The following is a 135,941-nucleotide window of genomic DNA, read 5'->3' on the forward strand; positions in this document are numbered from 1 at the left end:
TGCTACGTTAATTATCCTAACCTGCTGCGTAAGGTCTCCTAAACCTGCTACGAAAAGTCGATTTTAACAAATTAACCCTTTTAGACCAACCCTTTCTTAGTCCCATCTTCCATGGAGCTTTTGCTGTTCGCTGAATAACCAAACGCCTGACCGATGTGCCAACCCCTCTTTGCATTTACTTCAGCCATTATTCATGTTGAACATCATCACGTTTTGTCGTGACTCGTGACACGGGTATCAATAAAAGTGAAGGCCCTGGAGACCCTTACTGGGGGCCACAACCATAATTCACACACTCATACTGGTCTTAAGTGTTTTCACTCCCGGTTCCCTTGGGGCAGGGAGAACATGCAGTGATTTGTCCTGTCGCCTGCGGATACAACCTCTTAGCTCCTCCACCACATCCCTTCAGCCATAGCATGGCATGTTTATGTATCGTGCCATAATCCAGACATACTGTCTGCATACCACAGCATATGAGTAGCTGGAGGGAGGTGATTTTAACTGAATCTCTCATATTCATTTATGCCCAGTAACACTGATTCACCCAGAGTGTGTGTGTGTGTACATTAAAAGTGTGTGCGGTTGCAGTTGTGGGGTGGGTTGCCTGTGCCTGTGCCTGTGCCTGTGCTTCCCACCCTGCATTAGAAGGACTAACGATGTTGCATTATTCAGAACAGTTTGAATAATTCATAGTGAGAAGTGTACAGCCAGAGAGGATGCTGGTCGGGACTCTGGCTGGCAGTGTGAGAGTTGACCTCAGTAATGACAGAGGCCTGAAGCATAAACACACTCACACTCACACTCTCTCTCACACACACACACTCACACACACTCTTACATGTAGACATAGACACACACGTACACGCCAGTGGAGACTGGTGTGGGAGAAGCTATAGGAGGACAGGCTCATTGTAATGGCTGGAATGGAATAAATGGAACTGAGTCAAACGTGGTTTCTATATATTTGATCTGTTTGATACTATTCCATTCCAGCCATTACAATGAGCCCGTCCTCCTATAGCTCCTCCCACCAGCCTCCACTGGTACACACGCATCACACGCATACACACACCCAAGACCTTTAGGTTACATTACATTTATTCACACAGTATCACATAATTATACAATCAAGTATTTATTGAATCAAGAACACAACCTGGACTAAGAACCTTTACTTTTACAATCATCTGCCATAAAGAAGCTTTTATTTAGAAAATGTACAAAGTTATTCTATGATGGACTAGTGTTACAGTTTTATTTCACAGTCTAATTAAGTATTTACCTGCTATGGTCTGAGAAATTGCATGTTAACAATTGGTTATTATAGTGCTTCTAGTACAAAGAACTGAACACTACAGATAACTACCTGGTATCAAGTAGTAAATGCTATACATGTACTTATTTAAATAAATCCCAAAGAAACCAAGCGTTTACTATTCGATAATTCTCATGCAACTACCATATTTACCCTACAATTTCCATGAAAATACAAGATAAATACCAGACTGTTCAATAAAACATAACCCATGCAATCTCTGTTAGACTGCAGGTTAGTCACTGTCATCATTGCCATCATCGTCTCCATGATCATCGTGATGGTCACTATGGTGCCTATCCTCCCTGTCAACCCCGTCATAATCATAGTCATCCTTCACATCATCGTCATCCTCAGTGTTGACCTTCCCAGACAGCACGTCTTCTATCCAGTCCTCCAGTTCCTCAGCCGTGGGCAGGTCTTCGTCATTGGACATGTCCAGCCAGATACTGTCCGCCTGCCACAGTGGGGGTCAAAGTTCAACCACTCGCCACCTCATCCAATTAGATTTGTCTTCAGCTCAAGAGGTCATACAGATTCTATTCTAATGAGATGTCCAGAGATGTTATCTTACCATTACGTTGAATCAACAGGTGGAACACAATTTAAGTTAAAGGAGAGCTCAACTTACGTCTGTCACGTTCACAACTCCAATCTGAGGCTTAAACAGGTTCACCTTGAAGGTCTTCTCCCAGTATGTGGTCAGCTGGATCGGGGAGACAGACACAAAGCATTGGTGCAGTTTATAAAGCTGAACAATTAACTCACACCAAATGAAATATGTCTTCATATGTAATGGTGTGTGTGGGGTCAGAGGTCATACCAGTGGGAAGTCATCAGGGTCAATCCACACTATACTGAGCTCAGGGTTGTTGGTGTTGTCTCTGGCCACATCTTTCAGGATCTCTAGGAACTCATAACCATCTGGAGAAATCACAGATGGACAGCTTAGAGATATTTGTACACACCCATTTGTGTCCTTACCCATGTACTGCATTAAATATAGAATCCGCATTATGGGAAACATCGCCACTGTCCGCCCCAGCACCTTGGTTATTGTTTTTTTTGTGGACAAAATGGAGGAGAGGTGTGTCGAGAAAATTGCAGTACATATTCTGCTGTTCTATCTGTTGTTTCACCATTAAGGATTCCAGCTTTAAAAATTAGAAAATAAAGATCAACAAACCAGGGTCTTCCTCCTCAGCAAAGGCTACAATGTGGATCCCATCCAGGTCATCCTCCTGGGAAAGGGACATTGAATGAGTAAAGGGTACACATATAATACTACCAGTATAATTCCCTATTCTCAGGGAGAGGTACAGTAATACTGTAGGTAACTCACCCATGTCTCAAACATGTCCTCCGCACGCAACTTTCTCAGAGTCGCCCTGTAGAAGACAGACCACAGCCACACAACATTTCAAGAATATCCAACAGTAAACTGGGTCATCCATATGAGATCAGGAATATTAACAGTGATGATATGAAAAATGACTGGATTCTAATGATCCATCTGCACCAATGGGAGAAGTTAAAACCACAGAACTGAAGGGTCGCACACATCGCACCAAATGTGGATGTTCTGTTCGTCGACCGATCGTTCAGTGATGTCTGACTGCCGACATTTTCACGCGATTCTACATGTAAAATCGGTTTCAAGTACTCTCGGCAGGCAAATGTTATTGGTGTGTTCGAGCCCTAAAATAAAATTATACTTTTTATGGTTACCTTTTGTGTTGGTGGACAAACTCCACTATCTCCATCTCTGAGAGTTGCCTGCCAGGGAGGATGGCTGGTTCCTCCATGAAGGGCTCATAGAAATTCACCTCGTTCATCTTCAGAGAGAGGTGCTTCGCCGTCTGCATCACAACACACATACTTAGCTATCACTGATGTTGTGTAGAAACTGACCTAGATATTGCCTACACACACATGTTTGACTTGATTCAGGTTTGTGGAGTGTACTGTACTTACAGCTTTGTCGAATGTGGCGAAGAACTTGATATAGGGCTGAAACCGCTCTGAGGCCTCCTGGAATGCCTTGTAGTCTGATAGAATGGAAGAAGAAGAGGAGGGAGAGAAAGAAAGAGATTACAGTTTGGCAGGGTTGCATTCAAAACTCATCTTCCTTCAGAAAGCTATGTGATCAGGAAAACAAGGGTTGACATTCAATTTCAATTCCCCAGCGTAATCTCTCTCCCACCTCCTCAGTAACAGAACCATTTTACAACCAGCTTCTGAGGCGCCAGGCTATCCTCTCAATAAGCCCTAAGGTCACGGCCATAGGACCTACAATCTTCTCTCCGAAATAGGATTTTTCTTAATAAAAGCCGCATCATGCCTCTGTCAAATATGAGGAGATTTTTATCTTCCCTTCTCTCGCTTCTCCTTTTCTTCTTTGGAGCAGCGCTGTCTATAATTGCTCTCGACCTATTAGACAGAGAACTAGAAGCTATTAAAAGCCTCTCAGGAGGCAAGAAGGAGTGTAGATCAGCCCAGAACAAAGTGTCTTTTTAGCAGCTGGCTTAATGGCTATTTGCCTCTATTAGGTCCCATGTGGAGTAGTGAGCCTCTGGGGAGTATAGGGCAGGAACAGCAGGGAGACTTTAAGGGGGCTGAGTTTGGACAGCTGAAGTATGAAACCACACTGAGACGAGTGCACCTTAAAGCAAGGGACAATTTCTCACTCCCAACTGTTTTTCACGCACTTCACTTGTTTGACACGTGTGAACAGGCCATCCCATAACACATGCTTTGGCATACACAGACTCACATGAGTCCTCTCCCTTGAAGTAACCAATGAGGCGGATGTCTTCTTCCATCCTCTCGAAGGCCCTCAGTTCCATAGGGGTTACTGATGAGCTCCACTGGGTCCTCCAACACCTAGGGGGCAGAGCAGCACAACAGCATGGTCATTCATTAACACAGTGGGAGAGAGTGGGCTGTGATGAGTGAGTGGCCTTGAAATACAGAAAAGTTGCCACTTGTATTAGGCAAAAAGCATTGCTTGTACTGTACATGAGCAACACAAGTTTACTCCTTGCGTTTATCTTTTATTAATTCATCAGGTTTGCTCTCTACTAGCTTCAAACTTTACACCACTAGCTATATTTACTAATTACAACATCCCTTCAAACACTAACTCTGTTTATTTTCCCAGGAAAGACAAGTGGGAAGAGGACTTACAGTGTTCTCCTGCTGAGCCGTGCGTTACATTGCATCATTTACATATCATCTAATGAGGCAGAAGCTGTTCATTTATTATAACATGATGAGCTAAGAAGTCTTCTCCCCCTGTGGTTCTGTCCCTCTTACACTGGAGGAAGAGACACTTCCCTCTTCCCTCTCTCTTCTACCTCCCACCTCCCTCTTCCCTCTCTCTCCCACCTCCCTTCTTCCCTCTCTCTCCCACCTCCCTCTTCCCTCTCTCCCACCTCCCTCTCCATCTCCTCCCTCTTCCCTCTCTCTCCCACCTCCCTCTTCCCTCTCTCTCCCACCTCCCTCTTCCCTCTCTCTCCCACCTCCCTCTCTCTCTCTCCCACCTCCCTCTTCTCTTCCCTCTCTCTCCCACCTCCCTCTTCCCTCTCTCCCACCTCCATCTCTCACTCTCTCTCCCACCTCCCTCTCCCTCTCTCTCCCACCTCCCTCTTCCCTCTCTCTCCCACCTCCAGCTCTCCCTCTCTCTCCCACCTCCCTCTTCCCTCTCTCTCCCACCTCCCTCTTCCCTCTCTCCCATCACCTTCTCTCGCTCTCTCTCCCACCTCCCTCTTCCCTCTCTCTCCCACCTCCCTCTTCCCTCTCTCTCCCACCTCCCTCTTCCCTCTCTCTCCCACCTCCCGCTCTCCCTCTCTCTCCCACCTCCCTCTCTCCCAACTCCCACCTCCCTCTTCCCTCTCTCTCCCACCTCCCACCCCTTTGTTTCCTACTCACATCCAGCAGGAATTCCACAAGGGTGTCTGCCGAGAATTCCCCGTCAAACTCGATCACACGGTCGTCCTTGAAGATGTACAGACTGCCCTCCTCCTCCAAACCTGAGGGCCCAGATGAAAGGGGGTGTCACGCCCTGGCTCTGGGGACTCTTAGAAGTTGAGCCAGGGTGTGTAGTGTCTATGTTGTATGTTCTATGTTCATGTTCTAGTTCATGTGTTTCTATGTTGGCCGGGGTGGTTCCCAATCAGAGGCAGCTGTTGCTTGTTGTCTCTGATTGCGAACCATACTTAGGCAGCCTGTTTTGCACTTGTCATTTGTGGGATCTTGTTCCGTAAGGTTTGTTTTGGTGTTTAACCTAGGACTTCACGTATCGTTTTGTTATTTGTGTATAGTACTCATTAAAAGATGTACGCATATCACGCTGCGCCTTGGTCCGTTACTTACGACGATCGTGACAGAAGATCCCACCAATACAGGACCAAGCAGCGTGTTCAGGAGCAAACACCGGGAAAAGAACTGGAGAAGTTGGCGATGTCCCAGGTGGGCGAATGGTGGTCTTGGGAGGACATGTTTGCGGGAAAAGGGCCATGGGCAAAAGTTAAAGCCCTGGCGAGAGAGGAGGTACGGCGCCAACCGTGCCGTCGTCAAACAGGCGAGAGGCAACCCCAATACATTTTTTTGGGGGGGGCACACGGCATGGACGACGGGGATGCTGGAGGCAGCTACAGGACGTATCGGTGAAATAGGAGAGGAGGCCACCAGGTTACGGGGGCTATTGGTCATGAGGGAGGAGCTACTGGAGGCGATAAGGGAGAAGGAGAGAGTAGAGGCACGGCGAGAGGAACTGGTTAGGCAGCAGAGGGAGCGGGGGTTTATGAGGAAACCCAGTCCCGCTCCTCGCACCAAGCAAGTGGTGTGTGTCACCAGTCCGGTCCGGCCCGTTCCTGCTCCCCGCACTAAGTTAGTGGTGCGTGTTCCCAGTCCGGCCCGGCCCGTTCCTGCTCCTCGCACTAAGCCAGTGGTGCATGTTCCCAGTCCGGCCCGGCCCGTTCCTGCTCCCCGCACTAAGTTAGTGGTGCGTGTACCCAGTACGGCCCAACCCGTTCCTGCTCCCCGCACTAAGCCAGTGGTGCGTGTTCCCAGTCCGGCCCGACCCGTTCCTGCTCCCCGCACTAAGTTAGTGGTGCGTGTTCCCAGTACGGCCCAGCCCGTTCCTGCTCCCCGCACTAAGTTAGTGGTGCGTGTTCCCAGTACGGCCCAACCCGTTCCTGCTCCCCGCACTAAGCTAGTGGTGCGTGTTCCCAGTCTGGCCCGACCCGTTCCTGCTCCCCGCACTAAGTTAGTGGTGCGTGTTCCCAGTACGGCCCAACCCGTTCCTGCTCCCCGCACTAAGTTAGTGGTGCGTGTTCCCAGTACGGCCCAACCCATTCCTGCTCCCCGCACTAAGTTAGTGGTGCGTGTTCCCAGTACGGCCCGACCCATTCCTGCTCCCCGCACCAAGCCAATGGTGCGCGTCGCCAGCCCGGTCCGGCCTGTGCCTGCTCCCCGCACCAAGCCAATGGTGCGCGTCGCCAGCCCCGTCCGGCCCGTTCCTGCTCCCCGCACCAAGCCAGTGGTGCGCGTCGCCAGCCCGGTCCGGCCCGTTCCTGCTCCCCGCACCAAGCCAGTGGTGCGCGTCGTCAGCCCGGTCCGGCCCGTTCCTGCTCCCCGCACCAAGCCAGTGGTGCGCGTCGCCAGCCCGGTCCGGCCCGTTCCTGCTCCCCGCACCAAGCCAGTGGTGCGCGTCACCAGCCCGGTCCGGCCCGTTCCTGCTCCCCGCACCAAGCCAGTGGTGCAGCGTCGTCAGCCCGGTCCGGCCTGTTCCTGCACCAAGCCAGTGGTGCGCGTCGCCAGCCCGGTCCGGCCTGTTCCTGCTCCCCGCACCAAGCCAGTGGTGCGCGTCGTTAGTCCGGCACGGTCCGTGCCTGTTCCACCGGTGCCTGGTCCGGCACCGGTCAGCTGCTCCACACCGGAGCCAAAGCAATCCGCTCCACCGATGTCCAGTCCAGCTCCAGCCAGCGGGGCCAGACCACACCAGGGGCGCTACGGGGGGGTAGCGAGAGAGTGGTGGTCACGCCCGGAGATGGATCCGCCTCCGAGGCGGAATGCCCACCCGGCCCCTCCCCTGTTGTGTTTGGTTGGCGCGGTCGCAGTCCGCGCCTTTGGGGGGGGGGGGGGTACTGTCACGCCCTGGCTCTGGGGACTCTTAGAAGTTGAGCCAGGGTGTGTAGTGTCTATGTTGTATGTTCTATGTTCATGTTCTAGTTCATGTGTTTCTATGTTGGCCGGGGTGGTTCCCAATCAGAGGCAGCTGTTGCTTTTTGTCTCTGATTGGGGACCATACTTAGGCAGCCTGTTTTGCACTTGTCATTTGTGGGATCTTGTTCCGTAAGGTTTGTTTTGGTGTTTAACCTAGGACTTCACGTATCGTTTTGTTGTTTTGTTATTTGTGTATAGTACTCATTAAAAGATGTACGCATATCACGCTGCGCCTTGGTCTGCTTCTTATGACGATCGTGACAGGGGGATTCAGGAAGCATTGGTGACTGGGCGCCAACTGGAAAACAAGCCTAGACAAATACCTATTTTGTAGAGGTTATGGCATTTTGATATTTTTGATGTGACCAGGGGTTTGCCTGACCATGTGACCTGACCAGGAAACACTCTGGGACCTATATATGACAAATGAGGACGTACCCAGTTTCTTGGCCACTTTAGCATCCTTCTGGGAGTCGACCATCCCAAAGCCAATGTCCTTGTCCTCCAGGACCTGTGCAGTCAGCTGAGGATTTAACAAGACACAACATTTATTATCAGCCAACTTGGTATTTCAACAATGTGTTGTTTGGGGTGTTGTGGGCTCTTATTTCTTTATGATCCACCTCAATCATTAGAACAATTCTGCATTGCAGTAGTCCACTGTGGGAAATATAAATATATAACCTGCTTTCAAACTCAACTTCCTCTCTCTCTGATGCTTGGTATTTGGGCTGGCAACCGCAGCCAGTGCTGTCTTTGTCAATATGGCTTTGATCACCAAGGTTCTAGAGGAGAGCACCCTGTGGACTGACTGTGGGAGAAACTCCTTTGTAAGTGTCAGCACTGTTTACTGCTCAGAAAACACTTCCTCAGAGAGGAACAAAGGCCTCTAAACTACTACTGCACTGCAGAGGGGTAAAGGGGAGTTCGACTCAGGTCATTTTGTTGTGACTGGGGTGGGTACTTCTAACTTATCGAAAAACTGATATTTGCGAATAGTTAAGCTACTGTTTACTATGCATTTATACTGTCACAAGAAGCAATGGAGCCTCTTTGATTAGCTAGTTCATGTATTCTGAGCCAATTAAGTAGTTATAAGCTATAATTATAGGCTGACCTAGAATCCTGGGACATTGGGGTAATCAACATGGGAATATACATAATCATCACATCCTGAATGTATGATACTGCTCTGTTCTACAAGAGAAACCAGGTAATGCTCTCTCTAAAACTACCCATCAACCTTTGACAAATGACAGCAATATAACCTATAGAGTTCACTCTTTAGGTCAGGGGTGTCAAACTCATTCCACGGAGGGCCGAGTGTCTGCAGGTTTTTGGTTTTCCTTTCAATTAAGACCTAGACAACCAGGTGAGGGGAGTTCCTTACTAATTAGTGACCTTAACTCATCAATCAAGTACAAGGGTGGAGCGAAAACCCGCAGACACTCGGCCCTCTGTGGAATGAGTTTGACACGTGCATCAAGTATGGAAAACGGAAATAAGATATTATTCTAGTTTTAGTCTGTTCTTTCTCATGACATGTTGTGACAGATAAGCTTCAGTGTAAGTGACAGAAAGTTATGTGTGATTGAGGTGCTTTGACTAATCTCTGACATCAAATCTTTGTTTTACAAAGGCTTCTGATTGGTCATATAGCAGCTGTCCAGGCACATAACTTATTTCTGCTGTAACTCTTGTCCACACAGTGTCCAGCAATCCTCATTTCAAATGTCCTGGTAGCGCATAAAGATGTCAACACTATTTATGATGTCACCGGAGTTGAAGTGACAGACAGTTAACTTCAGTGAGTGAAGCCATGTAAATCAACCAGCTTAAATGTGATGGAAAGACGATGCTGACCTTGGGAACAAACAGGTGCTTTTACAAAGACGTATCTAAGGAACTAGGATGTGTAGTATATCTGCCATGTCAATTATCAAATTAAATGTTTAAGTTCACTGTGATTACCATTAAGCCTTAAAGCTCTACATGTCCATATGTCCCCATCTTCATCTGTTAAAATGACCTTTTGTCTGTGCTCTACACATTTTGTCTTGGGGTCGAATAATAATCCCATAATCCTATTCACAACCTTGTTGACCTTGCTTACCAAGAAACATCTACTATCCGGGATCCTTGGGACGTCCCTACCCAAAACTCTAACCCTAACCTTAACCCCTACCCTAACCCTAACCCTTACCTAACCCTAACCCTAATCTTAATCCTTACCTTAACCATTTTCAATTTCAACAACAATGGGGAATGGACGTCCCAAGGATCCCAGATAGCACTGACCCTCAGACAAGGAACGTTGGCCCCTGTTGGCTGCCCAATAGCATCTGCACATCCCTGCACTACTTTTCCCCCCTCTCTCTCCTCCACTCTCACCTCGTCTCCTCTTCCCCCTCTTACCTCCAGCACAAGCTCAGTCATCTGAAGCTGCTTCTGCCTGCCTTTGTGAGCTGGCTGCGGTTCATGGTAGAGTAGGCACAGCATGTCAAACCTCTTCAGAGCCTTCTTGTAGTTGCGTTCATTGATGTGCAGAACGCGGTCCTTCCCGTCAAAGCTGGGGAACTCCAGTCCTTGCTCTGCAGAGCACAGGGAGGCCAAGTACAGACAGGGCAACAGGGACAGCCAGAGGAGCTGCATGCTTCTTAGAGGGAAATGCCTACTAATGGACAATGAGTAGGAACTGGAAGAAGCAGAGGAAACTATACAGAACTATAACCCTTGAGACTTCAATGGATAGTAGCCAGTACTAGCCACCAATTGGCACCAGTAAAAGAAGCAGAAAAATAAGGTTTGAAAATATCAAGCAAGCATAGAATTGTTGTTCACCCCTAAAGTCTCCAGCTCTGGTTGTATTCTTCCTCTCTCTCTTCCTCACTCTCTCTAGTTCTCTTTCTGCCTCTCTCTCTCTTTCCCTTCCTCGTTCTCTCTCTTTCCTTCTCTCTCTCTTTCTTGCCTGCCTCTCACTCTGTGGTTGAAAAATAAGCCCCCAAAAGTGAATCCAGGGAGCTTTGGCAGAGTGGAACGTGGCCCCCTCTCTATCACACTTCCAGGGCCCTTTTTATGAGGCCAGTTGTTTCTGGGCTTAAAATAACTGGTGGGCTACAGAAAAGAGGACAGCTAGATAGATAGGAGAACCCCAGGGGGGTTTGACTGTCTCTCTATCAGTGCCTGACATGATGAAACATCTCTCTAGCTGTCAGGGGAATAGCCAAGGAGTTGGGATGTGGGGTGGAGGAGAGAAGTGGATCTAGAGTGAGAGGGTTCGCCATTATGTTTGGAATGTGTGTTTTCAGTCATGTGAAGTGATGTTCCAGCATGCATGTTATCCTAATACAGTAGAGTGTTTAAAGAATAACAGGTAAAGCCTGTCATCTACAATGTGAAGGAAATGTAATCATTGCCCTCACACAAGCCACTGTTTGTCCTTAGGAAGCCACAGTGTGTTTAGATAACATTCCAGTCCTTGTACTCCAGTGTCATATACCAAATGGCAAGGAGTGGAATGATATCTTAACAGACTGGTACCCAGACTAACAGTGTGTTACCATGGTGCAGATGAGCATACTGAATACTGATTTGTTCATTGTGTAATGTAGCTCCAAGGCTAGGTAGAGAGGGCCAAAATAACACTTACAATGCCATTGAAGTTTACATATGTCATATGTCTGTGTCCTTTATTTTTCAAGGGGACCAACAGCATTGAACGAGGCTGTGTACATAACTGTGATTGAATGTGTTTGTGTGATCAAATTCAAATCTAATGAGCAGCAGATTGGGGCCTCTTTACATTGAAACAAAAATAAGCAATTTACAGAACCAACCTTGACTCAGGTCTAGATGTAACATAGTAAAAGGAAATCTGTCTACCGCCATTTAGTATGATGTGTTACGTTTCTCAAGGGTGCTGCTCATTTCCCTCCTGTACTCCCTGTTAACCCATGACTGCATGGCCAAGCACGACTCCAACACCATCATTAAGTTTGCCGACGACACAACAGTGTAACAGGGAGTTACAAGTAGTTGCAAAGTAGCTAAAAAGTAGTAAGTATTTGCAAAATTGCTAATTAGCTAAAATGCTAATGTTATCCGTGATGAGATTAGGGGAAATATTTGAATTTGAGCAACCAGGAAAAAGAGGAGCGATTTCTGCATAGTGCAACTTTAAAGCCATTTCCTGGTTGTTAAAATTATAATTGTTCGTCTAATTTCAGTTTATGTAACAAAACAAGCAGTAATTGTGTAGAGAATCATTGTACTATCTAAATCGTTAAGTTGTACAAAACCGAAAGTAAAAGATGAGAATGAGAAGCCTAGAAATAACTCACAGAACAGATCTACCGCTTACTATACTTGCATTCAAGATTTATAACTCACGTTTCTAGGTAAATTTGGTCAGGTCGCCCAAAAAGTTACATATTGTAGCTTTAAGTAAACTGTTTTATGTAACTATACCAAACGTAACGTATCATACTAATTTGGGTTACGTTTACTAATGCTAAAGTTAGCTAGGTGGCTAACATTAGCTAGTCCTCTGTAGATCAATTGGTAGAGCATGGTGCTTGTAACGCCAGGGTAGTGGGTTCGATCCCCGGGACCACCCATACGTAAAAATGTATGCACACATGACTGTAAGTTGCTTTGGATAAAAGCGTCTGCTAAATGGCATATTATTACTATGTTACATCTAGTCTATGAGAACAGGCTGACAGAACACACAAGTGCGCAAACGGTCCCAATATTACCGTATAGAGACGTCCATACCTGTAATTACGGTAAGTGTTTTCAGACCAAACTAGAGGCTGACCGAGCATCAGTCATAGCTAACTGTGTGAGCGAAGAAAATGAAGCTGCCTTGGCTCGTGATGCCTCTTCTAACTTTACAGTTTTGTGGAGTTGATTTCAGCGTGGCCGGATCAGGTAACAATAAAGATATGGAATATGTAAATTTGTGTTGTGCTGGACTGAAATTGCATGACCGAATGAATCTCAGGAGTTCCCATTCATCCTAACTAGCTAGACCAGTTAACGTTCGCTAACAAACTAGCTAGCAAGTAGAACCAACTCATTCCATGCAAAATAATTTTTTTGGGCAGAAATCTTAGCACAATATTGGATACAGATTTTTCCAAATGCACTCCATTCAAGAAGAAGCAATTTGACTGTGTGGCTCACATTGTAACTTTAGCTAAGGTTAGTTAATGCAATGCAACAGGTCTGTTAGTTGTAGTAACGTTAGTTCGGATCACCCTAACCTTTCCCAGCCTGGTCTCATAGACTATACGTAACATACTAAATATAAATCCGGCGTACCAAATTAGTAAATTACAGTATGTTACGTTTGGTATGGTTACATAAGACAGAAAGTTACTTAAGGCAAAAACGAAAGGAGTGTTGGCGTATAACGCAAACGTCGAGCAACCCAAAGGTTGTGTGTTAGAATCTCATCATGGACAATTTTAGCTAATTAGCAACTTTGCAACTACTTACTACTTTTTAGCTACTTTAACCCTAATCCCTAACCGCTAGCTAAAGTTAACCACCTAGCTAAAGTTAGCCACCTAGCTAACGTTAGCCACAACAAATTGGAATACGTAACATTTCATATGACTTGCAATTCGTAACATATCATATGAATTGTAATTCGTAACATATCATACGAAATTAAGCATCTCAGATTGATGTACAGAATAATACGAAATGCTCTGAGACCAGGTTGCCTTGTCTCTTTTAAATACTAGTGTGCAGCTTATCCTGTATTTACAACCCAAGGCAGTGTGTAAGTAGCCTTTGCCACAGGCTTTCAGTGTGTAAGCAATCTTGCACATTGATCTGTATTTCAGTAGTCCAGGAAGAGCATGCTCTTTGCCTAACAAGCTCTGTTTTATTAGGTAATGGTGACAGGTGGCAGATATACCTTGAAAAGATCACCAAAGCCACACAACAATACAAGCCTTGCAGCCCAAACAACTGCAGTTGCCATCTCAGGTAATGCTTGCAGGAGAACCGATGTTGCTCCCTATGAAAACAGTATTGCTATACAAAAGGCTTTCAGCTTTTTAACAAAAAGCCATTGGTTGCCTTGTTAGAGCAGATCTTTAATTCTCTCTCCATTGTCCTCAATCCATCCAGTGTCTTGAATGATGACTTACGACCTTTCAGAGGGGGAGTGTCTGAGGAGCTCATGGCGGATACGCTTCGTCGTGGCGTGGGCACCCATTACCAAATTATTAATGGTAAACTGTATCGGGAACAGAACTGTATGTTCCCAGCCAGGTGAGGAAACAAAACAATCTGTGTACACCAGTGGAGGCTGGTGGGAGGAGCTATAGGAGGACGGGCTCATTGTAATGGCTGGAATGGAATAAATGGAACGGTATCAAACACATCACACATATGGAAACCACATTAATTCCATTCCAGCCATTACAATGAGTCTCTGTACACTCTGAGTTTGTGTGTGCAAGTGTTTCTTATCAAGCTTAGAAATCGGACCCTGGTTTTGTATGATAAATGTGGTCCATTAATTAGTGGTCGATCATTTAGTAACATTTATTATCTTTAGGCCTATATCAGTAGCGAGCTAGTTAATATGCTACAGTCATCCTGTCTCATCTGTCTGTCTCTCTGGTTGGTTTAGGTGTAGTGGGGTGGAGCACTTCATCCTGCAGGTGATTGACAAGTTGCCAGACGTGGAGATGGTGGTGAACGTGCGGGACTACCCTCAGGTGCCAGGCTGGGTGCAGCCTATCCTGCCTGTCCTGTCTTTCAGTAAGGTCAGCTCTGCGACCATGCATGTCCTCATCACACACACAACAGTGTTGCTTGTTTCTGTTATTTAGAAAAATGTTTTTACTTTTGTAAATTAGAGATATTTGTTGGATGTAGTAAAAGAGACTTGTCCAATGTGATGGCATTTGTTAGTGTAAAATGAAAGTGTGTTTGTGTTGTGTGCATTTAGACTGCTAACTACCAGGACATAATGTATCCTGCCTGGACGTTTTGGGAGGGGGGCCCGGCGGTATGGCCCATATATCCCACTGGACTAGGACGATGGGACCTCATGAGGGACGACCTTAAAAAGTAGGTTTGACCTCCTTGTGGTGCAAGGAAACTTTAGTATTTTATTTATGCTACCAGATAATTTTCTCTGTTATTCACGAACACTCTGTTTGTGTTAGATCGGCAGCACAGTGGCCCTGGAATAGGAAAGAGTCCAGAGGATTCTTCAGAGGCTCCAGGACTAGTCCTGAGCGGGACCCCCTGGTCCTTCTGTCCAGAGAGGCTCCAGACCTGGTGGATGCTGAGTACACCAAGAACCAGGCCTGGAAGTCTGAGAAGGTCCGTCTGGAACTACCAATGCAAATGTCTGTGTGACAGTGGCTTGAAGGCACTGAGAGCAGCGGCTATATTTGTCAACAGCAATATCAACAACAACAACTGTTCAATATCCTCTTATTTTTTCTTAGGACACGCTAGGTAGACCACCAGCTAAGGAGATTCCCCTGGTGGAGCACTGCCAATACAAGTAAGAACAAGATGTTATGGTGGAATTGCATTGAGCTTGGTTTTGTTTTACATCAAGTACATAGATGTGACTTCACTCTCTGAGGCTCACTGCCATTTTCCAGGTTAGCCTGGATAAAATTAGGCTAAAGTTTTTAGCTTCAGATATTTTTAGATTGACTGAGAAAACATGGCCCTGGTTTTCATGAGTTGAGAGGGAAACTTCCGTTACCTGTTTCAAAGATGAGTTAATTAAGCCCTGGTTATTTATCTTAAACCTTCAGCTATGGTATAAAACACTACAGGTGTGCATTGTCAGCTTCAGATACATTTGCACGTGAGGCCAGGGCTCCAAATCATTAACTCACCATTGTGGCCCCACCAGTTGCAGACTACAAATTACCAAGGACAGGGTTAACTTTTTCCTTACCCTGTACACACTGTGATTTCCACCACAATGACTACCTCATCATCTGACCTCTAACCCCTCAGGTACCTGTTCAACTTCCGGGGCGTGGCGGCCAGCTTCCGCCTCAAGCACCTGTTCCTGTGTGGCTCTCTGGTCTTCCATGTTGGGGAGGAGTGGCTGGAATTCTTCTATCCCCAGCTGCTGCCCTGGGTACACTACATTCCTGTCAAACAGGACCTCTCTGACCTCAGGTGACCTCTCTGGCTTGGCTGTGTATCATAACTGTTCACCTGTTCAACTGTCGACTTGCTCCATGGGTAGTGTAGTGGAATATGTGGGTTTTCTATTATCTGAATGTGCTCTATTATATCTATAGTGATGTCCTCCTTTTCTGTCTTTCCAGGGAACTGCTACAGTTTGTGAAAGAAAACGATGACGTCGCTCAAGAGACTGCCGTTAGGTAACAAGCTGGGATATGAACTAGAAAAAATGGCTATAGTTAATGTAACCAGTCTGTCTTCTTTCTCACAGCTTGTACAGCAGCATGCTAAATAATCAGACTATTGATATTGTTGATTTTTGTTAGTTGACTAATCTCTGCCTCCAGGGGTCAGCGGTTCATCCTGGACCACCTGAGGATGGAGGACGTGTCGTGTTACTGGGAGAGACTCCTCACTGAGTTTGGTGGGCTGCTCAAGTACAAACTCCAGAGGAAGACTAACTACAATCAGGTCATCCACAAGCATGGGAGGACAGAACTGTGACAGAGTCAGGGGGTCACTCTGTATGGAATATATGGAGGCAGCTCCAGTCCATAGATAGCTGCAGATTGATATTTGTTCACACTGCTTATTAATGTCCCTATTGCTGGTCTTAGAATGAGGAATTACTGGTCTTCACATTTAGGCTGTGGTCTCCCCATAGATTCTCCATAGGGTTAGATGTAATGGAGTACCTTTTAATGTATTGTGTTATAGAAGATTTAGGAGCTGAAAAACGCTAGGAGAAGAAAGTGGCTATTTGGGATTGAAATTGCCATTGGGATTAGCACACAGAAAGAGTAGCATACTTTATATGTTGCTTCTATTGCACAGTTTACAGTTTGTATTTAGCAGACCTGGGTTCAAATAATGTTTAGGGTATTAGAATTACTTTCAAATATATTTGGAAGTAATTATTTCAATATTTTTTTATTTGAAAAGACAAGTAGTTGAATATTGGTAAGTAAAAATACCAAAATACACTGACTCAAATACACTCCCATGCATTATATATATTTTTTTGAAATAAGTATTTGAAAAATACAGTACTTTCAAATAGTAGGCTATTTATAGGAAATTATTTGAAAATACTTTTCAAATAATTCCAATAGAAGTAGTTTCGGGCCACATTATTTGAAAATGTTCTCTGTATTTAAATACACATTATGTATTTGAACCCAGGCCTGGTATTTAGTCTTTCCATGCTCAAAATATCTGCGACTTTATGCCTTGAAAGGAACTTAGGGTAGAGGATTTAGGAAGAGCTTGATAGCGTTTGCCATCAACTGATTTCCGCTATCTCACCCCACACTGAAATTGTGTGGAAAATCAATGAAATTGGTTGATTCTGGGAAATTATACCTAAAAGGCCATTTTCCATCTGCTTTCCCTTACTGCCCTCTAGTGTGTGACAGAAGACCTGTATGCTGCTCAGGAGTTGATAGATCTATTCCATTTTATTGCCAGTGGTCCATTCAACTATAAACACAACCAAAACACTCATCTCACCTCAGTGTTGCCTCTGTTTAAGAAGAACAATACACTACCATTGCTATATACTGTAGAGATACAATGAAGCTTGAAACAATAGATATTAACCAATAGATAACTACACTCAAACCAAGTGCCAACAGAACGTTTTTCATTCATGTAGAATGACATGTTGTCAAACCCACTGTCATTACACTACTTTAATTGGACCTGCCTTGGAAAAGGAGTATAAGCCACAATGGTACTGAAATGTTGAATATGTTCTAGTATTCCTATTGTAGAATGTATGTGTTAGTTCTCTGACTCTACAGCTGTGGCATCCACGTACAGTGAGGCAAAAATGTATTTGATCCCCTGCTGATTTTGTACGTTTGCCCACTGACAAAGACATGATCAGTCTATAATTTCAATGGTAGGTTTATTTGAACAGTGAGAGACAGAATAACAACAAAAATCCAGAAAAACGCATGTCAAAAATGTTATAAATGGATTAGCATTTTAATTAAGGAAATAAGTATTTGACCCCTCTGCAAAACATGACTTAGTACTTGGTGGCAAAACCCTTCTTGGCAATCAGAGGTCAGATGTTTCTTGTAGTTGGCCACCAGGTGTGCACACATCTCAGGAGGGATTTTGTCCCACTCCTCTTTGCAGATCTTCTCCAAGTCATTAATATTTTGAGGCTGACGTTTGGCAACTCGAACCTTCAGCTCCCTCCACAGATTTTCTATGGGCTTAAGGTCTGGAGACTGGCTAGGCCACTCCAGGACCTTAATGTGCTTCTTCTTGAGCCACTCCTTTGTTGCCTTGGCCGTGTGTTTTGGGTCATTGTCATGCTGGAATACCCATCCACGACCCATTTTCAATGCCCTGGCTGAGGGAAGGAGGTTCTTACCCAAGATTTGATGGTACATGGCCCCGTCCATTGTCCCTTTGATGCGGTGAAGTTGTCCTGTCCCCTTAGTAGAAAAACATCCCCAAAGCATAAGGTTTCCACCTCCATGTTTGACGGTGGGGATGGTGTTCTTGGGAGTCATAGGCAGCATTCCTCCTCCTCCAAACACGGCTTGTTGAGTTGATGCCAAAGAGCTCGATTTTGATCTCATCTGACCACAAGACTTCCACCCAGTCCTCCTCTGAATCATTCAGATGTTCATTGGCAAACTTCAAACGGCCCTGTATATGTGCTTTCTTGAGCAAGGGGACCTTGCTGGCGCTGCAGGATTTCAGTCCTTCGCGGCGTAGTGTGTTACCAATTGTTTTCGTGGTGACTATGGTCCCAGCTGCCTTGAGATCATTGACAAGATCCTCCCGTGTAGATCTGGGCTGATTCCTCACCGTTCTCATGATCATTGCAACTCCACGAGGTGAGATCTTGCATGGAGCCCCAGGCCGAAGGAGATTGACAGTTATTTTGTGTTTCTTCCATTTGCGAATAATCGCACCAACTGTTGTCACCTTCTCACCAAGCAGCTTGCCGATGGTCATTCCAGCCTTGTGTAGGTCTACAATCTTGTCCCTGACATCCTTGGAGAGCTCTTTGGTCTTGGCCATGGTGGAGAGTTTGGAATCTGATTGATTGATTGATTGCTTCTGTGGACAGGTGTCTTTTATACAGGTAACAAACTGAGATTAGGAGCACTCCCTTTAAGAGTGTGCTCCTAATCTCAGCTCGTTACCTGTATAAAAGACACCTGGGAGCCAGAAATCTTTCTGATTGAGAGGGGGTCAAATACTTATTTCCCCTCATTAAAATGCAAATCAATTTATAACATTTTTGACATGCGTTTTTCTGGATTTTTTGTTGTTGTTATTCTGTCTCTCACTGTTCAAATAAACCTACCATTAAAATTATAAACTGATCATTTCTTTGTCAGTGGGCAAACTTACAAAATCAGCAGGGGATCAAATACTTTTTTCCCTCACTGTATGTAAGGTACTGTGTGCTGTGTATTGTCTTGACCAACAAAGTAAGAGGTACAATGCCAAAAAACTATGTTCAGCTTGTGGTCAAAACATATGACATGATCTTCATGGTTAGTCAGAGTATTTTATGCACAGAGATTGTACTATCATGGGCAGGTTGATTCACCTGCACAATCGGTGGAATAGTTTTGATTTATCTGTTGGGCTTTAATTCTTTGAGTAATTGATGCTCTTTTTGGCTTGAAACAATGATAGAGTTGTGATATGATGCAATAACAGCTTTTTGTCAAAATGTTTTGTTTCCTTACATTTTGCATTTTTATATCTAATGTATAATTTTTTACCTCGAATAAACCATTCAAATCTCAAGTAAATTCAGAATGGTCTCCCATCAATGTGTATGTTTGGTCCTCCACCTGAAGGGGGTGCTCTCCAACTAGAAAGCTTCAATTTACTAGCTAGCAGTTCAGCGGTGTGCGGGTGGAAGTCAGAAGCAGGTAGGAAAGACGAACTACAAGGACATTTCAGATTAAATAGCTAAATACTCAGTAAACAATTTAACGGTTCAAACGCAGTCTGCGATATAACTATGCTTAGTTACGTTAGACAAATAATAGACTGCTGAACAAGTTAGCTAACACAGCTAGCTAGCATGATGAAGCTCTCTTTGCTTCTTCGCATGGACGGAACAAGATGCGTTGAGAACGTGAAGTTATGATAAAGACATGTACCGTCTTTGGTAACCGTGTCACCTCACGTGCTCCATTTGAATGCAAACGTAACATTGTATCGATTGTCGTTCAGTCTGCTTCATATGATAGCTATATATGTGGTCATCTTTATCTTGGGTGGTGTTGACCCAAATGTCATAACAGCTGATTGAAGCTAGGCTGATCATTTCCAGCCAGTGTAGACAGTATTTATCAATGTTCCAGCAAGTGTTAAAGTTCCATAACAATAAATACCAACCCTCGAAATGTATAGTAATGTACAGTAGGTATTCTATTTTAGAATATTGCACACACTACTTCATACAGTACATAATATGCATATATCAACAATGTCTATGCCATGTCAGATGGGGTATTAAAACAGCTGTTGCACTGTGTATGTATTTTGACCATTTGCTCTCTATTCCTCTGCCCAACGGGCATTTATTTAGGAGAAGGATTAGCTGTAACATAAGTGTAACATCCTAGCTCCTGGCCATGTGTTCTCAGATCCAGCATCCAGCTCCCATTGCTGGTGAAGCGTTCATGATGCATCCTCCTGAACGGCCTGGGGCGTCCCCAGCCCCGTGTCAGCAGGCAGCCTCGGCCCCCCAGGGCACCCTCTGCACCGGACCACTGCGGGGTCTCCTCCAGCTAGCCATGCCCTCCCTGGGCCTCCTCCTCCCCAGGGTCCATGCAGCTGTCAGTGTGGCGCCTGCCCCGGTACAGATCCCCTCCCCCCTACCCAGCCTCGTGGGCAAGCCAGAGTTCCCAGACACTGGATGGGACCGCATTAAGGATCTCTTCGACAGGGAGTAAGTTATGACCGTGATGCCTCTCTCCTATTGTCTGTGGCTTAGCCGAGTAAACCCATCACCACCGGGGAGCGCTCCCCATTGCTTACCTGTTCACCGGATGAGTTTTCTAGCCTGCACTTAGTTTAGAAGGTTCCAGACTTCTAGTGTCGCATAACCATCCTTGCCTTACTGGGCTTCATACATTGGCTGTCTAAAAATGCTCTGTTTGATTTTAAAGCTTGTTTATACACCCCTTCCCTGTGCTCCCAGTGAAATGCAGAAGTATCCAGAGGAGGTCTCTAGCGTGGTGAAGAGTACCTTAGCTGCCGCCTTGGCGGGCATGATCTACGGAGGGCTGCCCGCCGCCCGGCACGCCAGGGAGAGGTTCATCAAGCTCCACCAGGCTGAGATATACCATAGCCGAGTGGAAGCGGTGGTGAGTGTCTGCGGTTGTGAATTAACAGCAGGCCACTACATACATACATGCAATATGATGTCAATGCTTTTGTAAAAGTTTTCCCAAGTGCAGCGAAAGCACATTGTGTCTGTCCGTCTAATTCGGTTTATTTATGTTTGTGTTGATGGAGGCTCTGTGTTGTTGTTGTTCTCCTCCAGCGTTCTGCCCATAACGCAGCCATCCGGGGCTTTGTGAGGTACGGCTGGAGGTGGAGCTGGAGAGTAGCAGCCTTCGTCACATTATTCAAGTAAGCAATGACTACATGACTATTCAGTATGGGACTCTTTCCTATGTGGCCACTATGTTAGTTTGTTCTCCTGTGCTGAATGACATTGGTTGATTCTCTCGCTCTCTCTGTGTGTTCTGTCAGCACTGTGAGCACAGGCCTGTCTGTGTACAGAGACAAGTATACCCACAGCCACTACGCAGCAGCAGGAGGTGAGTTACTTCAACACCCAAATGGAGAGGATGCCTCAATGTATTATACACACTCACACTTATTCAACTACTTTATTGGAATAATTCATTGTGATTTAGGAAAATGTCATTATGATAATGTTTTAGTATAAATGGGTCCTAGTGAAATAATTTTTGATATGAACTGTTAATTATGATATCATTTATTTGATAAGAAAACGCTGATTATGATTATACTTTTCCTACAGTGCCTTCAGAAAGTATTACATTTTACACACAATACCCCATAATGAATAATTTTTTTTAGAAATTTTAGCAAAGTTGTTGAAAATGAAAAACAGATATCTCATTTACATAAGTATTCACACCCCTTTGCTATGACACTCCAAATTGAGCTCAGGTGCATCCAATTTCCTTTGATCGTCCTTGAGATGTCGCTACATCTTGATTGGAGTCCACCTGTGGCCAATTCAATTGTTTGGACATGATTTAGAAAGAAACACACCTGTCTATATAAAGTCCTACAGTTGACAGTGCATGTCAGAGCAGAAACTATACCATGAAGTCCAAAGAACTGGCCGTAGATCTCCAAGATAGAATTGTGATGAGGCATATATCTGGGGAAGAGGCATATATCTGGGGAAGGGTATAAAACTATTTCTAGAGTGTTGAACGTTTCCAAGAGCACTGTGATCTCCATCATTGGGAAATTGAAAAACTATGGAACTACCGTCCGACCAAACTGAGCAACCGGACAAGAAGAACCTTGGTCAGGGAGGTGACCAAAAACCCAATGACAGAACTACAGAGTTCCTTGGCTGAGATGGGTGAACCTGCCAGAAGGACAACAGTCTTTACAGCACTTCACCCATCTGGGCTTTGTGGGACAGTGGCCAGACAGAAGCCACTCCTGAGAAAAAGCACGACAGCACTCCTGGAGTTTGCAAAAAGGCGCGTGAACGACTCTGAGCATAAAGCAAAAGATTATGTGGTCTGAACTCTTTGGCCTGAATGCAAAACGCTATGTCTGGAGAAAACCAGGCACAGCTCATCACCCATCTAACACCATCCCTACCGTGAAGCGTGGTGGCAGCATCATGCTATGGGGATGCTTTTCAGCGGCAGGGACTGGTAAGGATAGAGGGAACAATGAATGGAGACAAATACAGGCAAATTCTTAATGACAACCTTCTTCAGTGCAAATGAACTTAGACTGGGGCAAAGATTTATGTTCCAACAGGACAATGACCCCAAGCATACAGCCAACGCAACCCTGGAATGGCTTCAGAACAAGACTGTAAAAGTCCTTGAGTGGCCCAGACTTGAATCCCATTGAAAATATGTGGAAATACACTGCCGCTCCCCATCTAACTTAACAGAGCTTGAGAAAATCCTCAAATCCAGATGTGCAAAGCTGATACAGACATAGCCAAGATGACTCTAAGCTGTAATCGCCACCAAAGGTGCTTCTACAAAGGATTGACTCAGGGGTGTGAATACTTATGTAAATGAGACATTTCTGTATTTCATTTTCAATAAATTTGCTAATTTCTAAAAACATGTTTTCACTTTGTCATTATGGGGCATTGTGTGTAGATGGTTTAGAGTTTTTTTAAATTTTGAATTCAGGCTGTAACACAACAAAATGTGGAATAAGTCAAGGGGTATGAATACTTTCTGAAGGCACTGTAAGTGTGATATTGTAAATATGTGAGTATGACATTCCTGCCTGTGTGGGTTTGAGCAGCTGTGACAGGAGGCCTATTCAGGCTGAACCTGGGTCTCGGGGGACTGGTGGCAGGCACGGCCATAGGAGCAACCATGGGGTGAGATATGAGGGTTTTCAGTGGAAAAATAACGGGCTGGTTTTGAACAAATTGGCTACCTGGACTAATAGTGTTAACTGTGGAGAAACGGTTTGGGGGAGCCAGATAGTCCGGGCTTGCCCTGCAGTTTGGTAAAATATGAACTATGAAGCCTGAAGGATGTGAGAAGCAAGTCTCTGGCTGCCAGCTGCACACCCTCCCTGTAACCCCTCTGCTTCCCAGCTGCACCCTTGCCTCCTCTCCCCCTCCCCAACCCTCCAGCCCCCCTCCCTCCCCCTAGCCATGCGCTGGGTGCCAGAGGGACTCATGTGCGCTGCAGAGGGCTGTGTTCTGGGCGGTAGAGCAGGGAGGGAGGCCAAGGCAGCAGCTGCCCCTCTATTTTTACCACCCCATTGTTACGCCAGCGTTTCATCTCCATCCATCTCCCTCTTCCTCTGCTGCACTAGTCTCTTCACTCCTCTCCTCTTGTCTCCTCCCTCCTTTTCCTCTCCTGCCTCTCTTCCACCCTTCCATGTCTGTCACATTCTTTGATTTGTATGTATATCTAATGTGTCAGTGAAGGTTTTAGTGTAGTAATGGACTGGGTGTACGTGATCCAACATCCAAGCCATGTTGCTGTGTCTCCAGAGCGAAGCAGAGCTCTGTCCATGTCTGCCTCAGTGCCCAGCCACCTGGACCGTGTGTTTGATGTGTGCAAACAGCCCCAGGAGCACCCACAGTCTCAGCCAGGTGCGGGGGGGGTGAAAGCAGGCAGCTAATCAGATAACACATCATGCTCCAAATGTCTGCCCTCTACCTCCTTCATAGTTCTCTCCTGACACATGGATGAGGTGATGGGGGCGGGGCGGGTTACTAAGTGAGTGACAGCCACCACAGCTCTTCATGCTAAACTGAGTTTAGGGGGGTTGGAATGAGAGCTGTAGTCGATAAAGGGAACCTGGATAGATTAAACCCTGATTGATACTCATGAGTGAAACAATTAAATGCTCAGAGAGGCAGCAACATGGCGTCCAGCTCTGAAGTTGGCCAAACTCTCTGTATTGTTTAACAGTCAGAGGATTACTGAGAGTGACAGCCACAGTGACAGAATTTCATGTGACTCAGAACGTTTGAATGAAGGTGATGTCAGCTCGGCTCATGTCATCTCTTTTCAGGGTGCCGGCTGGAGCTCTGATCATCGCCATGCAGGGATTGGCGGGAGAAACGGTCCGGGAGAGGAGGAGGAGGGAGCGCAGAGAGCTGTATGAACTAAAACTGGCAGAATGGTACATTCCATGGGCATCAAAACACACACACACACACACACTTTATTACTCCCAAGTATTCACTCACTTTTTCCTACGCCTTCAAGGAGTGCCCGTTTGCAGTTGACGGATGACCTGATTGGTGATTTGAACAGCGGTGGGCGGACCCAGGATGTAGACAAGGACGTACAGAAGATCCAGGAGCTGCTCAGTTTACCACGGAACGAGGGCGTGGCCCAGGACTCTGACAGCCAATGACAGCAGCTGAAAATATTCTAACTGATACCAATCATAGCTGTCCTCACAGACGGACAATGGTGGGTGGGACTTTCCTCACCCCCGAGGACATACTGGTTTCTTTTGATGTTGACTACTCTATTCTGTTTACTTCTGTTGAATGGAAAAGAGGACCTAGTTATTCGCTCAACAAATATGTATTGATGCTGAATTATGATTTATACTGTAAATGTAATTGCTTTGTCTGGATCTTTTAAATGATTTCCAACGTATATATTTAATATAAAACGGCAATAATGACACAGTATCTTCAAGTCACTGCATTACAGTCATGACTGTGTGTGCAAAGGACATGAGGCTGAGAGCCAGTGGGACTGAAGTTGTGGTCCCATTATTCAGAAGAACTCTGAGGAAAAGCGCTACATTTTTGTCATTTAGAAGAGGCTTTTATCCAGAGCAACTTACAGGAGCAATTAGGGTTATGTCTTGCTCAAGGGCACATCGACAGATTTTTCACTTAGTCAGCTCGGGATTCAAACCAGCGACCTTTCGGTTACTGTCCCAATGCTCTTAACCACTAAGCTACCTGCTGCCCAGTGTGTAGGTTAAGACACAATCACATTACCATTATGTTCAGATAAATTATCAAGCAACTGACCGCTGGGCAATTCCACGTTAATGATACTGAGACTCAAATGTTTCACTTCAAAATGTATGCCAAACAAAAACCAATGATTGCAAAGTTAAACAAACCATCAAGGACGACTTTTAACAATTTCCATCTAACATTTTACAAAAACACATTTACTTGAACACTGCAAAGTTTGGTGACAGAAGGACAGTTTGTGCCAAACTTTGCATCTGCACTGTTCAAGTAAATGCATTTATGTTCAATTTAAAACATTTAAAAGTGAAAAATCTGAGTCTCAGCATCATTCTGTTACCATGGAATTGCCCTGCTTTATTCTTTCTTAATCACAGTGGGGCATGTGTCTAGAAACATAATACAAATTGATGTTGGCCCCTAGGCTTGTCAGCAGCAACTGGGTCAGAAATAGCCTCTGCCCCTGCAGTAAACAAGATCTGGCACAGCAACAGCTGGGGCTCGGGACATATAGCCAGGAGATTGGAGAGAGAGACAAGTCGTTACCACAGCTAACATTTTAACATTCTGATTCTACTTTAAAGGTTTGGTCAGTGAAGATCGGTTACAGCTAAGTGCTTTAGTGTGTCATTAAGTTATGATTGTGTAATTCAATTCAGCAATCATCTGAATGAATTACATTTAATGTCCTATCAGAGGGAGTCTCCTCAGATCAACAAGTGACGTAAGCATTATTATGCAAATTAAGCTACTGCCAGAGAGTTTGTTTTGTTCAAATGCAATGCAATAGTGTCTCCTTTTGTTCCAGGGAGCTATTACTAAAGAAATGCATTCCTCTTCACCTCGCATCTGGAGGCTAGCCTACAGTCCAATTGAAATAATTGGATTGGAATGGCGTTAGGAATGTATGGAATTTATTTTCAGGGCACTAGGCAGCACGATTTAGACAAAATTATGACAGGCTATTAAAACATATTTTACCAAAACATTTCATGCTGCTGTACGTTGCATAGATAGTATAACAACTCTACGCCTACAGTGTGTATGTAAAGCTGTCAAAGCTAATGGGATCTCCGTATAGGGCAGGCCCACTGCACCCGAAATAACATACTGGTAGATTAGAAAGGTAGGCATCTATAGAAAGCAACCTCAGAGGTTACGTGAGAAAATGCAAATGAAAACCGACCACTTGTGCAGTTGAAAACTTCTCACCACTGTGTCAGTTCCTTGTCTCACTGCATCAGTGTTGACATTGCCATGTGCCGCAACATAACTTTGGTTTACGGATATAACCTTGGTTCTCTGAGTAGAGTAACGTGTCGCCAAGCGACTTATGGGAACTCCTTCCCCTTCACGCGATGTGATTGATATGCTTAATATCAAAGATGTTTACATGTCATTATAAAAGGCGGTGTGGCGTGACTTACTGTTTATTACTTCACTCGAACCCCACTGAGGTGGAGGAACGACATGAAAGCTTGGCGACCCGTTACTCTACTCAGAGAAGCAAGGTTACATCCGTAACCCAACGTTCTCGTTTGTTTTCGCAACATGTCACCAAACGACCTATGGGAGAGGCTGTACCAAATGCTGTGGTAGCCATGCTGGTTAAGTGTGCCTTAAATTCTAAATAAATCACAGACAGTGTCACCAGCAAAGCACCCCCACACCATAACACCTCCTCCTCCATGCTTTACGGTGGAAACTACATTTACATTTTTAGTCATTTAGCAGACGCTCTTATCCTATATGCAGAGATCATCCGTTCACCTACTCTGCGTCTCACAAAGACACGGTGGTTGGAACCAAAAATCTCAAATTTGGACTCCAGACCAAAGGATACATTTCCACCGGTCTAATTGCTCGTGTTTCTTGGCCCAAGCAGGTCTCTTATTATTATTGTTTTTTTTGGTTACTACATGATTCCATTTGTTATTTCATAGTTTTGATGGCTTTACTATTATTCTACAATGTAAAACATTGTAAAAAATAAATTAAAACCATTGGATGAGTAGGTGTGTCCAAACCTTTGACTGGTAGTGTATATGCTTGGCATGGCTAGAGTCTTTGAACAACGTGATGGATGTCTCAGTCTATGAAGAACTGAATTTATCAAACTTGGATGAGAACGCCATGGCAGTAGGTGTATGCTCCACACTGAGGTTCCTGCTTGCCCTCTCAAAGATTTCAGACAAGGATATTTTCTGGTCGACTGACTGGTCGATGCTAGAGCTGTGGTACATAGCATCATCATTAGAGTGGACATAGTCTCTGTCATAATAGTAGGAGGCTCTTGTGGACAGTGTCACCCGATTCAACAACCACGCTCCATTCAGAAGTAGGGGTTGGATTTGGTACCGGTGGCGGAAGCCTGGCCATGATGTGCTCGAGGGCAGACTCAGTGGTTGCAATACGACTGTCCAGTGACTTAATCTCCTTGGCATCTCAGTGCGTTGAGCTGTGTGCCCAGGCGAGGATGAGCGATGGCATTTATTGGGCGGTGGATCATGAGAGGAGTGAGACCCGTCAATAGACCTGGAGCATTTGGAATGATCATTGATCTGTGTGGCAGACTCATCTGATGGGAATCCAGAGGCTCCGTATGCAAAGCGCGCAAGTCGAGATTTCAATGCTCTCGTTTTGAATTTCAGACAGTGACTGTAAACATCGTTGATATTTAGCATTTCAATCACATTGAGGAAGGAGTTCCCATAGGTTGTTTGGCGACCCATTACAAAAACGAGAAGAGAACTGCCTGTTACGGAAGTAATTCATTGTAGTCATTACGATCTGTAGAGTTGTTATTTTCTCAAGTTTTCTCGTGACATTCCTGGATTACTCATTACATGAATAAAGTCTGAATTAATCAACAAATACAATAGTCAGTTGAAAAAAGGTTAAGGGTAAAAGACTGTACATACTGTATCTGGCTGTTGGCAAAATCACTACATATCCCATCGAGCCAAGCGGGGAGAAGGTGCCCGTTGTCACAGTTCCGAGACCAGTCAAACGCCCAGCTAACCCTACGCCAATGGCGCCGGTGGATGTCAAAACTGAACTTGGATCCGCGTTAAGTAGCAATGATATCCTTCGCCACCGTCGTCTTACGACATATCTCGAACCAGTCATGACTTCAATAAAACTATACATCATTTAAGTTGCTTTCCAGCGAATTTCTTAGTTACATGTTTGTATAACTAGCAAAGGCGTTTTGAAGTTGAGGGTGCAGTATTTATGACGTTTGGCAATGAGGACGAAAACTAGCATAGTTCAGCTAGCCAGCTAGTTTAGCCCAGTAGCAGTGCGTAAGTATAATCACTGGGGAAGCCAATCCAGCGAAAAAATGCCATATTAACCTATATGTTGTGATAATTGCGTTGTTTGCTCTATAACCTGTTAGTTCATATGCCTTGCCACCGTGATATATAGGCCTAAGGCCGAGACAATAAGACACAGTGGCAGAAATCAATTCAACCACACCTTTGTTTCATCACAAAAGAGAGCAACATCTGTCCGGTGAAGTCCACAAACCATATTGCATGTAACAAACAGTTATATCAGTAGAGGATGCAGAGGGGAAGACGGCTCATAATAATGGCTGGAACAGAGACAATGGAATGGCATCAAACCATGTTTGATGTTTTTGATACCATTCCACTATTCCGCTCCAGCCATTACCACAAGCCCGTCATCCACAATTAAGGTGCCACCAACCTACTGTGAGTTACATGACCTACATTTACATTACATTTTAGTCATTTAGCAGACGCTCTTATCCAGAGCGACTTACAGGAGCAATTAGGGTTAAGTGCCTTGCTCAAGGGCACATTAACGTCATTTAGCAGACGCTCTTATCCAGAGCGACTCACAAATTGGTGCATTCACCCTATAGCCAGTGGGATAACCACTTTACAATTTTTTTTTTGGGGGGGTAGAAGGATTACTTTATCCTATCCCAGGTATTCCTTAAAGAGGTGGGGTTTCAAATGTCTCCGGAAGGTGGTGAGTGACTCCGCTGTCCTGGCGTCGTGAGGGAGCTTGTTCCACCATTGGGGTGCCAGAGCAGCGAACAGTTTTGACTGGGCTGAGCGGGAACTATGTTTCCGCAGAGGAAGGGGAGCCAGCAGGCCAGAGGTGGATGAACGCAATGCCCTCGTTTGGGTGTAGGGACTGATCAGAGCCCGAAGGTACAGAGGTGCTGTTCCCCTCACTGCTCCATAGGCAAGCACCATGGTCTTGTAACGGATGCGAGCTTCAACTGGAAGCCAGTGGAGTGTGCGGAGGAGGGGGGTGACGTGAGAGAACTTGGGAAGGTTGAACACCAGACGGGCTGCGGCATTCTGGATGAGTTGTAGGGGTTTAATGGCACAGGCAGGGAGGCCAGCCAACAGCGAGTTGCAGTAATCCAGACGGGAGATGACAAGTGCCTGGATTAGGACCTGTGCCGCTTCCTGTGTAAGGCAGGGTCGTACTCTCCGAATGTTGTAGAGCATGAACCTGCAGGAGCGGGTCACCGCCTTGATGTTAGCGGAGAACGACAGGGTGTTGTCCAGGGTCACGCCAAGGCTCTTCGCACTCTGGGAGGAGGACACAACGGAGTTGTCAACCGTGATGGCGAGATCATGGAACGGGCAGTCCTTCCCCGGGAGGAAGAGCAGCTCCGTCTTGCCAGGGTTCAGCTTGAGGTGGTGATCCGTCATCCATACTGATATGTCTGCCAGACATGCAGAGATGCGATTCGCCACCTGGTTATCAGAAGGGGGAAAGGAGAAGATTAGTTGTGTATCGTCAGCGTAGCAATGATAGGAGAGGCCATGTGAGGATATGACAGAGCCAAGTGACTTGGTGTATAGGGAGAAAAGGAGAGGGCCTAGAACTGAGCCCTGGGGGACACCAGTGGTGAGAGCATGGTAAAACCTACAACATGGTAAAGCAAGTTAATGTTTTTGACATTTTCGGACTACTAAACAACTATTGATTTAGAACACCGGAGAGTTACTGCAAGTCACAAAGAAAACAGCAGTTGCCTCCACTATTCCAGCATCATTTCAACGTCAACATTTCAGCATCATCAAATCACCTATGCTTAGTCTAATACAGTGACAACTAATACCAAAAACAATTTAGTACAATCAACGTAAGCTAAATATGATGTGGCAGTCCATAGTACTGATTACTGTGTGTGTGTGGGCGAGTTTAACTATTCTTGTGGGGACCAGAAAAATTAGACCAACTGGGGACATTTTGTTGGTCCCCACAAGGTCAAATAGTATTTCTAGGGGGTTTAGGGTTAAGGTTAGAATGAGTGTTAGGGTTAGAATTAGGTTTAGGTTTAGGTTTAGGAGCTAGGGTTGAGGTTAGGTTTTTGGGTTAAGGTTAGGGTTAGGGTAAGTGTACGGGTTAGGGAAAATATGATTTTGAATAGGACTGAATTGTGTGTCCCCACAACTTTAGCTGTACAAGACTGTGTGTCTGTGTGTGTGTGCAAGTATAAAAAACATGTTGACTCACCCTACTTGTAGAGAAATGCCAATGCCATCCTCCTCTCTTTCATGTTGCCGAAACGGTCTATGACTCTGTCATACAGTAGGCCTACACGCTTTTAGTTTTTGTTGTCCTAGGCTACCTGGCTAAAATGCTTGCTCGCTAGCCTAACTTCCTTTCAAGGGCAACGATGCGCCAGGCCAGCTAGTTAACATTAACCTACTAAATCTAGCTACATATTGAATTTCCATCCTCTCAAGCCAGGGGCACAATGTATGAATTTATGGTTGGATCAGAATCACCGTTATAATCATTGGCCAGTCCGGAGAATTAATTAAAACCAGTTCAAATCCTTATCTCCATCCATGGCTAATTTAGGAAAGGGACGATGTTAGCTAGCTAGCCACTGGAGGCCAACGACACAACAAGATGCAACAATTCAAGTTTTCTGTAAACAATGTTTTGCTTTTGATGTGATTGGTGTGAAGCCAAATCCAAACTGGCTTCCCTTGATGCTTTTTTGGTGCGCCAGGACCATTCACAGTTTTGCTCAACGCTGATTGGCTATTGTTTTATTTTGTATCAAGGGAGGCCAAATGCTTGCTGGTTTCATAATAATGGCTGGAATGGAACAAATGGAATGGCATCAAACACATGGAAACCACTGGTTTAGCCAGGGAAACCTTTCTTATTATACCTCAGTGAGAAAACCGGGGGAAACTAGCTCCAGCCTAGTGTGCATGTGCGCCATTCCACTTATTCCGCTCATCATTAACATGAGCCCATTCTCCCCAATTAAGGTGCCACCAATCCTGTGATGAATACACACCACTGGTTTAGCCAGGGAAACCCGTTCTTATTATACCTCAGTCGGAAAACCAGCTCGGGACACTAGACTTATTCAGGATACCTTTTGTATTTTTTATGGCCTGATATCAGGAGCTGGCGGCGAAAAGTTTGATTAAACAATTCAGAGACCGAAACAAATAAATCAGATTACTTATTTATATGTAAGTATAGCAAATCAATATACAATCCCGAAATCAGCTGTAACTGTTACTCGTCAAACAAAGCTTAAAACGATGTTTTAGTGAACCCTGAATACAATACCAATTTGTAAGTCGCTCTGGATAAGAGCGTCTGCTAAATGTAAATGTACAGAAAATGAATGGTGAATTCTGGACACAGTAGACTCCTCCTCCTCACAACTCTTATTATTTACACATTTTGGCGTGGTGTCATAACACAATGGAACAACTGAAGAAAGATGTTAAATTTAATCCATCAACAACAGCCAATTTATTTTCACGGGTGTTTTTCTGGTAAGTATACAACTTTGTTTACAGTTAACACTGTAGCTCGTTCTGGCAATCTACTCCGATTTCAGAGCACTCGTCTGAGTGTGCCAGAGCTCAGAATAACTGGAATTTACAAACGCTCAACACCGGTTGAGTATGGCAAGCGTCAATAAACGTAGGCAAAAAAAAGCGTAATTTAATTGTTGCCAGCATAAAACATAAAAAACAGCCTAACCAGCTCTGCTTGGTCGAGTAAAATGGTCAGACTGAGGTCTTCTCTCATTTATGTCTGGAAGTAGCTAGCAAGTTAGCCAACGTTAGCTTAGGTGCCGTTGTGAGGTCAGAACGCTCGGATCAACCCTACACCTCGGCCAGAGCGTCCAGTGTGAGCTCTGGAGAGGGAAATGCTCTGAATTTACAAAGGACAATTTGACAACGCTCTGAATTTACGAACGCCCTGTGGGCACTCTGCCACTCCAGATTGAATTTACGAACACACCCTATGTTTTCTATGGAAAATAATGTACAACGTGGAAGGTGTGTATGGAGATCAGATACCTGACAAAAGGTTGAACGTTAGGATTGTAAAAAAAATCCATATGTAAATTGTTAGGATCGTAAGAAAAGCCATGCGTGAAACATGAACGTAAACGTGAAATGTAATCTGTGAACATAAAACACCATGTTACGATTACGGACTAACATTTTAGGCTTGAACAAATCTTGTGTTGAAATTCTGACGTGCAAATTACCTTTCTGAGTTTTGGCACTGGAGTCTTTGCTACGAAACTTTTTTTAAAATATAATATTTTTATATTTATTTCATCACTCAAAATCTTGCCAAAGCATATTCTGTAGGAGGGGTTAATATGAATTTTAAATAATTTGACATGATTTATATGAATCGGGTCATGAACATATGGACTTTGAAATGAACAAGGGAGAGGTTAAACATAGGCTAAATCTGGCATAAGCTTATTCCCACATATTACAATAACTCTGTTGCAGTGGTATTAGGTAGTCTCCTTATAGGCTATTCCCTCCATCGCGACACTGCTGCCCAGTTGAAGAGCTTGTGAACTCCATGCAGCATCACAGCATCATGCGCCTTCGGGAAAAGCACCCCTCAGTCTCAGAAGATGCCCTTCTGGAGGCATGCATTCATAGAGTCATTATACCCTAATGTAGGTCTATTTGTCTACTAGCCAAATAAAGTGCAGAGCATGCATGATGCGTGCAACGCGTCATTCCAACATATTAGAACATTTAATTCATCCTTCATTCACTTCAATCAGTCAGTATGTCATCCATTCAGTAATTTGTCTGAGTTGCAATGAGAACTAAATCAAAGAGAATAGAACAGTCTTATCCATTTGTTTATTGAAATCCATGTCTATTCCAAATTATCAGAATGCTCAAGTTCTTTAGCCTTTCACTTTAATAATTCAATGTTTAATTTAGGCCTATCCAAATAAAAAATAGGCCTTCAACGTGTAGGCATTGCAATTTAGGCTATCATTTGGGTACTGGTGTCTTGTGGATTAATTTTAGAACTCTTTGTGTTTTATAACTGTTTTTATTATAGGGCTCCCTTTAAAAATAGACCCTAGCTCACAGGCCTCTAAAAATAGCCTCTAAATAATTTTTAAAACTAAATTGTTGAAGAAGCATGTGCAGTGTCTGATAGGGAAAACAGATCTGGCAATAAGAATAGGCTATAGATAGTCTTGACCATTTTGGACCCCTTGGCTATTTCGCTCAGGATAGGTTATAGCAAAGACTTAATCAATATTTAGTTTAGTCTCATTTATTGATATGGATATAGCCTCTGTGTGATGGGGTTGTGCAACACAAATTGCTATAACAAGCCTACATACAGAGTGGAATTCACTAATACAACAGTCAAAATGCCTATTATAAGGCCTACAGTCTGTGCTCTCAAATACTGGAAAAAGTGTGATTCATTAGGTAACATGATCACCACAAGGGAAAGGGGATACCTAGCCAGTTGTACAACTGAATGCATTCAACTGAAACGTGTCTTCCGCATTTAACCCAACCCCTCTGAATCAGAGAGGTGCGGGGAGCTGCCTTAAATCGACATCCACGTCATCGTCATTACTTTCTATTTTGCAGCTCATGCGGTTATTCTAGACAAGGCTCTTCTGTGTCTTTATCATTCTCACAAGTCATTTGCTGAAGGCCCAAGCCTATACTACGTCATCTACTGGTATAACGTTGTTATTGAATGCAGTTTTAAAACAAGCTCTAAACTTTGTTATTTTGGAAATGAAACCGGAAGCTGCAAAGCAACTCTAACGTCTGGGCTATAATGTAATATCTTATGTTGTTCTTGTCTATTACTGTTCTGTACTTTGTCATGTATTTTTACGTTTTATGTGGACCCCAGGAAGAGTAGCTGTGGCATGTGCAGTAGCTAATGGGGATCCTCATAAACTCAACTTCTATAACATGGCTATAATTTAACACATTTGCCGCAAGAAATGTGTTCAGTTGTAGGCTGAAATGTGTTCAACATCCACTGAAGTAGCTAGCAAGTTTACTAGATAGCTACAGTAGTTGCCTTGGTAACCAAACAAACAGACCTGCTAGTTTAGCTAACCCAAATCATCAGTCCTAACTTGCTATTATGAAAGTCAATAAAACGTCACAATAATGTGCAGAGCATTCAATTTGCCTGCTGGGGGGCAAGGAGACACCCAGCTCTGCTACGCTGGACAAAAGGAACACCTATGTGAGAATGCTGTTCATTGACTACAGCTCAGCGTTCAACACCATAGTGCCCACAAAACTCATCACTAAGCTAAGGACCCTGGGACTAAACACCTCCCTCTGCAACTGGATCCTGGACTTCCTGAGTGGCTGCCCCCAGGTGGTAAGGGTAGGCAACGACACATCTGCCACGCTGATCCTCAACACTGGGGCCCCTCAGGGGTGCGTGCTTAGTCCCCTCCTGTACTCCCTGTTCACATCACCAACAAACTATCATGGTCCAAACACTCCAAGACAATTGTGAAGAGGACACGACAACACCTTTTCTCCCTCAGGAGACTGAAAAGATTTGGCATGGGTCCCCATATCCTTAAAAAGTTCTACAGCTGCACCATCGAGAGCATCCTGACCGGTTGCATCACCGCCTGGTATGGCAACTGCTCGGCATCTGAACGTAAGGTGCTACAGGGGGTAGTGTGTACGGCCCAGTACATCACTAGAGCCAAGCTTCCTGACATCCAGGACCTACAGTGGGGAAAAAAGTATTTAGTCAGCCACCAATTGTGCAAGTTCTCCCACTTAAAAAGATGAGAGAGGCCTGTAATTTTCATCATAGGTACACGTCAACTATGACAGACAAATTGAGAGAAAAAAATCCAGAAAATCACATTGTAGGATTTCTAATGAATTTATTTGCAAATTATGGTGGAAAATAAGTATTTGGTCACCTACAAACAAGCAAGATTTCTGGCTCTCACAGACCTGTAACTTCTTCTTTAAGAGGCTCCTCTGTCCTCCACTCATTACCTGTATTAATGGCACCTGTTTGAACTTGTTATCAGTATAAAAGACACCTGTCCACAACCTCAAACAGTCACACTCCAAACTCCACTATGGCCAAGACCAAAGAGCTGTCAAAGGACACCAGAAACAAAATTGTAGACCTGCACCAGGCTGGGAAGACTGAATCTGCAATAGGTAAGCAGCTTGGTTTGAAGAAATCAACTGTGGGAGCAATTATTAGGAAATGGAAGACATACAAGACCACTGATAATCTCCCTCGATCTGGGGCTCCACGCAAAATCTCACCCCGTGGGGTCAAAATGATCACAAGAACGGTGAGCAAAAATCAAAGAACCACACAGGGGGACCTAGTGAATGACCTGAAGAGAGCTGGGACCAAAGTAACAAAGCCTACCATCAGTAACACACTACGCCGCCAGGGACTCAAATCCTGCAGTGTCAGACGTGTCCCCCTGCTTAAGCCAGTACATGTCCAGGCCCGTCTGAAGTTTGCTAGAGTGCATTTGGATGATCCAGAAGAGGATTGGGAGAATGTCATATGGTCAGATGAAACCAAAATATAACTTTTTGGTAAAAACTCAACTCGTCGTGTTTGGAGGACAAAGAATGCTGAGTTGCATCCAAAGAACACCATACCTACTGTGAAGCATGGGGGTGGAAACATCATGCTTTGGGGCTGTTTTTCTGCAAAGGGACCAGGACGACTGATCCGTGTAAAGGAAAGAATGAATGGGGCCATGTATCGTGAGATTTTGAGTGAAAACCTCCTTCCATCAGCAAGGGCATTGAAGATTAAACGTGGCTGGGTCTTTCAGCATGACAATGATCCCAAACACACCGCCCGGGCAATGAAGGAGTGGCTTCGTAAGAAGCATTTCAAGGTCCTGGAGTGGCCTAGCCAGTCTCCAGATCTCAACCCCATAGAAAATCTTTGGAGGAAGTTGAAAGTCCGTGTTGCCCAGCGACAGCCCCAAAACATCACTGCTCTAGAGGAGATCTGCATGGAGGAATGGGCCAAAATACCAGCAACAGTGTGTGAAAACCTTGTGAAGACTTACAGAAAACGTTTGACCTGTGTCATTGCCAACAAGGGGTATATAACAAAGTATTGAGAAACTTTTGTTATTGACCAAATACTTATTTTCCACCACAATTTGCAAATAAATTCATAAAAAATCCTACAATGTGATTTTCTGGATTTATTTTTCTAATTTTGTCTGTCATAGTTGACGTGTACCTATGATGAAAATTACAGGCCTCTCTCATCTTTTTAAGTGGGAGAACTTGCACAATTGGTGGCTGACTAAATACTTTTTTCCCCCACTGTATATATACCAGGCGGTGTCAGAGGAAGGCCCAAAAAATTGTCAAAGACTCCAGTCACCCAAGTCAGACTGTTCTCTCTGCTACCGCACGGCAAGCGGTACCGGAGCACCAAGTCTAGGACCAAAAGGCTCCTTAACAGCTTCTATCCCCAAGCCATTAGACTGCTGTTAACAATTAATCAAATGGCCACCCGGACTATTTACATTGACCCCACTCCTTTGTTTTTACACTGCTGCTATTCGCTGTTTATTATCTATGCATAGTCAATTTACAAATTACCTCGACTAACCTGTACCCCTGCACATTGACTCGGTACCCTTGTATATAGCCTCGTTATTGTTATGTAATTTTCTTGTTACTTTTTAAAAACACTTTAGTTTATTTAGTAAACATTTTCTTAACTATTTCTTGAACTGCATTGTTGGTTAATGGCTTGTAAGTAAGCATTTCACGGTAAGGTCTGCACCTGTCGTATTCGGCGCATGTGACAAATAACATTTGATTTGACAACACCAGTTGCTGACAGGTGTATAAAATCGAGCACACAGCCATGCAATCTCCATAGACAAACATTGGAGAGCTCAGTGACTTTCAACGTGGCACCGTCATAGGATTCCACTTTTCCAACAAGTCAGTTCGTCTAATTTCTGCCCTGCTAGAGCTGCCCCGTGCTGTCAACGGCTCAGCCGCAAAGTGGTAGGCCACACAAGCTCACAGAACGGGACCAGCAAGTGCTGAAGCGCGTAAAAATTGTCTGTCCTCGGTTGCAACACTCACTACCGAGTTCCAAACTGCCTCTGGAAGCAAGGTCAGCACAACACAAGCCTAAGATCACCATGTGCAAGGCCAAGCTTCGGCTGGAGTGGTGTAAAGCTTGCCACAATTGGACTATGGAGTTTTTAAAGTTTGGTGGAGGAGGAATAATGGGATGGGGCTGTTTTTCATGGTTCGGGCTAGGCCCCTTAATTCCAGTGAAGGGAAATGTTAACGCTACAGCATTCAATGACATTCTAGACAATTCTGTGCTTCCAACTTTATGGCAACAGTTTGGGGAAGGCCCTTTCCTGATTCAGCATGACAACACCCCTGTGCACAAAATAAGGTCCATACAGAAATGGTTTGTCGAGAACGGTGTGCAAGAACTTGACTGGCCTGCACAGAGCCCTGACCTCAACCCCATCGAACACCTTTGGGATGAATTGGAACGCTGACTGCAAGCCAGGCCTAATTGCCCAACATCAGTGCCCGACTTCACTTAATGCTCTTGTGGCTGAATGGAAGCAAGTCCATGCATCAATGTTCCAACATCTAGTGGAAAGCCTTCCAAGAGGAGTGGAGGCTGTTTTAGCAGCAAAGGGGGGACCAACTCCATATTAATGCCCATGATTTTGGAATGAGATCTTTGATGAGCAGATGTCCACATACCTTTGGTCATGTAGTGTATTATCAACCTCTTGAAGCACCCTGGTCTCAGAGCATTTCGTGTTTTGTAGATAAATCCGCACACTCCACTGGCTTCCAGTTGAAGCTCGCATCTGTTACAAGACCATGGTGCTTGCCTATGGAGCTGTGAGGGGAACGGCACCTCCGTACCTTCAGGCTCTGATCAGTCCCTACACCCAAACGAGGGCATTGCGTTCATCCACCTCTGGCCTGCTGGCTCCCCTTCCTCTGCGGAAGCATAGTTCCCGCTCAGCCCAGTCAAAACTGTTCGCTGCTCTGGCACCCCAATGGTGGAACAAGCTCCCTCACGACGCCAGGACAGCGGAGTCACTCACCACCTTCCGGAGACATTTGAAACCGCACCTCTTTAAGGAATACCTGGGATAGGATAAAGTAATCCTCCCCCCCCCCCAAAAAAATAAATAAATAAATAAAAAGAAAGTGAAGTGGTTATCCCACTGGCTATAGGGTGAATGCACCAATTTGTAAGTCGCTCTGGATAAGAGTAAATGTAAATGTAAATTCGAGACACTCCATTTAGTATGATATGTTATATTTTGTATGGATGTATTCATTTGTGGATGTCCATCATCCATTTCGGATGATATGTTACGAATTGAAGTTTATATAATATGTTACGAATTGCAATTCGTACAATATGTTACAAATTTGCAAAATGTACAACATTTTACAAATTAGAAAAATGTATGATATGCTACAAATTCCAATTTGTTGTAGCTAATTGTAGCTAGCTGGCTAAAGTTAGCTAGCTGGCTAACGTTAGCTAGGCTAGGGGTTAAGGTCAGGGGAAGGGTTAGATAAAAAGTAGTAAGTAGTTGAAAAATGGCTAATTAGCTAAAATGCTGAAGTTGTCTGTGATGAGATTCAAACAGGCAACCTTTGGGTTGCTAGATTATCCCCGACCAACCACCCTCCTTTAGATTTTGTTTTAAGTAACCTTCTGTCTTATGTAACCATACCAAACGTAACATATACTCATTTGAGTGTCCCTGATTTACATTTACTATGTTACGTCTAGCCTATGAGATCAGGCTGCTTGAAGAGCATAGTCAGAACTACACATTTCCAATTATTCCATGCAAAACAATTGTACACATTTAGCTCTATCAGAGTTATACAGCAAATAACTGCATGATTTTTATGATCAGTAAACATCAATTGATCATGTAATTACAGATACATGAGGGTAGCCTCAAGATATCTTTCAATATTGGCCACCATTAATTGGATTTTTGAACCAATTCTTGCTTAGGGCCCCCAAAAGGCTAGAGCCGGACCTGACCATGTCAAATTGGCTAGCTAGCTAATAAAAGATCATGTCAATATTGCTAGTTAACAAGCTAATGTAGTGTCGAGATAACGATGCTAATTATGCTGTGATGACAAGAAATCCGCTAACACTGTCCTCGATTATAATAGTTTAATACATCAAAGATTTCAGCGCCAATTTACAGACTTCTGCAGACATCTGGAGAACAACTGTCCCAATCTCTAATATGTTGTTACTCTCCGTCCTTTGTCCCAACCATAGTATTTATAATCTGTAACATGATATGGGTGGTGTACCCTACAGACCAATCCCAGGACGCCACATAACAGACTTCCTCTGTTTTAGGGTGCCCCTATAGAAATGCTCTCCAGATGCTTCCGCAAGCTGAGTCAACTTCCTCTAACACACCATTTGCAAACATCAGCAAAGTCATAAACTGTTTAGACACTACATATTTCCCCCCTTCGAGACTAATTTAAGTCTCGAAAACAAAAAGAATAGGATTATTACAAATAACAATTTCTCTTATTGAGTAACTTTAACAATAAACCAACATTTATGGAGAGTAAACACATTTTTCTATGGAGTGTAAATACATTTCTGTGAAATATGAACAAATCTTTATGGAGTGTAAATACATTTCTATGAAATATGAACAAATCTTTATGGAGTGTGAGAGCGAAAAACCTGTCTGGCAGCTTTCTTTCCAAATATCCATCAATCAATCAAGACAGTAAAATTCTCTCACGGCCCTTCTGCCCCAGGCAACCACTTAAGTACTCCAGATCAATTCATAAATCTTTATCAATGCATTTTAAACTATGATGCAATTGAATACACCTGAAAGCCTCAGAAAACAAAATACAATCAAAAATGTCCACATTCAGGCTAGTCGACCCATCGGACCCTCCTGTGGATTCTCTCTGTCCCTGCCTAGACCCAATATCCCTAAGCATCCACGAAATAAACAAAAACATCTGAGATCCTCACATGTACTCAACAACAGAAACCATCATTCTTCAAAAATTAATACAGAAAGAATATGACACAAATTATGTATTACACATGCAAATATGTCTATATATCATTGCAGACACTGGAATGTAGTCCACTACACTGCATCTCCTCAGCAGTTTCGACTTTCAATGCAACGTCGATGATGGAATCTGAACATTTCCACACCTTACTTGTTCCACTTCCTCCAGTCCTTTCATATTGTCCATGTTTGAGTATTTGAATCCCCTCTACACATTCCCCCATATGCTTCTGGAAGAAAAGAAAAGACCAAACAGTATCTTTTGCAAAACAACACATCAATATCAACAATAATATAAAAATGATATATAAAATGAATCACATTCCATTTCCCCCCTTTGATTCATAACAAAATACTAAATATCACAATAATATGTAAAAACATGTGAAAAATGATCGGATATTCAAAATTGATATCTATCCATCAATACTCCATCCAGTCCCACTTGTTTATCTCCATCTAGATCAGTAACAGTTAACAACTGCATCTGAGTGTTGTCTCCAGGCATCACAACTCTAACCCATCTCAATATCATAGCCTTCGCAAAAGTCAATAACAAATTACAAAAGCAAAACATCACACACAGCGCTATAAGAGCTGCTACTAAAATCTGAACTATCACTGCTCCCACTGGGCCCAACTGATCTTGCAACCAAGCCTTCGCTGACCATCCAGCTCCTTCAGATCTACCAAACGCATCCCTTATATTCTTCAATGCATCTATAACACTAGTGATATTATCGGAACTATCGGTGATCAAAGTATAACAATCATCCCCTGTCAAGTTCATAGCCAAACATAAGCCACCTTGTTTTGCTAAAATATAGTCAAGAGCCATGTCATGTTTCAACAGCGTCAGTCTGTGACTTCTTTGAGTATTTGACAGAAGGTTAAACCCTCTTATCGTTTCATTTGTAAAACCCTGCAAAGTATAGGTAATATTATCAATGTGATCTGCCAAAAATGTTACACCATACCATGGAAAAAGTCCAAGTCCCCACTTCTCTCCTAGACTTATCCTCCAATGGTAGGCTTCCAGACTATGACATTTCTTCATTTCCCTTTTCACCCTATTTCCAAACCTAGAATCAGATTTATCTGTATCCGGTGCTTCCCCTCTTTGAATGGTAAAAACCTCATATGGAAGCTTCAACGTCGACATGTAACAACATCCTGTCCATCCATAGGGTAAGAATATATATGCTTTATCACCACAAACCCCAGATGTTTCTAAAATTCCCAATAGTCACATTACCAGGCAAAAGCTGATCTTTCACCATCAAAGTCCTGCTCTTCTTACTAAATTGAACATAAAAAGTTACATTATATTTTTCATTACTAACCTTACGTTCATGCTTACCTAAAGTCATCATATAATCATCACAATCTCATATTCCCCTAAACATACCCTGTCCATCATATGTTTTATTTTAACAAAAACAGCTTTTAGCCCTCACGGGTTTCACCTCCAATGCTTCAGGAATCGCTGTTAACTGATTTTCCTTCCGATCTAACAAATTCACATAGGGTAATTCATTTAACCAAGAACACTTAAATCTAGGCCTAAACAAATGCTTCGACAACGACATTATTATATCTGTTAATGATTGTTGCTGATACAACAGTCATGATAAAGCATAAGATTGACACGTACTTGATAGACGTTGAGCCACCGTCTCTAAGATGTAACCCCATGTGCCTGGTGCTGGAATTCTCAACAGACATGGACCCTCAAGATTCCTCACTGATCTTACAGAATGAGTTAACTGCTGGAACCATAGATTCCTACCTGCCCATCCATCTTTAATTTGCAAAACAGAAGAATCAAATCCATATGCCTTCCATTTAGTTTCTCTCTTCCCTAACGAGCGGTATTGATCAGATATATCTTCTTGTCTTCCATCAAAATCAAAGAACTCATCCTGTACCTCCATGATAGTATTCTGCACTATTTCAGATGAATCTACATCATTCTCTACTACCATCTGCTGTCCTATTTCAACACTATCCTTACTACCATTCACAGCACTCTCCGTATCATAAACTTCTGAGTCACTCTTACTACATCCTTTAGTTTCAGAAAAGTTGTTGTTGGTGTCTGTGTCACCTTTCCAAAATGTATTATCGCCGTCGTAACATTAATCTCTTTCAATGTTACTGTTAAAATAGTTGCTTTAGTTGATGTATTAACACTCTTAATTATTTCCAGTTGCAAAGTGACAGATGTCCTCTGTGTATTATTTACTATTGGAGTGGCTACTGTAATATACTTCTCCTGAACTTCTTTGGTGACTGTGGAAACTTCAACAGACTTTAAATCTTCCATCATAAGCTTCACCTTACGAGTTACATAGCCTTTTAACCAATAATTCTTAACCGGAACAAATTTTAACGCTGGCTCTAAATAAGTACACATAAATTCTCCCTGATCTTCCCCTGTAACATTACGCAAAATAAGTGAGCAATCACTCATAACCCTCTTCCACTTCATATCGTTGTACAAAATATACTTCCTTTGACTAGGGGGCACAGCTTCTACTTCTGGTCCTGATAACAACACTTCTTCTCCATAATTATCTCTCCACGTGGGAGGAATGTCACCACTAGTCTCACTACATTAACTCTCACTCCCAACTCTAATCCCTCACTTTCAAACTGTGGATTATAGAAAATACATTTATAATCACCTTGATCCTCCTGCTGGGAATTGTACACATAGAGACTGCAATCACCCTCAATCTTCAGTCTTCTCTTATCATTCAGCAACGCATACTTTCTCAATGCAACTGCTCCTAACAGATCTAAACTCCTACCATATCTATCTTCCCACTGAACTCTAAATTTCCCTTCACCACTGTTCTCTCTCATGCACTTACATGGGAGCTGAGCTGACTGTCCTAGAGTTACTTCAACCCTAGTTTTCATAAAGTTTTTTAGTCTGACTTTTCCCCCAATTTTTTCAAAAACCATTTCACTGATTTATCCACAAATTCCTTTCCCACTAATTTGAGGATATTTGATCGGGAAGTCCCCACCTGCTCATGACTTCTTTACACAAAAACTTGGCAACCGATCGAGCATCTTTTAGCTTAGTTGGACATCCTATGCACCTCTTGGTGTAGGAATGTAACCAAGAATAACAGTCACAACCCTGTAAACATGATTTTTCTGACAGATTGTGCACCTGCCTATGACATAGTCAACCTATTCAAGCAAATATGGTTCCCAAAAACCATACTCCTTTGTGATCTTTCTCCTAACCTCCCCCCTTGCAACATTAGCTAACCCATGTGCTTCCTGAATCATCAGACCTAATAGGTCTAGAGGCGCTACTATCAACCCCTCATGGTTTCTCCAAAGACAACAAATATTCTAGAACTTGTTGCAACATCTCCTCTTTCATAGGGTCTTAATCCATCTTCACACTGCAAATAGATTCATGTGTCATCCGTACAGCTTATGGCTCTCCTTGTCCTTGAGCCAAAATCATTATTTTGAGAAATCGCTGATCTTCACTCCTCCAAATCCCCAAATTCTCTTTCATCAGTACGAAAAAAACTTTCTCTGCTTCTGTCATCATTTCTTCTATTTGCTTCTGCTCATAGCCTTCAGAAACCAACAAGGTCACATGTGGCACACTCTTCTCAATCTCCAATTCTTTATCCAGATAATCGTCTGTGTTTATCTTCATAGCTGCTCCTTGTGGTCCTAAAATTATGCAACATGAGCTGAGTTGAACTTTCTTTGGTTGATGACTCAACCATTCCTCTGAGTTCGATTGGGTAGCATTCTTGAAATACTTGAGCGTACAATGAAATGGATATTCCCGAAGCCTCGCATCTGGCATATTTTCCCCAATAAATTTCTCCCATATCTTAGCCTGCTTCAAAAAATCTTCACTGAGATTTCCAATCCAGAATACTGTAGAAGAATCCATCTCTGTCATCATCAACAATTGGTAAACCTTTTCCTTTGGCACTTCTACCAGACAGCCGTCTGGTGTACATTTTATTTTACAATTCAATCTACACAATGCATCTCTTCCCAACAATGCAATAGGTGTATGTTCTGATACCAGTATGGGTATTGTAATTTTCTGATTTTTATAGCAGAGCTCAATTGGTTCCATAAGAGGAATCAGCTGTTTCACTCCCTCAAATCCCTGTCCTAATTAGTTTATTGGACATAGTGAGATGTGTAACATCTTCATGCCTAACACAGGTAAAAGCAGCTCCGCTATCCGCCATCACTTCCAATGGTTGGTTGTTTATTTTCACCTCAATTGTTGGATCTTTTTCCCGGTCCTGATGCTACCAGCTGACAACCCCTTTCGGATCTTCTGGGCACCTCTAGAATCCTTGCTCCTGGCCCCTATAAGGGTTCACCTGTCCTCCAGATGATCTTGACTTGCCCTTGTAACTTCCTCTGAAATTCCCTCTGGTGTTTCCTCCTGGCCCATTACACTCACAGGCAAAGTCACCAACCTGTCCACAATTATAACACACTTCTGAAGATTGCTGGAAGTATGGCTTAAATCTTCCTCCTCTTCCTCTTTCTAAGCCTTCTCGTCCTCTTCCTCTCCAATTCTGTGTCTGTCCAGCGACTGGCTGTGGATATGAAACAACTGGTACCGCTATTGGTGGCTGATACAATTGCGGTTGGAACTGGTCCGGTTGAAGCTGTGGCAGTGATTGTTGATTTGGTGCACACTGATTCTGCATAACCAAAGCTTGTTTCTTCTCCTTCTTATTCTCCACCAGTTGTATTTCATTGAGTTTTCTGAGAGTTTCTTGGTCCTGTTCTTTCTGGTTGTGTTCCTTTTTCCTGTACAGATCCACTTGATGGGCTATATGATCTGTATAGACACCTTTTGTCGTGCTTCCAAGTCCAACCACCTCTGCCAGTTTGCTCCTTACTGGTGAGGGCAGTCCCATCTGCAGTTTAGCTCTCAAAATTGACTGCTCAATTTGACTCACATCTGGATCATTTCCGGTAATATTTCTCCACACTTGATGAACTCTTGACACATAGGCTCTCGGATTTTCTTGTTGTCCTAGTGGGTCAATCAGAATGTTGTCAGGATGCACATTTGTTGGAAACGTATCTTTCAGTGCTCTCCACAGCCGATTTCTACTTGCAGCCAACAATTCAGGGTCATTCACCGCAGTCCCCACATATCTATTAAGTCCAGCTCTCTGAAAAATGTATTCCATATCTGGAATCCCAAGGAGATTAGCCAAAAGTCTCTTAATGTCTCCTATGGCAGACTGTGTTCCCACCGTTGTCACGATCGTTCATGGATGAAGATACGGACCAAGGCGCAGCGTGATAAGCGTACATCTTTTATTTCGTACACAACATACGAACAAAACAACAAAACGAAACGATACGTGAAGTCCTGAGGTTATAACACAACAAACCTTTACTGATCAAGATCCCACACCGACTAGTGCCAAACAGGCTGCCTAAGTATGGTCCCCAATCAGAGACAACAAGATACAGCTGCCTCTGATTGGGAACCACCCTGGCCAACATAGATCTAAACGATCTAGAACATCAACATAGAAAATATAACACAGAAACTACACACCCTGGCTCAACATTTCAGAGTCCCCAGAGCCAGGGCGTGACAGTACCCCCCCTCCCCCCCAAAGGCGCGGACTGCGACCGCGCCACACAAATACAACCGGGTAGGGGCCGGGTGGGCATTCCACCTCGGAGGCGGATCCGGCTCCGGGCGTGACCACCACCCTTTCTCCACCTCCCCGTTGCGCCCCCGGTCCAGTCCGGCCCCGCTCACCGGTGGAACAGGCACGGGCCGTGCCGGACTGGACACACGCACCACTGGCTCGGTGCGGGGAGCAGGAACGGGCCGGACCGGGCTGACGACGCGCACCACTGGCTTGGTGCGGGGAGCAGGAACAGGCCGGACCGGGCTGGCGACGCGCACCACTGGCTTGGTGCGGGGAGCAGGAACAGGCCGCACCGGGCTGACGACGCGCACCACTGGCTTGGTGCGGGGAGCAGGAACGGGCCGGACCGGGCTGACGACGCGCACCACTGGCCAGGTGCGGGGAGCAGGAACACCCTGGCTCAACATTTCAGAGTCCCCAGAGCCAGGGCGTGACAACCGTAATTTCTTCCAATTTTGAAATCCAAGGATATGCTCCATCTTGAAGAGTAGGCAGCTTCTCAAATATATCTGACATATCGGTATTCTGCAAAGGCTTATACTCTAGGTTCTGTCCTCGAATTATCACTGGCATCATCTTCTTACTTGTGCTCTCTTTCCTTGGCCTCAATGTATACTTCTTCTCCAATTCTTGGGATCCTTTTCTCAGCAGTTTTTTCTTCTGTATCTTCAGCTTCTTGAGTTGTTCTTTCAGTTCTCTTACTTCTTCTAAATTATTCGCCTTATCCAGGCATGATACGCATCGGTTATATATTGATATCTCTTTCTATTTGATATCTCTTTCTATTTCTTCTGTGCTAGTCATTGTAGGATAAAATCCTCTTGAATATGAAGCACCTTTAATCTCCAAATCTTCATCGCTTTCTCCATCTTCACTTTCATCAGAGATCGAATCTCTTACTTCTTCTTCCAACTTCCATCACCCCTTCTTTCCTCTCTTGCCAACCTCCATCTGATCACAGGGTCATATCCACCCATGATCTCTTCTAAATCACTCTGATCATCATCATCATCATCTTCAAGTTCCATCCTCTTGAACCTCACTCCACCCTTAGTTTCCAGACATCTCGTTTCTTCTTACTTTTGGAGTTTGGATTCATCTTTATGGTCGTTTCTGCTTGTCCTCTCTCTATTATACAAGCACTTTCATTATGTTGATGACGTCTGGGTTAAGAGTCCCTTCCACTAGCCATGGTTCTTCAATGTCAGGCCAACGTTTATTCAATTTTCCAGATAACCTTGCAATACCATTAACTAGAGGATTACTATTTTCTACTACATCAACAGGAGTAATTACTTTCATAGTTTTGATGTCCTTTTTCCCCATTGTAACAACTCTTTTATATTCCTTTATTGTGAATGATTTTATTATTTTAGACTATGTAGCTCCCTTTTTTTTCTCCTCTTAATTAATTAACCAATTAATTAATTAATCAATTAATCACACACACAATTCAAGAGGAATGTATCCGTTCCTACGGTCCTCTAAAGCATGCTACCGTCGTTCCTTATTTTTCATTGTTCCTAAATTTATGTTACCTCGTGTTTGCAGATATCCAATGAGAGGTTACTTCGAACATATACCTCGTCAACTATAAGTCGAGAGGTAACTTGCAACCGAATGTATCTACCACAATCTCCAGTTCCCAGAACTGACCTCAAAAATCAACCTAGTGAGTTTTCAGGATTTTCGGCCCATCCTAATGATCGCCTCGATTGAGGGCTTTCATAGATCAACGACGTCCTAATTTGTATAAATGTTTCCTTAGTTCCTGGCCTTTCTCCTTCATTGTATTCTTTTTGAATTTTATTCAAGCAAAATATCCCTGTGTCCAGTATTATCAATTCCTATAGACACTCCCCCCTGTTTGCGTTGCTATCAACGCAAACAAATTTAGAAATTTAGAACGGATTCTCATCACACAGCAAATAACAGCAAAGCGCACACATAAGTCCTTTGACGGTGCAGTCTTTCAACGCACACACACACACAAGCACACGAACTGACCAGCGCCCAAAGTTTGTGAGAAAGCTCACCGTACCTGCATGCCTCTTGAGCGGGAGTCAGCTCGGCGCCCATGAATGGAACGCTGAGAAAAGACGCAACACGGCCTAAATTCCTCGTCGCCGTTAATGTAGCGTCGAGATAACGATGCTAATTATGCTGTGATGACAAGAAATCCGCTGACACTGTCCTCGATTATAATAGTTTAATACATCAAAGATTTCAGCGCCAATTTACAGACTTCTGCAGACATCTGGAGAACAACTGGCCCAATCTCTAATATGTTGTTGCTCTCCGTCCTTTGTCCCAACCATAGTATTTATAATCTGTAACATGATATGGGTGGTTTCCCCTACAGACCAATCCCAGGACGCCACATAACAGACTTCCTCTGTTTTAGGGTGCCCCTATAGAAATGCTCTCCAGATGCTTCCGCAAGCTGAGTCAACTTCCTCTAACACACCATTTGCAAACATCAGCAAAGTCATAAACTGTTTAGACACTACACTAACTTTCAGGGTCTCATCTAGATAGCTATATCCAAATATTGTTCGATTTGCTTGCCATCTATAGTGGTGATGACAGAAGTCTGACTGACAACTTTACCAGTACGAGGACTTGCCGATGTCAAGCTAATTCCAAAAGTCTAATCTCAAATGAAGCTAGCTGAAGTGCCTTCAGAAAGTATTCACAACCCTTGACTTTTTCCACATTTTGTTGTTTTTCCACGTTTTGTTGCGTTACATCATATGAAGCAAAACACAACATCATATGATGCAAAAGCATCATACTGGCTGTATTTCTGTATTTGGAAAGTTATATATCTTGAAAACTTGATTGATGACATGCAAAACATTTTGGGACTACCTATTAAGCTCACGTATCCATTAAGCCCACCATAAAAAATAAAATAACTATTTTCTGCTGTTGAATGTTTCAACCAATTTATATGGTTTTTATATCCATAACAGTTTTTATTCTAAGACAATATGGTTGTTATATCCATAACAGTTTTTATTCTAAGCCAACCAGATGTTTTATTATGAAGTTATGGACAGTTCTGTGTAAATTCCGTAGTGGCCAATTTCAAGCTGCAAAAAAGCTTGTGTTCAGGCGACCCTCAGATAAACATACTTTTTGTACCCTCTCAGATTAGTGTCATACCCTTTTTCCACATTTTGTTATGTTACAGACTTATTCTAAAATTGATTAAATTAAACAAATTCCACAACAATCTACACACAATACCCCATAATAACAAAGTGAAAACAGGTTGAGACATTTTTGCTAATTTCTTACAAATAAAAAACAGAAATAACTTATTTACATAAGTATTCAGACCCTTTGCTATGAGACTCAAAATTGAGCTCCGGTGCATCCTGCTTCCATTGATCATCCTTGATATGTTTCTACAACTTGATTGGAGTCCACCTGTGGTAACTTCAATTAATTGGACATGATTTGAAAAGGCACATACCTGTCTATATAAGGTCCCACAGTTGACAGTGCATGTCAGAGCAAAAACCAAGCCATGAGGTCAAAGGAATTGTCCATAGAGCTCTGAGACAGGATTGTGTCGAGGCACAGATTGGGGAAGGGTACCAAAAAATGTCTGCAGCATTGAAGGTCCCCAAGAACACAGTGGCCTCCATCATTCTTAAATGGAAGAAGTTTGGAACCACCAAGACTCTTCCTAGAGCTGGCCGCCCGGCCAAACTGAGCAATCAAGGGAGAAGGGCCTTGGTCAGGGAAGTGACCAAGAACCCGATGGTCACTCTGACAAAGCTCTAGAGTTCCTCTGTGGAGATGGGAGAACCTTCCAGAAGGACAACCATCTCTGCAGCACTCCACCAATCAGGCCTTTATGGTAGAGTGGCCAGACGGAAGCCACTCCTCAGTAATTTATTTTATTATTTTTATTTCACCTTTATTTAACCAGGTAAACCAGTTGAGAACAAGTTCTCATTTACAACTGCGACCTGGCCAAGATAAAGCAAAGCAGTGTGATAAAAAACAACAACAAAGTAAAAGGAACATGACAGCCCGCTTGGAGTTTTCCAAAAGCCACCTAAAGACTCTCAGACCATGAGAAACAAGATTCTCTGGTCTGATGAAACCAAGATTCAACTCAGGACCTCAGACTGGGGCGAACGTTCACCTTCCAACAGGACGACGACCCTAAGCACACAGCCAAGACAACGCAGGAGTGGCTTCGGGACAAGTCTCTGAATGTCCTTGAGTGGCCCAGACAGATCCCGGACATGAACCCTATCTACCATCTCTGGAGAGACCCGAAAATAGCTGTGCAGCAACGCTCCCCATCCGACCTGACCGAGCTTGAGAGGATCTGCAGAGATGAATGGGAGAAACTCCCCAAATACAGGTGTATTTATTATGGATCCCCATTAGCTGCTACTCTTCCTGGGGTCCAGCAAAAGTAAGGCAGTTATACATTATAAAAACATTACAATACATTCATAACAGATTTCACAACATATTAAGTGTGTGCCCTCAGGCCTCTACTCTACTACCACATATCTATAACACAAAATCCATGTGTACATGTGTGTATAGTGCGTATGTTATCGTGTGTTTGTATGCATGTGTCTATGTTTGTGTTGCTTCACAGTCCCTGCTATTCCATAAGGTGTATTTTTATCTGTTTTTTAAATCTAATTTTACTGCTGGCATGAGTTACTTGATGTGGAATAGAGTTCTATGTAGTCATGGCTCTATGTAGTACTGTGCGCCTCCCATAGTCTGTTCTTGACTTGGGGACTGTGAAGAGACCTCTGGTGGCATGTCTTGTGGGGTATGCATGGTGTCCGAGCTGTGTGCCAGTAGTTCAAACAGACATCTCTGTTCATTCAACATGTCAATACCTCTCAGTAGTGATGAAGTCAATCTCTCCTCCACTGTGAGCCAGGAGAGATTGACATGCGTATTATTAACGTTAGCTCTTTGTGTACATCCAAGGGCCAGCCGTGCTGCCCTGTTCTGAGCCAATTGCAATTTGACTAAGTCCCTCTTTGTGGCACCTGACCACACGACTGAACAGTAGTCCAGGTGCGACAAACTAGGGCCTGTAGGACCTGCTTTGTTGATAGTGCTGTTAAGAAGGCAGAGCAGCGCTTTATTATAGACAGATTTATCCCCATCCTAGCTACTGTTGTATGTTTTGACCATGACAGTTTACAATCCAGGGTTACTCCAAGCAATTTAGTCTCCTCAACTTGCTCAATTTCCACATTATTCATTACAAGATTTAGTTGAGGTTTAGGGTTTAGTAAATGATTTGTTCCAAATACAATGCTTTTAGTTTTTGGTGTGCCAAGCTTGTAGCGTCATACCCAAGAAGACTCAAGGCTGTAATTGCTGCCAATGGTGCTTCAACAAAGTACTGAGTAAAGGGTCTGAATACTTATGTACGTTTTATTTTTTATTTTTTAAACATTCCTAAACCTGTGTAATCAATTTTAGAACAAGGCTAACAAAATGTGGAAAAAGTCAAGGGGTCTGAATACTTTCTGAAGGCCTTCTTTTTTTAAAACATTTTTCTAAGTTGGGCTTAAAGGGTAGCGTAGCGCAAAAACACTCCCTCTATACAGAATGTTAATGGCTATAAATAAACATGGTTCAATATGATCAATACTAACTTTGCATAATACTGTAGTCCATTGTGTATATTTATACTCCAAATCATTGATTTGAAGCTGTTTTCAGATAGGCTTTAGAAAGACAAGTTCAACTAATTAACAAGAATAGCAATACAGCAAATGTGAATCAGCTTTCAGATCATTCATTGAAAGTTGTGTGTGTTATGGTCTTTGTGCATGGCTTTTTATCCACAGAGGGCCAGTGTGGTTGCAGGTTTTTGTTCTAACCAAACAAAAACACACCTGATTCAACTAATCATTTCTTGATTGAAGTCTTTGATTAGTTGAATCAGGTGTGTACTGGTTGGCAAGAACAAAAGCCTAAGTGTACATTGATATCTGTGGCTACAATTGGACCCCCCTGTAATGAGTGCTACTATCATGATGAATAGTAATGATCCGTTTATTTTTATAACTTTAGGGGAGATTAATATATAATCACATTTTACATAAGAAATGTCAGTTTGTACATTTGGAACATTTGGAAATTAATAATCTAAGAGGTGGGCTTATTTGGAACACACATGGCCTTTAAAAGGTACATTCGGTACCCATTAAGCCCAGTCTGGACTTTTCATATATTTAATCAAATGTTTGTATCTCTAATTAAAAAATGTTGTAAGTAAAGTCATAAAACTTGATCAGAGATTCATCTTTAATTTTATCTCCACTTTTTATTTGTTATTTTATTCGTACAAAAATTAGGGCTGTATATATTAGAAATGTCTAAACTTAGATTTTGGTGGGATTAGTAGGTACACTTACCCATATCAATAATATATTAATAAAACAAATACAAAAATATTGTTTTTTGGTGGAATTTTCCTTTAAGTGTCAGTGGTCTTTTAAAGAGACAATCTGGATATTCTTTGCTGTTACATGCTCATTTCCGGTATCAAAACCCAAAATATGGTTGTACTTGTACTACCCTTTTTATATATTTTTGTTGTATTTTGAGTTTTGTTAACGATCAACGATTCAAAATATCTCATGGACTGTCACTCCATGCATAGTGGTCTAAGGCACTGCATCTCAGTGCTTGAGGCGTCACTACAGACCCCCTGGTTCGATTCCAGGCTGTATCACAACCGGCCGTGATTGGGAGTCCCATAGGGCGGCACACAATTGGCCCAGCGTCGTCCGGGTTTGGCCGGTGTAGGCTGTCATTGTAAATACGAATTTGTTTTTAACTGACTTGCCTAGTTAAATAAAGGTAAAATAAAAAATAAATACAAAAGAGCCACATCTATGAATTTGAGAGTGGTTACATTTCTCCAGCCCTATCCACAGACCACAGACAATGCTGCCTGATTTATCCATTCAGTGTTTTCCAGGGTTAGGAAACACCACAAAATCAGTAGAGCAAAGCAAGCAAAGTGTGATCACAGATCAGTCTAAAGGTTAACCATCTATCCCATGTGTCATAAAGCTACTAGAGAGTTTAGAGAGAATGTTGCACAGTGTTTATGCACAGTATGATGAACTGGTTGTTTTGAGCAAGATGAAGATATTGTGATTTGACACATCCGGATCTGAATGTGTCATTCCACGCTTCTCATTGCTTCAGGCTAGAAAGAGGCAATTAGTTGCAATGTTCTTTCAAGCTGAAAAACAAGGTAACAATATAGCTAGGTTTCCATCCAATTAGCGACAGATTTCCCATGCAAATATTCAAAAATCTGCATAAAACTATTTGCACATTTTCTACCAGAGATGTTTCCATCAAACAGATTTTTTGCGGATAAAAGGCTGTGCGTGATGACGTAGTGTACATAAAAATAACTTTTGCCATTAAATTCCCATGTACCGAATGGAAAAATCAAAGTTAAATGGGTTTCCATCGCATTTTCAACACTACTGATTGTTTTGTTACAACAACTGTTGCATTATACAGCAAATGTGCCCACTCAGGTCTTGGCACATGCGCTTTAACCCAGGGTTTCCAAAAGTCGGTGCTGGGGCCCCCCCTGGGTGCATGTTTTGGTTTTTGCCCTACCACTACACAGCTGATTAAAATAATCAAGGCTTGATGAAGAGTGTACTGGGGGCCCAGGACCGAGTTTGGGAAAACCTGTTTTAACCAACAGCTCGCAGATACAGTGTGGGTAGGCTACCTACATTATGAGATTATGGAAAACAGCGATATTATTTGTATTTGTCAAACGGCAGCCAAGCATGTCACCAGAATAAGACCTTCGATATTTATTGGAAAGGAGCATCAAGCTCATCACCTTGCACATTCCGCGTCTTGTGAAGTTCATCATAATTGATTTAATCTGTAGTTTAATAAACTGTATGCTTTCCCAAGTCGTAGTGGGAGGACCACACAACATATCTCGTGAATCCAAATTTACTTCGATATGATGGTTATTATATCAATATTTGCACATAAAGTGTTTCCACTGCAATTTCTCGCATAATTAATTTGACCGACACAAAAAGATCCCACCATGTCGAACAAACACATTTTAAATCGACATTTATTCAATTGTACCGGTGTGGTTTGTGTGTACTGAGAAAGTGGGGAAAAGTACACCGTGTTCCTTGCATTTAGATTGAAAAACATTCTTCTTGCATGCATATTGATCATGCAACAGTTGCCACTTGTAGTAGTGCCTGAGGTCACGTAAAGTTGGCTGACACAACTAAAACAAATGAGCTATTGGTTAACACTTGAACCCTAAAGCAGTCATTCGTAAATAAGTAGCTTTATTTAATTTGTTACTCTTCAACCAAGTTGTAGTAGGGCAGTGCAAGCAAACAAGACCAGTAGAGTTCTCACAAAAACCAGGCCCTCCTGCTAAATGTATATCCTAATAGAACCCCCCCATAAAGCAGAACATTTAGTACTGTGCATTTTGACATTGGGGTTCATGGATTAAATGTTGCCCACTTCCTATTTTGTGTTTTCTCTTTCCTCAATGTGCATTGGTTAATTATTGCATTAGTTAATTGGTTATTGCATTGGTTAATTAACCTGCTCTGTCTCTCTCCCTCCTTTTTCTTCTCTATCAGTTGGGTAACCCCTTTATTCAGTATTGGAAATAAGCGGAGGCTAGAGGAAGATGACATGTACCAAGTGCTTCCTGATGATGCTTCTCAGGTCCTGGGAGAGGAACTGCAGAGGTGAGCCTAGCCCTATCCCATAGGACCTATCCCCATCCCCTGTCCCCTAGCCTATCCCCTAGCCCTATCCCCTAGGACCTAGCCATATCCCCTAGCCTAGCCCTGTCCCATAGGGCCTAGCCCTTAGCCTACCCTGTCCCCTAGCCTGTCCCTATCCCCTAGCCCTATCCCCTAGCCCTGTCCCCTAGGCTAGCCCTATCCTTTAGCCTTTCCTCTAGCCTTATCCCTTAGCCTTATCCCTAGCCTTATCCCCTAGTCTTATCCCTTGGCCTACCCTGTCCCTATCCTCTAGCCCTATCCCCTAGCCTTATCCTCTAGCCTAGCCCTATCCCCTAGCCTAGCCCTATCCCCTAGCCTTATCCACTAGCCTAGCCCTATCCCCTAGCCTTATCCCCTATCCTAGCCCTATCCCCTAGCCTTATCCCCTAGCCTAGCCCTATCCCCTAGCCTTATCCCCTAGCCTAGCCCTATCCCCTAGCCTTATCCCCTTTTCTGAGCATTGAGAGATTACTTTCCCTGGCTCCATTTGGAGTTTAATGCTAAACACTGAATTTAGCACCAATGTGTATTTAGGCTCCAAATAGCCCCATGTAGAGATTACGGCCTGTTTTCTGATCATAGTCTAACAATGTGCTAATCTTTACAGGCATTGGGATAAGGAGGTTCGAATGGCTGCCAAGGAGCTGCGGATGCCCAAACTCACCAAAGCCATCGTGAAGTGCTATGGGAAACCCTACGCAATGCTGGGGATCTTTAGTTTCTCCGTAGTATGTAGAAAGATACATTTGCCTGTTTTTTTAAAATAACATTCTATCTATGTACATACAGTACATGGTGAGTGGGTTATCTAGCCATAGAGTACCAATTAAAAGTTTGGACACACCTACTCATTCAATGCTCAAACGCATTAAGAAGGAAAGAAATTCCACAAATTAACCTTGAACCAGGCACACCTGTTAATTGAAACGCATTCCAGGTGACTACCTCATGAAGCTAGTTGAGAGAATGCCAAGAGTGTGCAAAGCTGTCATCAAGGCAAAAGGTGGTTACTTTGAAGAATCTAAAATATATTTTGATTTGTTTAACACTTTTTTGGTAACTACATGATTCCATGTGTGTTGTTTCATAGTTTGGATGTCTTCACTATTATTCTACAATGTAGAAAATAGTGAAAATAAAGAAAAAATGAGTAGGTGTGTCCAAACTTTTGATTGGTACTGTATATGTCAGCTTTTACATTGTAAATAAGTGGATTTGAGTTCAGGTTGAAATCGCTCTACCTCTCTCTTGTTCCCCCAATAGGAGGTGATTAAGGTGATCCAGCCAGTGTTCTTGGGAAAGCTGATCCAGTACTTTGAGAAGTACGATCCAAATGACATGGATGCACTGTATGAGGCCTTCGGCTACGCTGCTGGTGTCTCTCTGTCCACCGTTGCGCTGACCATCCTCCAAAGTCTCTACTTCTACCACGCCTTGAGGATCGGCATGAAGATACGAGTGGCCATGTGTCACATGATCTACAAGAAGGTCAGTATAAGCTACATACTTGCATACTGCACTTTACAAATCAAAATCTTTAAATACAATTTACTAGTAAATGTAATTCCCCCATAGGCCCTGTGTCTCAGCAGCGCAGCAATGGGAAGAGCAACCACAGGCCAAATAGTGAACCTGCTATCCAACGATGTCAACAGGTTTGATGAGGTAAAAGCAGGAAGTGCATGAAGACATGAGGTTATTTTGGATGAAGTGGTTGAGCACATCATCTGCCTCAGTTCATTCCATAGGTTTATGAAGAGTATTGCTGTAGCTTATATGTCAATTTACCCTTTGTCAAATGTACAGGAATGGAATGCACCAATATCTGCAAAGCCATTGAAACTTTGAGCCGTCTGTCATCCTGTTCTGGCAAATAAAGTACATACGTTAAATCCACACAGAGAGAACGAAGTTATGGATGAATGGAAAATGCAGATGGTTGCTTAGCAGAAATGTTTACAATAGTCCGATGCTAAACTCAAACCAGACTGAAAAAATATGAATTAATATAACATGGGGAGCCCATGCAGCTTCTTCAGTGGTATGAAGATTGTGATGAGCGTTGCCTGTTGGCCCCTGTAGTAGGTCATGAATCTGTCTCAAAGGACCATTATCATCTTTATGTTATGCTAAATGCAACTCCTTAGAAACATTAGGTAACAGCTAAATTAACCAAGGATCACTGGTCTTTGCAGGTGACCATGAATCTGCACTACCTCTGGATAGCACCTCTTCAGGCTGTGGTGGTTATCATACTCCTGTGGTATGAGATTGGCCCGTCGTGCCTGGCAGGCATGGCTGTCCTTGTGTTCCTCATGCCACTACAGACCATGTTTGGAAAGCTCTTCGGATCCCTCAGGTGGATTACATAAGTTACATGACATGACTTGAACTTACAGTCAGAGTGGGGTCTTCTTGGCAAAAGTTGTCCTTATCTATAGATGGCAACGTTTTTCAGTGTTGGCTCCTATGCTTCGGTGATTATGTCATAGAGCTACCTGTTAAATGGTAACCCATAGGTCAAACTACACTACCAGTCAAAAGTTTGGACACACCTACTCATTCAAGGGTTTTTCTTTATTTTTACTATTTTTTACATTGTAGAATAAATAGCCACCTTTACCTTGATGACAGCTTTGCACACTCTTGGCAATCTCTCAACCAGCTTCATGAGGTAGTCACCTGGAATGCATTTCAGGTGTGCCTTCTTAAAAGTTAAGCGCTATGATGAAACTGGCATGTCATGATGACCGCCAAAGGAATGGAAGACCCAGAGTTACCTCTGCTGCAGAGGATAAGTTCATTAGAGTTACCAGCCTCAGAAATTGCAGCCCAATTAAGTGCTTCACAGAGTTCAAGTAACAGACACATCTCAACATCAACTGTTCAGAGGAGACTGTGTGAATCAGGCCTTCATGGTCGAATTGCTGCAAAGAAACCACTACTAAAGGACACCAATAAGAAGAAGAGACCTGCTTGGGCCAAGAAACACGAGCAATGGACATTAGACCGGTGGAAACGTGTCCTTTGGTTTGGAGACCAAATTTGAGATTTTTGGTTCCAACCGCCGTGTCTTTGTGAAACACGGTGTGGGTGAACGGATGATCTCCGCATGTGTAGTTCCCACCGTAAAGCATGGAGGAGGAGGTGTGATGGTGTGGGGGTGCTTTGCTGGTGACACTGTCTGTGATTTATTTAGAATTCAAGGCACACTTAACCAGCATGGCTACCACAGCATTCTGCAGCGATACGCCATCCCATCTGGTTTGGGCTTAGTGGGACTATTATTTTTTTTTCAACAGGACAATGACCCAACACACCTCCAGGCTGTGTACAGGCTATTTGACCAAGAAGGAGAGTGATGGAGTGCTGCATCAGATGACCTGGCCTCCACAATCCCCCAACCTCAACCCAATTGAGATGGTTTGGGATAAGTCGGACGGCAGAGTGAAGGAAAAGCAGCCACCAAGTGCTCAGCATATGTGGGAACTCCTTCAAGACTGTCAGAAAAGCATTCCAGGTGAAGCTGGATGAGAGAATGCCAAGAGCGTGCAAAGCTGTCATCAAGGCAAAGGGTGGCTATTTGAAGAATATCAAATATAAAATATGTTTTGATTTGTTTAACACTTTTTTGGTTACTACATGATTCCATATGTGTGTTATTTCATAGTTTTGCTCTCTTCACTATTATTCTACAGTGTAGAATGAGTAGTTGTGTCCAAACTTTTGACTGGTACTGTACATGTTAATGATGTTCTTGTTTTAAACCCCTTTTCTGTTTTGACTGTAATGATTACCTCTTGGAACACTCCAAGCACATGTGAAGAAAAGTTAGCTTCACATGTTGGCTGGCATATTGACTGGTAATTGAACCGTGAATGCTTGCTTGGGCAGTTCTTCACATGATCAACGACACAAGTGCTGGAAGTAATAGTTTTGATTAGGTGTTATAAAACCCTAAAGCAATGTAGACTTCTCTGATTCTACGAAAGAGTTATCTTAATTAAATGCAATTTCAACATTGCCATCGGTTCCATAAACTCAGGAAACGTCAGAAGTTTCTGTTCACACGGAGGAGATATGTCTGAACTGACTGAGTGAACTCCTTTCCTTGCAGGAGTAAGACCGCTGTCCTGACAGACAATAGAATACGCACCATGATTGAAGTGGTGTCTGGAATCAGGATCATCAAAATGTATGCCTGGGAAAAGCCCTTCTCAGCACTCGTCAATGAAGTCCGAAGGTAAAAACTACAGTAGTAACATAAATGGTATATGTTTATTTCAATTAGCTAGATACACAAACGGTATGATAAACCAAGGGCCCCCAGCTAGATGGGATCGATCCCTTTAACATTCTCAGTCCTTGTACTGTCTCAGCCCATTTTGTCCTGATTGTGGTGCTGTAGAGCCATGGTGCTTGAACCCCGCCATGGCTGCTTGCAGCTGTATTTTGATATGTATTTCCCCTCTGGGACAATAAAGATGTATTGATTTAAATTGAAAATAACTTTTGCATGTTTGCACCTGTTGTTTTCAAAGGGGAGTATCAAAGACCAGAAAATAAATGGGTCGTTCCACCAAATGAATACCTTTTGGGTAGTGTAACTTCGTCAATCATTTTAACATTCTGCCATAAAGAGCACATGTTCAACTTAAAGGAGAAATCCACCCAAAACCATTCATTCCTTTAATTTACAGTGTTAAATAACACATATGTGAGAACAATATTTTTTTGTTAACAAATGTTTCATTTTGCCGTTATAATAAGGTTGGTAGCAACATGGAAAATCGTTGTGGAAATCTGTTCCAGCTCAAGTCGACTGCAAAATCCACAATGCAATGCTCTCTCTATGGGCTGGCTGGCTAGCTAGGTAGCAAACATAGCTGCACACATTAATACCACAGACAATATCAGCATGTAAAGTAGCTAGTTAGCTGTAAAATCGCCTAAACAAACTGCACTATCAATTTAGAAGTCTACAATATCACCATGTTCAACCTGCAGATCGATGTGCCTCACAGAGTGGTCTTAACATTCGCAATGGCAGATATACCTTTGAGGAGATGGGAAACGTTGCCCATGCTACCTCAAGGAGCTCTTATGGAGCCAGATACCTGCCAAAAGGTTGAACATACGTATCATACATAAATTGTTAGGATCGTAAGAAAAGCCATGCGTGAAACAACGTGAAATGTAATCTGTGAACATACAAACGCCATGTTACGATTACGGACTAACATTTTAGGCTTGAACACATCCTGTGTTGAAATTCTGATGTACAATAATACCTTTCAGAGTTTTGGCAGTTTAATCTCATCAACAAAATAAACGTACACCAAACGGCCTGTGAGGAGAGCTACCCGAACAAGCATAACACAGTATAAAAAAAAAAAACGGAAGTGGGGAAACCTGGGAAGAGGTATCCTGCACGTTTTCAAGTTAAAAGTCTCCATTCTCTATTACTCAGTTGAGTTTACTTCACATTTAGGTAGCTAATGTAATGGATTTGTTTGCCAGCTCAAGTCTAGACAGCACTAGCTGTATTATGTCTACAACAGTGAAGTTTCAGTCCACTAGGTGTATCTCTACAGCATGGGCATATCTCTGGGTGACATGGACATCCCCATGCAAGCACCTTATCAAAATATGACTAATTCAATATTGCACCATCCCGTTCTCTTGGCTCTGTCTGCAATCATAACCAGTAGTATATACCAAGAATAATTAAACATACAATAATAATAATAGATGTTTGGTGAATCTATGAATTATGTATGCTCACTGGAGTCTTTGCCACTCAAAATATTTTTTTTATAGAATATTTTGATATTTATTTCAGCACTCAAAATCTTGCCAAAGCATATTCTGTAGGAGGGGTTAATATGAATTTAAAATAATTTGACATTATCTATATGAATCGGGTCATGAACATATTGACTTTGAAATGAACAAGAGAGAGGTTAAACATAGGCTTAATCTGGCATAAGCTTATTCCCACATATTACAGTAACTCTGTTGCAGTGGTCTTAGGTAGTCTCCGTATAGGCTATTCCCTCCATTGCGACACTGCTGCCCAGTTGAAGAGCTTGTGATCTCCATGCAGCACCACAGCACCATGCTCTTTCGGAAAAGTACCCCTCAGCCTCAGAAGATGCCCTTCTGGAGGCATGCAGCCAGTCATTATACACTAATGTAGGCCTATTTGCCTACTAGCCAAATAAAGTGCAGAGCATGCATGATGCGTGCAACTCATCATTCCAACATATTTGAACATTTAATGTTTCCTTCATTCAGTTCAGTATGTCATCTATTCAGTCATTTGTCATCCATTCAGTCATTTGTCTGAGTTGCAATAGGAAGTAAATCAAAGAGAATAGAACAGTATTTTCCAGATGTTTATTGAAATCCATTTGTATTCAAAATAATCTAAAATGATGCTGAGGTGTAGTCACTTTTGAGGACACAAGCTCAAGTACACAATCAAATATTTTGTATGATGTATTTCCTATTCAACAAAACTGTATGAATAAGGCTTGAAATGACTTACTATAAAATGACTAACTATAAGATTTCACCTTCCTTAAAACGGTATAATACATATTTGTATGTTTAGTGTTGGAAGAAAGGTCTCTCTTGATCAAAACGTCTGCCCCCATCGCTGTGAACGTCTCATAGCTCTAGCTTAGCTTCCTGAACTCGTTAGGAACTTGCCTTTCATCTCGTATTAATCTTGTCCATCTATGATAAACAGAAAGCGTTTGTTTAAAAATATATTTGAGATTAATGGCAATAAATTGATCTCTGAATGTGCTACCATGATGAAACCACTCCCTCCTGCTGCGCTACGATGTGACGATTGTAGGCATGCGCTTTGTCCGTGGCTGTGACGTAGTGTTCATCCAGGAGCTGATGGACAGTCGGAAGAGTGAATGAAATGGTAGGAAGGACATCCCAGCTTCAATTGGTTTCAGATTTCACATCCTACGTCACACAGGCTCAGAAAATATACTACTGTGTCTGTGGGAACCAGGGCTATCCCTCAATGCAAGCCATTTCGATGTATCCACAGATTGATTTATAAGCGATAATGTAGGTTGGAACCGGTAACAGAACCACGCAGGTCCCCTAAAAAGGGGACCTTACATCTAAGAGATTTTAAGTGGGTCACGGAGGGACAAAATGCAGAATATAAAAAAATTGATACATTTGATTTCCCATGTGGTCTATACCCTCCTGGCAAAAGGTACCGGAGTATCGACTCTCGGATCAACAGACTCCGAGACAGCTTCTACACCCAAGCCATAAGAGTGCTAAATAGGAAGTTTGTTCTGAAGTGTTTGTCCTATATCTGAGAGATATAAGTAAATCAGGAACCATTTGTTATATATTTACATGTATTTAACCCCTTATTTTTGGCACTAAACAGTCTCCATATATACTTCCATTCATTTTTTCAACTGGTACCAGGGGACCTTCAGATGAGTCTTGTGAGGCCAAAACAACCAACATGTACGTGTTTCCACAGAGGGGTCATATTCATTTGTAGGCCAAACCGTTCGGACGCTACAGACGATTTTGTGAGAAGACCGATTTTCGGGATGTCTCATGGTCTGACAGACACCGCTCTATCTCTGTCACCTTTCACCGCAGATTGCGACATAGGTGGATGCGGTGGATTGAGACACATCCAATGCAGATATCTCTAGCTTAAATTTACAGATTGTTATGGGGATTTTTGTATTATGGTAATTATATTCCCGCCGGGGCACGGACATCGACCTTAGGGGTTTTAAAGGGCACTTCAATTGAGTACAGGCTTAACTGAATGACAACAGAGACAGAATATAATAAGGATTTTATTGAATTGTTTGGGGCCGGCAATTATGTTGTAACGGAAATAATCATATGGAATGTTTTTGGTTGAGATTAGACATCTGTGTGTACGTCTACCCAGCCACGCATTCGGGAAGAGAAATTCATGATTAACATGAAACGCTAACCGAGCATTGAACCCAACAGTGCATGCCGTAATGCAACTGTAAATGTATGATTGACATGAAACACTAATCGAGCGTTAGACCCTACAGTGCACACCGAAATGCAGGAAGAAATGGGCACCTGCTGGGTTCTACAGTTTGAACCTCTGCTGTCTCTGGCTCCACACCCACCCCGCCCGGCCATCTAGATGTGTGAAAGTTAGTGTATAAGCTAATGATCCATCATGTATGACATTCCTGGGAGTGTGTAAACTTACATTTTGTATTACCATATAATTTTTGTATGTTCTCTATAGTTATGTACTTGAAAATGTATCAATTGACCAATTCGGCACATTTGGGCAGACTTGATACAAAATAGTCCAGTATTGCAATGCTTCACTGGATCAATCTGAAACTTTGCGCGCACACTGCTGCCATCTAGTGGCCAAAATCTAAATTGCACCTAAAGACCAGTGGACGGGAGTGCTCACGGATAGTGGGGCACGACCATGAAAGACGTGCCGGTGTTATGGCGTTCCATACATTCTAATATAATTAATAGAGAGGAGAGAGCAATAGCGAGGGAAGAGGAAACAGCACAACATTTTAAAGGGAAAGAGTAGGCCCGTGGGCTACACACCTGAAACCATACATAATGCCGACAATGCGCTAGATCGACATGATAAAATTGCCATAGCCCTATGATGAGTGAACAAATGAAACAACCAAATTAGTGCACTAGGCCTTTATTACTCCTGTACGAGCAGAGAAAAATACTCGTCAGCAGAGCGGGGAGAAAAAACGTAATATATTTATATTAACATGGGATGACGGCTAGATGTGGCAGCATGATGGGGGAATCAAAATGCCGACAGGGACATGCGATGAGAAACAAAAGTAGGCTACAGTGATACTTCACTGACAAACGTTGGCTGGGCAAGTAGCCTGTAGCCGTGTGCTTGACTGAGCTGGGAGATGTGAGCTATCCCCGGCTAATTGAAATACAGTTGAAAATGATGATCAGTCTGAGTATCCGGGGTCCAACACTTGCATCAATTTGCACAAATAATTCCACTTGTTGAATAGCCTACAGTTACCGGCTCCGCATCCATGCATTTTAAAATATGCCATTGATAGTGAAATGAGCAAAAATTCCCACACAGAAATGCCTTCCGAGCGCAGGCTAATGCCTGAGTTAGCTTACACGATTGCCATGAAGGCAAAGCATGATGGTGTAAATTACCGAGACAAAACACCAGTCTCAACGTCAACAGTGAAGAGGCGACTCTGGGATGCTGACCTTCTAGGCAGAGTTGCAAAGAAAAAGCCATATCTCATATCTTAAATATTTTCTTTTTATTGGCCAGTCTGAGATATGGCTTTTTCTTTGCAACTCTGCCTAGAAGGTCAGCATCCCGGAGTCGCCTCTTCACTGTTGATGTTGAGACTGGTGTTTTGGGGGTACTATTTAATTAAGCTGCCAGTTGAGGACCTGTGAGGCGTCTGTTTCTCAAACTAGACACTAATATATTTGTCCTCTTGCTCAGTTGTGCACCGGGGCCTCCCACACCTCTTTCTATTCTGGTTAGAGCCAGTTTGCGCTGTTCTGCAATTTCTCGCATGGAATAGCCTTCATTTCTCAGAACAAGAATAGACTGACAAGTTTCAGAAGAAAGTTATTTGTTTCTGGCCATTTTGAGGCTGTAATCAAACCCACAATTGCTGATGCTCCAAATACTCAACTAGTCTCAAGCAGGCCAGTTTTATTGCTTCTTTAATCAGCACAACAGTTTTCAGCTGTGCTAACATCATTGCAAAAGGGTTTTCTAATGATCAATTAGCCTTTTTAAAATGATAAACTTGGATTAGCAAACACAACATGCCATTGGAACACAAGACTGATGGTTGCTCATAATGGACCTCTGTACGCCTATGTAGATATTCCATAAAAAATCAGCCGTTTCCAGCTACAATAGCCATTTACAACATTAACAATGTCTACACTGTATTTCTGATCAATTTGATGTTATTTTAATGGCCAAAAAAATTGCTTTTCTTTCGAAAACAAGGACATTTCTAAGTGACCCCAAACTTTTGAACCGTAGTATGTATGTATATATATATATATACACACACACATACCTAATGGGGTCCTAACATTCAAAATCAAATGGCTAAATGATCCATGGTATGACCATCTTAAAACAATTCCATATGTTAACTTTGTAGAACCCCCCCCAACGACTTAGACTTTTATAGGTTAAAGGAAAGATTTATAAAGACTCCATTTAATTTAACAGATGTGTAACAGAATGTTTTGTTTTATTGCGTTGTTATTGAAAGACTTCTCTTTCATTCTTCCCTCAGGAAAGAGATCTCCAAGATCATGTCTAGCTCCTACCTGCGAGGCCTCAACATAGCCTCCTTCTTTGCGGCCAGTAAGATCATCGTCTTCATCACCTTCACTGTCTACGTCCTCCTGGGGAACACCATCTCAGCCAGCCGGGTGTTTGTGGCAGTGTCTCTATATGGTGCCATCAAGCTCACAGTGACCCTCTTCTTTCCACTGGCCATCGAGAAGGTGTTCGAGACCATCATCAGTATCCGCAGGATCAAGGTACTCTATAGATCATCTGGCACAAAATGGCTACTGTGCTTCACCTAGGTACAAGGAGTTATTGTAGTTTTAGTATGGTTTGTTTGGCTGCATCATCTCTCTGTTGACCCACAGAATTTCCTTCTGTTGGATGAGATTGAGAGAAACAACATGAGATTCACCCTGGAGGAAGAGAAAGACGCCTCTGTTGAGATCAAGGACTTAATTTGCTACTGGGACAAGGTGAATATTCTGGCAGGGTCAAATGTTGAATGTCCAAATGTTGATATACCAAACAAGTAGACGCCTGTCCTGTGTGGTAGCTTCATGTATTGCTATGAAATGTCCCTTCCCTCTGTCTCTACAGTGTCTGGAAGCCCCGTCTCTCCAGAACCTGTCACTCACAGTGAAGTTGGAGCAGCTTGTCGCAGTCATTGGACCTGTGGGGGCTGGAAAGGTCAGAGGTCATGCACAGTATATAGTACACTATATATAGAAAAGTATGTGGACACCCCTTCAAAATAGTGGATTCGCCTATTTCAACCACACCCGTTGCTGACAGGTGTATAAAATCGAGCACACAGCCATGCAATCTCCATAGACAAACATTGTCAGTAGAATGGCCTTACTGAAGAGCTCAGTGGCTTTCAACGTGGCACCGTCATAGGATGCCACCTTTCTAACAAGTCAGTTAGTCAAATTTCTGCCCTGCTAGAGCTGCCCCGGTCAACTGTAAGTGCTGAAGCACGTAGCGCGTAAAAATAATCTGTCCTCGGTTGCAACACTCACTACCGAGTTCCAAACTGCCTCTGGAAGCAACGTCAGCACAAGAACTGTTCGGCGGGAGCTCCATGACCATGGCCGAGCAGCCGCACACAAGCTTAAGATCACCATGCGCAATGCCAAGTGTTGGCTTGAGTGGTGTAAAGCTCGCCGCCATTGGATTCTCCAGGAGAACGCTACCTGCCCCAATGCATAGTGCCAACAGTCAAGTTTGGTGGTGGAGGAATAATGGTCTGGGGCTGTTTTTCATGGTTCGGGCTAGGCCCCTTAGTTCCAGTGAAGGGAAATCTGAATGTTACAGCATACAATGACATTCTAGACAATTATGTGCTTCCAACTTTGTGGCAACAGTTTGGGGAAGGCCCTTTCCTGATTCAGCATGACAACGCCCCCATGCACAAAGTGAGGTCCATACAGAAATGGTTTGTCGAGATCGGTGGGAAAGAACTTGACTGGCTTGCACAGAACCCTGACCTCAACCCCATCGAACACCTTTGGGATGAATTGGAACGCCGACTGAGAGCCAGGCCTAATTGCACATCAGTGCCTGACCTCACTAATGCTCTTGTGACTGAATGGAAGCAAGTCCCCACAGAAATGTTCCAACATCTAGTGGAAAGCCTTCCCAGAAGAGTGGAGGCTGTTTATAGCAGCAAAGGCGGGACCAACTCCATATTAATGCCCATGATTTTGGAATGAGATGTTCGACAAGCAGATGTCCACATACTTTTGGTCATGTAGTGTGTGTATATATGGTAAAATATGTAGCAAGCCATATCAGCCAGCTCACATGTTTACCCTTCCATCTTCCACAGTCCTCTCTGCTAAGCGCCATCCTGGGGGAGCTGCCTCACGACAAGGGTGTGTTGAGGATCAAAGGTCAGCTGACCTACTCCTCCCAGCAGCCCTGGGTGTTCCCTGGAACCATCCGCAGCAACATCCTGTTTGGCAAAGAGCTCCATCTTCAGAAGTATGAGAAGGTCCTGAGAGCCTGCGCCCTCAAGAGGGTAAGACACACTGAATGGAGCTCTCATGGTATTTATTCTAGGAGCTTTTCAGTGGTTGTAATGGTTTTGTGTTCTATGACTGTTAACCCCTGTCGCTGTTGTCCCGTCTGTGTTCAGGACATGGAGCTGCTGCCAGACGGGGACCTGACAGTGATCGGGGACAGAGGAGCCACCCTCAGTGGGGGACAGAAAGCTAGAGTGAACCTGGCCCGGTAAGACTACAGCTCCACTTCATACCAGAGTAGAAATGAGTTGAGGTACATTCTATAGATGTGATGAATATCCTCCTGTCTCTATCTGAAAGCCTTGTTGTTGTGTCTCAGGGCTGTGTACCAGGATGCTGATATCTACCTGCTGGACGACCCTCTAAGTGCTGTGGATGCTGAGGTCGGGAGACACCTGTTTGAACAGTGAGTGAACTACAGTTTCAGCTGAACAGGTTGTTTCTTTTTACACCACTATGATGAGATAAACTCAGATCCTCAAGGACCTTTTACAACTGAATAGAGTGATGCAATACAATAGTACACTGATAGGACTTTGCTCTCAGTAGACTGTATCAACATGATTGTAAAAGAGCAAAACGATAGAAAACACAACCCACTGGGCACACAATGGTTGAATCCAAGTTGTTTCCATGTCATTTCAATGAAATGAACCAAATGAACATTGAATTGACGTCTGTGCCCAGTGGCAAGCTCATCTATTTTGCAGCAGCATAAGCAGTGGTGTAAAGGACTTAAGTAAAAATACTTTCAAGTATTTTTTTTTTTAGTTTTACCAGGCTGGTCTCATTTAGATTAAAAAGTATTTCACAAGAGAGACCTGGCCCAAATAGCAGCTCACAAAGTTTCAGACCCATTTACAACATACAACACAAAGCACTACAGTTTACAACATACATTTACACATTGAGCAGCAAGAGGGTTTGGGGAGGTTTGGTGCAACTATGAAATGATGACCTCTTGCTAAATATTTGGTCACATGATTCATTTTGCGTATGGTTTCCTAGAAACAAGAGGTGGCTCAAATAATCCTTTAGTACAACTGAACTACATTCTTCCCAGACTCAGATTAGGCCTACTTACTGCCTACTTATTTAGGGCAGGAATGGGTATTTGTATAGCATTTACAAGGAAAAGGAGGTTCAGGGTCATGTGGATTCTCTGATGTTAGAACAGGCTTCATGCCTTAGGCCTACACCAGCAGGGTGAAACTGCACTTTAACTGTCAGCATCAGTATGGGAGTGGTAGTAAACCGAGAAGATTTAGTGGTGCACGCTATACTAAAAACCTGATATGGCTTGTCTCTCTGTCTATCTGTCTGTCACTACCTGTGTCTGTCTCTGTCTCTCTCGGTCTGTGTCTGTCTGTCTCCATGTGTCCGCCTGTCTGTCATCATATGTCTGTGTGTCCAGGTGTATCTGTGGTATTCTGAAGAATAAGCCCCGCATCCTGGTCACCCACCAGTTGCAGTACCTCCAAGCAGCCGACCAGATCCTCGTCCTCAAGGAGGTGTGTTCCTGGCAGGGTTTAACATTCCACACATGCTTTGTACCCTTCAAATGACCACAGGTGCATTTCTGCTTACCTTTTACTTGGCTGAGCACATAACACGTGTACTGCTGTCAATCTTTATGAAAGGAATAGTTCACACAAAGGCATAAGAATACAGACTCCAGAAGTTGGGCAGGGTGTGACTTTCGTATGTGTGTGTCAGGGTCACGTGGTGGCGAGGGGGACATACTCCGAGCTGCAGCACTCTGGGGTTGACTTCACCTCCCTGCTGAAGAGCGACGAGGAGGAGCCACAAACCAACAACAATCACTCAGTGGTCAAACACGCCCTCTCCCAGAACTCTGTTTGCTCCCGGAATTCAGTGGTCTCCCACACCACCTCCATGCACTCTGTTAAAGATGGAGCTGAACAGCTTCCGGTGGGTCCAAACTCCACCCACTTCCTGTCAAGTCCTTAGATATAGTCACAAGGAGGATTTTCATTCTGAAGTGTCCCTGATCGTCCCTCCCTTTTGTTTTAGGGGGTAGATCAGCTTTAATATTGCAGATAGATTGTAATTGTCTGCATCACTTCCAATCCCCCATATGTTTTTTCTCTCTCGCATATATATATATATATATATATATACAGTGCTATGAAAAAGTATTTGCCCCCTTTCTAATTTTCTCTAGTTTTGCATATTTCTGATACTGAATGTTATCAGATCTTCAACCAAAACCTAATATTAGATAAAGGGAACATAAGTGAACAAATAACACAACAATTACATATTTATATCATTTATTTCATAAACAAAGTTATGCAACACCCAATTCCCCTGTGTGAAAAAGTAATTGCCCCCTTACACTCAATAACTGGTTGTGCCACCTTTAGCTGCAATGACTCCAACCAAATGCTTCCTGTAGTTGATCAGTCTCTCATGTCGCTGTGGAGGAATTTTGGCCCACTCTTCCATGCAGAACTGCTTTAACTCAGTGACATGTGGATTTTCAAGCATGAACTGCTCGTTTCAAGTCCTGCCACAACATCTCAATTGCGATTAGGTCTGGACTTTGACTAGGCCATTCCAAAACTTCGAATTTGTTGCTTTTTAGCAATTTTCATGTAGACTTGATTGTGTGTTTTGGATCATTGTCTTGCTGCATGACCCAGCTGCGCTTCAGCTTCAGCTCACAGACGGATGGTCCTGTAGAATTCTCTGATACAGAGCAGAATTCATGGTTCCTTCTATTAAGGCAAGTCGTCCAGGTCCTGAGGCAGCAAAGCATCTCCAAACCATCACACCACCACCACCATGCTTGACCTTTGGTATGATGTTCTTACTGTGGAATGCAGAGTTTGGTTTTCGCCAGGCATTACTGGAACCATGTCGTCCAAAAGATTGACTCAAGTTTGCCAAAAAGCACCTGGATGATCATTAAAACTCTTGGAAGAATGTTCTATGGACAGATGATTCAAAAGTATAACTTTTTGGACGACATGGTTCCAGTAATGCCTGGCCAAAATTCCTCCACAGCGACGTGAGAGACTGTTCAACAACTACAGGAAGCATTTGGTTGGAGTCATTGCAGCTAAAGGTGCCACAACCAGTTATTGAGTGTAAGGGGGCAATTACTTTTTCACACAGGGGAATTGGGTGTTGCATAACTTTGTTTATGAAATAAATATGTAATTGTTGTGTTATTTGTTCAATTATGTTCTCTTTATCTAATATTAGGTTTTGGTTGAATATCTGATAACATTCAGTATCAGAAATATGCAAAAGTAGAGAAAATTAGAAAGGGGGCAAATACTTTTTCATAGCACTGTACATACATATCAATACATATACATATCCTTTTTTTAAATATATTTCCCTTTATTACTTTCCAACCCCACCACCCCTTCCCCAATTGGAGTAAACTAGTGAACAACAATGCATAGGCCTCTACTTCCAGCTTATACATACTATATACATTTAGGGACACAGTCAATTTTACAATCATTATATTTTGTTTGTTTTTACTCCTGAACTTCCTCTACCCTCAACCTCTCCGATCATTTTCATGATGTCCACCCGGTTTGCTTCTATATGCCATATCTTTCTAACTGTGCTCTTTCACAAAAGCTCTCAACCTATAACCTATATACTTATTATGGACACAGTATGCTTTACATTAGTTATCTTGTTGTTATCCCTTAGTTAACAGTATTATCTCTCCATGTCTCCTCCCAGGAGGAGCCTGCCCAGACAGTAGCAGAGGAGAGACGATCGGAGGGCAACATCGGTGCCACCCTCTACTTCAAGTACTTCAATGCAGGAGCCAGCATCCTGGTTATGCTGGGCACAGTCCTCCTCAGTCTCATCGCTGAGGTATTAAAGCATCCAAAATGTCATTCAGTGAATAGCCATATGTCACCATTCAACCTCATAGCATCTACAGTATTTACAAGCATTTTGACTTCTGATAGATGTGTGCAAAGTCAAACTCTGCACAGATCAGTGCATTGGAACCAATGACTCACTGCAATGATCTAACCTACTATAATATCATATGTCACCCACAGGTAGCGTACGTTCTTCAGGATTGGTGGCTGGCCTATTGGTGAGAGGCATCTATTGTTACAGTAGTTCATTATTTGTTTCACAGTGCACCATAGCGATGTGAATATTCAAATACAAATGCTGACTGTTTGATTGACAGGGCAGGAGAGCAGGAGAAACTCAATATTAACGGCACTGTGATTGTCCAAAATGGCCTCAACATCACTCAAGAGTTGGACCTCGGTTTCTACATGGGCATTTATGCAGGTATACAGAGGAAGAGCATTCCTAAATATACTGTATACTTACTTCTCCCTTCAAAGAATGGGAATATTTTGCAAGTAAGTATGAGATTGTCCCCTTACCTGGGAAGAAGCTTGGGAAAATCGTGTAATGACTGACAAGTCACCTTCTCTGTGTTCAGGTTTGACTCTGGCCTCAGTCATCTTTGGCTTTGCCAGGAGTCTGTTGATGTTCAATGTGCTGGTGAAAGCTGCTCAATCTCTGCACAACCGCATGTTCAACTCTATCCTCCGAACGCCTGTACGCTTCTTTGACATCAACCCAATTGGTGAGAACCCCCCCCCCGTGAAATAGAATCTGTGTTGACTTTATTTTTTTTGTACAATACAATTACTTGGAGACTTGGAATTGAGTCCTGACCTAAAAATGCTTTGAAACTGGTTGGGTGAGAGGGTTTGAAGGGTTAAATGGTCAAAGGGTAATTGTTCTCTTCCCACTGGGAACAGACGTCATTTTAACGTCTAGTTTTGATTTACATTTGGTTGAGTTGTCAACTAACGTGAATTCAACGTTAAAAATGTTTTATGTCACCGTCATTGGATTTAGGTTAAAAGCTGGGTGAAAAAAAAGACTAAATTCCCTTAGGTTTGTTAGGGATTGAAAACTGGTCAAGTTGTGGAGAAATGCTAGATAGAAGGCGAACAACTTCTATATTTAAAGGTTTAATAGATAGACAGACAGACATATGCATATGGGAAGACAGACACGTTCCTCTAAGAGGTTCGCAGCAAATCTCTCCCCCTCCAGAGGAAAGGGCGGAACTAAATGCTCTTGTCTTACCTGTTCGCTGTTTCACCCTTCTGTGTCTGGTGCCAAAGCATTAAATCAAGGCTGAGACCTTGGGGTTGAATAGACTATACATTTGAAACGTCTTAATCGCTTACGACAGCCATGTCTGATTTTATGACTGAGGGGCCCAGATACCAGTTACTAAGACCTGATTTACGGTGACCTCTGGCCTTACAGAGGGTACCTAGAGGCCAAATTCCAATAGGGAATAGTCATCCTAAAATAGCATTCTTAGCACGATGATGACTTTTTTCAAATCCAATCAGTTTTCCACGTTGATTAAACGTTATCACATTTATTTTTTGTTGTTGAAGGACGTAGGAAACAATGTTGATTCAACCAGTTTTTCCCCAGTGGATTACTTCCTCCTGTTTTGTCACAGGGAGAATTCTCAACAGGTTCTCTAAGGACATCGGCCAGCTGGATTCCATGTTACCTAATACCTTTGTTGACTTCTGTCAGGTAAGTGAGGGGAACATCTATGTATTTTGCAGGCAGATATAGATTTACCATCCAATATCTATACTCCATAAATCTTTTCTTCTCTTCATGTCTCCTGGGGGCGTATCCAATCTTTCCACAGTTGATCCTGCAGAATATCGGCGTGGTGGTGGTGGCAGCCTCAGTCATGCCCTGGATCCTCATCCCTGTGGTTCCTCTACTCATCGTCTTCCTGTTCCTGAGACGCTACTTCCTGCAGACATCACGGGACGTCAAACGCCTGGAGTCCACCAGTGAGTGACAGGACTGACTGGGACAGTTAGGGGAGGCAAGGGACAAATGATAATTGTACATTTGCTCTGTTAATGTGTACAATTTCCCTTTTGTGTCTGTAGGCGTGTGTTGATGTATTTCCTGTGTTCTGCAGCTCGGAGTCCCGTCTTCTCCCACCTGTCCTCGTCCCTCCAAGGTCTGTGGACGATCCGAGCCTTCAGAGCCGAGGAGAGATTCCAGAACATCTTTGACACTCATCAGGATCTGCACTCAGAGTCCTGGTTCCTGTTCCTGGTCACCTCTCGCTGGTTCGCTCTCCGACTGGATGGAATCTGTTCGGCCTTTGTCACTGTCACTGCCTTCGGCTGCCTCTTCCTCAGAGATGGTAAGAGGATAAGTTATTATGGCTGTGTCTCAAATGACACCCTATTACACATGTAGTGCACCCCTGACTCATTACACAAGCTGATACACAATTATAGAAATCAATGTTGGTTACATATGATGACGTTAAAAAATGGATTCTTTGGCTCATTGCCTGTTCCCTAGCAGCAACCTGTATTACACTTGGGGCTAAACAGTTTTGCAAGCTATGTCAAGAAACATAATTAATAAGGAAGTTTCATGAAATAAAATAAAATAAAAAATATCTTCCCAACAATGCAGAGATAAAGAAAATAGAGAAATTATAGAAAGGTAAAAACACGTTATAATAAATACACGATTAGTAACGAAAACTTGGCTATATACACGCGGTACCAGTACAGAGTGCAGGGGTATGAGGTAATTGAGGTAGATATGTACAAATAACTAGGAATAAAGTGACTAGGCAACAGAATATATAATAAACAGTAGCAGCAACGTATGTGATGAGTCAACATCACATACGTTAGTGCAAAAAGGGTCAATGCAGATAGCCGGGTAGCTATTTGGTTAACTATTTAGCAGTCATGGCTTGGGGGTAGAAGCTGTTCAGGGGCCTGTTGGTTCCAGCATCGGTATTGATTGCAGTGCGATAGCAGAAAGAACAGTCTATGACATGGGTGGCTGGAATCTTTGACAATTTGTTGTGCCTTCCTCTGACACTGCCTGGTATAGAGGTTCTGGGTGGCAGGGAGCTCAACCCCAGTGATGTACTGGGACGTACGCACTACCCTCTGTAGCGCCTTGAAATCGGATGCCAAGCAGCTGCCATACCAAGCGGTGATGCTGTCAGTCAATATGCTCTCAATGGTGCAGCTGTATAACTTTTTGAGGATCTGAGGACCCATGCTAAATCTTTTCAGCCTCCTAAGGGAGAAGAGGCATGGTCGTGCCTTCTTCACAACTGTGTTGGTGTGTGGACCATGATAGATCCTTAGTGATGTGGACACCGAGGAACTTGAAGCTCTCGACCCACTCCACTACAGCCCCGTCGATGGGGGCGTGCTCGGCCCTCCGTTTCCTGAAGACTACGATCAGGTCCTTCATCTTGCTGACGTTTAGGGAGAGGTTGTTGTCCTGGCACCACACTGCCAGGTCTCTAACCTCCTCTCTATAGGCTGTCTCATCGTAGTCGGTGATCAGGCCTACCACCGTCGTGTTTTCAGCAAACTTAATGATGGTGTTGAAGTTGTCCGCGGCAATACAGTCATGGGAGAACGGGGAGTACAGGAGGGGACTAAGCACGCACCCCTGAGAGCCCCCCGTGTTGAGAGGCAGTGTGTTGGATGTATTGTTGCCTACCCTCATCACCTGGGTGCGGCCCGTCGGGGAGTCCAGGATCCAGTTGCAGTGGGAGGTGTTCAGTCCCAGGGTCCTTAGCTTAGTGATGAGCTTGAAGGGCATTATGGTGTTGAGCGCTGAGCTGTAGTCAATTAAAAGCATTCTCACATAGGTGTTCCTCTTGTCCAGGTGGGAGAGGGCAGTCTAGAGTGCAATAGAGATTGCGTCATCTGTGAATCTGTTGGGGTGGTATGTGAATTGGATGGGTCCAGGGTGTCTGGGATGATGGTGTTGTGAGTCATGACCAGCTTTTTAAAGCATTTAAGGCTATACATGTGAGTGCTATGGGGTGATAATCATTTAGACAGGTTACCTTGGTGTTCTTGGGCATAGGGACTATGGTGGTCTGATTGAAATGTAGGTATTACAGACTGGGTCAGGGAGAGGTTGAAAATATAATTGAAGACACTTGCCAGCTGGTCAGCGTAAACTCTGAGTACACATCATGGTAATCCGTCAGGTCCTGCGGCCTTGTGAATATTAACCTGTTTAAAGATCTTACTCACATTGGCTATGGAGAGCGTGATCACACAGTCATCCGGAACAGCTGGTGCTCTCATGCATGATTCAGTGTTGCTAGCCTCGAAGCGAGCATAGAAGGCATTTAGCTCGTCTGGTAGGCTTACGTCACTGGGCAGCTCTCAGCTGGGTTTCCCTTTGTAATCCGTGATTGTTTGCAAGCCCTGCCACATCCGACGAGTGCCAGAGGATTCGATCTTAGTGCTGTATTGACGCTTTGCCTGTTTTATGGCTCGTCGGAGGTCGTAGCGGGATTTCTTACAAGCGTCCGGATTAGTGTCCGTCTCCTTGAAAGCGGCAGCTCTAGCCTTTAGCTCAGTGCGGATGTTGCCTGTAATCCATGGCTTCTGGTTGATGACATGCAGTGTAGCCAATTAATTGAGTAAATGTTCTTATCTGTTCTGATCAGGGCTGGAGGCGGGAGCTGTGGGTTTGGTTTTGTCCTACGCTGTCACCCTTCTTGGGAACTTCCAATGGACCGTTCGTCAGAGTGCGGAGGTGGAGAACATGGTAAGATTACATCAAAGTCCTAACTCTGGTATTGTCCATCCCCCAGCTCCACAGGCCCAGGACCTTTTACAATATGTGAAGGATTTTACCTGGGAATGAATATCCACAGGGAAAATAATCAAACCCAGAAATCTGCGCCAGTGACCTGTAGAAATTGGAATCAAAGGGTTTTAGCTGCTGTGGTGTCCAAGTCAACGTTGCTAATTATGCTGTGATGATAAGATGTCCGCTTACACGGTTCTTTGATTATAAAGATTTATTGTATCAAAGTTCACAGTATTAATTTACAGATATCTGCAGTTATATCTGGAGAGAAACGGCCAATCTGTTGATCCAATATGTTGTCTCTCCCCCTCCCTTTGTTCAGAACCTGGTATTTATATCCTATGTAACATAATATGACGTGATTTTAATAAACCAATCCCCGGCTTTCACATATCTCCAAATGTCCTCTATTCCAAGAAACCTATGTAGCAATGCTTTTCCAAATGCTTCAGCAAAGCAGAGTAAAGTTCATCTATTACACCATTTGCAAACATCAGCAAAATCAATAGACCTTCAGACACTACACTGCATCCTGTCATTCAAGAATGTTCAGCTGAAACGGCTCACTTAAGAAAGCAGCGTGAGGATTATTGAAGTTCTATAAAGTGTTTTATAATTTAGTGCTGAGAAGCCCGTCTCAAAGTGTGGGCTGGTAGACGATATTAGAACCAGGTTTGTTTGTTTGTTTGTTTGTTTGATTGACATGGCTGTTTATTCACTGTCCTCAGATGACGTCAGTAGAGAGGGTAGTGGAGTACACAGAGCTGGAGAGTGAAGCACCCTGGGAAACCCAGAAACGTCCTTCTCCTGAGTGGCCGAGCCAAGGCCTCATAACCTTTGACCGGGTGAACTTCTCCTACAGCTCAGACGGACCTTTGGTCCTGAAGGACATGAAGGCCATGTTCAGGCCCAAAGAGAAGGTTGGCATCGTGGGCAGGACGGGTGCGGGGAAAAGCTCCCTGGTATCGGCGCTCTTCCGCCTGGCAGAGCCAGAGGGCAGGATCTACATCGATGGAGTTTTGACCTCTGAGATCGGCCTTCATGACCTGCGCCAGAAGATGTCCATCATACCTCAGGTAGCTACTGTAGGAGGCTCTTCTGTGGCTGCTCTGTCCCTTAGTCCTTCTGAATGTAGGAAAGGAAAGGTTTCTTCTAGTTTTCAGATATGGCTCTGTTAGAGCTTATTACATTTTTCTGCTTGTGGCCCCTCTGTTCTGCAGGACCCAGTGCTTTTCACCGGCACCATGAGGAAGAACCTGGACCCTTTCAGCCAGCACACAGACGAGGACCTGTGGAACGCACTCCAAGAGGTACTGCTCCTCAGACTCCTATTGATATTGATACAGATACAGTAATGAGATATACTCACACACATGTACATACAGGTTAATGGGCTTTTGGTGGCATCAGGGTCTTACTCCAGTAACTGTTTCCTCTCCAGGTCCAGCTGAAGTATGTGGTGGAGGAGCTGCCCAATAAGATGGAGACGGTTCTGGCCGAGTCGGGCTCCAACTTCAGTGTGGGTCAGAGGCAGCTGGTCTGTCTGGCCCGAGCCATCCTGAGGAAGAACCGCATCCTTATCATCGACGAGGCCACGGCCAACGTGGACCCCAGGTAAAGAGCTGCCTCACACACACACATCTATTAGTCGAGGAAAGCGTGATTGTGTTTCTTTATCCTGGTTGAGTCTTTCCTGAACTATTTGTCTGTCTGTGTCCTGGCTCTGTAGAACAGACGAGCTGATCCAGAAGACGATACGAGACAAATTCAGGGAGTGCACCGTGCTCACAATCGCCCACCGCCTCAACACCATCATAGACAGCGACCGCATTCTGGTGAGCACTCTCCCCGTCAAGTAGGTCTAGATCTGTCACACACACACATATCTCATCAGTCATGTATATGAGATAAAAAACGAGACTGAGCAGGTTGTGAGAAATGTATTTTTATTCACTTAATCTTTAGGTTGATCTGAGATCTTATCCTATGTGTGTTTAGTGAAATGAGCTTACCCCGTTTACACTTCTCTGAAGGTGCTGAGTAATTCAGCCAGTGCAGAGAGTGAAGTAGGTTACTCTCTATTGTAAACAGAGCGCTAGGTCAGTGGTTCCCAAACTGTGGGGCGCACCCAAGGGGGCGGCAGGGGGGGTGGTCCCCCTGAAAAAAATGTGTTAAGGAACTCAGTCTGGCTTTAAACTTAGTCCTGAAACTGGGTAGTGCATCAGCAGTTTTCCTCTTGTCATTGCAGACCTTAGAAAGCTATTTATAACTTGTCAGATCAACTAGGCCATGTCAGCTAAAGTTTTTCAGCCTATGGATTTTGTTGTACACTGCTCAAAAAAATAAAGGGAACACTTAAACAACACATCCTAGATCTGAATGAATGAAATAATCTTATTAAATACTTTTTTCTTTACATAGTTGAATGTGCTGACAACAAAATCACACAAAAATTATCAATGGAAATCAAATGTATCAACCCATGGAGGTCTGGATTTGGAGTCACCCTCAAAATTAAAGTGGAAAACCACACTACAGGCTGATCCAACTTTGATGTAATGTCCTTAAAACAAGTCAAAATGAGGCTCAGTAGTGTGTGTGGCCTCCACGTGCCTGTATTTTTTTTTATTTTTTTTATTTAACCTTTATTTAACCAGGTAAGCCAGTTGAGAACAAGTTCTCATTTACAACTGCGACCTGGCCAAGATAAAGCAAAGCAGTGCGATAAAAACAATACAGAGTTACATATGGGGTAAAAAACATAAAGTCAAAAATACAACAGAAAATATATATACAGTGTGTGCAAATGTAGCAAGTTATGGAGGTAAGGCAATAAATAGGCTATAGTGCAAAATAATTACAATAGTATTAACACTGGAATGCTAGATGTGCAAGAGATTATGTGCAAATAGAGATACTGGGGTGCAAAAGAGCAAAATAAATAACAATATAGGGATGAGGTAGTTGGGTGGGCTAATTTCAGATGGGCTGTGTACAGGACTGTGTACAGACCTCCCTACAACGCCTGGGCATGCTCCTGATGAGGTGTCGGATGGTCTCCTGAGGGATCTCCTTCCAGACCTGGACTAAAGCATCCGCCAACTCCTGGACAGTCTGTGGTGCAACGTGGCGTTGGTGGATGGAGCGAGACATGATGTCCCAGATGTGCTCAATTGGATTCAGGTCTGGGGAACGGGCGGGCCAGTCCATAGCATCAATGCCTTCCTCTTGCAGGAACTGCTGACACACTCCAGCCACATGAGGTCTAGCATTGTCTTGCATTAGGAGGAACCCAGGGCCAACCACACCAGCATATGGTCTCACAAGGGGTCTGAGGATCTCATCTCGGTACCTAATGGCAGTCAGGCTACCTCTGGCGAGCACATGGAGGGCTGTGCGGCCCCCCAAAGAAATGCCACCCCACACCATGACTGACCCACCGCCAAACCGGTCATGCTGGAGGATGTTACGGGCAGCAGAACGTTCTCCACAGCGTCTCCAGACTCTGTCACGTCTGTCACATGCTCAGTGTGAACCTGCTTTCATCTGTGAAGAGCACAGGGCGCCAGTGGCGAATTTGCCAATCTTGGTGTTCTCTGGCAAATGCCAAACGTCCTGCACGGTGTTGAGCTGTAAGCACAACCCCCACCTGTGGACGTCGGGCCTCATACCACCCTCATGGAGTCTGTTTCTGACCGTTTGAGCAGACACATGCACATTTGTGGCCTGCCGGAGGTCATTTTGCAGGGCTCTGGCAGTGCTCCTCCTTGCACAAAGGCGGAGGTAACGGTCCTGCTGCTGGGTTGTTGCCCTCCTACGGCCTCCTCCACGTCTCCTGATGTACTGGCCTGTCTCCTGGTAGCGCCTCCATGCTCTGGACACTACGCTGACAGACACAGCAAACCTTCTTGCCACAGCTCGCATTGATGTGCCATCCTGGATGAGCTGCACTACCTGAGCCACTTGTGTGGGTTGTAGACTCCGTCTCATGCTACCACTAGAGTGAAAGCACCGCCAGCATTCAAAAGTGACCAAAACATCAGCCAGGAAGCATAGGAACTGAGAAGTGGTCTGTGGTCACCACCTGCAGAACCACTTCTTTATTGGGGGTGTCTTGCTAATTGCCTATAATTTCCACCTATTGTCTATTCCATTTGCAGAACAGCATGTGAAATGTATTGTCAATCAGTGTTGCTTCCTAAGTGGACAGTTTTATTTCACAGAAGTGTGATTGACTTGGAGTTACATTGTGTTGTTTAAGTGTTCCCTTAATTTTTTTGAGCAGTGTAGTTTGCGTTTTAAAATGGCAAAAAAAAGCACGGCAAAATGTATATAATTGCAGGAAATAAGCTTTAAACCTGCAAAATGTTCTCTCCGCCAACAAGAGGGGTGTAGCTCAGTTGGTAGAGCATGGCGTTTGCAACGACAGGGTTGTGGGTTCGTTTCCCACGGGGGGCCAGTATAAAAAAAAAAAAGTAAGTCGCTCTGGATAAGAGAGTCTGCTAAATGACGTAAATGTAAATGAACAGTTTTTGTCATGAACAGTGCTTATGCCCACAGAAATAGACGGGGGGCACGGGATGTTCCCCAATGCTGGAAGAGGGCCTGAGTGAAAATGTTTGGGAACCCCATAGAATTTCAGTCCAGCCAGGTTGACTTACTGACCTTTGACCCTGCCTTCAGGTGCTAGGCGCTGGTATGATCCAGGAGTTTGACGAGCCGTACGTCCTGCTTCAGAACCAGGAAAGTGCCCTCTACAGGATAGTCCAGCAGACGGGCAAGGCCGAGGCAGCTGCCCTGCTGGAATCAGCCAAACAGGTGAGCACTGACACTACATCCCAACCCAGCACACACATTCTCTCAACCTAACTTGATTTCTTTAGTTTAATCAATACACTAACAATTTCTTCAAAAAAGTTTAGCCAGAACATCTGTATAATTTCTTTATTAATCATTTTATTCCATCATTGCCATGACTAATGACTTTCCTGATGACTTGACTGGTATATTACACTTTTGGTAAATTCTGATAGCCCAACTCAAAATGTCTACCAAGTCACTGACACAGTTCACAATATTTTCATTCAGGCGTATGTGAACAACAGCAACAGCCATGGTCCAAAAAAGGCCAACGGAGTGGTGGTCTTCTTTGAGACGGTCGTGTGACAGTGCAGGCACTTGACGAGCAGAAAGAGATCAATTGGGCAGATATCACATTTTTTCCACTAATTGGTCTTTTGACCAATCACATCAGATCTTTTCACATATCTTTTTCAGAGCTGATCGGTCCAAAAATGATAATGGCTGCCTGTGTAAACGCAGCCAGGGTAATATTTATGGTAAGCTGTTGATTACTTGTTTACATGCAAAATCAGGAAAGATTTATGGAACTGACTTTTTAAATATGCAGTGCTTTATCAGTTATTTTTTAAATTAAAATAAGGAAGCAAAATGTCCTTCCTTACTGGCACTTTGCTGATGTGTTGCATCTTTAATACTACTTTTACTCATCATTGACAATCATAAGAATAGTGTTACAACAATGGAAGTAGCATTGCATTTTCATACTTTGTGCCTCAATCTTATAGTATTTGAACTGCTGCTACTCCTATTGATTTCTCCTACTGCACAGTACACACTATCCTGACATCATGCTGCACCGTCTATGCAATCACTTTACTGGGCAATGGAACTAATTGGAGTGTGTATTCATATACTATACGTGCAATGGAAAATTACACTTCACCATTGTATGCACATGAAAAAACATGCTGTCATTATGCTATAAGGTATTTGGGGATTTATGGGAATTAACTTGACCAAAGTGAGTAACCCATGTATGTCTCACGTTGTTTGCATGAGTGAAAGCTGTGTAACGGTTGTAAGGACTATCTAGATAATTTAAAAAGCAGGAATACCTACCCGTCAATGTGAAAATGCATTGAACTATATGCTGTTATCTTGAACGTTGACTTATTCCCTAATGGGGCAGTATGGAGAGACCTTGACCTCTTGATTCCTTTGATTTTGCTTTTTTAAAATGTTTTTGTAGTGGATGTAAAATTAAATTGTTTTCCCAAAGGTGTTCTTAATTTTATATGTACCTATAGCAACATAGTACCTCTGTTTCAGATATATTGATGTTCCTTACACAGTGAAGTTTGTTTGTAAAATAATATTGTGAAATGTAACCTTAATTTTAATACAAACTGTTATTTAAGTCTCTTATGTGACGTCTTCAAAGCAAACATGTAGTTGCTCTTCTTTTGGAGTTTGTTAATACTATCAGCATTGACTAAAGAAAAGGGACCAAAATGATAGCTCCTCAATTTTACACCACCTTTTCCTTTTCATAGGCTGGTTTTGTAAGCCTCTTTCCACAATTTCACTTCACCCTCTTCAAACACACACTTAAACAGTATTACATTATCCACCTTTATAGACATGAACATTTTCAGGGAAACCAAATATACACAGGTTTTACAAGTATATCAAGAATATAAATGCATAATCTGTGACTTTTTGCAGTGAAAATACTTGTGTGTAACTCATGACTATTTAAGGACAACCTTACGCAATGTGAGTAGGAGGATGCATTATATTAGGCTGACATCAGATATTTTTCAGACCTGAAAAAAATATCAAAATTGGTCTGCCTGTCTAAACGCAGCAGTAGAGTTTTCCTTATCCAATCTTGTTCTAAGGACGAATGTGAATGGTCAGTGGGTGGAGCTTGCAAGAGGTGAGAGCAGGTGAGAGTCAAATAAAGAACCTAATTTTAGGGAGGTGGATGGAGGGTGTTAAACGCGGGTTGTGACAGGCTAGGTTGCCAGTTCAAATCTGGCATGAGACTTTTGTTTTTCAACCTTACCCAACATTCCTCACATTTCTAATCTACATGACTAACTGACTGAACAGCTTTAAATATGTGAAACAACCAGGGTGGTGCCCTCCCCCTGATGGCACCGTGGACTAGGTACAGGGATATGGACCAGAAGGTCACAGGTTCTAATCTTGTTGATGCCAAGCCAGAGGTTCAAATTTCAGTGTGGTTTTTGTTTTCTAACCTTACCCCAACCCCTATTCCTGAACATAAACAATCACCTTTGTTTCTGCCCTCTACAGAACATCTAATAAGGAAAACCACATTTATCAGTCCTGTGAATTTCCTCACATAAACATATCACCACGTCAACGGTTGCATTAGTGAAACGAGATGATTTTACAATTGTATTAAAAAAAATGGATTAGGGGCTTTATTCAATCCGTATGGCGGAAGTTCCACACTATAGCGCGATTGAAAGGCAACGTTCCCGCATTCGGAGACTGTATTCAAGGTAAACGCCACATGTCAGCTTAATCAGAAATTACCTTTACATTTTAATCATGCTATAATGCAGATCTTCTGCGCTACAGATTTAATCTAGCCCTTAGTCACTCAGAAATAGAAATGTAAGTGACATTTATTCACGTAAACTAATCCGACAAGACCTGAGGATGAGGATCAATGCTGAATATAAAAGGGACATACAGTAAATTATATCAATTACAAGCTAGAAAAGCTCCCTCCATTTCTTAAAAACCCAGTGCAGTCAAACGCGATTTACCTAGGTTAGGTTGCCAGTTAGAATCCGGCGTGTGACTTTTGTTTTTCAACCTTACCCAACATTCCTCACTAATCACATTTCTAATCTACATGACTAACCATTTCTTAAAGACCCAGTGCAGTCAAACTTGATTTTCCTGTGTTTTATATACATTTCCACACTGAGGTTGGAGTAATACTGTGAAATTATGAAAATGATGATGCCCTTGCTGTTTGAAAAGACTGCCTGAAATGTCAGCCTATTTTGAGATAGTTTTGGCCTTCCATGGTGATGTCACCATGCGGTAAATTAGTTAATAGACCAATAAGAAAGAGCGTTCCAAACCTCTCTGCCAATTGTCAGTTTTCCCCTCCCCACTCACGCCACTCCCAGACAGTATTAGCAAAAGATTTGCCTGAGAAACTGCCCTAAATATTTAGTGGGATTAATATTCAAGCTACCTGAGTATTGAGTTTCAGAAGACATTCGCAAGCCCTATTTGGTACATTGATGCAGTAACTACAGCACATACAGTAAATAATGCATTTGGAGCTGCTGGTGCAATTAACTTGTAAAATAATAGAAAATCACTTGTGTACAAAAAAAGTGTTACATTTTACAGGAGATTGATTTGGTATGGCTAAATAACTTACGTTTTTACTTTGAATACACGTTACTACATTTATAATAAATATGAATTATACAAACAGATTATGATTCATCTAAAACTGCTACTAAAAAAATGAAGGCACCAGGTAAACTACATGACATCGTTTTGACTTTCAATCAGATAATAGGCCAGAAATGAATCTAAGGAAAGAGTCCTCTAAAATGTTGGCCCTTGTAAATTGTATACACAAGTCTGGCAAAAATATTTATCAGTCAAGTCACCATTATACAATCAATTGTCATGGGTCTCGTAGGTTATTCCTTTAAATCGATTGATTGGTTATTGCATGTTCATTTAAATGATACATTAAACAAATAAAATAAATAAGGGTTTGGTTGGACCGTTAACGTTTAGTGTTATCCCACCACGTACTTTCCCAACTTTTTTAGCTTGGGGAAAAATCCCTACAACTGCATAAGTGGATTTGACTCAACTCAGCCTGTGGCACACTGGACCAAACCGTTCCACCGCTTTGCAGCTTCCTGTCCAACTGGAGTTTCCAACATGGAGTTTTTGCAGGGTGATAAGGCACTGTTGATCTCTGTAGACTGGAGAATGCCATGGGACTACAGTGCCAGTCGACTCCGAGGAGCAGCACTCCAGGCTTTAAACAATAGTCAAAGCCTCCTCCAGGCTGTTACAGGGCCGTCTCAAAGATGACCAAGTTGCCGTCTGCTCCGACCCCTCCGTTGGTCGTACTGGGACGACTCCGGCTATTGTATGCCTGAATCAAGACGAGACAACCGGTGTTAGTGTACGCCAACCCGAAACGCCAGAGGTATGTGGTGGACGCACAAGAACACAGCTCCCACACATCTGTGTGGTAGCATGACACTGAACATTTCTAAGCTATTTCACTGCCAGAGGACAGAGTGGGAGAGTAAAGTAGACATGCTCTGTTGAGTCAGCGAGCTGCTTACCTGTTTAGCTAACTGCAGGAGGGCAACGGCCTCCTGCCTGCCTGTCTGCTGGACCATCTTGAAGAAGATACCGTCGTGGTTCTGAAGCAGGGTGTAGGGCTCGTCGTATGCGTGGATCTGACCCGCGTCTAGAACCTGGGAACAGAGTCAAGTTATATAGTAAGTAATCTATGGTCTATCATTAAGGATCCAAAAGGACCTGACACAAGCCCTTGGACATAAAATAAAACCAGTGTATTATATATATATAACAATATATATACACACAAAACAATTATAATACTGTAGAGTAGACAGATACCCAGTTGGTTGTGTAACTGTGGAGAGCTCTCACCAGAATGCGGTCGCTGTCTATGATGGTGTTGAGGCGGTGGGCGATGGTGAGCACGGTGCACTCCCTGAATTTGTCTCGTATCGTCTTCTGGATCAGCTCGTCTGTTCTACAGAGCCAGGAGACATACAGACAGGTCAGGACACACTCACGCTTTCCTCTACTACTAGATGCTCCCAGTCTTATGCTGCGTTCATAACCAAGTGGGAAGGTGGTAATTACCAGTTGGATGCATTCATATGCTTTGAACTAATTGAGAAAAGACGAGTGGCTAATTGACAACAGGCTGCATCAGACTACAATTACAGCTATCATGCCTGTAAATAAATTAGTGTTCGAAAACCATATTACTAAATTGCTTTTTATAAAACAAATAATGTTTCATTTAACTGCCAAAAATGCTGTTATCGAGAATTTCCTTAGTAGGTGACATCAGAGGTCAGCATGTGAGAGAAGTCGGAGCTCAGGGATGATAGACAAGTTTCCCCACTAGTAATTACCAGTTGGATGGGCCTTCAAGTGTATCGTTCCCAGTCGTAAGTGGTAAATACCACCTTCCCACTTGGTTATGAATGCAGCATTAAAGCATATCAGCTGCCTCTGCTGCTCAGCTCTAAAGGACAGATGGGAGGTGTGTGTGTGAGAGAGGCATGTCTTTACCTGGGGTCCACATTGGCCGTGGCCTCATCGATGATGAGGATGCGGTTCTTCCTCAGGACGGCTCGGGCCAGACAGACCAGCTGCCTTTGACCCACGCTGAAGTTGGAGCCCGACTCGGCCAGAACCGTCTCCATCTTATTAGGCAGCTCCTCCACCACAGACTTCAGCTGGACCTGGAGAGGAAACAGTTACTGGAGTAAGACCCTGATGACACCAAAAGCCCATTAACCTGTATGTACATGTGTGAGAGTACAGTGGGGAAAAAAAGTATTTAGTCAGCCACCAATTGTGCAAGTTCTCCCACTTAAAAAGATGATAGAGGCCTGTAATTTTCATCATAGGTACACGTCAACAATGACAGACAAATTGAGAAAAAAAAATCCAGAAAATCGCATTGTAGGATTTTTAATGAATTTATTTGCAAATTATGGTGGAAAATAAGTATTTGGTCACCTACAAACAAGCAAGATATCTGGCTCTCACAGACCTGTAACTTCTTCTTTAAGAGGCTCCTCTGTCCTCCACTCGTTACCTGTATTAATGGCACCTGTTTGAACTTGTTATCAGTATAAAAGACACCTGTCCACAACCTCAAACAGTCACACTCCAAACTCCACTATGGCCAAGACCAAAGAGCTGTCAAAGGACACCAGAAACAAAATTGTAGACCTGCACCAGGCTGGGAAGACTGAATCTGCAATAGGTAAGCAGCTTGGTTTGAAGAAATCAACTGTGGGAGCAATTATTAGGAAATGGAAGACATACAAGACCACTGATAATCTCCCTCGATCTGGGGCTCCATGCAAGATCTCACCCCGTGGGGTCAAAATGATCACAAGAACGGTGAGCAAAAATCCCAGAACCACACGGGGGGACCTAGTGAATGACCTGCAGAGAGCTGGGACCAAAGTAACAAAGCCTACCATCAGTAACACACTACGCCGCAAGGGACACAAATCCTGCAGTGCCAGACGTGTCCCCCTGCTTAAGCCAGCATGTCCAGGCCCGTCTGAAGTTTGCTAGAGTGCATTTGGATGATCCAGAAGAGGATTGGTAGAATGTCATATGGTCAGATAAAACCAAAATATAACTTTTTGGTAAAAACTCAACTCGTCGTGTTTGGAGGACAAAGAATGCTGAGTTGCATCCAAAGAACACCATACCTACTGTGAAGCATGGGGGTGGAAACATCATGCTTTGGGGCTGTTTTTCTGCAAAGGGACCAGGACGACTGATCCGTGTAAAGGAAAGAATGAATGGGGCCATGTATCATGAGATTTTGAGTGAAAACCTCCTTCCATCAGCAAGGGCATTGAACATGAAACGTGGCTTGGTCTTTCAGCATGACAATGATCCCAAACACACCGCCCGGGCAACGAAGGAGTGGCTTCGTAAGAAACATTTCAAGGTCCTGGAGTGGCCTAGCCAGTCTCCAGATCTCAACCCCATAGAAAATCTTTGGAGGGAGTTGAAAGTCCGTGTTGCCCAGCGACAGCCCCAAAACATCACTGCTCTAGAGGAGATCTGCATGGGGGAATGGGCCAAAAATACCAGCAACAGTGTGTGAAAACCTTGTGAAGACTTACAGAAAACGTTTGACCTGTGTCATTTCCAACAAAGGGTATACAACAAAGTATTGAGAAACTTTTGTTATTGACCAAATACTTATTTTCCACCATAATTTGCTAATAAATTCATTAAAAATCCTACAATGTGATTTTCTGGAATTTTTTTTCTCATTTTGTCTGTCATAGTTGACGTGTACCTATGATGAAAATTACAGGCCTCTCTCATCTTTTTAAGTGGGAGAACTTACACAATTGGTGGCTGACTAAATACTTTTTTTCCCCACTGTATATCTCATTACTGTATCTGTATCAATAGGAGTCTGAGGAGCAGTACCTCTTGGAGAGCGTTCCACAGGTCCTCGTCTGTGTGCTGGCTGAAAGGGTCCAGGTTCTTCCTCATGGTGCCGGTGAAAAGCACTGGGTCCTGCAGAACAGAGGGGCCACAAGCAGAAAAATGTAATAAGCTCTAACAGAGCCATATCTGAAAACTAGAAGAAACTTTTCCTTTCCTACATTCAGAAGGACTAAGGGACAGAGCAGCCACATAAGAGCCTCCTACAGTAGCTACCTGAGGTATGATGGACATCTTCTGGCGCAGGTCATGAAGGCCGATCTCGGAGGTCAGAACTCCATCGATGTAGATCCTGCCCTCTGGCTCTGCCAGGCGGAAGAGCGCCGATACCAGGGAGCTTTTCCCCGCACCCGTCCTGCCCACGATGCCAACCTTCTCTTTGGGCCTGAACATGGCCTTCATGTCCTTCAGGACCAAAGGTCCGTCTGAGCTGTAGGAGAAGCTGACCCGGTCAAAGGTTATGAGGCCTTGGCTCGGCCACTCAGGAGGAGGACGCTTCTGGGTTTCCCAGGGTGCTTCACTCTCCAGCTCTGTGTACTCCACTACCCTCTCTACTGACGTCATCTGAGGACAGTGAATAAACAACAATTTCAGTCAAATAGCCCTGGCTTTTGTACTAGCATTGCTTCTCATTGGGGGCGATCTCCCTGCCATCCAGGAAGGAAGGCCCGGAAAATCGTTGAAGACTCCAGCCACCCAAGCCATAGACTGTTCTCTCTGCTTCCACACGGTAAGCGGTACCGGTGCATCAAGTCTGACACCAACAGGCTCCTGAACAGCTTCTATCTCCAAGCCATAAGACTGCTAAATAGCTAACAAAATGGCTACACGGACTGTCTGAGTTGACCCGTGTATTTAATTTAGTCTCTATGCTCACTCACAGGACTCTACACACTCACACTCATTTCATTTCCTCACACATACACATTTATACTGACTGTATACACACACATATACATACTATCATCATATATCCTGAAGCCTAGTCACCTAACCCCTATACATATCTACCTCTATCCCTGCACATTGTAAATATGGTACTGGAACTGACTGACCCTGTATATAGTATGCTGACTTACTTTCTCCTGTTCTTCTTATTTCTATTTCCGGTGTGTTTTTGTACTACCTTATGTTATTTTTAGTATTACTTTGATAACTTCATTGTTGGGTTTAGAGCTTGCAAGAAAGGCATTTCACTGTACTTGTGCACGTGACATTAATATAATAAATAATAATAATAATAAATAATAAATAATAATAAATAAACATTACAACTTGAAACTAAAAGCAATATAGAGCGGCATTAAGAAGCTTCAGAAAACACTCAGGCTGGATTCTTGAAAGAGCTGTTATGGACAAACATTCCATTGTGGCATGATTACCAGCATGAACAAGACGAAAGGTCTAATAGTTCAGGAGGCAGTTCCAGAGTCACCGCTAATAGTTCTGAGAACTGGGTTACACATCTCAATCAACATATTTCCAGACTAAGTTGTCTGGCGGCTTTGTAAAGCACCCCAGGTGTTTTTGTAAAGCATGTAGAGTCTCTGAAGAAGGGGTTGATTGTAAATACAGGTGTTCCTCTACATATCTGGTTATCTCACCATGTTCTCCACCTCGGCACTCTGTCGTACCCCCCACTGGAACATCCCCATGAGAGTCACAGCGTAGGATAACGCCAGGCCTACAGATCCAGCCTCCACCTCTAACAAGGCCATAAGAAAAACAAACAGGACACTGATTAGACCCAATGTTCAATCAATCGTTGCTATTCTACGTCCGGACTGGCAACAAGCTGCAGTTTTCCTAACCTCCTTCAGCCCAAGTCTACTCTGTAATTGTGTTAGTTCTGTGTGCCGTTGTCCCTTACGGTCTCGGAGCAGAAGGCAGCCGAAGGCGGTGATGGTGACGAAGATGGCGCACATGCCATCCAGGCGGACGGCGAACCAGCGAGAGGTGACCAGGAACAGGAACCAGGATTCTGAGAGACGAGAGACACTGATTCAGTTATACTCCTATAGAACGGACCGCACAGAGCTGAGACTGGGTAGAATGTATACATGTTATTAAATATCATTCTCCATCAATGTACTTAGACCCACTGGAGGCAAACAAAACAGAAGTAAGGCAGCATTGAGGCAGTATTGAAAGGAGAACCACCTGAGTGCAGATCCTGATAAGCGTCAAAGGTGTTCTGGAATCTCTCCTCGGCTCTGAAGGCTCGGATCGTCCACAGACCTTGGAGGGACGAGGACAGGTGGGAGAAGACTGGACTCCGAGCTGCAGAGAGACACATGGTTACTGATTTACTGTCCGTGCGCGCACACACACACACACTATAAAGCAAAAGGCCACTGGCACTCACTAGTGGATTCCAGGCGTTTGACGTCTCGTGACGTCTGCAGGAAGTAGCGTCTCAGGAACAGGAAGATGATGACAAGAGGAACCAATGGGATGAGGATCCAGGGGATGACAGAGGCCGCTACAGCGACCACACCGATGATCTGCAGGAATATCTACTCAGGAAAACAGCCCCAAAGACATAACCAGAGGAGAGGGAAAAGGTTAACTGGTGATAGAATACTAAATACCTTGTGAAGATGCAGGGCCAAAATGTGTCGTGGCTCACCTGAATGAAGTCCACAAAGGTCCAAGGTAAGGCTGAGTCCAGTTGGCCGATGTCCTTAGAGAAGCGGTTGAGGACTCTTCCTGGGACACAACAGGAGAGAAGACCAGGAATTTAAAAAATACTCATCTTTCTTTGTCTACAGATATAGAGTAAACACAAATGCAGCATCTCTCAACACAGAAAAACTTGGCAACAGAAAATCACTTTCCCTATATGTTCCAATTTGCGCATGGCTTATGGCTCACCAATTGGGTTAATGTCAAAGAAGCGTACAGGCGTCCGGAGGATAGAGTTGAACATGCGGTTGTGTAGCGACTGAGCAGCTTTCACCAGCAAATTGAACATCACCAGACTCCTGGCAAAGCCAAAGATGAGAGTTGCTCCAGTCAAACCTGAAAACACAGATTTTCATTTCAGGATGTACAATTTCGAAGCACACATGTAACACAGACAGAAACACAAAGGTTATAGAGGAAGAAAGACTGTCTGCATGACAATTCCCAGAGTAGAGTTTCCACTGTGTCACACCTGCGTAAATTCCTAGGTAGAAATCCAGGTTCAGCTCTTCAGTGACATTGACACCATTTTGGATGATCACAGTGCCGTTAACATTGAGCTTCTCCTGCTCTCCTGCCCTGTCAATCACAGATGAGACAGAGCTAAAGCACAGAGCCAGTCCCAACACAGCATGTTAAAAGGGTAACATGACAGTGGCATGAATGGAAATGAACGGTGAAATGAATCAAACTTCTTACCAGTATGCCAACCACCAGTCCTGCAGAATATATGCTGCCTGCACACAAAAACACCAGTATGTGAGTAGGCCTAGATCATTTAATCAAGTAGTCGTCATCAGATTTAATTTCTTCCGCACTACTAGTGCCGTTTTTGACCATGTAGGTGTACTGGGGATATGATGTCATTACCTGAGCTAGGAACTGGAGTAATAGAACTCCTATCAACACCAGGATGTTGGCGCCTGCCTTCAGGTACTTGACATAGAGGCCGACGCCGATGGTCCCCTCTGAGCGGCTCTCCTCTGCTACTGTCTGGACAGGCTCCGCCTGCAATATACACAAACATCTTAGAATTTATTGGGGGTTATTCATTAAAGCCACTGCAAATAAATTGACGCATGATATCTGCACAACAATGTTAAGTGAGTCATTCTATGCACTTTCTGTGTAGGAGATAAACTCTTTAGAGGTTCAAGCACGAGGGAAGTTGAGAACTGTGTGTTGGGGAACCTGAGCATGTCAACAAGATACAAATTAACTTGTCTTTTTAAGGAAAGTACATGTACTTTGCTGTGGCTTGCATAGCTTCTACTAAAATTACAAGGCAACAATTGTCCCCCACGAATGATGCAGTCCCCCCTCCCTCCCCTTGGGCCAATTTAAATCTCACGTGTGACTAAAGAATTTCAGTTAATTACTACAGCTCCTGCCTTGGGCCAATCAGTGTAATTGTGTAAATGCCAGATCTCTATGGCAAGACATCATTCACCCAAGTCTCGTCAAAATCGGGCCAGTGCTGTCTGAGATATCGCGTGTGGCTAACGGACTGAGACGGATCCACAGTCCCCTTCCCGATTTTATCGTGGGGGACAATAAACACTTGTTTTTTTAACGAAAGTAGGACATGTACTTTGCTGTGGCTTGCAAACTTCTACTAAAAGTTTGTAATCACTTCCCTCTTGTGGGCAAAAAGAGCAAGCACAGGTACAACTCTTTCTTCACTCACTGCTTTGCTACAAAATATAAAATCAGGGACACATCAGAGTGAACATGCTCCTAGCGACTATCTAAGGGCTGGACCCACCGGAAGCTGTTCAGTTCCATCTTTAACAGAGCGTATGGAGGAGGTGTGGGAGACCACTGAATTCTGGGAGAGGGTGCGGCTGCGCGGCGAGCGGCTTTCAGTCTCCGCGCCTGGGGCTTGTGGCCCCTCCTCCTCGTCCCTCTTCAGCAGGGAGGTGAAGTCGACCCCAGAGCGCTGGAGTTCGCTGTACGTCCCCCTTGCCACCATGTGACCCTGAAACAGACACACAAAGGTCAAACCCCACCAAACATATGGAGTCTCTATGTAATGTACACGTCTGTGTGCATTTATACAAGTGTTCCTACATGCGTTTACACTAAAACCTCCGTGTAACCCATGGTAACACATACCTCCCCCTGCTTGTAGTGCGGGTCCTGCATTAACTTAAGCACAGGGTAAAGCATGTGTGTTCCTAAGTAGTCTTAAAGCATGTGTGGAATGTTAAACCCTGCCAGGAACACACCTCCTTGAGGACGAGGATCTGGTCGGCTGCTTGGAGGTACTGCAACTGGTGGGTGACCAGGATGCGGGGCTTATTCTTCAGAATACCACAGATACACCTGGACACACAGCCACACACTGAGATTGCAGCATCCACATCAAAAACACAGATTTACTCTTACAATGCTATTGAAACCTGTTCTAACTGTTAGAGCTTTTTATAAAAGTGAGACCTGCACAGTTAAAGTGCTGCCCACCACTCATCACTGCCCTGCTGGTTCCATTATTCATGCCTGAACCCTTTCCAGGGGACCATGTCATGTGACAGGAAGAGGTAGAGTAGGGCTATGTTGCCATTGTGTGCCTGACAGTGGCAGCAGCACCACTCCTTTTCCTGCCTTCCTACCCTCACTGGTCCCCACCGGGCCTCTCTGCTGTGATCAGAGGCTAGGGCTGCTTTGATGGAGACCTCAGGGAGGTTGGAATAGAGCGCTCCAGGCTTTCCGCTGGTCTGCCAGATAAATCACCAGCCGCCAACAAAGGACTGGGGGACAGACTGCTTCATAATGCCCCAGAACAATAGTGGAAGTACTGCACATACCCCAGTTTATTCTTCAGTAAGAGAGTAGTTCATTCACTGCACTAAATGCTTCAGTAAGTCAGTAGTTAATTCACTTTATTACCTGCTTCAGTAAGAGAAAAATACATTGCTGTATGCTTCACTCATGATCAATGATGTCATTGCCAATGTTACAGTAGCACATATTGTTTAGACTTGGTGAGCTACCCTGTGGCAATGCCAGTGAAGCTTATGCTCAGTGTTGGAAAAAGTACCCAATTCTCATACTTGAGTGAAAGTATAGATACCTTAATAGAAAGTTACTCAAGTATAAGTGAAAGTCAGCCACTAAAGTACTACTTGAGTAAAAGTCTAAAAGTATTTGGTGTTAAATATACTTAAGTATCAAAAGTAAAAATCATTCAAAAATCATTTATTTTTTTAATGTATGGATAGCCAGGGGCACACTCCAACACTCAGACAGTATTTACAAAAGATGCAATTGTGTTTAGTGAGTCTGTCAGATCAGAGGCAGTAGGGATGACCACGTGTTCTCTTGATAAGTGTGTGAATTGGACAATTTTCCTGTCCTGCTAATCATTCAAAATGTAACGAGTACTTTTGTTTGTCAGGGAAAATGAATGGAGTAAAAAGTACAATATTTTCTTTAGGAATGTAGTGAAGTAAAAAGTTGCCAAAAATATAAATAGTAAAGTACAGATACTCCAAAAAAACGACTTAAGTAGTACTTTCAAGTATTTTTACTTAAGTACTTTAAACCACTGCTTTTGCTGCTGCAAAATAGATGAGCTTGCCACTGGGCACAGACATCAATTCAACGTCTATTCCACGTTGGTTCAACGTCATTTCATTGAAATGACATGGAAACAACTTGGATTCAACCATTGTGTGCCCAGTGGGTTGTGTTTTTCTATCTTTTTGCTCTTTTACAATCATGTTGATACAGTCTACTGAGAGCAAAGTCCTATCAGTGTACTATTGTATTGCATCACTCTATTCAGTTGTAAAAGGTCCTTGAGGATCTGAGTTTCTCTCATCATAGTAGTGTAAAAAAAATAACTGCTTCACTCACTGTTCAAACAGGTGTCTCCCGACCTCAGCATCCACAGCACTTAGAGGGTCGTCCAGCAGGTAGATATCAGCATCCTGGTACACAGCCCTGAGACACAACAACAAGGCTTTCAGATAGAGACAGGAGGATATTCATCACATCTATAGAATGTACCTCAACTCATTTCTACTCTGGTATGAAGTGGAGCTGTGGTCTTACCGGGCCAGGTTCACTCTAGCTTTCTGTCCCCCACTGAGGGTGGCTCCTCTGTCCCCGATCACTGTCAGGTCCCCGTCTGGCAGCAGCTCCATGTCCTGAACACAGAAGGGACAACAGGGGTTAATAGGACCCACAACCATCACAATCCCTCAAACAGGAGGACTATAATGACTACGTGCAGGACATGATCTTCCACACACAGAGGGAATGCAGTTTGTACACAGTGAAAGGGGACAGTGTTAGTGTCACAGAGTGCATGGCTGTGGAAGTGACACTACGGATCACAGTGTGTTTGTGTGCTCTCCATGGGAAGTGAATGTGTGGCTGAAAGTCCAGTCCTCTGATCAAAGAGAAAGTGTGTTTATAGAGCAGATGTCAGTTTCATGTGGTTGTGAGAGAGTGAATCTAGTCTCACATTGTGTTCAATAGGGCACAAGGGCCTGAGTGTGCCTGTGTTCATGTAGGAGTGTTGAAAGCTCTGCTGGAAGGCGTGCCACCCAGAGCCCAAGGTGCTGGTGCTCTTTGCACTCAAAGTTCAAGAGATCCAACCGTCACAATGGAGCTTCACCAATCCTTGCATTTAGCAATCTCCCAGCATTAAATACCATGAGAGCTCCATTCAGTGTGTCTTACCCTCTTGAGGGCGCAGGCTCTCAGGACCTTCTCATACTTCTGAGGATGGAGCGCTTTGCCAAACAGGATGTTGCTGCGGATGGTTCCGGGGAACACCCAGGGCTGCTGGGAGGCGTAGGTCAGCTGACCTTTGACCTTCAACACCCCCTTGTCGTGAGGCATCTCCCCCAGGATGGCGCTGAGCAGAGAGGACTGTGGGAAATGTGAAGGGGGAACAGGTGAGCTTGATAAGAATAACATATACAGAGTGTACAAAACATTAGGAACACCTTCCTAATATTGAGTTGCACCCCCTCCCCTCTTTTGCCCTCAGAACAGCCTCAAATCATTGGGCATGGACTCTACAATGTGTCGAAAGCATTACACAGGGATGCTGGCCCATGTTGACTCCAATGCTTCCCACAGTTATGTCAAGTTGGCTGGATGTCCTTTCGGTGGTGGGCCATTTTTGATACACATGGGAAAACTGTTGAGTGTGCAAAACCCAGCAGCATTGCAGTTCTTGACACACTCAAACCAGTGTGCCTGGCACCTACTACCATACCCCGTTCAAAGGCACTTACATCTTTTGTCTTGCACATTCACCCTCTGAATGGCACCATGTCTCAATTGTCTCAAGGCTTAAAAATCCTTCTTTAACCTGTCTCCTCCCCTTCATCTACACTGATTGAAGTGGATTTAACAAGTGACACCAATAAGGCATCATAGCTTTCACCTGGATTCACCTGGTCAGTCTGTCATGGAAAGAGCAGGTATTGATCAACACTCAGTGTACATAAATATAGGCACTATGTCACAGTCAGAGGAGGAAACCTCAATGTTTACACATATTGCAATACCGGTTTCTGAGTCACACTGTAGCTAAATAAATATTGTAGTTGGCTTACTGCCCTCTTTCTACGTTGGCTGTCCTCGTACAGTGATGTAATAGGCTGTCACACCAAGCTAAGAAACATGACCTCTGACCTTTCCAGCCCCCACAGGTCCAATGACAGCGACGAGCTGCTCTGACTTTACTGTGAGTGACAGGTTCTGGAGAGACGGGGCGTCCTGACTCTGTACAGAGTGAGAGAGGGGACATTTCAGGTTAGACTTTATTATAACAGTTGTAATACAGTGAGCTCCAAAAGGCATAAATATACAAATGCTAACCTCTCTTGTTTTTGTAATGGTGAGAGGTTAGCATGTCTTGGGGGTATGATCTAACTTTCTCACTCATCATTATCCACAGTTCGTTCATTAACGTAGAAGTGTTTAGAAATATTATATTCTTATTTACAATAAGTGACTCCAAAATGACACAATACATTATTTACCATTCATTTCTATTGGGCACAGAATAATTTGAAACACAACCAAAACAAACAGCAAATGCATCCAACAAGTTTGTAGAGTCACAACCTTGATGTAGTCATTGCGTGCTAGGATTATGGGACCAAATACTAAACTGTTGACTACTTTAATACACATAAGTGAATTTGTTTATAGACAATTTTGGTCCCCTAAAATGTGGGGACTATGTACAAAAAGTGCTGCAATTTCTAAACACTTCACCCGATATGGATGAACATACCCTCAAATTAAAGCTGACAGTCTGCACTTTAACCTCATAGTCTCACTTAAAATCCAAAGTGCTGGAGTAGAGAGCCAAAACAACAACAATATTGTCACTGTCCCAATACGTTTGGAGCTCATTGTATACACACAAGACAAATAGCATCAAGCTGTAATCAAGGTGCATGTGATGGCTGTAACCAACACTGTAGGTGGATCTAGGAGTCTGGATGGCAGCAGTTGAACATTCACCTTGTCCCAGTAGCAAATCAGGTCCTGGATCTCCACAGAAGGCTCTTGCTTCTCCTCCTGGAGGAATCCATGGTTGCTTTTCACAATCTCATCCAACAGGAGGAAAGTCTGTGGGAGTGGAAACAAGAGTTCAACAGCGATATACAGCTGTCTCATCATGTTAATGTCTCATCATGTTAATAAAACCACCACATCCAGATGGATCCGAGGCTTTTTTAAAATCCTTTTGGATTGAGATGACATGTTTGAGGATCTTGATTGCAATGATGCCTGTTACTTCCCTGGCTTTGAACAATCAGATGACATACAGTATTGAAAAGCCTGGCTGTGGCTCAGATAAGTCCCGTGATGATTTTCCAGTCACTGATCATAAAGTCTGATAATGTGACAGGATTACATAATGAGTCTTAGGGGATCAGCCAGATCCAGCGCAGGGCCTTATGTTTCACATTGGCATCCAGGCAACTGTCAGGACAGCACATCTAAAATTAACTAAAAGGAGCCCAGCGCAGAGACGACACCTGCACTCTCAGAAGCCAACACGTGCAGAAGAGGAGCCTTGCACAACCTCAGGAGAGCTCTGGTATTGTATGGTTCACACATCAGAGATAATAAATCTGTCAAAAGAGATGATAATAATATATCTGTCAACAGAGATGACCATACCTTGATCCGGCGGACGCTGATGCGCGTCTCAGACAGTTTCTCTACGGCTGAGGGGAAGAAGAGGGTGACGGTGAGGCGGACGGCACTGTACAAAGACACGGCCACAAACACCCGGCTGGCTGAGATGGTGTTCCCCAGGAGGACGTAGACGGTGAAGGTGATGAAGACGATGATCTTACTGGCCGCAAAGAAGGAGGCCATGTTGAGGCCTCGCAGGTAGGAGCTAGACATGATCTTGGAGATCTCTTTCCTGAGGGAAGAATGAGAGGTGTTCAGTAACATAGCCTAACAAAAAACAAACTCAGGAAGCATTTCAATACATATGCTCTGATGAAAAACAAGGCCGTATATAAATATGCCTGAGGATGCTACATGAGTGACATGAAAACCAGGAAGACACACTGATAACATGGCTGTGATGACGGTGTTGGTTCATCTGGCGGCCGGCCACTGTGTTATCTTAGCCCTGTGAGTGTGTGTAAACGTGTGGATATTCAAAGGGAGAGGAGCAGGGGTTGTCCTGTTGCATGGGGAGAGGTTGTTGCTGTCCAGACTTCAAACAGAGCCAATGTGCACCACAGATTCACTCAGTCAGTGACATTATGAACCACTGCACGAGGAATCCCTATATAGCCCTTTAATAAAACAACAACTAAATCTGAGCAATTCAGAGTTATTTATATCACTGGGAAGAACCATGGGCACCTTGTTCTCCATGTACTAACAGACAAGTGACAGATTTAGACAGCCTTATGACTGGATAGTAGTGTCCATGTCACACAGCTCTGTGAGGTGGAGAAGCTGTAACCCATTAATGTGCCAGTGGCTTTGCGCCAGCTCTGTGATCCGGTGTCCATTTTAGGACATCATAGTAGTATACAACTGAGTGTACATTAAGGACACCTTCCTAATATTGAGTTGCACCCCCTTTTTGCCCTCAGAACAGCCTCATTTCGTCAGGGCATGGAATCTACAAGGTGTCAAAAGTGTTCCACAGGGATGCTGGCCCATGTTGACTCATTACATTTACATTTTAGTCATTTAGCAGACGCTCTTATCCAGAGCGACTTACAGTTAGTGAATACATTTAAAAAAATAAAAAATTATACTGGCCCCCCCTGGGAATCGAACCCACAACCCTGGCGTTGCAAACGCCATGCTCTATCAACTGAGCTACATCCCTGCCGGCCATTCCCTCCCCTACCCTGGACGACGCTGGGCCAATTGTGCGCCGCCCATGAGTCTCCCGGTCGCGGCCGGCTGCGACAGAGCCTGGATTCGAACCAGGATCTCTAGTGGCACAGCCTTAGACCACTGCGCCACTCAGGAAGCTCAGGAAGACTCCAATGATTCCCACAGTTGTGTCAAGTTGGCTGGATGTCCTTTGAGTGGTGGACCTCTCAATTGGTAGAGCATGGCGCTTGTAACGCCAGGGTAGGGGGTTCGATCCCCGGGACCACCCATACGTAAAAATGTATGCACACATGACTGTAAGTCACTTTGGATAAAAGCGTCTGCTAAATGGCATATTATTATATTATTTGATACACACGGGAAACTGTTCAGTGTGAAAAACTCTACAGCGTTGCAGTTCTTGACACAAAACGGTGTGCCTGGCACCTACTACCATACCCCATTCAAAGGCACTTAAATGTTTTGTCTTGCTATTCACCCTCAATGGCATGCATACACTATCCATGTCTCAAAATCCTTCTTTAAGCTGTCTCCTCCCCTTCATCTACACTGATTGAAGTGGATTTAACAAGTGACATCAATAAGGGATCATAGCTTTCACCTGGTCAGTCCATGTCATGGAAAGAGCAGGTGTCCTTAATGTTTTGTACACTCAGTGTACATGGTGGTTGTGTGTCAGAGGCCCACTAGCAATACCACACCAGGCAATAGTGGTTGTTATAAAAAGTAGGGTTGGGCGGTATCCAGATTTTCATACCGCTTCTGTACACTACCGGGGTACGGGGTTACCGGCAGTGCACACAAGGGGGCGCCATTTCTTTCCAAACATTTTTTAAAAATGCTTACAAATTACTAGCGTATTCTCATAGCGGATGCTTGCTAATTGCTAACAAGTGCAAGTCAACATAAACAAATTGCAAGGACAGACATCCCTGCTCATAAAGCTGTATAACTATCTCAAAAGGCTGGCTATAAGGTGAATGCACCAATTTGTAAGTCGCTCTGGATAAGAGCGTCTGCTAAATGACGTAAATGTAAATGGTTTGCTGCACGCACAAAACAAATATTAGACAGCAGGGTTCTTGATCCAGGAGGGGATTGATCGTCTCTGCTGTAACCAAGAAGCTTGATCTTGCAGGCTAGCAAACCAAATGCATAGCTGGAGCCCTGAGTTGGAGAAAATGTATTTGGCACATCTTAGATAGTTAAACGTATAGCTATAGGATATTTAGCTGGCAAACATTAGTCGTGAATTTCAAGTGTAACTTGATCACCTATGTTGCGCTGGACAACAGTTGTCACAAAATTGTTGTCACTTCCGTTGATTGTCTCAATCAGCTGCTTTGGGGAAGGGCTTCATAATGAAAAAAACAAAGCAACAGGCGAAATGAAGTACACGATCTGGTTTATCTATTAACTTAGTGCACAAGATGACTGCAGGTATTTATTTTAAAATAACGAATATACATATACATTTTATTAGGTACACCACCCCGTTCACGAAAATAGTTTGCTCCTACAGACAGAAATTCACATGGCCGTGGCTTGCTATATAAAGCAGGCAGACAGGCATTCAGTTACTGTTCGATTGAACGTTAGAATGGGCAAAGCGAGTGACCTAAGAGACTTTGAGCGTGGTATGATCGTCGGTGACAGGCGTGCCGGTTCCAGTATCTCAGAAACGGCCGGCCTCCTGGACTTTACGACAGTGTCTAGGGTTTACCGAGAATGGTGCAACAAACAAAAAACATCCAGTCAGCGGCAGTCCTGTGAGCGACAACAGCTCGTGATGAGGTCAAAGTAGAATGGCAATAATCGTGCAAGCTAACAGGGGGCCACAAACAGGTAAATAACGGTGCAGTACAACATTGGTGTGCAGAACGGCATCTCGGAACGCACAGCTCGTCAGTCCTTGACACAGATGGGCTATTGCAGCAGACGACCACACCGGGGTTCTACTCCAATCAGCTAAAAACAAGAAGAAACTGCTCCAGTGGGCACACTATCACCAACACTGGACAATTGAGGAGTGGAAAAACATTGCCTGGTCCGACGGTAGAGTCAAGATTTGGCGTAAGCAGCATGAGTCCATGGCCCCATCTTGCCTGGTGTCAACAGTACAGGCTGGTGGCGGTGGTGTAATGGCGTGGGAATGTTTTCCTTGCACACGTTAGGTCCCTTGATACTAATTGAGCAACGTTTCCATTCCCCGAAGAATTCAGGCTGTTCTGGAGACAAAGGGGGGTCCGACCCGATACTAGATGTGTACCCAATAAACTGGCCACTGAGTAAATATATTGACAGTATTGAAAATCATACCGTAGGTATTTTAAAATAACCCCAGTATACCGCCCATGCCTAATGAAAAGGGTTAATCACTAGGATTTCAGTCGATTTGACTGACAAATGTATGTTTGTATAACTTATACATTTGTGTCAGTGTTACTTTGGCACAAAGTACTAGATCGTAGATAATCTTATCTAAAATGTCTCACGTTAGGTCTCGACAAACCCTCAGGAAAGACACATGAATGTAGTTAGTGTGTTTGACAGGTTCCTTAATAAACATCACGTTACAACATCACAAGAAGCTATTGTTAGTGTCGATTCCTCAGCACAGGAAAATTAGAAGAGGAAGGTCTTTGGTTAAAACACGCCATGGGACCTTCACTCGCGTCAGCAATCCTAACAGGACAACCAGCTGGAATGAATCATGGGTGATGACTGTGAGAGAATTCTTGAAATAACACATTTCACAATCTGTAATGGGCTTCGGACAATAGCGCTTGTTAAGTAAGCGTTATTACAGTAACAATATATACAAATCTAACACTATCTCAATATTGAGTTTGTTCTGTGCAGTGGGATCAGTTCAAAATCTTCAAGGTTATACTTTGTTTTACCTTCTGACATCATTGACCAGTGCTGAGAAGGGCTTCTCCCAGGCATACATTTTGATGATCCTGATTCCAGACACCACTTCATTCATTGTGCGTATCCTATTGTCAGTCAAGGCAGCTGTTTTACTCCTGCAAGGAAAGGACAGTCATACATTAGGTATGGGTTCCTCAACTGGCAGTCCGTGTTTTTGTTTTATCCCCCAAAAATGTGATTTTTATTGTTGGACATAAAGACTGTAAAAACACAAATAAATCAAATTCAAGTGATTTTTATTTTGGAAATCTGTTCCAAAGTATCCCCACGCATAATAGAGAGATACACATGATCGTATCCAAATGTAAGCACGGTTTCAAATGATTATGTTTTAGTCAAATATTATTATCTGTTTGGGCTTCTTGCGGCCAATTTGCAGTCTACAAATTATTTGTAATTGTGTTCCGACCCCGACCATCTCCTTAAGAAAAAAAAATGTCGTCTCACGGCTGAATCTAGTTGATGATCCCTGCATTAGGTTATCAAAAGGACCACTATATATTTCTTAGACAAACCTGGTTTATTGACAAGATAGCCAATGATGTCCTAAATAGTCCATGTTAGGGTTAGGGTTATGTTCTCATAAAAGCAGGCCAAAGATCAGTTTACAAAGCCATTGGTATGTTCATTGGGTTTCGTATTGGGCAAGCTATGCAGCAGAGCAGGAGGTGGAGGAAAAGGTACTCAGTAGACAATAATAAACTCCTTGACCTCCCTGCTTGTTTTGAAAAGATCTACAGCGATCCTATCTACATTATTGCGTGTTACCTGAACTTGGAGAAGAGCCTTCCGAACATGGTCTGCGTTGGCATGAGGACGACGAGGACGGCCATGCCTGCGAGGCATGATGGGCCAATCTCCACCCACAGCAGCCCAAGGACGGCCGCCGCCTGGAGAGGCCCCACCCACAGGAAGTGCAGGAAAATAGTCACCTGTAACCAAGCGGGGGGAATCATGTGTTGAACTCATAGGGTGACAGATTATGGTACATCAATGGTCTCAAACTCCCACCCGCAGGCCACCACAGTAGCTTATGGGCCTGATGTGGCCCACAAGCCACGAGTTCTAGACCCCTGTGTTACATCTATAACATGGCTGCTTTATCTACACTGTAGTTTGATGCTACAGTCACTGAATCGGAATGTGTACGTTCCATTCAGCCATGTTCTAAACAGTAATAACGCAAAGTACTACTCCTCCAAATAGGTGGAGTGTGTATAGTGAGTGCTAGTATATGGGGTCACTGTGCTCTTTATCGTGTCTTTATTCTCCAACAGAGGCTACCGGCTCTGTACCAGCATCTTTCCTTGACTTTGAATCATTGACCACAATATGCAACAAAACAGTGGGGTGCAGTAGGCAACTCAAATGTTAATTTGTCTGCCCAGTGCCAGGACCTTTATCAGAATGCACAGTACTGTACTTCACAGTCTGTTACCAAGAAACAGATCCTTTTAGATGCCAAAATATGTTACGTTTTCACCCCGGGTTTCGGCACACTGATTCAAATTAAACTTGAGTGTTAACCTGCATGGTGCCAGTCAAAGTAACAACTCAGTCAGCCTTTTGCCACTTATGCAACCTTCCAGGGTTGAAGTAACAGAGCTGATAATGGATTGTGTCTGTCTGTCTGCACAGTGGATCAGAAGTTCATAAGTATGGCTTAATTTTCAACAGATTTTTTCTGCTTTTGCTAATAGACTAAGTCGGCAAGATGCAAAGTGATAATAAAAAAGTTAAAATGACAGGGTTCATACCTCATCAAACTTGTTGACATCGTTGGATAGCAGGTTCACTATTTGGCCTGTGGTTGTTTTTCCCATCGCTGCACTGCTGAGACACAGGGCCTGGGGGGACACATACATTACCAAGTTAATTATTGCAAACTCAATCAATTACATGCATCACTAAGTAATTTGTCACTGTCACGATACAAAGAAAATACCCACGTGTCAGTTTGGAAAGGAAGCCATACCCTAGAGCAGGGTTTCCCAACCCTCTCCTCAGGGACCACTAGACGTTTCACATTTTTGTTGTAGCCCTAAACTGGCACACCTGATTTAGTTACTCTACCAATCATCAAGCCCTTGAATAATTTAATCAGGTGTGCAAGTTTAGGGCTACAACAAAAAGGTGAAATGTATGGTGGTCCCTGAGGAGAGGGTTGGGATGTACTGCCCTAGAGTTAGGCTGTCAAACTCATTCCACGGGGGGCCGAGCGTCTGCAGGTTTTTAGTTTTTCCTTTCAATTAAGACCTAGACAACCAGGTGAGGAGAGTTCCTTACTAATTAGTGACCTTAATTAATCAATCAAGTACAAGGGTGGAGCGAAAACCCGCAGACACTCTGCCCTCTGTGGAATGAGTTTGACACGTTCAAGTTCAGGACATCAGATATGACCTTGAAAAAAACGTGAAAAAGGAGTGCAGGCATGTGTCTCTTATGCTGACCTTCCTGTAGATCATGTGACACATGGCCACTCGCATCTTCATGCCGGCCCTCTGGACGTGGAAGAAGTAGAGGTGATGCGTGATGGCCAGGATCAGGCTGGACAGACAGACACCAGCAGCATAGCCAAAGGCCTCATACAGGGCGTCCATATTATCAGGATCATACTTCTCAAAGTACTGGATCATCTTTCCCAAGAACACTGGCTGGATCACTTTAATCACCTCCTATTGGGGGAACAAGAGATAGAGAATACAACAAATAGAGGATATGAGGTGAATCCATAGCTTGATATATAAACATATGTCTAAGCTATCATTGGAATTCCCTAGCAGGGTACCAGTAAGTCTTACACAAGTTGTGTCTTTTTTCTACATACCTCAATAAGAGTAAAGATCCCCAGCACTGCATAGGGTTTCCAGTAGCACTTGATGAGGACTTTGGTGAGTTTGGGAGGCCTGAGCTCTTTGGCAGCCTTCTGCACCTCATGGTCCCAGTGCCTGTGTAAAGATGGCCTTCCTGTTACTATGGGAGAATCTCAATTGCAATGCCTTGATTTCTCACCTGCTCTCCAATGAATTTTTGAGAAGGAGGCGAGGACCGAGGACGCAAGGAATCTCTATACAGTGAGGGAAAAAAGTATTTGATCCCCTGCTGATTTTGTACGTTTGCCCACTGACAAAGAAATGATCAGTCTATAATTTTAATGGTAGGTTTATTTGAACAGTGAGAGACAGAATAACAACAAAAAAATCCAGAAAAAACGGAAGTCAAAAATGTTATAAATTGATTTGCTTTTTAATGAGGGAAACAAGTATTTGACCCCCTCTCAATCAGAAAGATTTCTGGCTCCCAGGTGTCTTTTATATAGGTAACGAGCTGAGATTAGGAGCACACTCTCTTGGATGAGAACCTCCTTCCCTCAGCCAGGGCATTGAAAATGGGTCGTGGATGGGTATTCCAGCATGACAATGACCCAAAACACACGGCCAAGGCAACAAAGGAGTGGCTCAAGAAGAGGCACATTAAGGTCCTGGAGTGGCCTAGCCAGTCTCCAGACCTTAATCCCATAGAAAATCTGTGGAGGGAGCTGAAGGTTCGAGTTGCCAAATGTCAGGCTCGAAACCTTAATGACTTGGAGAAGATCTGCAAAGAGGAGTGGAACAAAATCCCTCCTGAGATGTGTGCAAACCTGGTGGCCACCTACAAGAAACGTCTGACCTCTGTGATTGCCAACAAGGGTTTTGCCACCAAGTACTAAGTCATGTTTTGCAGAGGGGTCAAATACTTATTTCCCTCATTAAAATGCAAATCAATTTATAACATTTTACATGTGTTTTTCTGGATTTTTTTGTTGTTATTCTGTGTCTCACTGTTCAAATAAACCTACCATTACAATTATAGACTGATCATGTCTTTGTCAGTGGGCAAACGTACAAAATCAGCAGGGGATCAAATACTTTTTTCCCTCACTGTAGGTACCTGGATGTTCAATTCTGCATTGCATCATGTGGTGATACCATTGCACTGGGATTGGTACATCTATTTCTTGATATTTAAATTAATTATATATAGCCATTGATTTGTGAGCTTAGTTCAACTGTCTTACTCCATCACAGCCCAAAATATAAGCTTGTTTTACTCCACTGTGTCTAAACAATGTTATTGTAAACAAACACTATACATCTTCAAAACATGGTCATTTTGACCTCATTGCTCCGTTTGTGAATTTGAGAGTATGAATGTGTAACTCAAAGATAACTCACTTACTGAAGGTTCATAATGTAAACAATATCAGATCAGTCTTGAATTACGTCCTAATTACACACCAATGTGTCACCAGATCACACACCTTTAAATAGTTCTGAAGTAACCACATTAATTTGTAATTTTAAAGTATATCAAGGTCGTTTCCCTGCAAATAAAAAATGTTTTTATTGTTTTTATTACTCAAACCACCTGCGGGCCGAATTGGACCCCCTCCAATGTTTGACACCCCTGTTTCGATAAAGACAACGGATTGGTCAGCCTGACCACATTTAACAGACATAGGATATGTTGTTTGAATTTGTGTACCTCCATTTAGTATGATATGTTACATTGCGAATGGAATAATGGTCCGGTTACTTAAGACAGAAACAAAAGTTGGGTGGTTGGTCAGGGAGGATGGGTGGGTGGGCATATAATGCGACCATCCAGCAACTCAAAGGTTGCATGTTTTAGTCGCATTTTAGCTAACCGATTCCCCTAACCTCAACTTAAATTCTCTATACCAGCTAAGTAAATACTCCTAACCTGCTGCTTTAGCCGCCAACGTTAGCCACAAATGCTAAAGACACAACAAGAAGCCTGGCCTCAGAGCGAGACGTATAATACTATACGTCCTCCAATATCCTTGATACATTCAGTCATCCAATTTGTATGATGTGGTACGACCGTTATTCCATTTGTAACGTAACGTCCCATACTAAATGGAGGGATACAAATGTACATTCTAAATCCTACGAATTGCACTGAGGCCAGGTTGGATTTAGACAATGTCTTGGTGAAATGCTGAAACATGTATTTATTTTCTCCCTCATCATTTACAGGAGGGTATGCATGCTTCCTTTTATTGAGCTATTTCATAATCGTCCTTGAAAGCAGGCAGGCCAAGCAGCCTGTAAAATATTAACAATGACTACGGGGGGCCAGTATGAAAAATGTATGCACTCACTAATTGTAAGTCGCTCTGGATAAGAGCGTCTGCTAAATGACTAAAATGTCAATTGGATCACCCAAAAATAATTTTTAAAAATGACATGTTAAATGCAGCAACTCCTTTCCATCTATTTATCAAAGGGTAAACAGCCAACATTATATGGCTTTCATGATATGCTTGGTGTATAGTAGTGGGAGCATAAACATCCTCAGGTGGGCGATAAGCAACTGGTTCGAAGGCCATTCCGCTATTACGTTCTATTTAAGGTGATGTTTGGGCTTGATTAACCACAATTCAACAGGCCACTTCTGACTTAGTTCAGAATGATACGTTTGCCATACCTCTGTAGTTCCTCTCCCAGTCTCTCAGATCCATCCTCCGGAAGCACTTTGTACATATCATCTTCCTCTAGCCTCCGTTTGTATCCAATGCGGAACAAAGGATTTAGCCAGCTGATGAAAAAGGAGAGAGAATACATGGAGAAAGGGGAAGAGAACAGCGGTAGAGAAGAAGAGAAGAGTTTAATACATGTATAATACATGTAGTGTTACATTCAGGATGAGCAGGGCAATGTATGCAGTAGACCAGGGTTTCCCAAACTCGGTACTGGAATCTTATTTGGCGCTATGCTTGATCCAAGACTGGATGCTTCAACAGGAAATTTTAATTTCATGGTGGGGAAACCATTGAATTACATGGGGAAAACGCACTTTATGTGTTATAAACCAGACTAGTGCTTTTTAGGTTATAATAGTGTTCATATCACGTTATAACTAATTTAATTAACAGCAAATCTTCGTTTAACCCCTCGAAAACTAAATTTTCCCTAATATGTTTTGAATAGCCTAACAATACCACTTTCAGCAATCACTTTCGTTTTGATAGTGGCGTTAACATTTAACGTTAAGTGTATGCTTTGAAAGGTTGGACACAGCAACAACGAAAATACAGTGGCTAACTCTAGGTCAACTTAGTTTAAATTTAACGACTACCTGTAGAGCCTAACTAGCTCAGCTTTATTTCAATAACCCGGCGGCGAAGGTTGTTGACTTACCAGAAGAATATCTGGGAGAAAAGATTAGCTGTTGCCGATGGATTCGTCTTCTCATCTTTTTTTACCGGTTCCATATTGCCCTGCTGGCCCTATTCAACCGCTTGGCCAACTTCCACACGTGCGGTGCGACAATGTCCGCTACCTCCACTCTTCAAAACTGTTACTTTATTTCCTGTTGTGTAACTTTGTTGCACGCACATGGTACTAGGTTACAAGACAGACAGCCAATAGAACATGTGAAAATTATGTCAAGCCAATCACTGATCTCGAGTCGGAATTGTGCTGTGGCACGCCACGCGCTAGCTAGCGCCAAACTGGCTCGTCACTAGTTACCAAAGTCATATTCCCCGCCTATTTCTACAATTTATCTTCTTAAAATGTTATTTTAAACCTAACCTAAGTCATATTCCCCGCCTATTTCTACAATTTATCTTCTTAAAATGTTATCTTAAACCTAACCTTAACCTTAACCACACTGCTAACCTTATGCCTAACCTTAAATGAAGACCAAAAAGCTAATTTGGGTTTTCATTAATTTTTACGATATAGCCCATTTTGACTTTGGTAACTAGTGGAAACTCCAGAGAGAGCCGTGGAAATATAGTAATAGGTGGAAATCAATAGCTGCCGTCTCATTCAGTAATGTATATACACATAGTATTGCATTCTACATCCTTTCTAGGAGTAGAGCCAAGTTTACTCTAAGGACAACTTCTATCTGGAGCTAACTTCGAGTTCATGAACCACCTGGTTCACTTGAAGGCATTGGTTTATTGAGAACATGAACACTACAAACATACTGCTGCAAACTAGTAGGGTCATTCCACTAATTCAGTGCCTTTTGAGAAGTGTAACTTAGTCCCAAAAAAACGTTAGATTTCACCTCATTTTAACATTCTGTCATAAAGAGCACATACATGTTCAACTTAATAAAAAAAAAGTTTTCCCATCTCAAAAGGTTAAATATTTGGCACTTAAGTGCCTATTAAGTGCCAAATAAAATAACAGGGTTGACCTTAACATTTATTTTTTAATCAGCCATAAATCCCCTTGTGACAGGGGAAATAGAAGGTACTTGTGTGAAACAGGGAGTGGAATTGAATGAAAGCTTCACAAATTTGTCTTCATTGCTTCGACCTGCTCAGTTTTCCACCAGAAAATGGCCAAAAACAGTAGAACCAGCTCACCTCCTTTTACTCTATGATTTGACTATTAGATGTTCAATGTTTCTTTTGAATAAAAAAAGGAATAGATTCACCATATTAAAACGAGAGTTCAGTTCCAGGAACAGGGTTGTCCTTAAAATGAGGGACAGACATAAATCACTAATCACATGAAATAAATAATAATCTTCAGACATTACTTTGTCAAAGCGAGAAAATAACTTGGGCTTTACAATGATGGTGAAACTTGGAGACATTTTTGGATTATGTGGGTTAAAATCTTCCTAGAAGTGACACAGGGTTGACAGAGGCTGAATATTGGCACTTTAGCAAGCCTGTATTTATATACAAAAAATCTGGTTTATTTATTATTCTCAATGTGTTCTATATTAAAGGGCACTTCATTTAATATAACAGGCTTTTAAAATTCAATGTTGGTGCACAATTTCTACTTAAAATATATAAAAGAAAAGGCACTCTTTTTGTGGAACGAACCTCTAACAAATATAAATGAGAGCTACAGTCTTGATAGTTTGAGTGCATCAACATCAAACATGCATCTTCGGTGCTAAGAACCATAAATAGGTGTCCTAAATAGGTGTGGCACAAAACTAACTGTAAACCTGGCTGTGTGTTTATGTTCCTGAATCCCGGCTAACAAAAACATATCCTCACAACATATGTAGCCTATCAGGTTCCAGGGATGTGATCTGGTTTCTCTCTCTAGCAGAAAGGATAGTAAACAGTGACACCATGACAACCATCTGTTATATATTAGTGCTGTGGGAAATATGTACTCAGAGAGGATCTAACCTTCAAGCAACACATGTAACCACACAGAGAGCAAAAACTTTTCAGCATGCGCATACTCTATTCTTGACCCAGAGCACTTTTGAATATAATTTTCAACAGTAAAAACTACTGTAGACCTGCTGTAGGGCTCACTGAAGCATCACTCTCTCTTTTCTCTCTCGCCTCTCTCTCTATAGCCACGTTTATACCTGGCGCTAACATGCGTCCTTCGTCCTGATCTTATCCACATTCAGAAATGTGTCTACACATCGTATTCAAATGTCTCATATCCTTCCACTGTGTCCGCATTGTGACCAGATTTCCTGGTCCCTCCCTGTATGCAAATTATTTGACAGCTATTCTTTCGAAATAATATGTGTTTATTTATTTTAAGACACATATTGATGCCATAAGTCAATGGTCCCACTGGGCACACACTGGTTGAATCAACGTTGTTTCCACGTCATTTCAATGAAATTAAGTGGAACCAACGTGGAATACACGTGGAATAGACATTGAATTGACATCTGTGCCCAGTGGGGTGCCACCTTTCAATGATTTTAGAAGGTTCAATAATAATGTTTTAAATGGTTTCACTGTCTATATCTGTCTACACTTGTAAGATATCCGGACACAATGCGTGCCTGACTACCTCCAGAGGTGGTCAGGAAGATTGGATCACAATGCTATTTTTTTTAATCGTCTACACCTGTCTGAAAATGTGGGCACAATCAATATGTGGAAAAATCAGGACAAAGGATTAATGTTAGAACCAGGTATAAACGGGGCTTCTCTCTCTGGTACCCTACAAAGATAAATCAATGAAAGAGTGGATTGCAGATGACAGATGCACTATGACACTCCAGGTGGGTCCTTCTTCAGATAAAGGGCCTGGTGAGAGATAACCCCCCCCTCCCCCTCCCTCCTTCCCCTCCCTTCCCTCCTCCTTTCCCATCCGCCATCCCTGATCTTCCCTTTCGCCATGGACAAGGGAGTGGCTCGGGAGCTCTTGAGGAAGCAGAAGTGTCCTAACTCTTTTTCTCTTTCTCTCTTTCTCTCTCTCTCTCTCTCTCTCTCTCTCTCTCTCTCTCTCTCTCTCTCTCTCTCTCTCTCTCTCTCTCTCTCTCTCTCTCTCTTTTCTCTTTCTCTCAATTCAATTCAAAGAGGATTTATTGGCATGGGAAACGTGTTTACATTGCCAAAGCAAGTGGAATAGATAACAAAAAGAGAAATAAACAAAGGAAATAAACAATCAGAAATTAACAAAAGTTTTAAAATAATATAGACATTTAAAATGTTATATTATTGGCTATGTTGTAACAATGTGCAAATAGTTGAAGTATGAAAGGGAAAATAAATAAACAGATACATATTGGTTGTATTTACAATGGTGTTTGTGCTCCACTGGTTGCCTTTTTCTTGTGGCAACAGGTCACAAATCTTGTCTGCTGTGGTGGCATACTGTGGTATTTCACCTAATAGATATGGGAGTTTATCAATATTGGATTTGTTTTCAAATTCTTTGTGTGTCTGTGTAATCTGAGGGAAATATGTGTCTCTAATATGGTCATACATTTGGCAGGAGGTTAGGAAGTGCAGTTCGGTTTCCACCTCATTTTGTGGGCAGTGGGCACATAGTCTGTCATCTCCTGAGAGCCAGGTCTGCCAATGGCGGCCTCTCTCAATAGCAAGGCTATGCTCACTGAGTCTGTACATAGTCAAAGCTTTACTTAATTTTGAGTCAGTCACAGAGGTCAGGTATTCTGCTACTGTGTACTCTCTGTTTAGGGCCAAATAACATTCCAATTTGCTTATTTTATTTGTTGATTCTTTCCTATGTTTTTAGTAATTATCTTTTTGTTTTCTCATTATGGATTTTTATAACTAGTGGGAATTGTCCTAATTCTGCTCTGCATGCATTATTTAGTGTTTTTTGTCCTGCATTTCATTCAATGTAATTTGATAATCTAGTGGGCTCTGGTAGTCTTTAATAGCTCACTCTAAGATTTGTAATTGATCATGTATGGTTTTGCTGTTTTGTCTTTGATATAGGGCCAAAAAGATTGTAGAAGTGGTTTATCCATACATCTCCATTTTGGATAGATAACTCTTCATGTTGTTTGTTTAGTGTGTTCCAATTTTCCCAGAAGTGGTTAGATTCTATGGATTCTTCAATTACATTGAGTAATTCTTTCTTAGTGTATTTCTGTACTGTTTCTGTGTTTCACCATAGTGAAGGCGTAGGCTCAGGTTTTCTGGGTCTCTTTGTTTTTGGTTGGATAGGTTCCTCAATTCCTTTCTTAGGTTATGGCATTCTTCATCAATCCATTTGTCATTGTTGTTAATTTTCTTAGGTTGTCTGGTTGAAATGTTTAGATTTGATAGGGAAGCTGAGAGTTCAAATATACTATTTAGGCTTTCTACTGCCAAGTTTACACCTTGGCTATTGCAGCAAAACGTTTTGTCCAGGAAGCAGTGGTGGAAAAAGTACCCAATTGTCATACTTGAGTAAAAGTAAAGATACCTTAATAGAAAAAGACAAAAGTAAGTGAAAGTCTCCCAGTAAAATACTACATGAGTAAAAGTCTAAAAGTATTTGGTTTAAAATATACTTAAGTATCAAAAGTAAATGTAATTGCTAAAATATACTTAAGTATGGAAAGTAAATCATTTCAAATTCCTTATATTAAGCAAACCAGACGGCACAATTTTCTTGTTTTTTAAATTTATGGATAGCCAGGGGCACTCTCAAAACACTCAGACATAATTTACAATATATTGGAGAGGGAATGCTGTTTTAGTGGATGAGAGAAGGTGATACTCACGACTGGCGACTTGCAGGCCCTGAGGCCCAGCGTGAAGACTCAATCACGATTTATGACATAGTTTGGATGGCTGACCATTTGTGGGCTAACACAGGGGTCAAACACACCTTATCTGTGGATTTCTCCGAGGCGGGACGTTCCCACGGAAGTCCTGGGGTCACTGACACCAGGAGAGGTATGAAATCGATGAAATTAATGTTACTGTGTGAATTAAATTGTCATGTTTGGATTGTTTGAAGAGTTTATAAAGAGCCATTAATTATGATATATTTTATTTTACTGTAAGTGCTATGGATTTAATGTTACAGGGAAGCTGTATTCTTTTGTTCTTTGGACAGCGGATAGTTCAAAGAGGAGCGACACAGAGGTGCGCTCCTATCATTTAAATTGATTAGATTAGAATCTGGGTGTGTTGTTCCTGTCTTTTGATTTTACTAGCAAAGTGTAAAGAAATGCTAATTCAGGTTGGGGGTCAGTTTCTGCTTGATTTTGGTTAAAAGTGCAGTGAATTTGCTCATACTTTGAGAACTTGCTACCAAGCTCCTGTGTGTATCAGACACATAGTTTTTCTCTTTTTCTCAAGCAGATTTAAGTCAAAACTGTAACTCAGCCACTCAGGAACATTCACTGTCTTCTTGGTAAGCAACTCCAGTGTGGATTTGGCCTTGTGTTTTAGGTCATTGTCCTGCTGAAAAGTGAATTCATCACCCAGTGTCTGGTGGAAAGCAGACTGAACCAGGTTTTCCTCTAGGATTTTGCCTGTGCTTAGCTCCATTCCATACATTTTTTTATCCTGAAAAACTCCCCAGTCCTTAACGATTACAAGCATGCCCATAACATGATGCAGCCACCACTAAACTTGAAAATATGAAGAGTGGTACTCAGTAATTTGTTGTATTGGATTCAAAGGAATTAAGGAGGCACCTTAATTGGGGAGGACGGGCTCGTGGAAATGGCTGGAGCGGAATATTTCGAATGGTATCTAATGCATTAAACACATGGTTTCCATGTGTTTAATGCCATTTTTAATTTGCTCTGTTCCAGCCATTATTATGAGCCGTCCTCCCCTCAGCAGCATCCACTGGTTGGAGTTGCCCCAAACACAACACTTTGTATTCAGGACAAAAAGTGTATTGCTCTGCCAAATGTTGTGCTGTATTACTTAGTGCCTTGTTGCAAACAGGATGCATGTTTTGGAATATTTGTATTTTGTAGAGGATTCCTTCCTTTCCCTCTTTCAATTAGATTAGTATCCAAAGGCAGATGACCTCAGATCTTGTATATTCCAGGATGAAATAGTAAAAGCTTTGTGTTACATAGTGTCCAGTATTGTTATTTGTGTGGTTTAGGCTTGGACCATTAGGTGTGAGCAGAGCATGCTGAGCATCTGGTGCATGCCTCTTAGGTTGCAGGATGGGGCTTGGGCGGGTCTATTAGTGGGGGTTGGGCCTGTTGCTCTGCTCACAGCCTCTCTCCCTCTTTCTCTTTTTCTCTGTTCCTCTTTCTCATCCATACAGAAAAGAACAGAGATAAAAACCCTCTGGGTGCGGTGCATTGGCTGAAACTAAAAACAGCAGAGTCATGCTATCTTGCTGTAGCTTTTAAGTTCCTCTCTGGGGCCAGAGCTCAGGGAGAACAGCCAGCAAGGGATTACACTGTTGCCCTGCTCAACCAACTCAGTACAATTCATCAAGAAAGGATCAAGGCTATTCCCTTATTGAAACCTTGTAATACGTTTTTTTTCCTTCCCCTTTCTTCCCTTCTTCATTTTCTCTTTCACTACTTATTTTTTCTCTTTCACTACTTGTAAGGCAAGTGGCCATAATCAAAGGACAGGAAAACTGAAATTTATGTCACCATAAATTGAATTTGTGCGAAGTGTGGTAATCTTGGGATTATGTGAACGGAAAAGACTAGAAACCATGATGCAATACACACTAAAAACAAATGGTTCTATATAGTGCCAAATAAGGGTTATTTGGCTTGTAACCATTGTGGATCCATTTTTGGTTTGAAGGTTCTATAAAGAACCATGCTCATATGGTTCTAAATGGAACCTGCATGGTGCTATAAAGAATCCTTTCATACGGTTCTATAAAAAACATTAAAAAAGGTTCTATACAGCACCAAAAAAGGATTCTGCTATGGTTACTACCATACCTTGTACGAAGGCCCTTAAATATTTTGTCTTGCCCATTCACCCTCTGAATAGCACACAGACACAATCCATGCCTCAGTTGTCTCAAGGCTTAAAAATCTCCTCCCCTTCATCTACACTGATTTAAGTGGATTTAAGAAGTGACACCAATTTCACCTGGTCAGTTTACATCATGGAAAAACCAGGTGTGATTATGTTTTACATTTGAGTCATTTAGCAGATGCTGTTATCCCGAGCAACTAGGGTAAAGTGCATTGCTCAAGGGCACATCAACAGATTTTTCACCTAGTCAGCTAGAGGATTTGAACCAGTGACCTTTCAGTTACTGGCCCAACGCTCTTAACTGCTAGGCTACCTGCCATCAAATATTATGTCTGTTTGAGCTTCTTGTGGTCAATTTGCAGTCCACAAATTATTTGTAATTATGTTCCGGCCCCCTGGCCATCCGCTCAAGAAAAAATCAGCCCGTGGCTGAATCTAGTTGATGATCCCTGCCATAGGCATTATTATTGAGTTAATTGACGAGTTGAATCAGGTGTGCTATCTCTGGAAAGGCAGGCGTCCCTGCGGAGAGAATTGAGAACCACTGAGTTAGACAACAGTTCTCAGTTGACACAAGGCCATACGTGAGCCTTTCACAAGACACTGCACTGGCCATAGTCATGTATAACATGTAACGGCATAACACAAGAGATAAACTGGAATGACACTCTCACTCACAGTTGCACAAAAAGATATGTGCACAAACCACGGCCCAAAATATTTGAATGAGCCGCTGACCCTACATTTTAATGACCACTAAAAAAAATAATAACCTCTTTGTGAACTGCAAATAACCATTGAAGGGTTCTTTGGGTCATTATGGTTCCACATAGAACCCAAAGAACACTTAAAATCCCGAATGTCTTAGTGTGTAGGTCATTCCATTGAATTTTGAATTGAATAAGCAAACTCTCATATACATGCTCGTACATGATTGAATTATGACATGGTCAAGTAAAATATATATTTATCTGAGGATGTCACATTTTAACTCTCGAGGCATGGATGGATTTTGCTTCACAGCTCAGTCACGTTGTCTACCTAGTTACATATTCAGTCATTCTGTCATTGTTATGGCAGTTAAAGTCTTCACAATTTCTTCCCAACAGAAACACATGGATAACCTGCCGTAACCCCTGCCTTTGGACCCACTATTTAGGGCTCAGAATGTGTGACCTCAATGGAAATCCACTGACCTTTGTAATGTCTACAACACAGTACACTAATGGTAGGAAAGTGAAGTGGCATTCTCTCAACTTTAGGATCACACTATTAAAAAAGAGATTAAGTTTCCCTTTAGTTTTTATTTGACACTTTTCTGAATTAAGCCGGTTTCCCAGCCACAGATTAAGTATTTTTTTGTCCTGGACTAGGCTTAATCTGTGTCTGGGAAAATAGCCCTGTATGACCTTTAGATGAAAGTCAATCATCAGGTGAAGAACCATGCCTTTGTGATGCCATACTGTGTTCAAATGAGAAGGGTGACATATTGTTGTCTTGTTTACGTCTCCTATGATGCTGTGCCATTGTCATGACAGCACTCATTCTGCTTTATCATTGGAGCAGCCCTAGATCAAATCTCTCTGGCAACAGCTGCTCTGGCAACACACCCAGATGACTTAAATACCACATCCTCACCTCACCTTGTTTATAGAGGTGCACATGGTCAATGCATCGCCCTCTGTTACATTCTCCCCTCGGGTGTAGTTCGTCTGAGGAGGAGACGTAAATGCCTGTGCCTGCGCACACAAGGTAAACTAGATGGATGGGGATGAAATATGGGGTGTAATGAACTAAAATAACCAGACAACATGCAGATCTCACGATTAGCCCTCTGAGGACGTTTAGTAAGGTACTTAAAATATACAACACCCATACAGAAACAGTACTGAAACAAAAATCAATCAAACAAACCAGGGAAGGTAAGAGAAGGGAATATTTGGGAACGGGGTCCAATTAATGAAAATAAACAAAAGGTCCCTCCTCTTCTACACACCTAAACCTTCCAATCACACTCTAACCCTAACCCACTTTCCTGCCTGTTTACCAAAAATACAGGGGTGTCACCCGCCCGGCTAACCTAGTGTATAAAACAATGGGTTATCTACGTGGGAATGTACACCCATGGGCAGATCTACCTTTCCCTTCTCCAGGACCTAGGTAGGGTGGAATACATCAGGAGGACAGGCTGGAACACAAACAAAGCTACATTAACACAGCCAAACAACAAGTATCCTCTCCCCCACTCTTTGAGCTCACACGGCAAACAGGTATACTCTCGTCAATCAGCTACAGCTGCCAGAACTCCGGACCGAAGCCACGCCCACCATCGTCAGCCGCAACTCAGCACACCTGTAATGCCCAGAACACACAAACACACTACACAGGAAAATGGGGAGAAAGAAAAACACGTCACACGTAACACGCCCCCCCCCAAAAAAAGAGTAAACCCCTGGGTTTATGATAAGAACCTTACACATACCTATATATATTTTCTTTATAATACCAAATACTTACAACACATCCCCCCTAGTTGTCAACGCCTCGTTTTATTATTTTCTGAACTAGGCACGGGACAGAGCATCCGCAACCACGTTTTCTGCACCCTTTATATGCTGAATTTCTAAATTATAACCCAGTATAACCAACGCCCAACGCATAAGACGTTGGTTGTGGTTATACATGCGGCTCAAAAAAGTTAAAGGGTTGTGGTCTGTGTATACCACAACAGGCAATACACTGGAGCCAACATAAACCTCAAAGAATTGTAGGGCAAACAACAGCACCAGAGTCTCCTGTTCGATAGTGGAATAACGTGACTGACAGCTGTTGAATTTGCGAGAGAAGTAACAAACTGGGTGATCTAGACCATCGTGTTCCTGTAATAGTACAGCACCTTCACCCACTGACCTGGCATCCACCTCCAACTTACAGTGAGGGGAAAAAGTATTTGATCCCCTGCTGATTTTGTACGTTTGCCCACTGACAAAGAAATGATCAGTCTATAATTTTAATGGTAGGTTTATTTGAACAGTGAGAGACAGAATAACAACAACAAAAATCAAAAAAACGCATGTCAAAAATGTTATAAATTGATTTGCATTTTAATGAGGGAAATAAGTATTTGACCCCCTCTCAATCAGAAAGATTTCTACCTGTCCACAGAAGCAATCAATCAATCAGATTCCAAACTCTCCACCATGGCCAAGACCAAAGAGCTCTCCAAGGATGTCAGGGACAAGATTGTAGACCTACACAAGGCTGGAATGAGCTACAAGACCATCGCCAAGCAGCTTGGTGAGAAGGTGACAACAGTTGGTGTGATTATTCGCAAATGGAAGAAACACAATAACTGTCAATCTCCCTCGGCCTGGTGCTCCATGCAAGATCTCACCTCGTGGAGTTGCAATGATCATGAGAATGGTGAGGAATCAGCCCAGAACTACACGAGAGGATCTTGTCAATGATCTCAAGGCAGCTGGGACCATAGTCACCAAGAAAACAATTGGTAACACACTACGCCGTGAAAGACTGAAATCCTGCAGCACCCGCAAGGTCCCCTTGCTCAAGAAAGCACATATACAGGCCCATCTGAAGTTTGCCAATGAACATCTGAATGATTCAGAGGAGAACTGGGTGAAAGTGTTGTGTTCAGATGAGACCAAAATCGAGCTCTTTGGTATCAACTCAATTCGCCGTGTTTGGAGGAGGAGGAATGCTGCCTATGACCCCAAGAACACCATCCCCACCGTCAAACATGGAGGTGGAAACATTATGCTTTGGGGGTGTTTTTCTGCTAAGGGGACAGGACAACTTCACCGCATCAAAGGGACGATTGGACGGGGCCATGTACCGTCAAATCTTGGGTGAGAACCTCCTTCCCTCAGCCAGGGCATTGAAAATGGGTCGTGGATGGGTATTCCAGCATGACAATGACCCAAAACACACAGCCAAGGCAACAAAGGAGTGGCTCAAGAAGAAGCACATTAAGGTCCTGGAGTGGCCTAGCCAGTCTCCAGACCTTAATCCCATAGAAAATCTGTGGAGGGAGCTGAAGGTTCGAGTTGCCAAACGTCAGCCTCGAAACCTTAATGACTTGGAGAAGATCTGCAAAGAGGAGTGGGACAAAATCCCCCCTGAGATGTGTGCAAACCTGGTGGCCAACTACAAGAAACGTCTGACCTCTGTGATTGCCAACATGGGTTTTGCCACCAAGTACTAAGTCATGTTTTGCAGAGGGGTCAAATACTTATTTCCCTCATTAAAATGCAAATCAATTCATAACATTTTTGACATGCGTTTTCTGGATATTTTTGTTGTTATTCTGTCTCTCACTGTTCAAATAAACCTACCATTAAAATTATAGACTGATCATGTCTTTGTCAGTGGGCAAACGTACAAAATTAGCAGGGGATCAAATACTTTTTTCCCTCACTGTAAATGGTTTCTGGAAATCAGGGGCAGAAAGAACAGGAGAAGTACACAATAGTGCTTTTACAGAGTCAAAGGCAGACTGACACTCAGCAGTCCACTCAAAGGACACTGAAGGACTGAGTAACCTAGTCATTGGGGCTACAACAGTTGAGAAATTCCTACAACATGTACGATAATAACCCGTCATGCCTAAGAATCTGCGTAATTCCCGTCTAGTGGCAGGGGCAGGAAACCAGGTGATAGCGTCCACCTTAGCGGTTACCGTACGCACCTGACCCCAACCCACCTCTTTACCCAAATAGGTAACAGTAGCCTTTCCAAACTCCCATTTGGCTAGGTTAAGGGTCAAAGAAGCGCTGGCCATTCGTGCAAACACAGTCCTCAATGTGCTCATGTGATCAATCCAGGTAGTCGAATGAACAACCAGGTCATCAAGATATGCGGTACAATCAGGAACATCAGCCAATACAATATTTACCAAACGTTGAAACGTGGCCGGGGCATTCCTCATTCCAAAAGCCATTACCGTGTACTGGCAGAAACTGTCAGGGGTTACAAAAGCAGACACCTCAGAGGCACGAGGGGTTAAAGGCACCTGCCAATAACCTTTTAACAAGTCAAGCTTAGTAACATACGCAGCCGATCCAATGGTGTCTATACAGTCGTCCATGCGAGGTAAAGGGAATAAGTCAGGTATAGTAACATTATTCACTTTTCTATAGTCAGTGCAAAACCTTTGAGTCCCGTCAGGCTTTGGAATCAGCAGACAGGGGGAACTGCAAGGACTGCCACTGGGGATTGCCATCTCATTTCCCACTAAATAAGTTACCTCTTTCTTCATCACTCCCCTCTTGGTTGAATTGACACGATAAGGGTGCTGTTTGATTGGAGCAGCATCACCTACATTTATATCATGTTTCAACACATTTGTACGACTGGGAACATCCTTAAAGAGACTCGGAAAATCAGTGATTAGTAATTCAATATCAGCCCTCTGCTGATCCTTTAAGTGCAACATATGGGTTGGGAGAGACGCTACCATCTCCGAATTACACAAACGAGCACACTGCTCAGGAATATTCCGCATCACCAAACCGTCCTCATCATTTATGCTGACTCCTGGGTGAGTAACCATGCTCACAGAAGCAACAGAGGACACAACAGGATTTTCACTGGTAATGGGAGATTCGATACCAACTCTAACATGATAGGCTTTAATCATGTTAATGTGACATACCCGAAATGGGCGTCTACGGTCTGGCTTTTTGATAACATAATCAGTATCACTGAGTTTTCGCTCCACCACATATGGGCCAGAGAAACTGGAAGAGATACACGAGCCGGGTACCGGCAACAACACCAAGACTTGGTCACCTGGTTGCGAGACACAGTGTTTACATCAAAGTGACGTTTCATTTTCTTTTGTGTGGAAGACAGATTTTCTCTGGCTACAGCACATGCATTATGCAACCGCTCCCGGACTTGACTAACATAGTCTAGTACATTAGTAGAGGACCCAACTGAATCAGCCATAATTTGTTCTTTCAGTACCTTTAGAGGCCCTCTCATTGTGTGACCAAAGATTAGCTCAGCTGGGCTAAACCCAAGAGACTCTTGTACGGTCTTCCCGAATAGCAAACAGCACGTACGGCACCCCCTCATCCCAATCTTTTTCTGTGTCCATACAGTATTTACTCAACATGGCTTTTAGCGTCTGATGCCAACGTTCCAGCGCACCCTGACTCTCTGGGTGGTAAGCGCTAGACATCTGATGGGACACTGACAAGAACTTCAACACACTTCCAAACAATCTCGATGTAAAATTAGTGCCTTGATCCGTCTGTACAATTTTTGGAAATCCAAAGGTAGAGAAATACTTAATCAGCGCCTTCACAATTGCCTTACTTGTGATTTTACGCATAGGAATCGCCTCTGGGTACCTTTTAGCAGTGCACATTATTGTTAACAAGAATTGATTACCCGACTTAGTCCTGGGTAATGGACCAACACAATCGATTATTACTTTCTCAAATGGCTCTCCCATGACCGGAATCGGGCAGAGAGGAGCCGGGGAAATTACCTGGTTAGGCTTCCCCACCACTTGGCACGTACTACATGTACGGCAATAGCGAGCCACATCCCGTTTCATTCCCGGCCAGAAGAAATTACTGAGGATTCGATCGTAGGTTTTAGTCACCCCTAGATGACCAGACCAAGGAATATAATGAGCTAGGGACAACACCTTCGTCTGAAACGTGGCAGGGACTACAATCTGGAAAACAGAACTCCAATCATTTTCTAGGTCAGCCCGGGGAGTCAATTTTCTCATCAAAAGACCGTTCTCGAGGAAATACGTCACACCTTTCCTTTTTGCCTGACTCAAAGGTAATATGGAGGAAAAACATTTGGCCAAACCCACATCCTCTTTCTGGGCAGCTATTAGCTTCTCCCGAGTAACTGGCAACCTTAAACAGTCCACCGAGGAAGCCATTGTCTTGTCTTTATTTCCATGATCATGATCAGAACTCACTGGGAACACAGGAGTAGAACACTGGGTATCTTCCCCCTTTAACATAGGTGCAAGCACAGAGTCAGCTAAGTCTACCATGGTACCTAAGCGACGCGACTGCGCACACGTAATGGCACACGCTGGAAATGCTTCGGGAAACGTAGTAGCCAAAACATCAGCACTTGACTGAGCATCAGGCTTGTCCAGCAGTTCTAACACAGGCACAACGTTGCCTCCTGCTAGATCGTTACCCATGATTAGAGCAACCCCATTTACGGGAAGCTCGGACTGTACACCGATTCTGAAATATCCACTCACTAGATCAGAAGTCAAATGGACAGTATATAACGGAACAGGCACACAACCCATTTCGATCCCCCTTAATAATACACTAGAGCCACAATAAGACTCCTCTGACCAGGGCAGAACACTTGAGAGAATTACAGACTGAGTATCTCTCAATATCAAAACTGGCTTTTGTTCTCCAGAATCACCTGTCAGTGAAACAAAGCCTTTAAATATGAATGGGTCGTATGTGGGATCGGGACGACTTAGCACAACCCCAGGACTCTCCTTTACAGAGCTCTTAGAGTTTACCTTAATCAAACCCACACTTTTATGGGGTTTAGGGGTTGAAGGTGGTGACTTGCGTTTTAGAGACATTATGTGTCCGACTTTATGACAGTAAAAACAGGCCTTTGGATTCAGCCGTGGACTTCCTGAGTAACGGTGGGAATTGTAGACAGGAGAAGATACAACCGGTCTATTCTCACTACGGGGTGTGGGAAACACCGTTTTATGTGTTAACACAAATTCATCTGCCAGCACCGCGGCTTCAGATAACATTAACACTTTCTGTTCATTAATGTATACAACCAACCGCTCTGGGAGGCTGTTTTTAAATTCTTCCAATAACATTAATTCACGAAGACCTTCAAAGTCATTGATTTTACTCACTGAGCACCATTTGTCAAAGAGAGACTCCTTTCTCTGTTTCTCTCTTTCTCATTCTCTTCCATACAGAAAAGAACAGAGATAAAACCCTCTGGGTGTGGTGCATTGGCTGAAACTAAAAACAGCAGAGTCATGCTATCTTGCTGTAGCTTTATAGTTCCTCTCTGGGGCCAGAGCTCAGGAAGAACAGCCAGCAAGGGATTACACTGTTGCCCTGCTCAACCAACTCAGTACAATTCATCAAGAACGGATCAAGGCTATTCCCTTATTGAAACCTTGTGATATGTTGTTTTTTTCCTTCCCCTTTCTTCCCTTCTTCATTTTCTCTTTCACTACTTGTAAGGCAAGTGGCCATAATCAAAGGACAGGAAAAAGGAAATGTATGTCACCATAAATTGAATTTGTGCGAAGTGTGGTAATCTTGGGATTATGTGAACGGAAAAGTCTAGAAACCATGATGCAATACACACTAAAAAAAAAGGTCTGCTATGGTTACTACCATACCTCGTACAAAGGCCCTTAAATATTTTGTCTTGTCCATTCACCCTCTGAATAGCACACCTACACAATCCATGCCTCAATTGTCTCAAGGCTTAAAAATCTCCTCCCCTTCATCTACACTGATTTAAGTGGATTTAAGAAGTGACATCAATAAGGGATCATAGCTTTCACCTGGTCAGTTTACATAATGGAAAAACCAGGTGTGATTATGTTTTACATTTGAGTCATTTAGCAGATGCTCTTATCCAGAGCGACTAGGGTAAAGTGCCTTGCTAAAAGGCACATCAACAGATTTTTCACCTAGTCAGCCCGTGGCTGAATCTAGTTGATGATCCCTGCCATAGGCATTATTATTGAGTTAATTGACGAGTTGAATCAGGTGTGCTATCTCTGGAAAGACTGGGGTCCCTGACGAAAGACTTGAGAACCACTGAGTTAGAAAACAGTTCTCAGTTGACACAAGGCCATATATGAGTTTCTCTCAATACACTGTACTGGCCATCAGGGACACATCTTTCACTGGGGACATGTAATGACACTTCTAATGTGCCCACTTCTAAAACCAGTTGAACCCCTACTGGCCATAAGCCTGTATAGCATGTTTAAGCATAACACAACAGATTAAATCAACTGGAATGACACTCTCACTCACGGTTGCACAAAAAGATCTGCGTGCAAACCACGCCCCAAAATATTATAATGAGCCGCTGACCCTACATTTTAATGACCACAAAAAAAAAAAAAAAAACTTTTTGTGAACTGCAAATAACCATTGAAGGGCTAAAAGGGTTCTTTGGGTCATTATGGTTCCACATAGAACACTTAAAAACCCTAATTTCTTAGTGTGTAGGTCATTCCATTGATTTTTGAATTGAATAAGCAAACTCTCATATACATGCTCGTACATGATTGAATTATGACATGGTAAAGTAAAATATATATTTATCTGAGGATGTCACATTTTAACTCTCGAAGCATGGATGGACTTTGCTTCACAGCTCAGTCACGTAGTCTACCTAGTTACATATTCAGTCATTCTGTCATTGTTATGGCAGTTAAAGTCTTCACAATTTCTTCCCAACAGAATCACATGGATAACCTGCCGTAACCCCTGCCTTTGGACCCACTATTTAGGGCTCAGAATGTGTGACCTCAATGGAAATCCACTCACCTTTGTAATGTCTACAACACAGTACACTAATGGTAGGAAAGTGAAGTGGCATTCTCTCAATTTTAGGATCACACTATTAAAAAACAGATTATGTTTCCCTTTAGTTTTATTTGACACTTTTCTGAATTAAGCCGGTTTCCCAGCCACAGATTAAGTATTTTTTTTGTCCTGGACTAGGCTTAATCTGTGTCTGGGAAAATAGCCCTGTATGACCTTTAGATGAAAGTCAATCATCAGGTGAAGAACCATGCCTTTGTGATGCCATACTGTGTTCAAATGAGAAGGGTGACATATTGTTGTCTTGTTTACGTCTCCTATGATGCTGTGCCATTGTCATGACAGCACTCATTCTGCTTTATCATTGGAGCAGCCCTAGATCAAATTGCTCTGGCAACAGCTTCTCTGGCAACAGTTTCTCTGGCATCACACCCAAATGACTTAAATACTATTATCATGGGTTTTTAACGAGCCGCACACCACATCCTCACCTCACCTTTTTTATAGAGGTGCACATCGTCAACGCATGGCCGTCTGTAATAGTTTAGTGTAAATGGTTTCCTTGAGAGACTGACTCACTCTTCACAGGTTCAACTCACATTTACATGTTAGATTTAATTTATCATTCTATTTGACTGGCTCTAGTTATTGACACAAAGAGGGGAATTAGCCCACAATAGTGACTGTTCAGAGGAGCTGCCTTTCAAAACAGAAACTGCAGGCTGGCCCAGCAATGCGTATAAAAACACTCCAGTGTGGTAAAACGGCACACGGGTGAATATCCCAGCGATACACAATACAATATAGCTCCACCGGGCTAATGTAACCTCCTCAATAAACAATCACACACAAAGACAAGGGGGGCAGAGGGAATACTTATACAGGTACTGATGAGGGGATATGAACCAGGTGTGTGTAATAAACAAGACAAAACAAATGGAATGATGAGATGAGGAGCGGCAGTGGCTAGAACACCGGTGACAACGAACGCCGAAGCCTGCCCGAACAAGGAGAGGAGGCAGCTTCGGAGGAAGTCGTGACAGTACCCCCCTCTTGACACGCAGCTCCAGCAGTGCGCCGACACCAGCCTCGGGGACGGCCAAGAGGACGCGGAGCAGGGCGAGCCGGATGGCAACGGTGGAAATCCCGCAACAGGGAGGGATCGAGGACATCCCTCACTGGGACCCAGCACCGCTCCTCCGGACCATACCCCTCCCACTCCACGAGGTACTGAAGGCCCCCCACCCGACGCCTCGATTCCAGGATGGAACGGACGGAGTACGCCGGGGCTCCCTCGATGTCCAGAGGAGGCGGAGGGAACTCCCGCACCTCAGACTCCTGGAGCGGACCAGCCACCACCGGCCTGAGGAGAGACACGTGAAACGAGGGGTTAATACGGTTATCAGGAGGGAGTAGTAACCTATGCATAACCTTGTTTACTCTCCTCGGGACTAAGAACGGCCCCACAAACCGCAGGCTCAGCTTCCGACAGGGCAGGCAGAGGGGCAGGTTCCGGGTCGAGAGCCAGACCCGATCACCCGGTACAAAGATCGGGGCCTCACTGCGGTGGCGGTCAGCGTTGGCCTTCTGGCGACGCGCGGCGCACTGGAGGTGGACGTGGGCAGTGTTCCACGTCTCCTCCGCGCATCGAAACCTGTTATCCACCGCAGGAGCTTCGGTCTGGCTCTGATGCCACGGTGCCAGGACCGGCTGATAAGCTAAAACACATTGAAATGGAGATAAGTTAGTGGAGGAGTGGCAGGGAGAGTTCTGGGCATATTCGGCCCATGGCAAAAACACAGATCACTCCCCTGGACGGTCCTGGCAGTAGGACCGCAGGAACCTACCTACATCCTGATTCACCCATTCCACCTGCCCATTAGACTCGGAGTGAAACCCAGAGGTCAGGCTGACCAAGACCCCCAGACGTTCCATGAACGCCTTCCAGACCCTGGATGTAAACTGGGGACCCCAGTCAGACACTATGTCCTCTGGCACCCCGTAGTGCCGGAAGACGTGAGTAAACAGGGCTTCCGCAGTTTGCAGGGCCGTGGGGAGACCGGGCAGAGGAAGGAGGTGGCAGGCTTTAGAAAAGCGGTCCACAACGACCAGGATGGTGGTGTTACCCTGAGAGAGGGGAAGATCAGTGAGGAAGTCAATTGACAAGTGGGACCATGGCCGTTGTGGAACTGGTAAGGGATGTAACTTACCTGCTGGGAGGTGCCTATGTGCCTTACTCTGGGTGCACACTGAGCAGGAGGAGACATACACCCTCACGTCCTTAGCCAAGGTAGGCCACCAGTACTTCCCGGTCAGGCAGCGCACTGTATGGCTGAGACCTCTGTGACCAGAGGAGGGGGACGTGTGTGCCCAATAGATCAGACAATCATGGACAAGAGACGGCACGTACCGCAGCCCAGCTGGGCACTGAGGTGGAGATGGCGCTGTGCGTAACGCCCGCTCTATGTCCGCGTCCACTGCCCACACTACCGGCGCCACAATGCAGGAGGCCGGGAGTATGGGGATGTTGTCTATGGGCCTCTCCTCTGTGTCGTACAGCCGTGACAGTGTGTGTGCCTTCACGTTCTTAGTACCTGGTAGGTATGACAACGTGAAATCAAACCGGGTGAAGAACAAGGCCCACCTGGCCTGGCGAGGGTTTAGCCTCCTTGCTGCCGGGATGTACTCCAGGTTACGGTGGTCAGTCCAGATGAGGAAAAGGTGTTTCGCCCCCTCGAGCCAGTGCCTCCACGCGGTCACGGCTCTGACAATAAGCCAACAGCTCCCGATCACCAACGTCGTAGTTCTGCTCCGCCGGGCTGAGCTTCTTGAAGAAGAAGGCACAGGGGCAGAGCTTGGGTGGTGTGCCCGAGCGTTGAGATAGGATAGCGCCTATCCCTACCTCGGACGCATCCACCTCCACTACGAACGGTAATGATGGATCGGGATGCGCCAGTACAGGGGCTGAGGTGAACAGAGCCCTCAGGTTACTGAAAGCCCTGTCAGCCTCAGCAGACCAGTGGAACCGGGACGGCCCACCCTTCAACAGAGAGATGATGGGATCTGCGACCTTGCCAAAGCCCCGGATAAACCTCTGATAGTAATTGGCAAAGCCAATAAAGCGCTGCACCTCCTTTACCGTGGTTGGAGTCAGCCAATTACGCACGGCTGAAATGCGGTCTCCCTCCATCTCCACACCTGAGTTGGTGATGTGGTATCCGAGGAAGGAGACGGACTGTTGGAAGAACAGACACTTTTCTGCCTTGGCATAAAGGTCATGTTCCAACAGTCAGCCCAGCACTCTGCGAACCAGGGACACATGCTCGGTGCACGTAGTGGAATACACCAGAATGTCATCGATGTAGACCACCACACCGCGACCAAGCATGTCCCAAACACCTCATTCACAAAGGACTGGAAGACAGATGGAGCATTCATCAACCCGTACGGCATCACCAGGTATTCATAATGCTCCGTGGTTGTACTGAATGCTGTCTTCCACTCGTCCCCTTCCTGGACACACACCAGGTTGAACACACTACGAATATCTAATTTTGTGAAGAAGCGCGCCCCATGCATTGATTCGATAACAGAGGAGATGAGGGGTAGAGGGTAACTATAGCGAATGGTCGTTTGATTAAGTGCCCGGTAATCAATGCAAGGGCGCAGACCTTTCTTCACGAAAAAGAAACTCGAGGAGGCGGGCGAAGTGAAGGGACATATGAACCCCTGGCGCAGGGACTCAGAGACGTATGTCTCCATAGCCTCCGTTTCAGCCTGCGACAGGGGAAAGACATGACTCCTGGGAGGCACAGCGTCTAACCGGAGGTTTATAGCGCAATCCCTCGCCCGATGAGGTGGTAATTTGGTCGCCTGCGTTTTGGAAAATATGTGCGCCAAGTCGAGGTATTCGGGGGGAATGCGCACGGTGGAGGTAGTGTCTGGACTTTCCACAGTGGTTGCATCAACGGAAACAGCTAGACACCTACCCTGACACTCTTGCGACCACCCCGTGAGAACCCTCTGCGGCCATGAAAAGATGGGGTAGTGTAGTGCGAGCCAGGGAAGACCCAACACAACAGGGAAATCAGGGGACTCAATAATATAAAAAGTGATTTGCTCCCTATGGATGTCCTGCATAGTAATTGTGACTGGTGCTGTAGCCTCCCTAACAAAACCTGACCCTAATGGTCGACTGTCAAGTGCTTTGATGGGCAATGGAATGGGTAGGGGACCAATGTGATACATAACCTATTAGCTAAAGACCTGTCCATAAAGTTCCAAGCTGCGCCTGACTCGACCAGCGCCTTACACTGGGGAACTACCGTGTGCTCAGGGAAGTTGACGTGTATGGGGAAGTGCGCCGCAGAGGGCTCTGAACGAGTGTAGGTTTGCGGTACCTGGGGTGACGCGAGAGTACCCTGCCTGCCGCCTCCAGACCCAGAAGAACTCTGACGACAGCGTGCAGCAGAATGTCCTCTCTTGCCACAAGAGTGACACTGGATCTGTCGTCCTCCGTTCTCCCGGATCGCTGCACCTCCCATCTCCATCGGAACGTAACCGGGTTGCAGGGGGGTGAAACGGGCAGGCCCCTTCCAGGACGTCCTCTGTAAGCCAGCAGGTTGGCCAAGTCAACGTGGTATCCCGGCAGGCTAGCTCCCTTCGGACGTCCTCCCGCAGGCTGCACCGGACGTGGTCGATGAGGACCCGCTCGTTCCACCCGGACCCCGCCGCTAGTGTTCTAAACTCCAGGGCAAAGTCTTGCGCGGTCCTCGTCCCTTGCCTTAGATGGACCAGGCGCTCACAGGCCTCTCTTCCTTCGGGGGGATAATCGAAGACTGCCCGGAAGAGGCGAGCGAGCGCCCCATAGTTGTCCAATGCGTCTCCTCCTTCACTCCAGACTGCATTGGCTCACTCCAGGACTTTCCCTGAGAGGCAGGAGACGAGGGCGGACACCTTCTCCCACTCCGAGGGAGCCGGGCTGATGGTGGAAAAATAGAGGTCCAGCTGCAGGAGGAATCCCTGGCAGCGGGCCGCTCTCCCGTCGTACTCCCTCGGTCGGGATAGGTGAATCCCTCTGGATGCTGGGGTGTGGGTGGCTGGATCCGGTCGCTCAGCTGGTCTCGAAGGGTCGGGTCCTCTCCTTTCCAGGCGTTGGACGACCTGGAGAACCCGATCCATCGCTTCGCCCAAGCTGGCTAGTATGTTGGAATGCTCCCGGACCCTCTCCACGACTCCAGGCATATTACTGTTTCCTGCTGACTCCATCCTGTTGGGTGTGTGATTCTGTAGCGGGTGATTTTGGACGGAGTCAGGCGCAGGAGGGTAAATCACAGAATAAATGGTTTATTCGGTAATACAGCGGTACGCAGAAATGCATAAAACACTTCAGTGCTGTAAAACGGCGCACTGGGGAAAACAAGGCACACGGGTGAATATCCCGGTGATACACAATACAATATAGCTCCACCGAGCTAATGTAACCTCCACAATAAACAATCACGCACAAAGACAAGGGGGGCAGAGGGAATACTTATACACGTACTGATGAGGGGATATGAACCTGGTGTGTGTAATAAACAAGACAAAACAAATGGAATGATGAAATGAGGAGAGGCAGTGGCTAGAAGGCTGGTGACGTCGAACGCCGAAGCCTGCCCGAACAAGGAGAGGAGGCAGCTTCGGAGGAAGTCGTGACAGCGATGATGTAATGTCCACAACAAAAGAATCATTGTGGAATCTGAAAAGACACATATCCCGAAAGCATGATGGTGTACTTACTACGTGCACATGCTAAAAGAAAGGAACAAGGTGGGTAGCTAACCAAGTGTGTCATTGTAGCAAAGTATTTATAAACTAAAAATCAGATCTCTTAAAAGTTTATCTAATTTTTGTTATATTATCTATACAATAGGCTGTAATTGATTTTGGCTCAATAGGCCTGGCATATTCTCGCAAATGCTTCTCAATGTATTTCTTTGTAGGCTATAGCCTTGAAATAATTTAAATAATATAGCCTAATTAATTCATTTCCGTTCATTCTTAGACTGCCAGTCTGGCTCCTGACCTATTTAGTGTTTATATGCTGTTTAATATGACATGTAGCCTATTTGAAATGATGAACGCTTCTTACATTCACCTTTTCATGTTTATTATAATACTTTTCATTCAAATCATATAGTTTGGTTTCAATATTTCAAAACCAAATGGTAGGTCCAGGTAGTCACAAAAACAATTAATTTTCGGTCCTTCTTAGGCTCCCTGTCTGGCTTCTGACCTATGTAGAGTGTTTATATGCTGTGTAATATGACATGTAGTCTAAATGGTAGGTCCAGGTAGTCACAACAATTGATGGGTGTTGGTTAAATTGTGATTTTAATGATTGGAGCGAATTTGGATTATTATTATTTTTTGCGATTTCTGACCGCTCACTACTCTGGGTGAGGTACACTCACACACACACACACTCTCTCTCTCTCTCTCTCTCTCTCTCTCTCTCTCTCTCTCTCTCTCTCTCTCTCTCTCTCTCTCTCTCTCTCTCTCTCTCTCTCTCTCTCTCTCTCTCTCTCTCTCTCTCTCTCTCTCTCTCTCTCTCTCTCTCTCTCTCTCTCTCTCTCTCATCCCACATATATAACCTACCCATAACCTGTGCCTTTGGACCCACTATTTAGGGGTCAGAATGTGTGACCTCAATGGAAATCCACTGACCTTTGTAATGTCTACAACACAGTAGACTAATGGTAGGAAAGTGAAGTGGCATTCTGTCAACCGTAGGATCACACTATTAAAAACAGATTATGTTCACCTTGTTTTTTATTTGACACTTTTCTGAATGAAGTTATCCCTTATGGGCTGGTTTCCTAGCCACAGATTAAGCCTAAACACTATTATCAGGTTTTTTTAATGATCCACACACCACATCCTCACCTCACCTTGTTTATAAAGGTGAACATGGTCAATGCATCGCCCTCTGTAATAGTTTAGTGTAAATGGTTTTCTTGAGAGACGGACTCACTCTTCACAGGTTCAACTCACATCTCAATTTCAGCTTTAATTTATTATTCTATTTGACTGGCTCTAGTTATTGATACAAAGAGGGAAATTAGCCCACAATAGTGACTGTTCAGAGGAGCTAGTAACTCTCAAAACAGAAACTAGCCAGGGCACAAAATAGAAAATCTCCTCTATTCTGCACTTACTGTAGCTATCTTTGTTAGCAACCTCTCACCTACTTGTGTTGCTGTTAAATCTGCAATGGCATGTGTAACCTATTGTGTGTTTCTGTACACCTGAAGTTCCCTTTGGCGAAAATGCAGTGCCTTTAATTGAATTGCCCCAGCAACATTTCTTCTATTTACTGAGTCAACTTATGAATTGCTGTTCAACAGTGTAATAGCAGTGGGATGAGTCATTCAAACGGGTTGCTGAAAGTGGTATGACATGACAATTTCTACAGTAGCTATTCCATCAGGTCCTAGAATAAATAACTGCTCTTTGATGTAAAACTGGACTTACAGTCAATATGTAACCAGCCACAGGAAGACCCACCACAATAACAGAACACTGTGATGACATGGCAATCTCTCTCTCTCTCTCTCTCTCTCTCTCTCTCTCTCTCTCTCTCTCTCTCTCTCTCTCTCTCTCTCTCTCTCTCTCTCTCTCTCTCTCTCTCTCTCTCTCTCTCTCTCTCTCTCTCTCTCTGTGGTATGACAGGGCAATTTCTACAGCAGGGCATTTCCATGTAAAAAAAAGATGTTCGACCATTTTCCATCCTAGGAATAAGCAAAGGCTTTGATTTCTGGTCAAACATATGGAAAGGGGGTCGTAGAAAACTAATGTCAACATTTATATTTAGTTTTGCAGAGATTATTTGCCTTCTGTAAGTTTAAGAAATATTGCCTAGTGTCTTGTCATTCTGTTACCACAAACCCACACATCTTAAAGATATTTTCTAATTTCTCTCCCTCATTAGGAGGGAGGATAATGAAAGTTCCCAGAAGTAACAAGGAAAGGTAGACCTACCAATTAGTTAGTGTTTTACTGATATCAATTTGGTTTATGATTTAAGTGATTAAAAAGCGGTATTATTACCAAATCAATAACAGAATGGCTAAAAAATCTCTAACAGAATGACTGCTATTGAATTGGCTACAATGGGACTTCATAGTAGTCACAAACCACAGTTGGGTCATCTGCTACTATCCTCCCTTCCACTGGCATACTGTTACAGTATGTTCAACTCACACCTATCCATGAGCCCCCTCTCTTTCCATTTACTGTAACTAGCCCTTTCACCCACTGATCACCCACTGATCACCGACTGACACCGGACGTCCAGGGAGGTTCGAAAAGTAGTTGAAATTTGGTCAGTCCAAATCTGAACCAATCATAGATGTCTGTTTCACAAGTTTGGACAGCACAGTACAGTAAAGAACAATAGAGTAGAGTATAGGTTAGTACAATACAGTACAGTAGATTAAAGTATAGGTAAGTACAATACAGTACAGTACAGTAGATTAAAGTATAGGTTAGTACAATACAGTACAGTAGATTAAAGTATAGGTTAGTACAATACAGTACAGTACAGTAGATTAAAGTATAGGTTAGTACAATACAGTACAGTACAGTATATTAAAGTATAGGTTAGTACAATACAGTACAGTACAGTAGATTAAAGTACAGGTTAGTACAATACAGTAGAGTACAGTAGATTAAAGTATAGGTTAGTACAATACAGTACAGTACAGTAGATTAAAGTATAGGTTAGTACAATACAGTACAGTACAGCACAGTACAGTAGATTAAAGTAGAGTTTAGTACAGTACAGCACATTAGAGTAGTGCACACTAGAGTAGAGTACAGTATAATTTACTCTACTCTACTGTACTTTACTGTAGGCCTACTGTATTTAATTATACTGTACTTTACTGAACTCTATTCTACTCTACTGTACTCTACTCTGCTGTGCTGTACTGTACTCTACTGTGCTCTACTGTGATGTCCAAACTTATGAAACATAGACATCTATGATTGGTACAGATTTGGTCCGGCACAACCAAATTTGGTCTTGTTTGGGGGCGGAGCCAGTGTGTAGAATAATAACCAAACATGCGGACATTACATTTTTCTACCTTTGTGTACCTATTCAGGATACATCACCATGAATAGAATGACATTCATAATTATGCATTTCTGTATAGTACAGATCAGGGACCCATAATGTCATTCTGTTACCATCGTTCTGTTACCGGGTGTTAATCCACTTCACTTACTGTAGTTCAATAACCAAAATAGATTTTTTTTCAAATTTAAGATGTCATATCAAAGCTGATTCTTTCTACAGACATATTTGAATCTTAATTCGGAGTAGACATTTAACAGTTTTTGGAAAACGTGGTCAAATAAAAAACTGATTGAGATTTTACTGTCATTCTGTTTGGTCTTTGATATAAAACTGGACTTAGAGTTTCTGGTCAATATGTAACCGGCCACAGGAAGACACAGCCACAATAACAGGAAACTAAGGACAATATGTGTGATCTCTCTCTCTCTCTCTTCTAATAATACATAATAATATGCCATTTAGCAGACGCTTTTATCCAAAGCGACTTACAGTCATGCGTGCATACATTTTTGTGTATGGGTGGTCCTGGGGATCAAACCCACTACCTTGGCGTTACAAGCACCGTGCTCTACCAGCTGAGCTACAGAGGACCTCTCTCTCAATTCAATTCAATTTCAATTTAAGGGCTTTATTGGCATGGGAAACGTGTGTTAACATTGCCAAAGCAAGGGAAGTAGATAGTAAACAAAAGTGAAATAAACAATAAATATTAACAGTAAACATTACACTCAGCAGTTTCAAAAGAATAAAGACATTTCAAATGTCATATTATGTATATATACAGTGTTGTAACAATGTGCAAATAGTTAAAGTACAAATGGGAAAATAAATAAACATAAATATGGGTTGTATTTACAATGGTGTTTGTTCTTCACTGGTTGTCCTTTTCTTGTGGCAACAGGTCACAAATCTTGCAGCTGTGATGGCACACTGTGGTTTTTCACCCAGTAGATGAGGGAGTTTATCAAACTCTCTCTCTCTCTCTCTCTCTCTCTCTCTCTCTCTCTTCCCCCCTCACTGTTATTCCCTTGTTTCATGTCCCACAGCCAAACCCCCCCTATCCACAGGAAAAAAACGTTTCTGCAGCAAAAATAAACAAACATGTCAAGACATGTTGGCCTTTGCTGAAATTTTCAACATCCAGAAACAACCTTGACTTTCCTTCCATCTGCACTGATGTGAAAGAAATGAACTGGTGAATACTTGCCCATGGCTTTCACCAATCCTGTGTTAGTCTGATCTGGATATTTTCAGATAAAGTAAGAGGAAACCCTCCTACTGAAGTGTTTTGCATCATGGCTCAGTACACCCCCATGTGGTTGCATTAATATTTACTATTTTCTCTCCACTGGGTGGGGCTATGAGTCAACAGATAGGCCTACTGAACACCAGATAACTGCAACATTTATAACACATGTATGAAACATTTATAGCATGTGAAACGAACCTTTGCAACGAGTGAACAACAGTCTTCCTCTAGCTATATGTCGAACAGTTGCTTATTGTCCATTTTTCTGTCATACACATGTCAGTGTCTTCGCCCTGTTTCCTGTCCACTAACACACATTTCAAATCCTT

General features: G+C 43.5%; 4 protein-coding genes and 1 pseudogene across 5 annotated transcripts; 3 read left to right on the top strand and 2 right to left on the bottom strand.

Moving 5' to 3' along the window:
• Positions 1-1,083: 1,083 nt before the first annotated feature.
• On the bottom strand, positions 1,084-10,581 carry LOC121559254 (annotated as a pseudogene).
• A 1,789-nt stretch (positions 10,582-12,370) lies between these two features.
• Positions 12,371-16,725, top strand: poglut1 (protein O-glucosyltransferase 1). Its single transcript, XM_041872545.2, has 10 exons — positions 12,371-12,478; positions 13,450-13,546; positions 13,691-13,834; positions 14,199-14,334; positions 14,520-14,641; positions 14,740-14,899; positions 15,028-15,086; positions 15,557-15,724; positions 15,877-15,933; positions 16,081-16,725. The coding sequence occupies exons 1-10, from the start codon at positions 12,403-12,405 to the stop codon at positions 16,235-16,237; spliced, it is 1,176 nt and encodes a 391-aa protein (XP_041728479.2). The 5' UTR covers positions 12,371-12,402; the 3' UTR covers positions 16,238-16,725.
• Positions 16,726-19,580: 2,855 nt separating this feature from the next.
• Positions 19,581-25,140, top strand: timmdc1 (translocase of inner mitochondrial membrane domain containing 1). Of its 2 annotated transcripts, none has more exons than XM_041872546.2 (8): positions 19,581-19,647; positions 20,371-20,675; positions 20,928-21,093; positions 21,273-21,361; positions 21,485-21,552; positions 23,279-23,357; positions 24,512-24,622; positions 24,709-25,140. In XM_041872546.2, exons 2-8 carry the CDS (start codon positions 20,407-20,409, stop codon positions 24,857-24,859), a joined length of 933 nt encoding a protein of 310 aa, XP_041728480.2. In that variant the 5' UTR covers positions 19,581-19,647; positions 20,371-20,406; the 3' UTR covers positions 24,860-25,140. The 2 variants fall into 2 exon arrangements, with proteins under 2 accessions (XP_041728480.2, XP_045081460.1); XM_045225525.1 differs by lacking the exon at positions 19,581-19,647 and adding an exon at positions 19,657-20,143.
• Positions 25,141-32,014: 6,874 nt separating this feature from the next.
• Positions 32,015-84,318, top strand: LOC121559256 (ATP-binding cassette sub-family C member 4). The gene is made up of 29 exons (XM_041872551.2): positions 32,015-32,248; positions 55,226-55,336; positions 55,983-56,103; positions 56,639-56,863; positions 56,951-57,040; positions 57,571-57,734; positions 59,493-59,618; positions 65,725-65,974; positions 66,089-66,196; positions 66,321-66,410; positions 67,552-67,743; positions 67,861-67,955; positions 68,067-68,153; positions 69,162-69,258; positions 69,464-69,679; positions 71,477-71,614; positions 71,809-71,846; positions 71,946-72,052; positions 72,210-72,356; positions 73,260-73,339; positions 73,461-73,611; positions 73,746-73,976; positions 76,284-76,384; positions 77,158-77,505; positions 77,650-77,739; positions 77,871-78,043; positions 78,159-78,264; positions 81,113-81,247; positions 81,518-84,318. The coding sequence occupies exons 1-29, from the start codon at positions 32,175-32,177 to the stop codon at positions 81,593-81,595; spliced, it is 3,969 nt and encodes a 1,322-aa protein (XP_041728485.1). The 5' UTR covers positions 32,015-32,174; the 3' UTR covers positions 81,596-84,318.
• Positions 84,319-84,320: 2 nt separating this feature from the next.
• abcc4 (ATP-binding cassette, sub-family C (CFTR/MRP), member 4) lies at positions 84,321-108,960 on the bottom strand. Its single transcript, XM_041872549.2, has 30 exons — positions 108,694-108,960; positions 107,981-108,091; positions 105,318-105,438; positions 104,941-105,165; positions 104,248-104,337; positions 103,259-103,422; positions 102,460-102,585; positions 98,363-98,612; positions 97,697-97,804; positions 96,857-96,946; positions 95,891-96,082; positions 95,258-95,352; positions 95,060-95,146; positions 93,430-93,526; positions 92,967-93,179; positions 92,072-92,209; positions 91,901-91,938; positions 91,674-91,780; positions 91,391-91,537; positions 91,146-91,225; positions 90,882-91,032; positions 90,677-90,796; positions 90,387-90,497; positions 90,121-90,221; positions 88,733-89,080; positions 88,499-88,588; positions 86,597-86,769; positions 85,940-86,045; positions 85,606-85,740; positions 84,321-85,409 (listed from the first exon to the last, which is right to left on the bottom strand). The coding sequence occupies exons 1-30, from the start codon at positions 108,765-108,767 to the stop codon at positions 85,323-85,325; spliced, it is 3,975 nt and encodes a 1,324-aa protein (XP_041728483.2). The 5' UTR covers positions 108,768-108,960; the 3' UTR covers positions 84,321-85,322.
• Positions 108,961-135,941: the final 26,981 nt, after the last annotated feature.

This window comes from Coregonus clupeaformis, chromosome 16 (genome assembly GCF_020615455.1).
Source record: "Coregonus clupeaformis isolate EN_2021a chromosome 16, ASM2061545v1, whole genome shotgun sequence".
Lineage (NCBI taxonomy): Eukaryota > Metazoa > Chordata > Actinopteri > Salmoniformes > Salmonidae > Coregonus > Coregonus clupeaformis.

What these genes read in the sequence shown, in the direction of transcription:
- poglut1 (XM_041872545.2), top strand. Translation starts at nt 12,403, where the DNA reads ATGAAGCTGCCTTGGCTCGTGATGCCTCTTCTAACTTTACAGTTTTGT. An exon ending in ATGAGGGACGACCTTAAAAA is followed by an intron (nt 14,642 to 14,739) that starts GTAGGTTTGACC and finishes TGTTTGTGTTAG; the next exon opens with ATCGGCAGCACAGTGGCCCT. An exon ending in CAGGACCTCTCTGACCTCAG is followed by an intron (nt 15,725 to 15,876) that starts GTGACCTCTCTG and finishes CTGTCTTTCCAG; the next exon opens with GGAACTGCTACAGTTTGTGA.
- timmdc1 (XM_041872546.2), top strand. Translation starts at nt 20,407, where the DNA reads ATGATGCATCCTCCTGAACGGCCTGGGGCGTCCCCAGCCCCGTGTCAG. An exon ending in ATAGCCGAGTGGAAGCGGTG is followed by an intron (nt 21,094 to 21,272) that starts GTGAGTGTCTGC and finishes GTTCTCCTCCAG; the next exon opens with CGTTCTGCCCATAACGCAGC. An exon ending in CCACTACGCAGCAGCAGGAG is followed by an intron (nt 21,553 to 23,278) that starts GTGAGTTACTTC and finishes GGGTTTGAGCAG; the next exon opens with CTGTGACAGGAGGCCTATTC.
- LOC121559256 (XM_041872551.2), top strand. Translation starts at nt 32,175, where the DNA reads ATGGAACAACTGAAGAAAGATGTTAAATTTAATCCATCAACAACAGCC. An exon ending in ATGGAGCTGAACAGCTTCCG is followed by an intron (nt 69,680 to 71,476) that starts GTGGGTCCAAAC and finishes GTCTCCTCCCAG; the next exon opens with GAGGAGCCTGCCCAGACAGT. An exon ending in CCTTTGTTGACTTCTGTCAG is followed by an intron (nt 73,340 to 73,460) that starts GTAAGTGAGGGG and finishes ATCTTTCCACAG; the next exon opens with TTGATCCTGCAGAATATCGG.
- abcc4 (XM_041872549.2), bottom strand. Translation starts at nt 108,767, where the DNA reads ATGGAACCGGTAAAAAAAGATGAGAAGACGAATCCATCGGCAACAGCT. An exon ending in GGGAGACACCTGTTTGAACA is followed by an intron (nt 93,527 to 95,059) that starts GTGAGTGAAGCA and finishes CTGTGTGTCCAG; the next exon opens with GTGTATCTGTGGTATTCTGA. An exon ending in CAAACGCCTGGAATCCACTA is followed by an intron (nt 90,797 to 90,881) that starts GTGAGTGCCAGT and finishes GTCTCTCTGCAG; the next exon opens with CTCGGAGTCCAGTCTTCTCC.